A 143,206-nucleotide genomic window follows, 5' to 3' on the forward strand; every position below is an offset into this window, starting at 1 on the left:
CCTGAAAGGATGCAGTACTTAGAAGAAAGAAGGGTGGTCACTGTCATATCTGTGCTGACTTTCTAACTGGACACTCCTCTGAGCTAAGCACAAGGGGCTAGAAGGCCCTCCCCTTACCCAAAATGAAAGGGGCCCATCGCTTGGAGGGCAGCACACAGCTTTGGAATGCAATCCTAGCTCTCCTCTAGGTTATGACAATGTTGGACAAGTCACTCTTTAAACTCCAGTCTCCCACCACCCAAGCCCAGCAACATGCATGTTGACTCCTCACAGGGCTGTTGGAGAGTTAGTAGTCTTAAGCATAGGTGCCTGGTACAGTGCCAGGTACACAGCTGGAACTCAGTAAATGTACTGTGACCTCAGGCTGTAAAAATCAAGGATCCTGGCAGTGGGGGAGAGCTCACTGGAGGCGAATCTGGGAAGGCTCCATGGAAGAGGTGAGATGACAGGGCTGTATAATGACAGGGAGGATTTGAGGGGACTGGGAAGCTGTTCCAGGCAGGAGAACAGCAGGAATACAGTTTCAGCCATGAGAATTCCTAAACTGACTGCTGGACCCTCCCTGAGGGCAATAATGGCCCCACTGGGGTGAAGAAGGGCACTGGAGTAGTGAATTAGAACAGCAGCATGCCTGCTCTGGCCTCCAATATGCTGGGGAGCAGCCTGGAGGGTGGATCTGAAATGGACTTCATATTTCCCAGTGCCTCCAAGTGTCTCTGGCCTGCTTGGCCTACACATGGCCCCACCCCACCTCTTCCCCGGCCTCCAGGCATGACGACCCCAGGTGTCCCAGATTATTACACTCCTCTTCTCTGTGGCTTTGTTTGTTCGCAGTGCTCAGCTCTGGGTCAGCTCTCTACCCACCCCTCCCCTGACATACACACACATACGTGCACAGAGGAACAGCTCCTGGCCCCAGCACCTCCCACATTCTGGCGGAGAGGTTGTGACTGTGAGCGCTGTCGTGTGGTGGCCAGGCCGAAGCAGGCCTTTCCAGCCCTGTCTAAACTAGATGTGGTGTAGAGAGCACAGGCCTGGGGGTCAGGAGATCTGACCACTGCACATGACAGAATTGGTTTAGGAATGCACTGGGCTGCAAGTAACAGACAGCCCAAACTGTCACGGCTTCAACAAATGGGTGCTTACGTTTCTTGCATAAGGCCATTATTGCCCTCTGTGAGGGTCCAGCAGGCAGCTTAGGAATCTCATGTCTTATATGGTGTTCCGGCCGTTGTCCTGCCCAGAACATCTTCCCGGTGCCCCTGAATCCTCCCTATCGTTATACAGTCTGGAGGAGAGCAGTCTCAGGGTGGGGCGGGTATTCAAAGATTTTTTTCTTTCTGGTGCTCACACTAGCTGTGGAGCAAGGACAGTGGGGTCGCTTTCTGGCTCTGTTGCTAACTAGCTGTGCAGCTGCAGACAAGTCACTTCACCTCTCGGAGGCTCTGTTCCTTTTCTGCCCCCCCAGCAACAAGGGTAGGACTGGATTGTCCTCGACTTCGGACGTCTCAGGATGAGTTTCCTTCCTGCCATGTGAGTCAGCCCTACCTATGCACACGCACAGCTTGGTAGATTTACTTACGTCTTTTCAGCTTAAGGAGACAAAGATAGAGCCTATTTTAATATGAAGACAGAGAATAAGGAACATGAAAAAGGACAGAAGGTGGCATTCCAAGAGTGACTTCCGGATCCAGATCTTCCCCTTGCATTCCTTCCAGACCACGGGTCCAGACATAACACTGCTCGTTTTCTTTTCTCCTCCTCCACTTCCTTTTTTGTTTTGTTTTTTTTTTTTTTTTGCATGTAACATGCATACTTTGCCTCCAATTTTCCCATTTCCAGGTCTCTGGAGTACTGTGATGTCATTTGACATAAGTGAAATGAAAAGCTCAAAGTGAGGAGGGCATGTGATGTGATGAGCACTGGGCGTTACACACAACTAATAAATCATCGAACATTACATCAAAAACTGATGATGCAATATATGCTGGCTAATTGAATTTAAATTTTTAAAAATGGAAAAAATAAATATATGTATAAAAAAGAAAAGTTCAAAGTGTTTAATTCCAGCCTTTATGAAAACCAGAAACCGCTTGAGTTAAATAGTGTCAGCTTCATTTCCCATCTTTTGGCATTCGCTGATTCATTATTTAATGTGTGGCTTGGTGAGAAAAGCATTTAATTGGTAACCTCATCCCCCAGCTACTATTTGGTCAATGCGGAGTGTTCTGAATTGTCTAAACCCTGTCTCTCAGCTCCTACCCAAGGCTGAAACCCTTTTGTGTGTCCCACAGGTGTTTTCATAGCTGATCTAGTTGATATACCTGTCATCAGGATGCAGAACTGAGTGCCACATGGTGTCCGAGCCCGGCCTGGCTCCTGCCGACTCCACCAGCCTAACCTCTCGCCTCTCATTCTCTCGACATTTACCCAACTCCACTATGTTGTTCCTCATCTCTGTGCCCCTGTACAGGCTGCCCTTCTGCTTGGAATGCCTTTCCACTCATCCTCCCCTGGCTAACTCTACTCACACTTTCAGACTCAGCAGAAATAAACATCTCTTTCCCAGGAAGCTTCCCTGACCCAACCCCCCAAAATGGGCTAAATGTCCTACTGGGGCTCCCACAGTCTTGTGCTCACCCACATTTCAGATGAAGTGTACGAAGCACACATTTAAATAATGAGAATTTAATCATGTCTGCTTGGCCAAAGACGGGGACAGAGGATAACATTTTATTTATTTATTTTTTTGAAGATTTATTTATTTGAGAGAGAGAGAAGGGAGCGCACAAGTGGGGTGGAAGGGCAGAGGGAGAGGGAGAAGCAGACTCCCCACTGAGCAGGGAGCCCAACTTGGGGCCCAATCCCCAGGTCTCTGGGATCATGACCTGATCCAAAGGCAGATGCTTAACAGACTAAGCCACCCAGGTGCCCCAAGAGAATAACATTTTAAACAAGATTGCCCTTGGCTCAGTGAACACTAGCCTGAGAGGGTGAGATGGGAGCCCCAAATGCATCTTCGTCCTCATGTGTTTTTCTGGTGGGAGCATCTGCCCTCTCTGCGTATGATGCTGGTGTTTAAAGACATGTATGTCTCACAGAGCAGGAAATGTCCCAGACATAGCAAGACGTTTCACATGCTGGGGGACGAAAAGAGAAAGAAAAGAAAGAAAAACAAGGCATACCCACTGCAAGAACTTATCTGTTAGGGAAATTTTAGGACGTGGGTTTAAATCCCAGCTCTGCAGCTAACTAACGTGGGTACTCTAGTCAAGTCCGATGCTTAAATGAGGTAAAAAATGTAATGTATCCAGGGGCGCTGGGTAGCGCAGTCGTTAAGCGTCTGCCTTCTGCTCAGGGCGTGATCCCTGATTCCAGGATCGAGTCCCACATCGAGCTTCTCCGCTGGGAGCCTGCTTCTTCCTCTCCCACTCCCCTGCTGTGTTCCCTCTCTCGCTGGCTGTCTCTCTGTCAAAATAAATAAAATCTTTTTTTAAAAAATGTAATGTATCCACAAGGTAAACTCTCAATAACAGTTCGTGTTACTTCAGAATCTCCTTCCTCAGAACCCCGAACCAACGGATTCCATCCACTGCGGGTCAGGGTCTGCGCAGGACCACCGCGCACATGCAGAGGCGAGGGAGCATTCCAGTAACATTTCCGATGTTCCCGGCTGCAAGCGTTGCTGAGCTCGGCCCCAGGGACCCAGGGGTGCTTCCAGCCCTTCAGCAGCCACATGCGGGCATTTAGGAATTGGCCCCTGGGGGCTTCCAGGGCTTCGCCTCGCTCCCTCTCCACCTTCCGGATGGCATTTAGCTGAGTCCGGGTCCATCTCCCTCCTGACCGCGAGCTCCTCGAGGGTCCCGAGCTCAGCCCCCGGCTACGCAGAGCTGGTGGCAGGAAGGGTGACTGAATGCTCCACTCCCGAGTCACCGTTAATCATGCAGGAGCCCGGCTCCTCCCCGCAGCCCCAGCCCTGTAATTGCTGCCGCGGCTCGACTCCGTGCCCTGCGGTCCCGCGGAAGCGACCTCTAGCTCGGCACACAGTAGGCGCGCCACCAACACTGTAAAAGCCACCCTAGCAGAAGAACTCAGGCCACCGCCCAGGGCCCTGTGCCGACTCTTTCGAAGGCGCCTGCAGCGCCCGCCGCCCACCGCGCCCCGCCACCCCTTCCGCGCACAGAGCGCCGCCTCCTCCCCTCCCGACAGGACCAAGTCGCCCCTAGCAACAGCAGCCGGTCAGGCTTCATCGGGCCACGCTGATTGGCCGAGCTCCGGGAGGCGGCGGAGCCGTCACTTCCGGCATCCGGAGGCAGCAGAGGAAGCCGAGGGGCGGCCATCTTGGGTCCGTGAGGCTCCGAGGTACCGGGAGCGACGGCGGCCAGCGGGTGGAGGCTGAGGCGGCAAGCGAAGCAGAGAGAGCAGAACAGCCGGACGAAAGCGCCGCTTCCGCAGCCCCCTCCATGGTTGGCGCCCGCAGCGCGCGGCGGCCTGTCTTGCACTCCACCTTGTCCACATCGTCCTCGTCCTCCTCTTCAGGGGCAGCCGGCGGCGCTGTGTGGAGGCCCCGGCGCTGAAATCCGCGGTGCGACGGACGAGGGCGGACGAGGAGGCGAAGGGGTCCGGGCCCGCGGGCCGCCCTGAAGCGNCCGGCCCCCGCCACCGCCACCCGCGGGGCTCCTCGGCGCGGCCGCCGGGGCCGGGGGAGCATGAGCCCCGGGACCCGCCGAGGGACGGCCCGGGCCCGGCCCGGGATCTAGACGGCTGTGGGGGAGGGGAGCCGCCCTCCGCGGCGCCGCTCCGGAACCGCAGGGCACTCGAGGACGCGGTCGCCGGCCCCCCAAGGCCGTGCTGTTTTGTTTCACCCTCGCATTGTGCAGAAGTGAAGTGAAGTAAAATGTCCACTAGGACTCCGCTGCCAACGGTGAATGAAAGAGACACTGAAAACGTAAGTGACCGGGATGTTCTCGGGATCTGCCCGGGCCGGGTGTCCCCCGCTGCCTGCCGGAGCACGACAGCAGCCCTTGCTGTCAGGGGTCGCCAGCCCGCAGCGCGCTGGAAATCGTGGGCAGGCGGTAGGCACCGCGGGGCAGCCGGGCCGGACCGTTTCCTGGAGGCGGCAGCCCTGCTGCTGCTGGCGTGCGGTCCCGGGCTGTGCATTAGTGTTTATGCCGGAGTCTTGTTTGCTAGTAAAGCTTGTAAGTTTCGTCCTGACCTGCTGGTGTCCTGAGACCCCGGGGTGCCGCACTGTGGGTTGCCCGAGTGTGTGTCGGTTCTCTGCGCTGTGTAGTGCTTATTTTAAGCAAACCCTCTTTTTAGATTGGGCACGCAGCTCTGAGAGGCTGTCAGGTTGAAAACGGGTTCGTGGTGCTGATGAAAAGTGATTGGGTTAAATGGACTGCCCTTTATGCCCGGTTTTTAAAAATTGTCTGAAACTAAGTTTAGTGACAGTCACTACAGCTGAGTGGCCATTGAGGAATCTCCCTTGGATGGAACTCCAAAGCTATTCAGAAGAAAAGTTTTTGGAGAGAGTAGACTGCATTAAGGAGTAGCATCCTTTCCATACAAATCTGTATTGCAGGGTCGGTTAAGCATTTTTTGATAGGAAGATGTGTAGTAAAGCTGCCCTGCTACTCACTCTGTGGCTTGGGAACACCCGCTCGGGGCTTAGCTTTCCTTCTCCCTAAAAACAGGTTGGCTTACAGCCTTAGGTCCCTTCTAGCACTTACATCCTGTGATTCTATAAAAGGAACCTTTGATTTTGTTCATGTAGACCTTTTACAAAGTCCAGGAACAGCATTTTTAGGGAATGACAACTTGTAGTGGAAATTCCTTTGGACAAATGTTGACTCTTAAGTGCTTTCTGAACTCTTCACTAGCGCCGGGTTCAGAACTCTTACAGTCTAGCTGGGAGTTATCTTCTGTAAAACATCTAGCAAATAGCTTGTGAAGAAACTTCACTGGCCTTTCATTAAAAGTGTTATGAGGTAATTCCTGGCAAGAAAATGCCATCACTTAGGAAAAGCTTTCTTGCTCTGCCTGTTTCCATGCTTTCAACAACGTCCTGAGACTTTGTGGCCTCGTGGTATCAAATGCCTTCATTTTGATCTTCAAAATGCCATTTATTTGCTGGATAACCATCAGGGGATTTAATCTGTTTATGTGAACTTTGGTCTAAAGCATTCCTGCAGTGTATTAATGTATAGTATTTAGCGCTCTTTAACCTGGTAAGTGAGTAGTGCAGTGGCATATGTTCCTTCACCTGAGATGGATTAGAAAGTTCCGTAAAGAGTGAATACTAGAAAATCATAGAGTGGGTGAGTCAGGAAATTCATTTTCTTATAGACCCTTGGAAGAACCTATTTCTGACTCGACCATTTTCTTATTCCTTAACTGCGCTGTAGAGTGGAGTAAGCAAAAAAGCGAGTTGATTAGCTTTGATCATTGACTCTCACCCAGAGAAGCAAAATCTTACATTGACCCAAGAGCAGAAGCTCCATCTTTCTAAATGAACTGAAGCCCAAAACAGTCAGATTTGTGATAATGAACTATTTACACTCAGTGAGTCTTTTTGCTTTGATCTCTGGTGAATTTGTTGAATTATGTTCTAATCTTTTTGTGTGTTGTTAGAAACTACTAACTTTATTCTTTAAAAATAGCATAGGAGGGGTGCCTGGGTGGCTCAGTCGGTTAAGTGCCTGCCTTCTGCCCAGGTCATGATCCCAGGGTCCTGGGATTGAGCCCCACATCAGGCTTCCTTCTCGGTGGGGAGCCTGCTTCTCCCTCTCCCTCAGCCCCTCCACCCCACTGTGTTCTCCCTCGCTCACTCTGCTCTCTATCTCAAATAAATTAAAAAAAAAAAAAAGAACAATGTAAATTTGAATTGTTAGAATCAGGTTTGTAGCACATCTTTACATTACATTACATTAATTCACCATGCCCTGTTCCATCTTTAAATTTATATTAGAATGTTCTGGGAGTAGTTGTGTGTCTTTGACAATGTGGTACACTTGTGTCAGTATTATACATCTGGCATATGCCATGTTATTTACCTGCCATTACCGAACTGCTAAGTATTAGACTTCCTGCCAGTTGGTGAGGATACAAGAATGAATGGGAGCTCTCAGTATCTGGAGCAGCTCTTTTGTTAAAATCAGGTTTATTGAGATAGAACATTTACTCTTTTTAAGGGTAAGGCTTAATGAGTTGTAACAAATGTATAGATACCTAACCATCATCACAGTCAAGATATAGAACATTTTCATTGCCCAGAAAGGTGCTTACCTTGTGGCCTTTTGCAGTTAGTCCCTTCTCTATTCCCCCAGCCCATGGCAACCGCTCATCTATCATCTGTCTCTATAGTTTTATCTCTTCTAGAATGTTATATAAATGGAATCTGTATTCATGTTTGTGTATCAGTAATTCATTTCATTTTATTGCTGAGTGGTAGTTCATTGTTTGGATATACAATTTTTTTTTAAAGTTTTAATTCCAGTTAGCATACAGTGTTATGTTAGTTTCAGGTGTACAATGTAGTGATTCAGCACTTCCGTATATTATCCAGTTAATGTAGGAAAATTTTTAATCCATCCACCATTGATGGACGTTTTGGCTATTATGACTAGAAGCTTTGTCTTTCCATTTTGTAAAAAGACTTTACATTTTGCTTTTCCTGGGAGATCGATTGATTGATTAGGCTCCATGCTCAGCATGGAGCCCAGTGTGGGACTTGAACTCATGAGCCTGCAAACCAGAGTCAGATGCTTAACAAACTGGGCCACCCAGACACCCCTCCTGGGAATCTTATTTACATTTTAAATAATTGGGTATAACTGTGATAGGAATGTTGCTTATAGATCAAGAATAATAAGAGGCAGGCAATTTGCAACAAGAATATTGTCTTCATCCTAGTACACTACTCTGTTTTCTTTTGTTTCATTTACATATGTGAATATACACCTTTAGCTGATGGGTATATAAAAGATAATACTGTTTGGGGCGCCTGGGTGAGTGTCCGACTCTTGATTTCAGCTCAGGGTCATGAGATGGAGCCCTGTGTTGGGCTCTGCACTCAGCGGGGAGTCTGCTTGAGATTCTTTCCCCTCTTCCCTCTCCCCTTCCACCCCACCTCCTCACTCTCCCTCTCTCAAATAAATAAATAAATAAAATTGTTTTAAATAAAAGATAGCACTGTTATCAAATCATTTTAAAACTCAAAAGGACTAATCAAATAATCTGACCTGATGGCGATGTTGAGGTTAAGAAGTGACAGGAAATGCTTATGACAAAACTGTTTAGTAGCAGCACCTGTACTAGGCTCCAGAGCTCCAGGTCAGTCCTCTCTGCTTTTTTGTGTACCAAACTGTTCCTCAAAAGCTTATGTACTGGGGCGCCTGGCTGACTCAGTTGGTCAGGTGTCTGCCTTCAGCTCAGGTCATGATCCCAGTGTCCTGGGATCAAGTCCCAGTCCCACGTTGGGCTCCCTGCTCAGTGGGGAGTCTGCTTCTCCCTCTGCCCCTCCCCCTTGCTCATGCTCTCTTTCAAATAAATAAATAATCTAAAAAAAAAAAAGCTTATGTACTAATTACTCAACTAGAGAGATGTGGTTGTACCAAAACACAGAGTATAATTAAAATAAAACTTAAATATTTTGTTATGGAAAATTTCAGACAAAGAAGCAGGGAGTGTTTAGCAAGTTTTTATCAATGGTTTTCAACCAGGAACTATTTTGCCCCCCAGTGGACATTTGATGATGTCTAGAGACATTTTTGATTGTCACAACTGAAGAGAGTTTACCGATTAGGAATGCTGCTAAACATTTTACAATACATAGGACAGCACCCCTTCCTCCCCCAACAACAACAAAAAAATCTGGCCAAAAATGTCAGTAGTGCCAGGGTTGAGAAACCCTGGTATATAGTTAGCCCTCCATGTATTCAGCAGCTTAGTGGCCAGTCTTATTTCATTTGGTTTCTCCCAAGAAACAGATTGAGTACATCATATAATTTCATCTCTAAAGCATTTAAAAGAGATAAAGCTTCATTTTTATAAACATGGTAATCATAATCCCTTTATCATAATTTCTTCGTATCAAATATCCAGTCAGCCTTCAAATTTCTTCAGTTGTCTACTTTATTTTTTAAATTTTTGGCAAAAATTTTATTTGAGAGAGAGAGTGCACAAGCAGGGAGAGAGGCAGAGGGAGAGGGAGAAGCAGGCTCCTGCTGAATAGGGAGATGGACAAGAGGCTAGTATCCCAGGACGCTGGGATCATGACCTGGGCTGAAGGCAGACGCTTAATGGACTGAGCTGACCCAGGTGCCCCAGTTATATAGTTTTTTAACACTTCATTTAAACTGGAAGCTCTTGGGTCCACATATTACAGTTAACTAATATGTGAAATTAGATGCATCTTGAAAGCAACAAAAAAGTTTTTTAGTTTGTGTTTTGCAGTTGACTTGTATAGAGCCATGGTCAAATCCTGTGTGGACACTGGTAAAATTACAAATGTAGTTTTCACTTAAGTTTTAAAGCATATCAGACTTTGTAAACCTGGATTATTTGCCAAAGTACCAGAGGCCCCAGGGCTTTGCCAATTATTTAACAGCACCTGGTGTGTGTGCAGCATGTACTTATTATTAATGTGAACAAGCCTCCAGAATTTCTTATCTCTGTGGTGTTCTTGTTTAGTCAGCTGTAGGTTATATGAGACTATGATTAACCTGTTCAAGTTTGAGTATGAGTCTACTTTGTGTATGATGCTGTGCTAGGTGCCGTAGAGGATATACCTAGGAACCATATTGCACTTGCCCTTTAGGACTTCTCAGTCCCTGCAGAACGAAGCACCCTGAGGTGGAGAAACTAGTCTAATAAACTCTCAAACTGGAGCAAGCAACCGGTATCACTGAGGGCTTCTTAAAGTTCTGATTGTTGGGCCCTACCCCTGACCTTGATTCTACAGTTAGCATTTCTTTCTTTCTTTCTTTCTTTCTTTCTTTCTTTCTTTCTTTCTTTCTTTCTTTCTTTCTTCTTTCTTTCTTTCTTTCTTTCTTTCTTTCTTTCTTTCTTTCTTCTTTCTTTTCTTTCTTTCTTTCGTTCTTTCGTTCGTTCTTTCTTTCTTTCTTTCTTTCTTTCTGTCTTTCTTTTTCTTTCTTTCTTTCTTTCTTTCTTTCTTTCTTTCTTCTTTCTTTTCTTTCTTTCTTTCGTTCTTTCGTTCGTTCTTTCTTTCTTTCTTTCTTTCTTTCTGTCTTTCTTTCCCCATTGCGGGGCTTGATCCCAGAATGCTGGGATCATGACCTGAGCCGAAGACAGATGCTTAACGACTGAGTCACCCAGGCACCCCTACAGTTAGCCTTTCTAACAGGTTCCTAGGTGATGTTAATGTGGCAGGTCCAGAAACCACATTTTAATCACTGCATTTGTTTTCAGTGAAAGCTTGCCAACTAAACTATATTTCTTTAGATTGTATTGTGACTATAGAAGAGAGATTTCTGATAGATTAAAGCTTTCAAGTTCCATGCGTTTTTAAAGTTGGTTCTTTGTAAAAAGGTGTGGTTATGGAGTATAAAAATAGTTACTATTTGTTGGTCACTTACTGTATATCAGGCAACAGTACTTTATATAGTATTTCATTTAAAATATATAGTATGATTTCATTCAGTATGCCTTTTAACTTCCAAATACAACTATCTATTGAGTAAAACCTTTTTTAAAAAGTTGCTCTCTGTGAATAAAAATTTTTTTATGTCAAAGTGTTTTGAGAAAAGATCTTATAGACTTCAATTTGAGGGTTATTTTTGTTTCTTCTGTATGTAAATTAGGTGAAAGTGGAGATTTGCAATGAGTAGAACATAGGTCACTTTGGTTATTATGTAGTACATGATTATTTACATTGTAATTACTTCTAAGAATAGATTTATACACAGTTTAGTGTCAATTAATGTTACCTGTTATCTTTAATTTCAAGGAGGGTTGTTCTGGATTCTAAGTAACATACAGCCAAATTTTATCCTTGGAATTTCCTTTCATCCTGGAAATCAGGGAATACAGCCCTTTCTGATCACCACTGGGAGGACCAAAGCAGAAAATGCTTGTCTCAGTGTGTGTGTGTGTGTGGGGGGCAGTGGCTATGTGAAGGGGGCTGGGAGAAGGGGGGGGGAAGAAAACTCTCCTCACTTCATTTTATTTCATTTTTGTATATTTTAAGTATATTTTAAAAGATCTTATTATTTATTTGAGATAGAGAGTGTGTGCAAGTATGGGGAGGAGCAGAGGGAGAGGAACAAGCAGACTCTGTGCTGATTGTGGAGCCCAATGCAGAGCTCGATCCCACAACCCTGAGATCATGACCTGAGCCCAAACCAAGAGTCGGACACTCAACTGACTGAGCCACCCAGGCACCCTGATACTTTTTTTTTCCCTTTCTTTTTTTAAGTACACTCTACCCCCAACATGGGGCTTGAACTCACAACCCTGGGATCAAGAGTTGCATGCTCTACCGGCTGAGCCAGCCAGGCACCCCATCTCCCCTCCACTTTAAACTTTAAAGTTAAACCTGAAGGAGAGAACAAATCTCTTCCCTGGGAATATCCCAGCTTTAATGTTGTTTTATACAAGAATTTAAAGAATGTGCTTGGAGTTGGTCTGCAAGTAGTAATAAGGAGTTTGTGCTGACCCATATGCACCTGCATGTACAGTAATTGGGAGGGCGGAAGTTGGCACTGGAAGCAAGGATTATTTTTTTGGAAGTCTAACTTTTTCTTCAAGGTAGAGTTTTTCAGGACTGCATTTTAGCCACCTGAGCTATTCAGCCATGGATGTCTTACGTAATCCTATGTGGACTAGATGAGGCATTGTGTAAGTGGGTTACATGGAATCTTGGTGTTCGGAGTTGAAACTTGAACAGAGCAGGAGGTGTTTTGTTTGTATTTGTTGCTAATAGATGGTTGCATTTAGGTCAATGTTCAATATTGGGGAGTTTGTATTATGGACATTTTACATGAAAATGTGTATTGGTAGAATTAGTATAAAATTTGAATAAGCCGAGCCCAAAGGTTTTTATTCTAGAATTTTAGGTAACCCCATTCTTTATGCAGTAAGTACCTTTATGACTTCATTGACTACAATAGCAGATTCTAGCCTGAGAATCATGGAGAGGAGTCCACCTAGAACCATTCCCTAACTCAGCCTTCTGCTCTGAGAATTGCCATTCTTTATCCAGAAGAATAATTTAAACCAGGGCAATCAGCTTTTGTTGTTGAAGGCATTTGAGGTGTTTTTGATGGCTGTTCATATACTATCTCCGTCTTTTCTTGTCTTCCCTCCCTTGCTAGCCCTTGCCTATTCCTAGGCTCTCCTTGGTACCCATAGGCATGTATTAGCTCTGTTAGTGGAATGGACTAAATGAGCTTCTTTTCTTCTCTCAAAAGAAGGTTGCCATCTAGACGTTAAAGATTTTTAATGGTAAAGAACCTTCCACATACCATGGTAATGTATTCCAGGTTTGTTTGTTTGTTTCATTTCTATTAACGTAGTTCAGATTCTTTTTTTTTTTTTAATCTTTTAAGACTTTATTTATTTGAGAGAGAATAAGAGCACCAGCATGGGGGTTGGGAGCAGATGGACAAGCAGACTCCCCGCTGAGCAGGGAGCCCGAAGCAGGGCTTGATCCCAGGACCCTGAGATCATGACCTGAGCTGAAGGCAGACGTTTAACTAACTGAGCCGCTGAGGCACACCAGTTCTTACTATTTATTTCCTGTTTATTGCATAATGGTTCTTATTATTGCTGTGGAACAACTGTGGAACTCCACAACTTAGTGGTATGAAACAACAGTCATTTTATTATGCTCACAGGTTGTGTGTAAGGAATTCAGACAGGGATGGCTTATCTCTGTTTTTCTATGTGGGACTTCAGTTTGGAGGATCTCAAAAGGCTAGGGGGATTTGAACAGCTGGGCTGGGAGATCCACATCCTAGATTGCTTCTTTACTCAAGTATCTGGCACCTTGGCAGAAGGCTGGGCTCAGCTGGGACTCTTGGCAAGAGTGTCTACAAGGGCTTCTCCAACACGGAGGCCTCCATGTGATCAGACTTCTGAGGTTGTTCAGCGTTTCAGAAAAGACAGAAGCTGCCCGTCTTTTATGACCTAGCCTCAGAAGGCACACAGTATCACTTTTGTCATTTTCTCTTGGCTAAATGTGTCACAGCCACCCAGATTCAGCAGAAGGAACATGGACCTTACCTTGTAATGGGAAGTGTGTCAGAAACATCTGTTTCATGTTTTCAGATCACTGTAATAGTAACTCTTTGGGTTTATAATCTGATCTAGCATTTTATGGCGTTACCTTGGACAAGTTATTTATTTATTTATATTTTTAAAGATTTTATTTATTTATTTGACAGAGATAGAGACAGCCAGCGAGAGAGGGAACACGAGCAGGGGGAGTGGGAGAGGAAGAAGCAGGCTCATAGCGGAAGAGCCTGATGTGGGGCTCGATCCCAGAACGCCGGGATCAACGCCCTGAGCCGAAGGCAGACGCTTAACCGCTGTGCCACCCAGGCGCCCCTTGGACAAGTTATTTAACTTCTTTGTGCCCCAGTTACCTCATCTATAAAATGTGATTGGTAATAGTGATGACCTCACAGGGCCGTTACAAGGATAAGGCCTTCTGTGCTCTGGGCTCCCTTTCCTCTTTGTCCTCATCTCCTACCTCTCCGCACCTGCTACACCCATAGACCCCAGGAGTCTTCTTGCTGTTCTGGGAACGCACCAGGAACGCTCCAACCTGAGGGCCTTGGCATTGCCCTTCTCTTTGAACACCGTTCTTCCAGATATCCTCATGGCTGACTTTCTCACCTCTTTATACGTATCACCTCAGTGGTTTAATCACCAACGGCTTTCCCAGTCTCCCCAACCCTGATCTTGTTTTTCTTTTCTCCATTGCAGTTGTTATTTCCTACATACCATATTATTTATGTATTTCTTATGTAGACTGTGTTTTGTCAGTTTCCTTTAGAATATGGAAAGCCCCACAGGGACAGGAATTTTTTGTTTGTTTAGGATTGTAACAAATACCTAGAACATGCTTGCCATTTATTACAGGTAATCAACAAAATATTGGTTGAATTAGTGATTAAATGAGACAATACGGGTAAAGCGTTTGAAATAGTACCTGATAACGTCATAAGTAACAGATAAATGTTAGCCATCTTTAATGTTGATGGTCTTTTTACTGGTCTTCTCATCTCTGTCTCTGTGTTCTCAGCCTCTCCCCTCTGTAGTTATTCCACTGAGAGCATCTCCTCTTTCCCCTTTTAAAACCTTAGACAGCTTGCTTTTTTTTTTTTTTTTTTTTAAGATTTTATTTATTTATTTGACAGAGAGAGACAGTAAGAAAGGGAACACAAGCAGGGGGAGTGTGAGAGGGAGAAGCAGGCTTCCCACCGAGCAGGGAACCCAGTGCTGGGCTAGATCCCAGGACCCTGAGATCACGACCTGAGCCGAAGGCAGATGCTTAACGACTGAGCCACCCAGGTGCCCCTAAGACTGCTTTCTTAAAGAGAACTCGATGAATAGCATCTGGGCTTGGAAGTGGAGAGAAAGATGGGAGTGTAAGATTGGTTGAAGGAGTGATTATGTAGACATGTCCGAGGTAGAGTGGACAAGATGTGGAGCAAAAAAAAAAAGGAACAACAACAACAAAGCGTACGAGACGTTGGGATTTGGAATTACATACTTGGAATTGAAACTAGCCTTCGAATATAAGTAAGTTAATCATGACCAAGTTAATTCACTTATCTGTACCTCAAAAATATTTTATTTCACTTTTTTATATGGAGATGTAATTGACATTTAAAACATCAGTTTAGGGGCGCCTGGGTGGCTCAGTCGTTAAGCGTCTGCCTTCGGCTCAGGGTGTGATCCTGGCATTCTGGGATCGAGCCCCACATCAGGCTCTTTCACTGGGAGCCTGCTTCTTCCTCTCCCACTCCCCCTGCCTGTGTTCCCTCTCTCGCTGGCTCTCTCCTCTCTCTGTCAAATAAATAAATAAATCTCTTTAAAAAAAATAAAATAAAACATCAGCTTATTAGTTTCAGGTATACACCATAGTGATTCAATATTTGTATTGTGAAATGACCACCACAGTGAATATAGTTAATTAATGGTTAACATATATCACCACGTATAGTTACAACTTTTTTCTTGTGATGAGAATTTTAAAATCTGTTCTCTTAGCAACTTCCAAATATACAATACAGTATTATTATCTAAAGTCACCATGTTGTATATTTTACTTTCTTTTTTTTTTTTTTTTTTTTACCGCAACCAAATAACACCATCTACTCGGGGTTGTTGTGATTGAAGAAAGTAACACCGATAACATGCTTGGCCCAGTCCACACCACATCATGGGCATTCTATAGATGTTAATTCCCTCTTGAAATAGTTTTTGTAGTATTATTCTAAAAAACTGGATAATCTGAAGTCTTTGGTTTAGCATTCAAAGTTCTTGATACACCTTTCTAGTTTTGTTATTTCTCACTGCTCAACTGTGTAACCTTAATACCCAGCCAGACAATTCTGCTTGGTTGTTTGTTTACCCAGAGATCTCACACCAGCTGGTTGCCAGGTCCTGCGTTTTGAGACTGCAGAGGGACCTCACAGTCTAGTACTTTAGTGTAGGAATTAACTAAGCTAAGGGTTGGGGAGAGAAAGGGGAGCAAGGCAGAAAGGACAGCCTAGTCAGGAGCATAAAGATAAATTGCCAGCCATCATGATGTCAAGGAACTAAAGCCTTTTTTTTTTCTTCCCCTTCAGTGTCAGTGCCACGTGAAATGAGAGAGTTGTATGAGATGAAAGTGGTTAGACATGCAGGTTAGGGGGGATAGTTCCCCATCCCCCAAGTTTTCTTAGCTTTTCCTTGTGCTAGTGCCTAGCTTGAAATAACTTTCATCTTCCATTAGAACTCTACTATTTATCTTTCAAAGACTATTTCTTCACCTCTAGGATACCTTTTTTCTTGCATCTTGCTCAAATGTGATCACATCCTCTGAGTGCCAAATGCTGCATTATCCTGCATAGTAGCTATCAGCCAAATGTGGCTAGCCTGGATTAGGATGTTCTGTACATACAAAATATATACCAAATTTCAAAGACAGTATGAAAAAAAAAAGAACATACAGTCTTAATCTTTTTATATTATGTGTTGAAATATTTGGGAATATGGTTAAATTAAAAAATATTTAAATTATTTTAACCAGTTACTGTGTTCTTCTAATGTTTCTACTAGAAAATTAAATTAAATGTGTAGCTCACATTCTGTGTATCCGATGGCACTTAGAATACCTACTCTCCGATTCTCTCAGTGGGGCTGGAATTGCCCCTTTTTTTAGTTACTGTGCCCCATGTTAGCTCTTCAGCTAGGTTAAGAGTGCCTGAAAGATTTGGCAGCGTACTTTATTTCATCGCTTTGTAGTGCCAGGCACTTAGTAGTTGCTTAGCCTGTAGCTAACTGGTCAAAAGCTACTGAGTGAAAGTTTTCTTTAGCCACAGTTTATTTGTGCCTTATAATCCTCCTGAGGATTAGACGAGTAAATTATTTTTCAGTCTATTTCATTATTATGATAGTTTACCTGTTTTACCAATAATAATATTTTATTAAAAGTGAAACCAATTTCACTGAATTTATGGATATGAACAGTAATAGTTCTCCATTTCTGTTGTTCATATTCTTAGACACTTTTTTGGTAAACTCAGCTACAAAAAGTCACATTATATTTGGTCAGTGTGAACTCCTCTCTTGTTTTATTTATTCTTCTTAATTCCTATATGTGATTTCCCATATGCTTCCAAGAGTGACTGTTCTTTAATACATTGTAATATGTGTATATCTATGTGCTCCCACAAAGTGTACATTTGGCATTTCATGTAAATATTGCGTATGTCTCATCTATGCGTCTAATCTTTTCTGACCACTGCTTAGCACTCTATAGTATGCATCTGTCCACCATACTTGACCTATCTGCTCTCCAGGGTTAGACATTCCACCTCCTGCGGCTACAAAAATGCGACAAAGAGTGTCTTCATGCGTGTCTGTTACCTGTTACGGAGCTGTGTAAGAATTTTTGGGGGATACGTACCTAGGAGTGGACTTTCTCTGTCCCAGAAAATACAGATAGGGACAGGAGTTGCCCTTCTGGTTGACTACATCAGTCCACACTCCTGCCAGTAGTGCAGAGTGTCCCTGGTTCCTGCCATCATTTAGCATTATCCAGTTTTAATTTTTTGCAAGCCTATTAAGTGTAATGTGATATCTCATTGATAACTTGTATTTCTCTATATTTTTATTAGCTCTGTATATTCTTTGGCTTTTGGAGTGTTCTGTAATTGCTCTTTTTCCTCTGTCCATTTTTCTCTTGGGTTGTTGTCTTTTTCTTGTTGATTCTTAGGTATTCCTTGGTTTTTCTAGATGTTATTCCAATGTAGGTTTTATTTTATTATTTTTTTAAAGATTTTACTTATTTATTTATTTATTTAAGAGAGAGGCAGAGTGAGCATGAGCAGGGGGAGGGGCAGAGGTAGAGGGAGAAGCAGAACCCCCACTGAGCAGAGAAGCCTGACATGGGGGCCTGATCCCAGGACCCTGAGATCCTGACCTGAGCCAAAGGCAGACCCTTACCCACTAAGCCACCCAGGTACCCCTTCTGTCATCTTTCTATAATGCCCTTCATTGAACAAATCCATAATTTTGGTGTAACCAACATAAACTTTTGCCTTGTGTTTGTGCTTTTGTTTAAGTACCGCACGCTAACCGATTGCGCCACTGGAGCTCCGTGTTTGTGCTTTTGATCTGAAGTTTTACTTAAATACCCGGATCAAAGGATATTCTCTTATTTCATTTGTTAACCTTTTATGGTTTTACCTTTCATGTGTAGATTTTGAATCCCTCTAGAAGACTGCCTTTGCATATGGTCTCAGTAGGGATCTAGTTTTATTTTTCCTCATAGGCTTATGTGTGAACCGGTTTCCCACTGCTGTCTACTCAGCAGTCTCTCCTTTCCGCACTGGTTTATAGGGCCCCTTTGATTGTGTTTTATATTCCCACATACTTGTATCTTTTAGCTTTGTACTCTGGTGCATAGGGCTGTTTGTCTGTTGTGCCCATACCCCACAGGTTTTCTGTTCTTTTTAATGACTGTGGCTTCATAGTCTATCTTAATCTGTGTATCTATTTATATATCTTCTCTATTCAACTTTTTATTTTGAAATAATTTTTTTTAAGATTTTATTTATTTATTTGACAGAGAGAGAGAGACAGCCAGCGAGAGAGGGAACACAAGCAGGGGGAGTGGGAGAGGAAGAAGCAGGCTCCCAGCAGAGGAGCCTGATGTGGGGCTTGATCCCAGAACGCCGGGATCACGCCCTGAGCCGAAGGCAGATGCTTAATGACTGAGCCAGCCAGGCGCCCCTATTTTGAAATAATTTTACACTTAAATAAAAATTGCCAGGGTAGTATAGAGTTCATGTATGCCTTTCACCCAGCTTCCCCTAATGTTAACACTACGTAACCATGGTTTAGTTACAAAAGCCAGAAAATTGATATTGGTCTGATACTGTTAATGATGGTGATTATAGAACTTACTTGAATTTTCACCAGTTTTTCTTCAGGGTTCTTTTTCTTTTCTAGGATCCAGTCAAAGATCCCACATTGCATGTAGTTATTGCGTCTCCTTAGTCTTCACTGTTTGTAAGGGTTCCTCTGTCTTTGTCTTTTATGCTCTTGACAGTTTTTGTTGTTTTTTTTTTTTTTAAGAGAGAGAAAGCGCGTACACGCATGCCAGTCGGGGAAGGGGCAGAGGGAGAGGGAGAGACTCCCAAGCAAACTCCCCACTGAGTGCAGATCCTGCTGTGGGGCTCAGTCTCAGGACTCTGAGATCACAACCTGAGCTGAAATTACCAGTTGGTCGTTTAACCAACTGAAGCCACCCAGGCAGCCCTGCACTTGACAGTTTTGATGAGTACTGGTCAGTTATTTTGTAGAGTGTCTCTCAATTTAAGTTTGTCTGATGTTTTCTCAAAATTAGATTAAGTTATATATTTTTGTCAGGAATACCCAGAAAAGATGTGCAATGCTATTAGAGGGTACATGATAGAAACATGTTTTGTTATGCTTATGTTAATTAACCTTGATCACTTTTTGTTTCTGAGCTTTTTTTTTTTTAAACTCTTTTGTCAAGACTGACCTGGCAATTATTCGTCCATGTAAACTTCAGAGTAAGATTAAAATTACACAAAAACTTAAAGTTCATTCAGAAACTACTAACTGGAAATTTTAATTGAGATTGCATTGCACCTGTAGATTAATTTGGGTAGAATTTGTAGTATCTATCCAAGGGCATGGAATTTCCATTTATTTGGGTGTCTTTATGTCTTTTATTAAAAATTTAAAGCTTTCTCCAGAGAGCTTGTATATATTCTCGATTAAGGTAGTTTCTACCTGCTTTATACTTTTTATTGTTATTATGAATGGTAATTTTTTTTGTTAAATGTTGTGGCAGGTTACTACAGATGTAGAGAAATGTTGTTACAGGTTGATCTTGTACCTTACCAAACTCTCATGAGTTCAGTGGTATTTCTGAATCTCTTGGTTTGTAGGTAGATCATGTCATCCACAGGCAGTGACAGTTTTATCTCCTTCCTTCTTTTTTTTTTTTTAAAGATTTTATTTATTTATTTACTCGACAGAGATAGAGACAGCCAGTGAGAGAGGGAACACAAGCAGGAGGAGTGGGAGAGGAAGAAGCAGGCTCATAGTGGAGGAGCCTGATGTGGGGCTCGAACACGTAACGCCGGGATCACGCCCTGAGTCGAAGGCAGATGCTTAACTGCTGTGCCATCCAGGCGCCCCTATCTCCTTCCTTCTGATTCTCACATCTTACAATTTTTTTTCTTTCCTTAAAAGTATTGACCATGACTTTTAGTATTATGTTAAATAATAGTAGTGATAATAGGGAGCTTTCTCTTGTTTCTGATTTTAAAGAAAGTTTCTCCACTTAGTGTAATATTTGCTGAAGGGTTTTGATCCATGATTTTTTTTTTTAAGATTTTATTTATTTGAAAGAGAGAGAGATTGAGAGAAGGAGTGGGAAAAGGGGCAGAGGGAGAAGCAGGCCTCTGAACAGGCTCCCTGCGGAGTCTTGAGACTTGATCCCAGGACCCTTGAATCATGACCTGAGCCAAAGGCAGACACTTAACTGACTGAGCCACCCAGGCGCCCTGGTCCATGATTTTTATCAAATTAAGGAAGTTCCTTTCTGTTCCTTGTTTGCTAAAAGTTTTTTTAAATTACAAACTGTTTAATCTTATCAAATATTTTTTCTGTTGTGAATGAAATAATCACCCCACTGCTTTGAAAAGTGAAATTTGATTTTATGAGTATCTCTAAAGTACTTGGGGGGGGGGACAGCCTTTTATTGTCACAGTTTAGCTTTGTAGACTTTTTTACATTTGAAAAACCTGCCTTGTGTTAGGGAGGTGGCTTGTTTTTTTAAGGATTAGAAAGGATGTGTGGGCACAAGACTTGTGTTTTACAAAAGGGACCAAGCTCTGTTCAGGAAGAGTTGAAACATCGTGTAAAGTTGGTTTTAAACTTTTTTTTTTTTTTAAAGATTTTATTTATTTGACAGAGACACAGCAGCGAGAGAGGGAACACAAGCAGGGGGAGTGGGAGAGGAAGAAGCAGGCTCCCAGCGGAGGAGCCTGATGTGGGGCTCGATCCCAGAACGCCGGGATCACGCCCTGAGCCGAAGGCAGATGCTTAACGACTGAGCCACCCAGGTGCCCCATGAGCCACCCAGGCACCCCGGTTTTAAACTTTTAAACCTGTTTTTCCCCCCAGTTTTATTGAGAAGTAATTGACATACATCACTGTGTAAGTTTAAGGCGTACAGCAGGATGGTTTGATTTATGTACATTGTGAAATGACTATCACAGTATATTCGGCTAACATCCATCTTCTCATATAAATACAAGAAAAAGAAAAGAAAGAAGAAATTAATGAAGGGGAAAACTTTCTCCTTGTGATGAGAATTCTTAGGATTTGTACTTTTAATGACTTTCCTATATATCATACAACAGTGTTAGCAGTAGTAACCATGTTGTACATTACATTTCTTATTTACTGTATAACTGGAAGTTTGTACCTTTTGACCATCTTCCTTCAATTCTCCCTTCCCCTACCCATTACTTCTCGTAACCATAAGTATGATCTCTTTTTCTGTGAGTTTGGAATTTGTTTTCTTGTTTTGTTTTGCTTTTGGATTTCACATGTGAGACTGTAGAGCATTTGTCTTTGTCTTATTTCACTTAGCATAATGCCTTCGAGATCTATCCATGTTGTTGCAAATGGTAGTATTCCCTTGTTTTTTATGGCTGAATAATATTGCACTGCATATATATACCACAACTACTTTATCCATTTGTCCAGTGATGGGCACTTAATTTGTTTCCATATCTTGGCAGTTGTACATAAAGCTTCTATGAACATGGGGATGCAGATATCTTTTTGAGGAAGTGTTTTTGTTGCCTTTAGATATAGTCCCAGAAGTAGAACTGCTGCATTGTGTGGTGGTTCTCTTTTTAATTGTTTGAGAATTGTCCATACTGTGTTCCATAGTGGCTGTACCAATTTACATCCCACCAGTGCACAAGGGTTTCCTTTTCTTCTATATCCATGCCAGCATTTGTCTTTTTTTTTTAAAGATGTATTTATTTATTTATTTGAGGGCGGAGGGGCAGAGGGAGAGGGAGTCTTAAGCAGACTCTGTGCCTGATGTGGGGCTCAGTCTCACACTGAGATCACGACCTGAGCCAAAACCCAAGAGTCAGAAGTTTAACCGACTGCACCACCCAGGCGCCCCAGCATTTGTCTTTTTGATGATAGCCATTCTGACAGGCATGAACTGATGTCTTGTTGTGATTCTAATTTGCATTTCCCTATGACTAGTGATGTTGAGTATCTTTTCATGTACCTGTTAGCCTTTCGTATATCTTCTTTAGAGAAATCTCCAAGTCTTTTGCCCATTTTTTAATTGGGTTGTTTATTGCTGTTGAGTCGTATGAGCTCTCCATATGTTTTGTTATTAACCCCTTATCAGATATATAGTTTGCAAATATTTTCTGATTCCATAGGCTATCTTTTCACTTTATTGGTGGTTTCTTTTGCTATGCAGAAGCTTTTTAGTTTGATGTAGTCTCACTTGCTTTTTTTTTTTATTTTGTTGCTTGTGCCTTAGGTGTCATATCCAAAAAATCATTACTGAGACCCATGTCCAGGAGCTTTATTCCTATGTTTTCTTCTAGGAGTTTCATGGTTTCAGGTCTTACATTTAAGTTTATTTATTTATTTATTTATTTTTTTTAATTTCTTTATTCGACAGAGATAGAGACAGCCAGCGAGAGAGGGAACACAAGCAGGGGGAGTGGGAGAGGAAGAAGCAGGCTCATAGCAGAGGAGCCTGATGTGGGGCTCGATCCCATAACGCCGGGATCACGCCCTGAGCCAAAGGCAGACGCTTAACTGCTGTGCCACCCAGGTGCCCCTTACATTTAAGTTTTTAATCCATTTCAAGTTAATTTTTGTGAGTAGTATAAGATATATGGGTCCAGTTTCTTTCTTTTACGTATCAGTACCCAGTTAATCCCAGCATCATTTATTGAAGAGGCTGTCTTTTCTCCATTGAGTGTTCTTGGTTCCCTTGTCAAATATTAGTTGACTGGATATGCTTGGATTTACTTCTGGGCTCTCAGTTATGTTCTTTTGGTCTATTTGCTTTTGTGCCATTATCATACTGTTGATTATCATAATGTATCTGTATAGTATAGCTTGAAATCAGGAGTTGTGATACCTCCTGCTCTTTTCTTTCTCAACATGTCTTTGGCTCTTTGAGGTCTTTTGTGGTGGTTCCATATAAGTTTTAGCAGTGTTTTTTTCTACTTCTGTAAAATGTCATTGGAATCTTGATGTAGATTGCATTGAATCTATAGATGGCTATTAGTAGCATTGACATTTTAACAGTATTACTTCTTCCAACCCATGAACACAGGATATTTGTGTTGTCTTCAGTTTCTTTTCAGTATAAAGTCCTTTCACCTTCTTACTTTATTCCTAAGTATTTTATCTTTTTGATGTTATTTGAAGTGGGATCGATTTCTTTCTTTTCAGAAATCTCATTGTTAGTGGGGACACCTGGGTGGCTCAGTTGGTTAAGTGGCCGACTCTTGATTTTGGCTTAGTTCGTGATTTCAGGGTCATTAGATTGAGCCCCACGTTGGGCTCCATACTCAGCACAGAGTCTGCTTGAGATTCTCTCTCTCCCTCTGCCCCTCCCCTGCTGTGATTTCTAAATAAATAAATAAATAAATTTTAAAAATCTCATTGTTAGGAATGCCTGGGTGGCTCAGTTGGTTAAGTGTCTGCCTTTGGCTGGGGTTATGATTCCAGGGTCCTGGAATTGAGTCCCAAGTTGGGCTCCTTGCTTAGCAGGAAGCCAGCTTCTCCCCCTCCTTATGCTCTCTCTCTCTCTCTGAGAAATAAATAAATAAAAATATTTGAAAATAAAAATAAAAATCTCATTGTTAGTATATAGAAACACTACTGGTTTTTTAATTTAATTTTGTGTCTTGCAACTTCATTGAATTCATTGAATAGATCTAACAGCTTTTTGGTTGAGTCTTTAGGGTTTTCTATATATAAAATCATGTTTGTTTGTTTGTTTGTTTGTTTCCTTCAAGATTTTATTTTTGAAGGAATCTCTCCATCCAACATGGGGCTTGAATTTATATTTACTCCTGAGATTAAGAGCCATGTGCTCTACCGACTTAGCCAGCCAGGCACCCCTGTAAAATCATGTCTTTTGCAAATAGAATTTTACTTCTTTTCCAGATCTGATACTTTTTATTTTTTTTCTTGCCTGATTGTTCCCACTAGGACTTCTGTACTATATTGAATAGGAGTGGTGAGAGTGGGCACTCTTGTCTTGTTCCTCATCTTAAAGGAAAAGCTTTTATCCTTTCACCATCGATTATGATGTTAGTTGTGGGCCTCACATGTATGGCTTTTTTATGTCAAGATATGTTCTTTCAGTGCCTAATTTGTTAAGAGTTGTCACCATGAATGGATGTTGACTTTAAGTCAAGGATTTTGTTGGATGCTTTTTATGTGTGTATCAAGATGATTGTGTGATTATTTTCTTTTATTATTAGTGTGATGTATCACATTGATTGATATGCTGAACTGTCCTCACATCGCAGGGATAAATTCCTCTTTATCATGGTAAATGATCCTTTGATTTTGCTGCTGAATTCAGTGTGCTAGTATTGAGAATGGAGAATTTTTGCATTGTTATTCATCAGGGATATTGGCCTGTTGTTTTCTTTCCTAGTAGTGTCCTTTTCTGTTTAAACCTTATTTAAGTCAGTTTCTTAAGTTTCAGGTTGGTGCTTTGCCGGATAGATACAAGGACAAACCTGGAACCATATTTATTATGGTAAAAAAAATTAAAAATAAAAAAATTTTGGTGTGTGTCTAAGGTATATTCTCATTTGTATCTTTTGGTTATGTGATTTATTTTCAATGGCTCTTATGTATTGCCATATTTTTTTAAGAAAAACTAATATGTATGACATAAAATGGAATGCACTCTCCATTCATTTTTCTTGCTGCTGCTTACATTAGTGTTGATATAGCCCTGTAACGGTTAGTAGTACTTTGGCTGAAAGTAACAAACCCTAACATAATGGCTTAGCCAAATAGAGGTTTGCTTTTCTCACAAAAGAAATCTAGTTAGCTTCTAGCTTTGATTCAGTAGTACAATAATATTGGAGCTCGTGCTTTGTTTTGTTTTGTTTTTTAAGATTTTATTTATTTATTTGACAGAGAGCAGGAGAGCACAGGCAGGGGCAGTGGCAGAGGGAGAGGGAGAAGCAGGCTCCCCGCTGAGCAGGGAGCCCACTGTGGGGCTCGATCCCAGGACCCTGAGATCATGACCCGAGCCGAAGGCAGTTGCCCAACCAACTGAGCCACTCAGGCGCCCCTGGAACTGGTGGTTTTTAAAAATACTTTTGTCTTTTCTTTCATGTTTGAGACCTTATGGCTACAGGATAACTTCTACGTCTTCAGTTATGGTTGTACTGAAGGCACAAGAAAGGAGGAAGGGACTGTACTAGTGTATCTGTTCCCCTTTATGAGAAACAAAAGGTTTTCCCAGAATCCCCCCCCCGCCCCCAGTGGCTTTCATTAATGAGAACTGGCCAGAACCAAGCCATATGCTACATCTGGCTGCAGCAAAATTTGAGAAAATAAGTATTTAGCTGGCCTTGTTGCCTCACCAGACAGACATCCAGGTTCGCTTGGTAATGAAGAAGGGAGAATTCATTTATTTTATTTTATTTATTTTTTTTTTAAAGATTTTATTATTTATTCGACAGAGATAGAGACAGCCAGCGAGAGAGGGAACACAAGCAGGGGGAGTGGGAGAGGAAGAAGCAGGCTCATAGCAGAGGAGCCTGACGTGGGGCTTGATCCCATAACGCCGGGATCACGCCCTGAGCCGAAGGCAGACGCTCAACCGCTGTGCCACCCAGGCGCCCCAGAAGGGAGAATTCAGTGTTGAGTAGTAGCTATAGCGTTTGCTCCATTCTCTAGTATATTAACCTGGAAAATTAAATGTTTTGCATTAGAGTTTTTAATTTGAAAATGGACGCTTTATGAATTTGTTAATAATTTCCTGTCCTTGGCTTGCTTCTGATTATTTTTAGTAGCAGTGTACATACTCTAATTTTCATGGTGGCTGAAGTGGTATAAGCTCAAATCCATGAGAGAGAAGTTTCAGGACTCCTTTAATCTTTAAGAATTAAATTTAACAGCTTTGAATACCTGTTACATGCCTAGTGCTGCCACACAATGTTGTAATGTGAATAATGAAGAAGTCTATAACATTTTCTTTTTTTTTTTTGGTCCTCGGGTTGTTTACTGGCTGGCTCCATAGTACAGAGGGGGGGAAAGCCTATGCATGAAGTAATTGGCTAACAGTCCAAGAATTCAGAATTATTTGTCAAAATGGTTAGTATCCACATTGAGTGCCATAAGATTAGAAACTTTTTTTTCTTTAGGGCCACTGATAGAAGCATGGGAAGAATAAAATGAAGGCCAAGTAGAAGCACTACTAACTGTTACAGGGCCATATCAGACTAATGTAAGAAGCAGTAAGAAAAATGAATGGGGAATGCATTCCATTTTATGTTGTCCATATTAGTTCTTAAAAAATGTGTCCATGGGGCGCCTGGGTAGCGCAGTCGTTAAGCGTCTGCCTTCGGCTCAGGGTGTGATCCCGGCGTTTCGGGATCGAATCCCACATCGGGCTCCTCCGCTGGGAGCCTGCTTCGTTCTCTCCCACTCCCCTGCTGTGTACCCTCTCTCGCTGGCTGTCTCTCTGTCACATAAATAAAATAAAATCTTTAAAAAAAAAAAAAAGTGTCCATGTATAAGAGCCGTCAAATTCAATTATTATATAACAAGAAGACACAAGTGAGAATATACCTTAGACACACATACACCCCCAATTTTTTAACATAGTAAATATGATTCCAGGTTTGCCTTTGTATCTACCTGGTAAAGCACCAACCTGAAATTTGAAAAGCCTACTTAAGAAATCAGTTTTAACTGGAAAAGGATACTACTAGAAAACTATAGGCCAATATTCGTATGAATAAATTGCTTCTGTTTTGAGGGAATTTTTTTTTTTAAGATTTTATTTTTAAAGGGTGCCTNCACATACACCCCCAATTTTTTAACATAGTAAATATGATTCCAGGTTTGCCTTTGTATCTACCTGGTAAAGCACCAACCTGAAATTTGAAAAGCCTACTTAAGAAATCAGTTTTAACTGGAAAAGGATACTACTAGAAAACTATAGGCCAATATTCGTATGAATAAATTGCTTCTGTTTTGAGGGAATTTTTTTTTTAAGATTTTATTTTTAAAGGGTGCCTGGGTGGCTCAGTTGGTTAAGTGCCTTCAGCTTAGGTCATGATCCCAGAGTCCAGGATGGAGCTCCACATCAGGCTTCCTGATCAGCAGAGAGTAATGCTTCTCCCTCTGCCCCTCCCCAGCTCTTGTTCTCTTGCTCTCTCTCTCTCAAATAAATAAATAAGATCTTTTTTTAAAAAAGATTTTGGGGTGCCTGGATTACTCAGTTGGTTAAGCATCTGCTTTTGGCTCAGGTCATGACCTCAGGGTCCTGGGATCAAGCCCAGCGTCTCTGCTCGGCAGAGAGCCCGCTTCTCTCTCTCTGCCTCTGCTGCTCCCGCTGCTTGTGCTGTCTCTCAAATGAATACATAAAATCTTTAAAAAAAAAAAAAAGAAAAAAAAAGATTTTATTTTAAAGTAATCTCTACACCCAACATGGCGCTTGAACTCACAACCCCAAGATCAGGAGTCTCATGCTGTACCAACTAAACTAGCCAGGCACCTTATGTTAAGGAAACATCAAACTAATATACTAAGTTTAACTCTATTGTAATTTAACAAACATCATTTATTTCAGTCTGTTGTATGAGTTTATAGTCTAATGGTGGAAATAGTTTCTTTTTGCTTAGTGTTATGGTTGTTTATTTGCATGAGTTTGTATTAGTTTAGGTTGAGTTATACTGTGATAACATACACAACCAAAATCCTAGCGGTTTAATACAGTAAAAACCTTTGTTTACACAGTTTGCCTGAGGGCTTATTGGCTCGGTTAAGATTGATCTCCCTGTCCAGGCCAGTTTGGTCCTGTGGCCTTCTGTCTGGGCAGTGCTCAGGATTCAGGAGAGGAGAAAATGGTAGGAGTCAAGGACTGGAAGTTAAATGCTTCCGCATGGGAATAATATGTCACTTTCACTTGTATGCCATTGGCTAAACTTAGGCAAATGGCCGTGCCAACTCAAGTGAGGGAAGAGTGTGTGAGTTCTCTTTGAAATCAGTGGACTCCTCTACAAGCTTAGAAGCAAAAGAGCCAATATGGTTGTAATAGTGTTCTCTACAACAAAGTAGCATAACATAGATAGATACAAAGTACCTGCAGAACCCAAAGGAAAAGAAAAAAAAATCTGATGAGATGCAGGAAGAATCAAGGAAGGCTTCATAAAGATGGTGACAAATGATCCAAACATAAGGGAATGAGTAGGGTTTTCGTAGGTTTGAAGAGAAGAAAGGGCACTCAAACTAAGGGACCAGGACCATGCTAGAGAATAGTGGATGATATAGCCTGAAAGGAGGAATGGATTAGATCAGAAGGCCTGGAATTCATTTCCCATTCATTCAGCAATGATGTACTGCACAGCTACTCAGTGCCAATCACTGCTCCCAGGTTCTGGGAATATCTGATAATGAACAAAACAGACAAAAATCTTTGTCCTGCTGAAGGTTACATCTAGTGGCTTCTTAGGAGTTTCCCTTATTGTAAGTAGGTTGGGGAATAAGAGTAAGCAAAGGTATAAGCTTTGGATGCCTTTGCATCTCAAGATTTTTTTAATACTCCTATTTTGCATGCAATAGAAGACAGTTGATTTGCACATAAGTTAATATTTTGTCAGTTTAACTGTGCCTCACTCTAGAAAACTTTAATGCATGAAAAGCTGAATTTATAAAACATGTAAATTAGAAAATATGTTTACATTACAGAGCTTTTTTAACCTAAATTTTGGATAGGAGTATAATTTTTTTTTAAAGATTTTATTTATTTATTCACGAGAGACAGAGAGGCAGAGGCAGAGGGAGAAGCAGGCTCCCCGCGGAGCAGGGAACCCAATGCAGGACTTGATCCCAGGACCCTGGGATCCAGGCCCCCCTATAGTATGATTTTAACGACTGTATTTTCACTGTGTAAATAGTAAAACCACTTGACACATAGCTCATGGGGACAGGGCCTGGCACATACATATACATATATAAAATCTGGGTTGCCTGGGTGGCTCAGTCGGCTGCCTGAGCGGCTGCCTTTGATTCAGGTCATGATTCCTGGTACTGAGCCCCGAGTCGGGCTCCCTGCTCGGTGGGGAGTCTCCTTCTCCCTCTCCCTCTGCCCCTCCCCCTATTTGTGTGTGCTGTCTTTCTCTGAAATAAATAAATAGTTCTTAAAAATTAAAAAAACTCTACCATGTCATCACTCAGTAAATACTTGAATGAATGAATAGAAGAAAAGTTCTATTTGGAAGATAGAAAAGAGAAATTTCCTGTAATCTAAGCATCTGAACACTGCAGCGATAGTATTGTGTTATCATGTTATAGTCATTCTAATATTTATTAAGTCCCTGTTGTGTGCCAACTCTACTGTTCTAAGCTCTAAGGAATAATAAATTACTGTACCTGTCTTCTTGAAACTTAAATCTAATTTGGAAATAAACGTGTAACAAACATGATCACCGAAATTCTTTTTTTTTTTTTTTAAAGATTTATTTATTAATTTGAGCGAGAGAAAATGCATGCGTGGGTTCGCAGGCTGGAGAGGTTGGGAACAGAGGGAGAGAATCTTCAAGCAGACTCGCTGCTGAGCATGGAGCCTGATGTGGGGCTAGATCCCACAACCCATGAGGTTATGACCTGAGCTGAAACCAAGAGTTGGATGCTTAACGGACTGACCCACCCAGGCACCCCACCAAAATTCTTTTAAAACCATACTCCATCTGATGTACAAAATTTGCCTTACAGCAGCACATATTTTGTTTATAACAAGTGTGCCTGTTCTGTGTGAAGCCCTCCTCTCATAACTTAGTTGCTTTTTTTTCGTTTTTTTCTTTGATAAACAGATCCTCATTTACAAATAGCTATTTCTCCAAAGTTCTTTTTTTTTTAAGATTTTATTTATTTATTTGACAGAGAGAGACAGCCAGCAAGAGAGGGAACACAAGCAGGGGGAGTGGGAGAGGAAGAAGCAGGCTCCCAGTGGAGCAGGGAGCCTGATGCGGGGCTCGATCCCAGCACCCTGGGATCAGGCCCTGAGCCGAAGGCAGATGCTTAACGACTGAGCCACCCAGGCGCCCCTCTCCAAAGTTCTTATTTGGAAATTAGAATCCTTTTTGATATAGGAACAGTATTACAAATTGCTTACATTTGTAGCTGGTTCATAAAAGCCTAATTTACTTAAAATATACATTTACAATAAAAACATAAAAATTGTCATGCAGTATTACGTGATAATTAAATAAAACAGAAGTAAACCTATCTTAAAACCTGAAACATGAGGGAGAAATATTTAATTAGAGAATATGAAAAAGTAGATGGAGTTTAACAGGGAAATTCTGAAAAAAGATATCGTTGAAGACTTCAGAAGCTAATCGCACAAATTCTTAAGCTTTCACTTTAGAACACTTGTTTTTCCTTTTTGCTTGATGTATGTATTACAGCGTAGTTTCTTACATTTATGAGCTAGATTCAGGCTTGTTTTGATCTATAGGTAATAACACAGCAAGAGAAAGAAGGGACATTTTCCTGGATAAAAAGAAAAGAGAAAAGAATGAATGAGATTTCAAGTGTATGTATGAGTGCTGGGAGAGAGAGCAGTGCCCGGAACAGCAGGCAGTAGGTCATAGCATCCTTTGAGCGTGTGTGGGGCGAAAGGAAGCATGAGGCAGCTGGATGCTTACGCATACAGAATTGTACACATTGGGTGTTTGTAATTCTAGTACCTTTCTGTTTAATATGGTTGGAGGTATATATGATTTGTTTTACTTTTATGGAGCATACTGAGTACTTTATTCATCAACTAACATTTATCAAGGACCACATAGTCTGGTTGGGTTTTTTTTTTAAGTTTTTATTTTAATTCCATTTAACATACAATGTGATATTAGTTTAAGGTGTATGATACAGTGATTCAACAATTCCATATATGACCCGGTGCTCATTGAGACAGGCATGCTCCTTAATCCCTATCACCTATTTCCTCCATTCCCTCACCCCCCCCCCCCCNNCCCCCTTCCCCCCCCCCCCCCCCCCCGTAATCATCAGTTCTCTGTAGTTAAGGGTCTGTTTCTTGGTTTGTCTCACTTTCTCTCTTTTATCCCCCCTTTACTCATCTGTTTTGTTTCTTAAATTCCACATATGAGTGAAATCATATGATATTTGTCTTGCTCTGTCTGACTTTGCTTTGCATTTATACAGTCTAAATCCATCCATGTTGTTGCAAATGGCAAGATTTCATTCTTTTTTATGGCTGAATAATATTCCATTGTGTGTATATCTCCATTTATTTATTTATTTATTTAGGAGAGAGGGAATACACGGGGTGGGGAGCAGAGGGAGAGGGAGAAGCAGACTCCCTGCTGAGCAGGGAGCCCGACATGGGTCTCAGTCCCAGGGCCCTGAGATCATGACCTGAGCCAAAGGCAGATACTTAACCGACTGAGCCACCCAGGCGCCCCTGTATCTCCTTTATCCTTTCGTTAATCAATGGACATTTGGGCTGTTTCCACATTTTGGTTATTGTAAATAATGCTGCTATAAAATAGGGATGCATGTAACCCTTTGAATTAGTGTTCTTGTATTTTGAGTATAAATACCCAGTAGTGTGATTGCTGGATCTTAGGGTAGTTCTATTTTTAACTTTTTGAGGAAACTCCATACTGTTTTCCAGAGTGGCTGCACCAGTTTGCATTCCCATTAATAGTCAAAAGTTCATGAGGGTTCCCCTTTATGTCCTCGCCAACGCCTGTTGTTTCCTGTGTTGTTGATTTTAGCCTTCTGACAGGTATGAGGTGATACATCACATTGTAGTTTTAATTTGCATTTCACTGATGAGAAGTGATAATGAGCTTCTTTTCATGTGTCTGTTGGCCATCTGTATGTCTTTGGAGAAATGTTTGTTGTCTTCACATTTTAAACATTGGATTACTTGGGTTTGGGGTGTTGAGTTTGATAAATTCTTTATATTTTGGATACTAACCCTTTATCAGATATATCATTTGCAGATATCTTTTCCCATTCCATAGGCTGCCTTTTAGTTCTGTTGACTGTTATCTTTGCTGTGTGGAAGTTTTTATTTTAAGGTAGTCCCAGTTGTTTATTTTTGCTTTTGTTTCCCGTGCCTCAGGGGACCTAACCAGAAAAAAGTTGCTACAGCCTCTGTGAGAGAAGTTACTGCCGTGCTCTCTAATCTAGCTGCTTCTTGAAACACATTATTTTGAATTACTGTTAGCAGTGTGGTGTAGAAAATTAGGAATCCAGATTCTCTTTGGATCTCTCACTAAATAGTGATGTGGCCGTGAATAAATCACAAAAGTATCCTCCTCTGGTGAAGGATCATATGTGCAGGTGCGCTTAATAGCTTATGGACAAGTTACATTCTTTATGACTATAAAAGGCAGTCTTGTTACTCCTATTTGATGTTGCAGCCACATACAGAAAACATCTCATTTCCTTCTGAACACCCACTTCAACCCTTGATATTTTTCTTCTTAGCATTCGCTTGTTTTCCTCATAAATTTAGATGATGTGGGCAAATTCCTTTAAAGTGCTAGATGCATTAAGATAAAAATTAAAGCAGTAATGTTTTGTTTCTTCAACTAGGGGCTCTTAAAATTTGGCAAGTACCATGTGTCCTGTCATTTCCTTATTTTTGTGTATGTTATATTGTAGCACACGTCACATGGAGATGGGCGGCAAGAAGTTACCTCTCGCACTGGGCGCTCTGGAGCTCGGTGTAGAAACTCTATAGCTTCCTGTGCTGATGAACAACCTCACATCGGAAACTACAGACTGTTGAAAACAATCGGCAAGGGGAATTTTGCAAAAGTGAAATTGGCAAGACACATCCTTACAGGCAGAGAGGTAAATATTAAGCCTAATTTTCTGTTATGACACTTGCTCTGTTTAGTTCCATGTGAGAGAAGGAGGAAGATACTGTATATATTTGAGTTAATTTCTAAGCTCACTAAATATTGTTTTTAAGAGCAGGAAACTTACATACTAATTGTCTGGGAGTTCTTTTGCTCTCCCATTTCTTTAAATGAAGTAAGTATTACATTGAGTATTTGAATGAGCTTTGCCTTAAAATACGGGTAGTGTTTTGTTCTTTTTCCATGTAAACCTCTGCCACCAGAGTAAAAATTGTCCTGAACTTCATGTATAAGCTCATTGTACTTGCAAATCAATAGTAGTGTCTCTTTTTATAGATTTTATCCTCAAGAAGTTTCTTCATTTCCCCAGATAAACTTTTCTCATAGCTTATGTTTGGTTCTTGTGTGGGAAGGCATATGCTTTCCTGACTTTTGTGGTGATTGGTTTTCTGTTCAACCACATTCTGTATTTATCAAAAATACATCAGTTAAAACTACTAAATGGACTCGCTCATGTTCTACATGTATAATACAGAACCTGTTTTGCTTCTTTGACTTCTTTTATTTAGATCTTTATGCCTGCTCTTCCCTCTGCCTGAAATACAATTCACCCCTTTGTGTAGGGATCACTTCTGGGGAGGAGTTGTTGACAGACTCCCTTTTCCCAGGCATGGGACTCAGGTTAAAAATCCTGCTACTTACATGGACGGCACTGGAGCAGATAATGCTAAGTGAAATAAGTCAAGCAGAGAAAGACAATTATCATATGATTTCTCATCTATGGAACATAAGAACTAGGATGATCGGTAGGGGAAGAAAGGGATAAAGAAAGGGGGGTAATCAGAAGGGGGAATGAAACATGAGAGACTATGGACTATGAGAAACAAACTGAGGACTTCAGAGGGGAGGGGGGTGGGGGAATGGGATAGACTGGTGATGGGTGGTAAGGAGGGCACGTATTGCATGGTACACTGGGTGTTATACGCCACTAATGGAGCATCGAACTTTACATCGGAATCCGGGGATGTACTGTATGGTGACTAACATAATATAATAAAAAATCATTTAAAAAAAAAAATCCTGCTACTTGCCCTCAGATAGCTTGCTTATATTGGAACTGCCTATTTACCTGTCTTTCCCCTCCGGACTTCAGGGTAGATGTCCATACTTAACTCAGTGTTTGGTACGTAGTAGGTGCTTAATAAATATATGTTGAGTGATTGTAGTTGTACTTTTTTTTTTTTTATTTTTTTTTTATTTTAAAAGGNAATATAATAAAAAATCATTTAAAAAAAAAAATCCTGCTACTTGCCCTCAGATAGCTTGCTTATATTGGAACTGCCTATTTACCTGTCTTTCCCCTCCGGACTTCAGGGTAGATGTCCATACTTAACTCAGTGTTTGGTACGTAGTAGGTGCTTAATAAATATATGTTGAGTGATTGTAGTTGTACTTTTGAAGGAAGCTTTTTATTTTTTATTTATTTTTTTAAAAGATTGATTGATTGATTTATCAGAGCACAAGAAGTGGGAGCGGCAGGCAGAACAGGCAGAGGGAGAAGTAGACTCCCTGCTGAGCAGGGAGCCTGATGCGGGACTCCATCCCAAGAACCTGAGCTAAAGGCAGATATTTAACCGACTGAGCCACGCAGGCATCCCAGAAGGAAGCTTTTTAAAGAAATGTTTTCCCTGCACCAGACCCTCCTGATAGGTGTGCCAAGAAAACAGTGTTACAGATGTGTCGTGGTATTGATGCTTGCAGCCCACCATGCCTGGGGCTGCTGGAGCAGGACCGTAGGCCACCCATTCTGTCAGTAAGCAGCCTCTGTTTGCTGCAATGTGCCTTACAGATATTCTCATTTTTTGTGTGCTGGGAGCTGAAAAAAGTTGGGAGGCACAGATCTACACTAACTGGAGTTACAGACTTTGTAAGTTTGCCTCTTCATGTTTCATATCAACCTTAGTGACAAATCCCTGGTTAGTACTCGTTGCTGAAACCTGGGTTGCTTTTAGAGTCAGGAAAAGCATGAGTGGGTGGATCTTTCCTCACTGTCCTTGATCAAAGCTTTCTGAAACAAGGCAAAACCTCTTGAGTTTAGTCCCCACCAATTCTAGGTGTTTACTCAGTCAGTTTCCTTACATGGGCATCTCGTAGGTTGAAAGAGGAATGGGACAGACAGACCCTCTACCCTTCTGCTTAGCTGTAGTTTGGCTACCGTGTTTATATCTAGTTGGTTCTCTCTCCAGAAAGAACCTACCAGAAAGAACCTGAATCTGACTAGCAGAGTGGCTTAATTTAAAATTTTTCTGTTGTTGTTTTTTTTTTTTAACTTTGAATCAAACCGTTTTACTCTTGCTTTGTTTTGTTTTTTCCTTATTGTAGGTATTAACCAGAATCATGGAAAATGTAAACATTATGTTTCTATATAATAGAAATTCATTATGTAGGAAGTACAAGTTCCTTGAAATTTATCTCCTCAAAGAGGATCACTTTCAGCAGTTTGGTGTAGATTCCCACAGTTTTTTAATATAGACATTAACTTTTTGTTTATTTTAACAAAAATGGACTCAGACATAACAGTAGTTTTCTTAGCAACGTACTTGACCATGTCTGAATCTTAGTGCTCATAGATCTGACACATTCTGTTTCCAGTGTGTGCTGGTGCCATGGTTTATCCACTGTCAGTGGGCATTGAATGGTTTCTGATTTTTTGCTATTGTAAACATCTGCAGTGAACATTCCTTAACATATCTCTCTACTCTTGTTAAGAGTAGGATAAATTCCTAGAAGTGGGTGTCCTGGGTCAAAAAGGATGAATATTTGACATTGTAATAGGTACTGCTAAATTGCTTTTGAGAAAATGTCAGAGTACTTTATTATTCTACCAAACTAAATGAGAGTATCCATTTTTCTACACCCTTACTAATACTACACGTAGGTGATTTTCATCTGATGGATAAAAAATTGTATTTTTTTAAAGCTTGCTTTTGATAACTAGATTGATTATATTTTCATGTATTTTTGTCATTCATATTTGATTTTTAAAATAAGTTTCCCGTTTGTATCCTTTATCCATTTTTCTTTTCTCTTTTAAAAATCTTAATGATTGGGGCGCCTGAGTGACTCAGTCAGTTAAGCATCCGACTCTTGGTTTCAGCTCAGGTCATGATCTCATGGTTGTGGGATTGAGCTCCTCCTCAGGCTCTGTGCTCAGCAGGGAGTCTGCTTCAGATTCTTTCTCCCTCTCCCTCTCTCTCTCTCTCTGTCTCTCTCTCAAACAAGTAAATAAAAATCTTTAAAAAAAAAATAAATCACAGTGATTTAAACCCATTATGTATTTCTTGCATCAATCTGATCTGTCTGGGTTTCATGACTTGGTGAGAAAGGTTTACTTTGTCCCAAGATCTAAAACACGGTTCTGTATCTTCTTCAAACACTCCTATGGTTCCTGTTTGAATGTTTCATTCATTCGGTATATATTTTGGGGAATTAGTATGAGGTGTAGGGATCAAACTCTTTTTTTCCCCCCATGTGGATTACCACTTGTTCTGGGATCATCTGTCCTTTTCCCCAATTGAAGATACCTGCTTTATCACATACCAAATTCCCATATATGTCTTTTTGTTTCTCTGATCTGCTTGTTTAATCTTGTACCCATACGGTGGTAATTTTATTACTACAGCTTTGAATTATACATTTGTATGTTTTAGAGTAGGTTAAATGCTCTGCAGATTATTCTTATTTTTTGAAAACTTCATACCTCTTCTTATCATTTACTGTGTTAGATTTATTTTAGAATCAAGATACCATGTCCCAAAAATAGTCTTACTGGAAATTCAATAAGATTAATTTTGATTGAATTAACTGAATTTATAAACTGATCTAGGGGAAATTTGCTATTTTAATGATACCAAGTCCTTCTATATAGGAACATGAAATGTGTCTCAATTTTGTTTTCAGGGTTTGTAATTTTCTTCATCTAGGTTTTGCATCAACCTTTTTTTAAGTGGGTTACAAATAAATTCTACAGAGTACGTGAAAGGTTTTGCATAATTCTTAAGTTCATTCCAAGGTATTTTAAAATTTTTTTGCTGCTGTGAATGGCATTTTTTCCTTAGCTGTTATGAATAATATGGGAGGCTGTAACATTTGTATAACATCTTGTATCTGAGCACCCTTTGAACTCACTCTCATTTTGGACATCAAAATTAAGCAAGTTTGTGTTATTTTTAAAATTACCCATCTTTTTTTTTTTTTTTAAGATTTATTTATTTATTTATTTGACAGAGATAGAGATAGCCAGTGAGAGAGGGAACACAAGCAGGGGGAGTGGGAGAGGAAGAAGCAGGCTCCTAGCGGAGGAGCCTGATGTGGGGCTCGATCCCACAACGCCGGGATCACGCCCCGAGCCGAAGGCAGACGCGCAACCACTCNGCACGGGGAGTGGGAGAGGAAGAAGCAGGCTCCTAGCGGAGGAGCCTGATGTGGGGCTCGATCCCACAACGCCGGGATCACGCCCCGAGCCGAAGGCAGACGCGCAACCACTCTGCCACCCAGGCGCCCCATACACACGATTTTTTCCTTTGACTTGCAGTTCTCTGAATTATAACACATTTATAGATTTACGTTACCGCCGCCGTAATCAAGATACAGATGAGTAGCTACAGAGAGCTGTCAGGCCAAGCCGTTTTTTAAAAGATGGGCAAAATACCAACATGTTTATCTGTTAATGGGAATAATCTGACAGAAAGGGGGAACGTGGTGCTGTGGGAGAGACATTGAGAGAGTGAGAGGGGATGGCGGCACAAGTGTTGGCCTTAATAATGTGGACAGTTCTTACGTAGAAACAGGAGGAAGGTAGAGGACACTGGCATCTCGGGGCTCTTTGTGGTGGTGTGGGAGCTCGTGGAGGTTTTCTTCTCGTTGCCGCTATTTTTTCAGTAAAATGGAAAGCAAGATCATCAGCTGAGAGTGTGATTATCGAGGAGATAGGAGATATTAGAGATGTGAGAAGTTACAGTAATTACTGGGCAAGCAGAAGAGTTAACGGACTGGAAGAATGTAGTAGATTTGCCAGGTGGCCTTAACGCTTCCCTGAGGTTAGTGATCATGGATTTAAAGTGGGAATAGGCAGCATGGCTGGAAATTACTCTCCAGCAACATTCAGGCACCCAGACACAGGGATGGCATTTATAAGATAGTTGGGATTTTTGTCACACTAAGTGTAGAGCAAGGGCATTGATTTGGAATACCTAAGGAGTGATTACAATGAAGGACTACAGATTTGAATAGGAAATAACTTGAGAGAGAAGACAAATCATAAGAAGGTGGTGGGACCAGTGGATTATGGATCCTGGTGAGTTCAGACAGTTATTGGTGTTCTAGATTGAGTGGGCAGGAAAGGTAGAGGAGGTGATAGAGAGTGGGAAGCTCAAAATTAAGGTCAGAAAGAGTTTTCCGGTATTGGTAGTTCTAGAGATTGGAGTATAACAATGTAAGTGGCTTAAGTGTGTGCCTTTTTTTTTCCTCTCTAGAAGCTTTTTAGACTCTTCGTATTTATCCTTGGTATTCAGAAATTTCACAGTGATGTACGAGGGAGTTGGTCTGCATCCATTCTTTTTCTTTTTTTTTTTTTTAATTTATTTATTTGACAGAAACAGCCAGCGAGAGAGGGAACACAAGCAGAAAGAGTGGGAGAGGAAGAAGCAGGCTTCCCACTGAGCAAGGAGCCCAATGCGGGGCTCGATCCCAGGACCCTGGGATCACGCACTGAGCCAAAGGCAGATGTTTAATAACTGAGCCACCCAGGCGCCCCTGCGTCCATTCTTCTTGATTGCTGATTGGACCCTTTCAACCTGGAGATTATTATCTTTCAGTTTTAGAGAATTGTCTCATTTTATTATTTAAAAATCTTCATTCTGTAATTCTTACTAATCAGAGACTGAAACTCTTAGAAACGAACCTTGACACTTTTGGAAAAAATCTGTTCTCCATCTGTGTTTCTCTTTTGTTTTCTGGGTGATATCTTTAATTTCATCTTTCTGTTAAATTTGTGTGTATGTGTGTCCTGATGTATGTCCTCCCCCTTCCTCCCACTTCTTCCTTCCTTCCTTCCTTCCTTCCTTCCTTCCTTCCTTCCTTCCTTCCTTTCTTTCTTTTTTTTTAAGATTTTATTTATTCATTTGTCAGAAAGAGAGAGCAGAAGCAGTGGAAGTGGCAGGCAGAGGGAGAAGCAGGCTCCCCATTGAGCAAGGAGCCCAATGCAAGACTCAATCCTAGGACCCTGCGACCATGACCTGACTTGAAGACAGACGCCCAACCGACTGAGCCACCCAGGCGCCCCTCTCCCAGCTTTTTCTTGTCCTCTAATTATTTGTCTGTATAGTATCCAGTCCTGGAATCATGAAGCTATTTCTTATGTTAACTCCCTGTGAAGGTAGTAAAGGGTTTCCTCTTTTTTTCTTTTTTTTTTAATAGATTATGCTCCCTGCACCATTTCTCTTTTCTCTGGGGTTCTTCCTTGGTAACTGTCTGTCATACAGAGCCTCTCTTTGGAATCTGGTAATCTCTGGTCATCTGTTTGTATTATGTGGAGCCCTCAGAAGCTGATCAAAAGCTGGGTTTGCAAACGTAGGTTATGTTCGACCACACAGCTTCCTGTTGGGAGTTGTCTGGTGCTTTTATTGCAGGACCCCAGATATCTGTGTCTTTAGATCTCTTTCTGAGGCCATTCCATTTCTGTAGATAAGAATCCTCTGTTCTGGGGCTCCTGGGTGGCACAACGGTTGGGCGTCTGCCTTCGGCTCAGGGCGTGATCCCGGCATTATGGGATCGAGCCCCACATCAGGCTCCTCTGCCATGAGCCTGCTTCTTCCTCTCCCACTCCCTCTGCTTGTGTTCCCTCTCTCGCTGGCTGTCTCTATCTCTGTCGAATAAATAAATAAAATCTTAAAAAAAAAAAAAAAAGAATCCTCTGTTCTGCCTGGGAGGAGCTGGCGGTCCAACCCCTCACTGGTAGTCTGACACTTAATATCTCCTTTTTCTTCTCCAGGCCTCGTTCCTGTCCTCTGCTGGGCTCATTGACCTTGATTCTCACCATCTCCACAGAAAACTTTTTTAGCCTCTGCAGAGCCAGTGGTTATTGGCTGGGTTGGGAGCAGCACACATTCTGTATACAGTCTTATGACCTTGTACTTAGCCAGTAGCTCCACTGTTACCTCTGGTGCCTCCCAACCTCCCAAGTTTGGAGCCCTTCCCAAGTTGTGCTGGGCAAATCATGTTGTTCCTGGTGATGATTTTCTCTGTATTGAACTATTTTTCCCACTGTTGTCTTCTCAGCTTGTCAACTGTGTTGTTGTGCCTGTATGCCTTTACTGTCTGTCCTCCACATTTAACTGGAAGTGTGCTCTTGACCTGCTCACATCTGTGTCCTGTCTCCTGCGCTGAAGGAGGCACCAGAGAACAGGAAGGAAAGGATTGGATCTGGCACCTCATTGACCATTCGTTGTCGATTTTAAGAATGATAAACCGTAGTTCTTAATTCTGGGATGTGCTCAAGGTCTTGGGACTTCAGATAAATGGTTTCGTATTTTAGTCACAACTTTTGTGTGTGAAGATTGTCTTCACAGAGAGTTTGGAGGCTAGAGAGGAAAAAAATCCCACACCTAAAATATGCTGAATACCATTTTTATCTTTGTATATTCTCCATGTGTATATTTTTTCACCATATTTTTGGTCATAATTTTGTATTCTGATTTTTCTCCCTCAGAATTTCATGCCAAGCAGTTCTCCATGCCATTGAATGGTCATTGTACCAGGTTTACTGGTTGTGCACGGTTGCATTGATTAGAATGACAGTTCCCAAATTCTTTGTGTCTCAGAACACCTTTAAACTTTTAAAATTGAGGATTCCTGGAATTCCTGGGTGGCTCAGTCGGTTAAGCTTCTGCCTTCAGCTCAGATCATAATCCCAGAGTCTGGGGATCGAGTCCCTCATCGGGCTCCTTGCTCAGCAGGGAGCCTGCTTGTCCCTCTGCCTCTTGCTCCCCCTGCTTGTGTGTGTGTGTGCTCACTCTCTCTCTCTTTCTATGACAAATAAGTAAAATCTTTTTTTAAAAAATTGAGGACTCCCAAAAAGCCTTTGTTTACATGGGTTGTATAGATTGATATTTGCCATACTAGAAGTTAACACTAAAAAATTTAAAACATATATTAATTCATTTAAAGTAATAAAAGACCTATTACATTTAATATAAATAACATATTTTTATGAGGAAAAAACCCCCTATTGTTTAAAACAAATTATTGGAAAGAGTGACATTGTTTTAATTGTTTGCAAATTTCTTTAGTGTCTGTCTTAATAGAAGGTAGCTGGGTTTTCATATATCCTCCATATATCCTCCACATATCCATATATTTCACATATCCTCCATATATCCATGTATTTCATATATCCTCCATATATCCATATATTTCCTATATCCTTCATATATCCATATATTCTTCTGCATTTAAGTTTTGTCAGTATACTGTTTTGGTTGAAGTTTATGAAGGAAATCTGACCTCACACAGATAATATAACTGGAAAAGAGAGGAGTGTCTTAATTCCCTTTTCAGATAATTGCAAATATTGTTCTTTGATACTCTACTAAAACTCAGCAGGTAGTAATTTGGTGGCAGACGGCAATGATTAATGGAATGTTTATTCAAAACGACTATAGTGACTGCCAAAAAGTGTTGATACCCAGAACAACTTGCTTTATTTGGAAATTAATAGTAGTAGATTTGGAAGTGAGCGAGCAGAAGGGTGAAAGCCTTCTATTCCGCTAACAGATATAATTGAAAAGTATAAAGATGTTTATCTTGCTTTTAGTACAGCCTGGAGGTGGAGTATTTACATTTAGTGTGCAGAAAAAGAGAAAACCTCACCTGGACCCAGTTTCTACAAATTAAAAATCACACAACTGTTACACTTTTTTTATTGTGGTAAAATATACATAACATGCAATTTACTATTTTAAGTGTACAGTTCAGTGGCATTAAGTACATTTGCATCGTTGTGCAACCATCACCATCACCCATCTCTAAAACAGATATGTTTGATCTCACCTGCAAATTCCATATTTTCAGATTCACGTACTCACTATTTGTTTGTAATTCCAGAATCAGTACTTGCGGTGCTTTTGTGGTATTTGTGGACATGCACAAAGCATCAGAAAGTTTGAATTGCCCAATGTATGTATCCCCAGCTGAGATCCAACAAGGTGATGATGCTCTACCTTGTTTCAGCATTCATACCACGAACAAGTGCTCTTTTTGTGGTCTCTTTACTCCATGGTTTTTGCATTTTTGTGCTTTTTGTTGTCAGTTTTGCTATTTAAAATGTCACCCAATTGTAGGGCTGAAGTACTAGCCAGTATTTCTAAGTGCAAGGCTGTGATGTGCCTGATAGAGAAAACACGTTTGTTAGATAAGCTTCATTCAGACATGAGTTAGGTTTTGCTGCCGGCTGACAGTTCAATGTTAATGAATCAGTGATATGTAGTATATAAGGTGTCCTTAAAAAGAAACACACATAAAACAAGGTTATGTATTGATCAGTTGATGAAAATTTTTATGATCGGGGCCCATAGGAACCTAATCCTGTGTTTCCTCTAGGAGCAGTATTCGTAGTGGCTTTATAGAACATAATTACCATACCCAACAACAACTATCTCTGTTTTTCAAAGACAAGTCTCAGTTATCTGGTGTTTTCCCCTAACAGATAGATGGAGAAGGGTATCAAAAAAATCATAGGCTTTCCTTGTATATCTATGATTCTTGATTCACCGTTAATGTTTTCAAGAGGGGAGCGCTAAGAAGCAAATTGAGGGCTCTCTACATGGGACAGGGTATGTGGAGGCTGCTGGTCAGGTGTCCCTCTTAGCTTCCTGGTGGCCAGTAGGAAAGTTGCCACATACACAGCACAAAGTTATTTTCTCAGTGAGGTTTCTCTGGATTGTACCCTTCTTTGGGCACACACTAGGCTTATATGTGCCCTGCTATGTGGTCCTCAGATTTTTATCTTCCAGAAGTTGTTTAAAGTCATTTGTCTTCTGATGGCGCCTCTCCCATTCTCTTTGTCATTCTGTCTTTATTCTTTAATTGGACCAGCAGGTGGGAGAACAGGGAAATGCATTGGATCAACATGCCACCTTTAACTAAATGTCCTCATTGTGGTTATGAGAAACCTTTTCACTTGGTTATTTGTATTCAAGTTCTGTTACACAGTTTAAAAAGAGTCAAGACTTGTTGAAAAACCATGTCCCTTGATTCCCCCACCCCTCATTTCGTAATCTTCCAAGATGGCCACTTTCAGTCTTTTAAACTGGTTCTTTGTTTTGTTTTGTTTTGTTTTTAGTTTTTAGTTTTTATTTTAATTCCAGTTAACATACAGTGTATATTAGTTTCAGGTGTACAATTTAAACTGATTCTTTAGGTTTTACGTATATCTTAAACATGCTTTTATTCTTTAAAAACTTTTTTTTTTTAAAGATTTTATTTATTTATTCGACAGAGATAGAGACAGCCAGCGAAAGAGGGAACACAAGCAGGGGGAGTGGGAGAGGAAGAAGCAGGCTCATAGCAGAAGAGCCTGATATGGGACTCGATCCCATAACGCCGGGATCACGCCCTGAGCCGAAGGCAGACGCTTAACCGCTGTGCCACCCAGGCGCCCCTTTAAAAACTTTTTTTGTTGAAGAGTATGTTGATACACAGCATGCTCTTATTCTTAAATAACTTTTCAGTTTTAGGCATTATCTGCTGTCTTTTCATGGTGGTTATTTAGAGTCACGATTGATTTTTTAAAAAATAAACTCCTTATTGAAATATAACATCCAGAAAAAGTGCCCAAATCATGAGTGTACACCTTGATTAATTAACACAAAGTAAACACATTTGCATAACCACGACCCAGGGCAAAACTATACTATGACTTGAACCCAAGGAGCTTCCCTTCTGTCTTCTTCTGATCACTTCCCCGTCTTTCCTTCCCAAGGTATCCACTGTCTTGACTTCTTTAACTTCAGAGATCATTTTTTGTTTTCCTTAATGTGCTAATGCAGTCATCCAGTATATATTATTTTGTGTCTGCCTCTTTTGCTGCACTTTATGCTTGTGACATTCTTCCACGTTTTGTGTCTTCCATGCGTTGGGTGTTATGTTTTAATTTGAAGTTTTATTTTGTAGCCACGTATTGTAATTGTTCAGCTTGGTCTTTATTGCTGTGGACTGAATTGTATCTCTCAAAATCATATATTAAATCCCTAACCCCCAGTGTATTTGGAGATAGGGCTTTTGTGGAAATAGTTTAAATTAGATCATAAAGGTAGGGTCCTGATCCAGTAGGATTAGTGTCCTTACAAGAAGGGACAGCAGAGAGCTGCTCCCTCTTCACCATGTAAGGCCAAGTTGAGAAGGGGGCCATCTATGAGCCAAGAGGAAAAGCCTCACCAGGAACTGACCGTGCTGGTCAGATCCTGATCGTGGACTTCCAGCCTCCCAATCTGTGAGAAAATAAATTTCTGTTGTTTAAGCCACTCAGTCTGTGGTATTTTTGTTAGCGCAGCCTGAGCTGACTAATAATCCATCCTTCCGGGCTACTGCATCCTCTTAAAGAACTTGGGGTCTTTTTTTGACTGCTCTTTTATTGTTTGTGGGTGCTTTAATGTATGTTGGGAGCAGGGTATTGGGACCTTTTAACCAGGTGAAAATTGACAGGAAGTGGAAGATAAGCGTATTTATTTCTCTGGTGGGTGTTTGCTACAGGTTTGTTGGGCCCTCGTGTATGAGCTCTCTTTATCCCTATTTTGTAATTTTCCACTTTGTTTCTGGCATCAGGGTGAATAAATGGAATTTCCCAGAACTTTACACAACAAGTGGCAGGGACACTCCTCTTTGCTTGCCAGTGAACTCCCTTGGCTTTTGCTATGCACGCCACCCCCCCCCCAAAAAAAAGAAAAAACAAAACTCCAAGAACCTCCACAACCTTGGGAACATGTGTGTGGTCTTCTCTTCAGTCCCCATCTTTCTCCGGCACCTGGTGATGCCCCCAAGGTGCTTCCTCTTTTATTGACCTCAAGGTCTGAGCTCCCCCCAGGCACCAGCTCTGGGCCAAGATTATTTTGGTAGTTGAGTAACCCCAGCAGGGAGCTGGAGGAAGAGGGGATTAGGGGCTTCCCCCTCAGGCTTCATGGCTACCCAGACTTGCATCATTGTAAATAACTGGTTTACTCAGAGGACACTTACTTTTAATAAAATGGCTCTCTTCTACAGTTTGATTTAGCTGAATGAAACATATTTTTGAGCTCCTGTTTTTGTTTTAAATACTATTTGAATAGCAGTATTTGAAAAAGAAAATGCTTAAGAGTAGAATCTTTAGGGGGCGCCTGGGTGGCACAGCGGTTAGGCGTCTGCCTTTGGCTCAGGGCGTGATCCCGGCGTTACGGGATCGAGCCCCAAATCAGGCTCCTCTGCTGTGAGCCTGCTTCTTCCTCTCCCACTCCCCCTGCTTGTGTTCCCTCTCTTGCTGGCTGTCTCTATCTCTGTCGAATAAATAAATAAAATCTTTAAAAAAAAAAAAAGAGTAGAATCTTTACTATAGACTAGAAGGCAGATCCTGAACAGAGCCAGAAGAAGCTAGTGATCAGGAGTCTGGTAATGAGAATAGAAACCAGGTCTCAGAGGATCAGAGACAAGAAGAACCAGAAAGGCAGCATATTTGATAGATCCTGGCCATCAGAAGGAGGAAGAAAACAGAATGGTGGCCAGGAAAGAATAGTGTATCTAAGGGGTTTCTTTGGAAATTGGGGGGTCCACGCATACCACATAAAATTGCTTACGAAAGTAAAGTTTGAAGAAAATTAATCCATTAAACTTTGAGATAATGTAATTTTTTAAAAAGATTTTATTAGCGAGAGCAAGCAAGAGAGAGAGCACGAGCATGGGGAAGGGCAGCAGGAGAAAGAGAGACTCCCCGCCAACCAGCGAGCCCCACGAGCCCCACGTGATGCAGGGCTTGATCCCAGGACCCTGAGGTCGTGACCTGGGCCAAAGGCAGACACTTAACCAACTGAACCACCCAGCGCCCCTGAAATACTGTAATTTTAAAGATTACATTAATATCTGTTAAAACACCAGAAATGCTATTTCTTCACTCTTCTGTCTCCATCTCGAACACGTGTGTGGTTAGGTTACTGAGTATGAGTGTTCAGGGCCTCACATCACCTCAGGAAGCATTTATCAAATGCTTCTTAATGTGACTGGTAGTATGTTGGGACTATAACAAGACATCGGTCCCCAGCTAAGATGTGAACAAGGTGATTGTATATTCCAGCCACCGACATGTCCTTTCGCTTTTTTTTTTTTTTTTACTATAGTTTCCACCAAGACTTGTGTTTTCCAAATATGAAATCAGAATTCTGTCTTTGCTCTTTTCAAGTACACACATGCTAACTGTCCAGCCCTCCTCCAATTCTATTTTTCTTCCCCAGTTGGGGTGGGCTTGAGTGGTAGGTCCTTACACTCCAGGGTCAGGTTCACTGGGCACCACGTTGGCAGCATTTGTCTGTCTTTAGCTCCTCTGGGCCAGTGGGTTCATAAGAAGTAATAGATAATGTAGGCAGGTGGAGGCTTTAGACCAAGTGAATCAGGGGTCATTGTGTTTAAGTGTTAATATGAATAAGTGCGGCAGTTCTTGAAGTAGGTATGGGGACCCCTGGAGGTCTCAGAATCTATTAGAGGGTCTGCAAAGTCAGTACTGTTTTTGTAATCTATTAAGACAGTACTTCTTCCATTCTCTTTCATGAACCTCAAGTAAAATTTTCCAGAGGCTATATGACATGTGATACCACAACAGTTTGAATACAGGATATATGAGAATATCATAAAAAATGTTATTTATAATAATATGTAATGGGCTTTTTTTTGTTGTTTCTTTCTTGTGATAAAATACACATAATGTAAAATTACCCTCTTAACTATTTTTGAGTGTATGCTTCAGTAGTATTGAATACATTTGTAATGTGCAACCTTCACCATCATTCATCTCCAGACCTATTTTCATCTTGTAAAACTGAAACTCTCTACCCATAAACACTAACTCCCCATTCTTTCCTTCCCCCGTTCTACTTTCTGTCTCTATGAATGTGAACTCTCTAGGGACTTCATGAAGTGGAATAATCATACATTATTTGTCCTTTTGTGCCTGGCTTATGTCATTTAGCATAGTGTCCTCAAGGTTCATCAATGCTGTAGCATATGTCAGAATTTCCTCCCTTTTTAAGACTGGAAAGTATTCTACTGTATGGAGATACCACATTAGGCTTATCCTTTCATCGCTCAGTGGCCACTAGGATTATTTCCACATCTTAGCTATTGTGAATGGTGCTGCTATGAATGTGGGTGTACAAATATCTATTTAAGTCCCTGCTTTTGGTTCTTCTGGGTACATACCCAGAAATGAAATTGCTTGATCATATGGTAATTCTATTTTTAATTTTTTTGAAGAAATCTATACTGTTTTCCACAGCAGCTGTACCATTTTACATTCCTACCAGCAGTACACAAGGGTTGCAGTTTCCCTACATCCTTACTACTTGTTGTTTTCTGGGAGGTTGCTTTGTTTTTTTTATAGTAACCATCTTGATGGGTATGAAGTGGTATGTTGGAGTTTTGGTTTGCATTTCCCTAATGATCAGTGATATTGGGCATCTTTTTTATGTGCTTAATGGCCGTTTGTACAGTTAACCCTTGAACTACATGGTTTGAATTGGGCAGGTTTACTTATACGTAGATTTTTTTTCAATAAATGCATACAGTACTATAATGTATTTTCTCTTATCATTTTTGTAAAACATTTTCTTTTCTCTAGCTTATGTTATTGTGAGAACACACACAACATACAAAATATGTGTTAATCAACTGTATATATTATCAGTAAGCCTTCCCCTTTAACTATTAGTAGTTAAAGTTTTGGGGGAGTCAAAAGTTATTCACGGATTTTCGACTCTGGTGGGGGAGAGTTGCTCCTAGCCCCATATTGTTGAGGGGTCCACTGTATATCTTCTTTGGGGAAATGTCTCTTCAAGTCCTTTGCCCATTTTTCAGTTGGGTTTTTTTGTCATTGAGTTGTAGGAATTCTCTCTGTATTCTGGATATTAATTTAACCTTCTCAGATCTATGATTCGCAAATATTTTTCCCATTCTCTGGGTTGCCTTTTTACTCTGTTAATATTGTCTTTTGAAGCACAAAATTTAAAAATTTTTACGAAGTCTAATTTGGCTATTTTTTTGTTGTTGTCTGTGCCTTTTGTGTCCTATCTAAGAAACCACTGCCTAGTCCAGGGTTGTGAAGCTTTTGCTATATGTTTTCTTCTAAGCGTTTGATGGTTTTAAATCTTACATTTAGGTGTTTGATCCATTTTGCAGTAATTTTTGTAGGTGATGTTAGGTAAGAGTCCAGCTTCATTCTTTTGCATGTGGATATCCAGTTATCCCAGCACCATTTGTTGAATATTATATTGCAATGAATCTTACTATGTTCAATACTTATTTTTACAGTTTCTCAGTTTTCATTTGTAATAAGGTAAATATTAATAGATAGAACCCACATTTGGGATCATCAGTTATCTTTAAGAGTGTAAAGGGGACCAAAAAGTTTGAGCACTACTGACACAGAGAATCCCCAAGCTCTTTCCCCGACTTTGACTCCCTTTCTTCAGTGGTTCTTCTTCTTGGATCTGGTCCTGGAGGATGCACAATAAGAATACAGCCACATCAGTGTGGGGTGAGATCACTTGTCCTGTACCTCAGTTGCAAAGCTGAGTTAATTATGTTCTCCAGTTCATGGCAAAGCCTCCTTCTTCCCTTATGTTCCCTTTCATCCCGTTGTTACCCTCTACCCCCATTCTGGATGTCCCTGGTTCCTAGAAGTCACTTTTATTCTAGAAATGACAACATTCCAGATAAGGACGCTGCTGCAGGTCCACTTAGTAAATATTAGTGAAACTGATTTTTTAAAGATAAGCTCGTGTGACTAGAAGCTATAGTCCTTTCTTTCTGCATCTTAGTGGTTTGTTTTAAGACTGCTTGGGGTTTACTCACCCCTTTTTGAACAGAAGTGACCAGGTAATCCATTTGTTGCCTCTGTACATGTTTCACTTGGTTAGCCTACAGATTGCTCTGGAACTTGTCCCTTTTCCTTCTTTTTTTTTTTTTTTTTAAAGATTTTATTTATTTATTTGACAGAGATAGAGACAGTCAGTGAGAGAGGGGGACACAAGCAGGGGGAGTGGGAGAGGAAGAAGCAGGCTCCCAGCAGGGAGCCTGACGTGGGGCTCGATCCCGTAACGCCGGGATCACGCCCTGAGCCGAAGGCAGACGCTTAACCGCTGTGCCACCCAGGCGCCCCAGTCCCTTTTCCTTCTTGAACTACCTAAAGATCTTTTCAATTTTTTTTTAATAAAATGTTTTTAAAGTTTTCAGATTGAACCTCCAACCTATTAGTTCATGTATTTGCTTAATTATCAAGCTCCTGCTGTGTGCAAGACACTCTGAGCAAGGCATTCTGGGCTATATAAATCTGTAAAAACTATCTCCTTGCCTTGGATCCCAGAGTCAGATAAAATCAAAATACTGGATTGTTTCTCAGCCTTTTGGCTAAGATCAAGTGTAGTATCTGTTCTTATCAGTTTAATATCTGATTCGTCCTCTGTCTGAGGACAATACATTAAATGGATTTTGGGACTAGGAAAGGGAATAGGAGCTTGCTGTGTCCACTCGCTGTATTGACCTGGCATTGCAGTACTCCAGGCATGGTGCAGCTACCAGCACCCCTGCCCTTGTTTTAAAATTAAAAAAAAAAAATAATAATTAACATGAAAATTTTTTAAGTGTTGCTAAATAGGGAATAGATTTGCTTCATTGTCCTATGTTTTTAGAAGTGTTTTTGTTATATAACCAATCTCTTTCTGTCTCTGCCTTTTGGGAGATTCTTCTTCCCATGTCTATAAGTAACTTAAATATAAAATGTTATAAGAATACCCATATTTGCATGAAGCCTCTCTTTTCAATTACAAAATATTTATAAAATATTATTGTAACTAGTTGAGTTTTAGTTTTTTTAGGTAAATGCCCTCATGTCTGGGCATTTACAAAACTATTACCAGTTAGTCTATAATTACCAAATTCGTAAAATCTATAAATATTTATTAATTTATTTTTTTCTAGGTTGCAATAAAAATAATTGACAAAACTCAGTTGAATCCAACAAGTCTACAAAAGGTAAGATTGGTTCAGTATCCAGTATTTTTTAAAATGATTTTCAGTGCTAATTACCGTCTAATTGGTCCCACCAGTACCTCAACTGCTATTTGTATATATATATTATGTGTAGTACAATGAGCTTCCTGTTCCTCAACGAATGCAACTTAGGTATAGTATTATATGAAAAGTTGTTGGATTTTTTTCCTTCAGATGAAGATAATGATTTTTAAATGTTCTTAATAGCACAAATTGAAGGCTGTACATTTTAATTGAATATTCTAACTGTTGACTGGAACAGAGTTTTTTAAAAAAGACAGAATATAGTTTTGTGTAATTACTCTTATGGCAGAGTTACACACCCATCTCATTGCTAATACTGAGGTCTTAAAAGTCAGCACTTTGGCTTTATTAAACTCTGTCACTATGACTAATTAAGGAGTGATGATTAATTTGTATGAAAGGAAAATATAAAATTACAAATATAAAAACATGTTTGTAATGCACTGTTGCAATTTGTATCATCAAATGGAGATCAGAAGTCCTCAACCGTGTGGCATGTTAGAATCACCTGGAGCTCTTTGCAGTGTCTTTATGACTGGTCCACTGGCCCACCCACTGGCCTGGAGAGATTCAGATTAGGGCCTTGACATAGGTATTTCCCTGGTGCATTTGCAAATGATTAATGATCTTCATAATAAAATCCTTCTAGTTCTTTTTAGTCTTGCAAAGCTTTTTACATTATTTGATTTCTAGATTTGGCCTATAGTAATTGGGGTTTTAGAGACCTTGAACTAGGAACAGGAAGTCTGAATTTAAAATCCTGGCTCCGCCCCATAGTCAAATGTCTAACTTGACCTCGGACCAGTTACTTAACTTTTTCTTTTTCTTTCTTTTTCCTTTTCCTTTTCTTTCCTTTTTTTTTTTTTTTCCTCCCCAGTTACTTAACTTTCTTGACCTCGGGTTTCTGGTCTTTAATGTAGAGGTAATTTCATCTTCTCAGGATGGATGTATTAATAAAATAATGCACTTAAAAGAGCTTTGTACACTTCAAAGCACTTCACATGTAAGATATTGTAAGCGTATTGCCCTATATAAATTCCTAATGTTTTTCTAATTGTTATTTTCCATTTATGTCATCATAATTTTGAAGTCCTCTCCGTGTGTGTGTGTGTGTGTGTGTGTGAAAGAGAGAGAGAGAGAGAGAGAGGTGGGGAGGAAGGAACTTTATCTTGCACTAAAAATGGTATTTAACAAGTGGTTCTACAGGCCAGAGTGAGTCTTAATGCCACTCAAGGGGCCCCTGGAATGGATCCAAAAATTCCAGTCCTTTCTTCTGAAGATAAAACTATATCCATTACTTTAAACTTTTATTTCTTCATACATCTAAGGACTTGGTATTAGTAAGTAAGGGTTTACTAAAATTTGGTATTCAAAACTAGAATTGGCATATAAAGAAGTTTAGTGAGGATTCTAATGATTCAGTATCCTTATGTTCAGTACCCAGTATCCTAATGATGTTACAAATCTTCCACTATTCAAGCACCCTTGCAGATAACTGGAATTCTGGCAGTTTTCTAGGAAGAATTTTATCATGGTTTTGTCTTTAGTTGGTTGTAATTTTTCCCTCCTTCCTTGCTTTTTTTTTTTTCATCATTTTGGGTAAGAGAGTTTTATTGCTGCTATTCTTTTATTATTATTACAAATTACTGTTTGTCACATCATTATCAGTTTAGTACATGGTAGGTTGTCTGGTTAGCCTGATAGTGTGATTATGCGTATTTATATCAGCATTAATTTGGGCACATAATGATCTAATAGGTAAGACTTTAAGAAGCCAGATCTGTCCAAGACAAATAACTTGATAAGTGTAGTATTTTAAGCTTATAGGGCATTTTATTTTTTATTTTTCTGTTGAAGTATAATTTATATACAGTGTTATATTGGTTTCATTATATAATAAAGATTCAGTTCTATACATTACTCAGTGCTCATCACAACAAGTGTACTCTTAATCCCCTTTGTCTTGTTCGTCCATCCCCACCCACCTCCTCTCTGGCAACCACCAGTTTGTTCTCTGTATTTAAGAGTCTGTTATTTTGGGACACCTGGGTGGCTCAGTTGGTTGAGTGTTCAACTCTTGGTTTTGGCTCAGGTCATGATCTCAGATTGTGGGACTGAGCCCCCTGTCAGGCTCTGCACTCAGTGCAGAGTCTGTTTGTCCCCCTCTCTCCCCTCTGCCTCTCCCCTTGCTCTCTCTCTAAAAATGAATAAATAAAATCTTTTTTTTTTTAAATAAAGTGTTGTCTCTTTATTCTTTGTTCATTTGCTTCTTAAATTCTATGAATGAAATCGTGGTATTTGTCTTTCTCTGACTTACTTCACTTAGTATTATACTTTCCAGATCCATCCAAGTTGTTGCAAATGACAAGATCTTGTTCTTTTTTATGGCTGAGTAATATTCCTCTGTGTGTGTGTACACATGTGTTCTTTACTCATTTATCTGTGAATGGACACTTGGGTTACTTCCACATCTTGGCTGTTGTAAATAATGTTCCAAGAAATATATGGGTGCATATATCTTTTTAAATTAGTGTTTTCATTTTCTTTGGGTAACTATCCAGTGGTAGAATTACTGGATCTTATGATAATTCTATTTTTAATTTTTTGAAGAGCCTCCATGCTGTTTTCCATAGTGGCTGCACCAGCTTTCATTCCTACCAGCAGTGCATTAGGGTTCCTTTTTCTCCATATCCTCGCCAACTTCTGTTATTTGTTGTCCTTTGATTCCAGCCATTCTGACAGGCCTGAGTGATATCACATTGTGGTTTTGATTTGCTGCTGATGAGTGATGCTGAGCATCTTTTCATGTGTCTGCGGCCATCTGTACGTCTTCCTGGGGAAAATGTCTATTCAGATCCTCTGCCCATTTTTATTGGATTATTTTTATTTTTTGGTGTTGGATTTTATAAGTTCTTTATATATTTTGGATAGTGACTTCTTATTGAATATATCCTTTGCATATATCTTTTCTCGGTGGGTTGCTTTGTTGTTTTGTCGATGGCTTCCTTTGCTATGTAAAGTCTTTTTATTTTGGTGTAGTCTCAATAGTTTAATTTTGCTTTTGTTTCTTTTGCCTGAGGAGACAAATCTAGAAGAATGTTTCTATGGTTGATGTCAAGGATATTACTTCCTATGTTTTCTTCTAGGAGTTTTATAGTTTCAGGTCTTACATTTAGGCCTTTAATCACTTTTGAGTTTATTTTTGTGTGTTGTGTAAGAATGTGGTCCAGTTTCATTTCTCTCTCTCTCTCTCTCTCTCTTTCTTTCTTTCTTTCTTTCTTTTTTTTTTTTTTTGGTGGAACCTCCATACTGTTCTAGTTTCATCTTTTACATGTAGCATCTAGTTTTCCCAGCACCATTTGTTGAAATACACGGCATTGTTTTAAATCATTTGTATTAGTTCATATTCTTTTCTTATAAATCAGAAGCATTCTCTGTATATTTCTGTACAATTGTTTTTCACTGAATTCTTTTTCCATGGAAAAATTGCCACAGGGTGGAGTTTACATGGCGTCTTTTCCCTTGGAATAGTACATCCTACAGTCTTTTTTCTTCCCCAGCACCGTGCACAGTTGTATCACATCTGCATCGGGAACAGCTCTCTTTATATTGTGATTTCAAGCCTTGAAGCTTATACATTTCTCAGTGCTTATCGTGATGAGCACCGAGTAAAGTACAGAATTGTTGAATCATTATATCGTATACCTGAAACTAATATAGCGCCTGAGAAGCTAACATTCACTTTAAGGAACATTCTGCCATCAACAAAATGGAATCTTTTTTGTGCTGCCACTATCAAAAAGTGGACTGGCTCATTGAAGGAGTGTTTTAACACAGGTGTTAAAATAGTGTCCGTTTTAACATGTTCCAATTATTCAGGCTTGCACATTGAATTCTGCACATTTGCAAACTGATCTTACTTTCACAGACAAGTTTCTTCATATTTCCTTTTTATTTTTCCAGTCATTGCATTAATAAATGTTAGATTCTAGTAAGAGATACTTTTCTGCATTGTTTTTGTACTTCTCAGCTTTGAACTACTATTCCTGAGATGTTTTCTGTTTATGAATGTTTTAGATCAGCCTTTTGGTTTTTTTTTTTTAAGGTCAGCCTTTTTAATGTTTTGTACCTATAATGGTTTTGAAAGCAGCAGGTATAAGAAATATGTTAGTCTTCTTTTTGGTTTTAGAAAGTCATTTTTAACTTTGGTTTAGTTATATGCAAGGAATTTTGCTGGGTCTTGTTTTGGTCCTGTCATTAAGAAGCAAGTTATGGCTCATTTTTAAAAATATGTTTACCTATTCAAAAATGCTGGTTTCTATTAAGACATTCCAGTATATTCAGTGTAACCCATTTAAAGTTATTACTGTTCTTTTTCAGTCTTGGAGTAGAATGTTAACATAAAGAGAGAGTACAGAGTGATGGTTAGGAACACTGTAAAGCCAGGCTGCATGAATTCAGATGCAGGCTTAATCCAGCCTAGCTGTGTGACAAGTCATGTAACCTTTCCACAGTCTTAGTTTCCCCACTTACAAATTGGGGATAATAATAGTAGGTCATAGGGCTGTAGTAAGAATTAAATGAGTTAACATTTTTTTAATTTTCTTTTTTAAAGTTTTTATTTAAGTTCCAGTTAGGTTTTTGTTTGTTTGTTTGTTTTGTTTTTTCCTGGAAAGGTAGCTTTTTATTTTTAATTTTTTAATTTTTATTTTGTTATTTTAGTCACCATACAGTACATCCCCAGTTTTTGATGCAATGTTCATGATTCATTATTTGCATGTAACACCCAGTGCACCATGCAATATGTGTCCTCCTTACCCATCACCGGCCTATCCCAATCCCCCACCCCCCTCCCCTCTAAAGCCCTCAGTTTTTTTCCCAGAGTCCACAGTCTCTCATGGTTCATTCCCCCTTCTGTTTACCCCCCCCTTCATTCTTCCCTTAAGTTCCAGTTAGTTTTAACATACAGCGTAATACTAGTTTTAGGTATACAGTAGAGTGATTTCAACACTAACATACAGCACCCAGTGCTCATCACAATTAGTGCACTCTTTCATCCACAAAACCTACCTAATCCATCCATTCTTCCACCTCCTTTCTGGTAACCATTGTTTGTTCTCTATAGTTAAGAGTCTGTTTCTTGGTTTGCCTCCCTCTCTCTCTTTTTTCTTGTTTGTTTCTTAAATTCCACACGAGTGAAATCATATGGTATTTGCATCTCTCTGACTGACTTATTTTGCTTAACATTATACTCTCTAGGTCCATCCATGTTGTTGCAGTTGGAAAGATTTCATTCTTTTTTGTGTCTGAGTAATATTCCATATTGCGTGCGTGTGTGTGTGTGTGTGTGAGAGAGAGAGAGAGAGAGAGAGAGACACCACATCTTTTTTATCCATTTGTCAATTGATGGACACCTGGGCTGTTTGTAAAATTTGTCTATTGTAAATAATGCTGATATAAACATAGGGGTGTATGTGTACCTTTGAATTAGTATTTTTGTATTCTTTAGGTGAATACCCAGTAGGGCAATTGCTGGATCATAGGGTAGTTCTATTTTTAACTTTCTGAGGAACTTCCATACTATTTTCCACAGTGGTTACACCAGTTTTCATTCCCGCCAGCGGTGCAAGAAGGTTCCCCTTTTTCCACATCCTCGCCAACACCTGTTGTTTCTTGTGTTATTGATTTTAGCCCTTCTGACAGGTGTGAGTTGATATCACATTGTTGTTTTAATTCGCATTTCCCTGATGGTAAGTCATGATGAGTTTCTTTCAGGTATCTGTTGGCCATCTATATGTCTTCTTTGGGGAAATGTCTGTTCATGTCTTCTGCCCATCTTTTAATTGGATTATTTGTTTTTTGGGTGTTGAGTTGTATCAGTTCTTTGTATATTTTGGGTACTAACCCTTTATCGGCTATGTCATTTACAGCTATCTTCTCCCATCCTGTTGGCTGTCTTTTAGTTCTGTTGATTGTTTCCTTTGCTGTGCAGAAGCTTTTTATTTTGGTGTAGTCCCAGTAGTTTAGTTTTTATTTTGTTTCCCTTGACTCAGAAGAGGTATCTAGAAAGAAGTTACTGTGTAAATAAGTTAATATTTAAAAGCCCTTAGAAGAACAGAAAATAGTACCTGACACAGGATAAGGACTGAATGAATGTTTGCTGTTATTGTGTTTCCTGCTAAATATTAGGTTTTTGTTTGCTTGGTTTTGAGGGGTAAAGGGTGTTTTTTGTTTGTTTAAAATTTTCCTCTTACAGGAAATAAGTAAAGCTTAAGAATTGAGTGGTAGGGGGGCGCCTGGGTGGCACAGCAGTTAAGCTTCTGCCTTCGGCTCAGGGCGTGATCCCGGCGTTACGGGATCGAGCCCCACATCAGGCTCCTCTGCTATGAGCCTGCTTCTTCCTCTCCCACTCCCCCCTGCTTGTGTTCCCTCTCTCACTGGCTGTCTCTATCTCTGTCGAATAAATAAATAAAATCTTAAAAAAAAAAAAAGAATTGAGTGGTAGGTTCTGGCTCAGTCTCTTTTGTGGAACTTAATACAGTGTACTATTTCTGGTAATGGCAAATATTTGAGCATTTAATGCTGAACATTTTTCTGAGCGTATTATCTATATGAACTCATTGTATTAGTTTGCTCAAGCTGCTACAACAAAATACCATAGGTTGGGTGGCATATAAACAATAAACCTTTATTTCACATAGTTCTAGAGGCTGGGAAGCCCAGTTTCAGGGTGCCAGCCTGGTTGGGTTCTGTTGAGAATGCTTTCTCTGGCTTGCAGGGGGCTGTTGTCTCACTGTGTTTTCATGGCAGAGAGAGAAAGAGAAAGCACCTTCTCTGCTGTCTCCACTTGGAAGGGCACTAATCCCATCGTGAGGACCTACCCTAAGACCCCATCTAAACCTACTTGACTCCTAAATGCCCCATCTCCAAATACCGACACATGGTGGGTTAGAGCTTCAACATACGAATCTTGGGGGAACACAGTTCAGTCCGTAGCATTCATTCACTCTTTATAACTTCGTGAGCTAAGTTCTGTTATTCAGGGAAGAAAGGCCAGGGCAATTTAAAAATACATCATTTATAAGTGATGGGTACTTGGGCAGTCCTTCCATGGCAGGTGTAGTCAGCTTTGAGTCAAGCATTAGTGAACTCTGAATGAAAATATGTTTGCCATAGTTCAGATAATAGAGCACTTTGGTAGGCAGTGTCCTAGGATCACGACTGAATGTTCGTTACATGGGGATTCATTGTCATTAGATACTGGAGCCTGTGCCTCCCATGTTCTTACACACAGAAGTGTTGAACTTTTTCACGTTAGCTAGTGTGACGGATCTGTTTTCATCTTCATGCTCTGTTAATTTTCCGATGAGGAGACTGACTCAGAAGCAGATCTAGTTCAGCTGTCCAGCTAGTAAGTGATGGGGTGAACATGTAGGTCCTGCTCCGACTCGAGTACAGCTCTTCCCACTCCATTGTGAGAACTTGGACTGGGACTAACCGAGATTTTCCTTTGCAGTCCCTATAACGAAGTTAGTACTTTAAAATTGGGAGGAATAGTTCAAGTACTGAAGAGAAGTAGGCCTTGTACTCCATCCACCTCTCCCTCCAAACATTGCATAAGCCATGTTTTTATGCAGGTTTGTTTATTTATTCACTCATTCATTCAACAAACACTTACTAGTAAATATCTACTGTATGTCAGATACTGTTCTAAGCAGTGTGGAGACAACATTGAACCAAGTTAAGTTACTACTTTAATGGAATTGAGATCTTAGTAGGAAAGCAATAGCAAACAAATATATTATGTCATGTCATGTCACTGCTATGAAGAAAATAAAGCAAGGTGTCTTAATTATATTTTCTTATTTTCTGTTTTCTTGATGTTCTAGCACCTGGGACTATGCTGACCTGGGAGAGACTGCCCCTCCCAGGACAGCTAATTCCTAGAAATAGCAGACTACTCCCCTGTGACTGTACTGTTTATATGCCAACGAATTTATCCAGAGCTCATACTCAGAACCACCTCCTTTATCTGGCTCTTAAACTCCAGGAGGCAATATGTCTCTGCCCTAATCATCCCAGAGCCAGGTGCCAAACAACTAGAGACTGTATTTATACCCCAGAGCCTACTGAAATGGTTCAGACAAGCCAATCCTCAGCCTGTTACCCTCTTTGACCTTGCCTTTGCTGCGGAAACCAAGATAAAGACTTTCCCATTGCTCCTTCTGCCTCCTGACTGACCCTGGTACTTCCGCATGTGGCCCTGGATGGCACTATGCGCCCCCTTTTCTTATGAACTGTTAGTAACAATTATCTTTTCAGTGCCAGTCCTGATGACTTGGCTCACCATACCTAAGTAATAGTAAAACCTACATTTTAAGACATAGGCTGAAGAGATAATATTTGAAGGAATATGTAGATTTCAAATGAAAAATAGGTGTGGCCTCTTACTGATTCATTTAAGAAACATCCATGTCCTCCTGAACCAAGTGCTGTGATGTCTATAATGAGTCAGTTAAGTGCAGTAGACTCTGGGTCAATCCATGTGGTTTGCAGTAAAATTTTACGTAGGCCTTGAAGGATCTAAATGTTTTTTACCAGCGTGCCTGAGTGGCTTAGTTGATTAAGCCTCTGACTCTTTATCTCAACTCAGGTCTTTTTTTTTTTTTTAAAGATTTTATTTATTTATTTGACAGAGAGAGACAGCAAGAGAGGGAACACGCAAGGGGAGTGTGAGAGGGAGAAGCAGGCTTCCTGCCAAGCAGGAAGCCGGATGCAGGGCTCGATCCCAGGACCCTGGGATCATGACCTGAGCCGAAGGCAGATGCTTAACAGCTGAGTCACCCAGGCGCCCCTCAGCTCAGGTCCTTGATCTCAGGGTTGTGAGTTCAAGCCCCATGTTGAGCTCCACAGTGGGCATGGAGCCAACTTAAAATAATAGTAGTAGTAGTAATAATTACTATTAATTATAATAATAATAATTATTATTATAAATATTTTTTACCGAGTAAAAAAGATGGAAAAACTTTTGTAGTCTCATTATGGTTGGCAGGGGGACCGCACAGCCTAAGGGGCGGCGCTGCAACAGGCTGGGGAGAGCTGGGCAAGTGCAGAGTAGTGCATGCAGGTCCTGTGGGAGCCCTTGGTACCCAGTGCTTTTAAGGAACAGTCATCTATGTGCAATAAAACTTTTCAGTGATTCCCTGACCTTCCCCTGGGTTGTTCTAAGATTTTGTTATGTTAGAAATATTCAGTCTTCTTGGTGACAGAAACTTAATTGTCACCATACTCTGCCACCATCAATTTAAACAATAATTTTTTTAAAACTGGAGCCACTTGGGGCGCCTGGGTGGCACCGTCGTTGAGCGTCTGCCTTCGGCTCAGGGCGTGATACCAGCGATCTGGGATCGAGCCCCATGTCAGGCTTCTCCGCTGGGAGCCTGCTTCTTCCTCTCCCACTCCCTCTGCTTTGTTCTCTCTCTCACTGGCTGTCTCTGTCAAATAAATAAATGAAATCTTAAAAAAAAAAAAAACTGGAGCCACTTAATTAAAAGCAAGAAATTTATAATATGTAATGAAATAATTGTTTAGAATATGTATTTATGACAGCTAGTTAGTTAGCCAGTTTTAAACACACCTAGGGACAGAGGCACACTTCTTCCTTATGTCATCTTGTTCCACTGTTGGATGGCTCTAGTTAATAGATTTTTTCCCTTTAGTTTGCACTAGCATCTGTCTTCTAAACGTCTACAACATGTTCTCTATTCTGCCATATGGAGCTAGAGAGGTTAAATCTACCGCTGCAAACATAGCCAGTCAGCTATTTTGAGTCTTGGTTCCTTCTCCAGAGTCAATACTCAGCCTCTTGGGCCAGCCACAGGAATTGCCCGCGACACAGGCCTGATTTATTCAATACCTGCAACTGATTTTTTTTTCTTACCTGAATTCGATTCCTGCTAAAGATCATGTAGTTGGTTTTCTGCCACAATTCCAGTCTTTTGAGGTATTTTTGAATAGTGAGTCTTCTGCATTATGTGTCACTTCTAGTTTGGTGCTACATGAACTGGATAAGGATGTCTTCATCCAATTAAAATATCTGACAAGGCCCTTCAGTGGAGGCTCCCATCCTTTAGTTGATTCTGCTGACCCAGTAGCAAAGCATTTTTTGAGTATAGAGTCAAGCACTATTTTTCAATCCAGACTTTTAGTAAGAGAGAAAGGAAAATCCTGTGTTTTAAAAAATTTAGTCAAAATTAATTAAGAAAAAAAAGAATGGACATTAAGTTCATGTATATGCAAAATATACAGTAGGTTGCTGAAGGATTATTAAAATAGCATTGTTGACTATAGATTCCTTTTATAAGGGTTTTCCGGGGGAAATCTTACACCCACTCAGCCTGTTTTCTTTTTAAAGCTGGTGTTTATTTTGCTAATGCTCAGAGCTCTGTAACAGTAGTGGCCTTTCTGGCATTTGTTTGGAACTGTATAATTTGAAGGCAGAGAGAGAACCAGTTCATGCTTTTCATGTGGTCTACAGTGTACTTTTACTGCTACTACCACTGGGTTATTTGGGTCACTTTTGCTTCAGACTCCTTAAACCAGTCATTTTCAACCCTTGCTATGTAGTACTATCATCTGTGGAGTTAAAACAACTACCACCACCGGGGCGCCTGGGTGGCACAGCGGTTGGGCGTCTGCCTTCGGCTCGGGGTGTGATCCCGGCGTTGGGGGATCGAGCCCCACGTCGGGCTCCTCCGCTATGGGCCTGCTTCTTCCTCTCCCGGCCCCCCTGCTTGTGTTCCCTCTCTCGCTGGCTGTCTCTGTCTCTGTCAAATAAATAAATAAAATCTTAAAAAAAAAAAAAACAAAAACAACTACCACCACCATGTTTCCTACACAACACACCCAACCTCCCCAATTCTGGCTTGATAGGCCTGGGGTGAAGAGGAAGGTCTCTAAGTACACAGTTCAAGTGAGAGTAGCTTCTAAACTCCCTTGGTTCCCCTGTAAGTTCTTAATTTCTCTTATCTCCCACAAGGTCACCCGTTTTAAAAATGACCCCTCCCTCAGTGGTCTAAGTCTTAGACACTGCTGTCACTGCCACTGCCAGTAGTTCCTCCTCCTCTCCATCTCTTTTCCTGGGAATGCCTCCATAACCAATTTTTCGACTTCTTTCCTTCCCCTTTCCCATCAGGTAGGCACATTCATTTTGGGAACCTTTTTCATTGAACAACTCTGTTCATCTTTTCTTTATACCTCTTCTTTCCAGCTTGACTTTTGTAACAAGCTAGCGGTTCAGGCCGCTAACAACAGTAGTTACAAGGGTCCTGTTATTTACAATACAGTGTCTGCATCCAGATCAGTGTAATGAATCTGGTAAACTCAAATAAGCAGGGTAGGGTAAATGAAATCTAAAACCCTTCTTGATTGTACGTATTCAAAATATTGAGGGGGCGCCTGGGTGGCACAGCGGTTAAGCGTCTGCCTTCGGCTCAGGGCGTGATCCCGGCGTTATGGGATAGCCCCACGTCAGGCTCCTCTGCTATGAGCCTGCTTCTTCCTCTCCCACTCCCCCTGCTTGTGTTCCCTCTCTCGCTGGCTGTCTCTATCTCTGTCAAATAAATAAATAAAATCTTTAAAAAAAACAAAAACAAAAACAAAAACAAAACAAAATATTGAGACTAGAAATGTATTNTTTCTTCCTCTCCCACTCCCCCTGCTTGTGTTCCCTCTCCGCTGGCTGTCTCTATCTCTGTCAAATAAATAAATAAAATCTTTAAAAAAAAAACAAAAACAAAAACAAAACAAAATATTGAGACTAGAAATGTATGTATATTTCTTTGTTTTTAAATTTCAAAAGCTTTAATAGAAATGCAAGAAAACAGAGCTTCAGTGTTGCCACTGCTTTATGGGGAACTTTTCAATTTACCTCCAGACTTTCGTTTGCTTCAGCAGGAAATAATGCAGCTTGATATTTAAAGTAGATTGTGAATTGAGAATATATATTTTTATAAATTGTGGAAATACACCAATTATAATTATACCAGTATATATTCTAATTGTACCCATGATTCATTATGCTATTTTAGAAAAGTCCCTAAAGAACCAAATATTTTAAACAGGTTGAACTTAGCTCATGGCATGGACCCATTTGTAGAAAATCGAAAATTGGGCACAAATTAGGCCTTTGGGAGAGAATCATACCAATAACAGTAGCATCCAGAATCACAATCCCATACTGAGTGTTATGTTGTGTGCCAGGTACTATTCCAATCTTTCCATATATCAGGCTCCTTTAATTGTGTGGGTACCGGAGTCCCAGGTAGGTCACATCACCTAGACTCAGTCATTGAGTGCTAGAGCCAGGCTGGGGCCAGGTATTTGTACTCCCCAGAGCTCAAGTTCTTTTTTTTTTTTTTTTTTTAAAGATTTTATTTATTTGTCAGAGAGGGAGAGAGAGAGAGCTGTAGGAAGAGGGAGAAGCAGGCTTCCCCCTGAGCAAGGAGCCCGATGCGGGACTTGATCCCAGGACACTGGGATCATGACCTAAGCCAAAGGCCGACACTTAACAGACTGAGCCACCCAGGCGTCCCAAAGCTCAAATTCTTAATGACTGTGCACAGCACCTACATCATGCACTGCCTGTTTTTCACATCAGCCCTGTGACATAGCTTTTTTTTTTTTAATCTACATTTTACAGATGAGCAGACTGAAGTTTTCTAACATTTTGCAGCTTGTTCAGTCATCCAGTGAGGAAATGACTACACTAGCGTTAGAACCCTAACTTCAGAGTCTTGTTCCACCATGTCCCCTTGGAAGGAATCAGGCCCAGCCCCTTCCTTACCAGGATAGCAAAGGAGCATACTGAAGTTCAGCTTGCATGTGGTGGATACCCAGTAAAATCTGTTCTTTATTAAGTGCCAGATTTATTTTTTTTTTTAAGATTTTATTTATTTATTTATTTGACAGAAAGAGAGAGACAGCCAGCGAGAGAGGGAACACAAGCAGGGGGAGTGGGAGAGGAAGAAGCAGGCTCCCAGCAGAGGAGCCTGATGTGGGGCTCGGTCCCAGAACGCCGGGATCATGCCCTGGGCTGAAGGCAGATGCTTAACTACTGAGCCACCCAGGCGCCCCTAAGTGCCAAATTTATTTTAACACTAAATTAATATCTTCTCATATTACCCTGATTCCAGAAATTTTGACCACCAGTACCTGGGGTTTTTGGGAGTGGGAAAATCTCTTTGTCTTGGAACTATTTAATCATAAAAATCCACATCGCTACTGCTTTTATTTTAAATTTTTAAAAACTGCTTAATTTTGTTAAATAGCTAAATCTAAGCAATTATTTAAAATTCAGTTTTAATTTTTTTTTTAAGATTTTATTTATTTATTCGACAGAGATAGAGACAGCCAGTGAGAGAGGGAACACAAGCAGGAGGAGTGGAAGAGGAAGAAGCAGGCTTATAGCGGAGGAGCCTGATGTGGGGCTCGATCCCATAACGCCAGGATCACACCCTGAGCTGAAGGCAGATGCTTAACCACTGTGCCACCTGACGCCCCCTCAGTTTTAATTTTTATTAACTGCTTTACATACAAAAAAAGTTAGATGTTTACAGTGCAAATATTATAGGAAATGAACACCCATTTACTTCAAGAAATGGATCATCAGCAATACCTATAAATCACTCACACTGTGGCCCTCTCCAACTTGATTCCGTTTCTTCCTTTCCCACCTACCAGGTAACCACTAACAAGAATTTTGTATTGTTTTCTTGATTGTCTTTATAATTTTATTACATATGGATTCTCTCATCAAAATAGTGTAAAGATTTTATTTTTTTATCTTTTCCAAAAATACTGTAAAGGCTTTAAATACTACATAAATGTAGTCATATTATATGTATCCTTCTCCTATTTGCTTTCTTTTGCCCAAATTCTGTTCCATGTTGACGTATTTAGCTATTTCACTTTCTCTACTATGCTCATTTTCATGATTATATAGTGTTCTATTACATGAGTATACCATGATTTACATATGCATTCTGTGGTTCAGAGACCTTCAGATTGCTTATTGCTATTTGTATTACAAACATTGTTGCTGTGAGTTGTCCTGTATGTTTCCTGGTCCACTTGTGTAAGAGTTTCTTAATGATATATATCCAGTAGTAGAATTATTGGTTCACAGGATCTGTTTATTGGAGCCAGCCAAATTGTTTCCAAAGCAGTTGTGTAATTTATATTCCCATCAGTAGCATTTGGAGAAAGTTCAAGTAATGTCACATCCTCATCAAAATTTGAATTTGTCTGATTTTTTAATTCTTGCCAATCTGGTGGATATAAAAATAAAATTCCCTTGTGATTTTTATTTACATTTCCCTGATTACTGAGGAAGTATTACATCTTTTCATATTTTCACTGGTTTTTGTTTCTTCTGTGAAGTGCCTCTTTGAGTCTTTTGTTCAGTTTTAAGAAATTCTTCTATACCTAGGGCCATAAAGATATTCGTCTCTATTGTCTTAAAATTTTTATAATCTCTAATCTCATGATCTGACCCTAGATCATGACCTGAGCCAAAATCAAGAGTTGGCTGCTCAACTGACGAGCCACCCAGGCGCCCCTACGTTTTATTTTTAATAGTAGAATGGCACATGATAAATAGAACCCCAAAATACATGCCAGGTAAAATCTGAGCTAAATTAACAAACACGGTGACAGAGGAGACTTGACCTCTCTCAGGCCATGCATGACACATTAAGTAGGAAAAAAGATACAGATCTTAATATACTAAGCCTATATTACAACTTTGTGCCATTTTTTTTAACACACCCCTTTCTAAGGATATGTTATAACTATGTGCCAGGATTTAATGTAATAACTATTGAAATTTATGATGGCTACAAGGTAAATGATTTCTTCAGGGGTGAGTAATACGTATATAACTATAAGCAGTGGTTCTGTTAATTGATTAATAAGCCTGACTAACAGATCTTTCCAGGCTACATTTTCTTTTTTTTCTTCTTCTTTTTAAAAATTTTTTATTTTAAGTAGTCTCCAACCCAACATGGGGCTTGATCTCATGACCGGGAGATCAAGAGTTGTTCACTCTACCACCTGAGCCAGCCAGGCACCCCCTCCAGGCTACATTCTCTGAATGAAGAGCAGTAAAAATAGAAACAAAAAGTGCAAACATGTAAAACTTAAAACACAGAATTCATGGGCCAAATATTAGCAATATATCTAGAAATTAACACTAACAGACTACATATCAGAACCTATAGAATACTGCTTTTGGTGCTTAAGAAAATTTGTAGCCTTAAACACACTATTAAACAAGAAAGAACGACAATGAATATATTAAATATTAAACTAGGTTAGAAAAGAGAACAGAATAAATCTTGGGAAGTAGTAATAATGTAAGAAACTAATAAAGGCAGGAATTAATGAATTTGAAAAATAGTAGAAAAAATAAATCTAAAGCTTTGGTTTTTGTTGTTATTTTTAAAGGGGGAGGAGAGGGAAACAATAAAAAAGATAAACCACTTTCCCAGGGGAGAGGAAGAGAAAATCTGAAGTATGGAATGAGGGGCATGGAAAAGACCAGAGAGAGAAGAATTAAAATTATTACAAGGGAAACTTTTGTGCAAATAAATTAGAACCTAAGAAATGGGTAGGGTTCTAGAAAACATAAGTTACCAAAATTAACTCTAGGGAAGAATCTGTATGCACCAGTAACTATAGAAGAAATGAAAAAGGTGATAAAAGGCAGGATGCCTGCCTCAAATTGCCAAACCCAGAATTTCATGTTTGACTTCTTTCAAACCTTCAATGAATAGGTAGTACCACTTCTCTCCAGCTGTTTCAGAATTTGAGAAAGAAGAGGAAGTTCTTAATTCATTTCTCAAATCAGAAACAGTCCTATCAAAATGCATTGGAAATGGGAAAGAAAACTACAGTTCAGTCTCACATCTATTCAAAAACCAGGAATTAAAAATATTAGCTACGAGACTTAGAATTAAACATTAGCAATTTATCTTTGCTCCCTCCCCCCATTCACTAAATAGTGGTAAAGGAATTAAAAAGGAAGTGTCAGGCACACCTGGGTTGCTCAGTTGGTTGAGCATCCAACTCTTGGTTTCAGCTTAGGTCATGATCTCAGGGTTGTGAGATCAAGCCCTGCATTGGGCTCTGGATGGGTGTGGAGCCTGCTTAAGATTCTCTCTCTGCGGGGCGCCTGGGTGGCACAGCGGTTAAGCATCTGCCTTCAGCTCAGGGCGTGATCCCAGCGTTCTGGGATCGAGCCCCACATCAGGCTCCTCCACTATGAGCCTGCTTCTTCCTCTCCCACTCCCCCTGCTTGTGTTCCCTCTCTCGCTGGCTGTCTTTATCTCTCTGTCAAATAAATAAATAAAATCTTAAAAAAAAAAAAAAGATTCTCTCTGCCTCTGCCCCTCCCCACCTCTCTGAATGAATGAATGAATGAATGAATGAATGAATGAATGAGTCAGAATAGGAGAGAAGACTAGAGGACAAAGAATTGAGCCTAGTTTTGTCAAATGGAGTGTGTGTGTGTGTGTGTGTGTGTGTGTGTGAGAGAGTGATGTTTAATAGATACCGCAAACCAGAATGAGCTGAAACCAGGCCCCTAAGAGCAGGAGTTAAGGACAGAGGTAGGTAGGCTAGTAGCAAAAAAAATCATGCTGAGTCATGCCACAGGATTCAGAAAGCTTAGAAGTAAGTTCTCCTAGCTCCTTTTGTGGGTGGGATTACAAGTAGAACTAGAAACAGAAGGACTGGCTGAAAATTTATACAAGGGCCCCATGCCACCTCCCAGTTAGACAGCTGCCCCTTCTTTGCCCCAGTAGAAATGGGGGCAGTTCATTTTCTGAAGAGGCTGAGTCAAAGAGCGTCTAGACTTGGGGACCCCATACCGCAAACAGGGACCCACTGATGGTGAGACACTCTTTTTCCACTGCCTTTCTTTGCTCACCTCCCAGAACTTTGTTAGCTCCTTCTATATTGCCTGAAAAGGAAATAGGAGATTTCTTCTCTGGGAAAACTGACTTAAAAGAAAATACAGACAGAAACAGTTGGGTGTCTTCCACTGAAGCTCCTTAATTTCTGCCCAGTCATCTTGTGGTCCACCCTCACATACATTAACACTCAGTCCAGAGGGTATTTTTTGGTTTTTTGGTTTTGTTTTGTTTTTTTTTTAAGATTTTATTTATTTATTCAACAGAGGGCACATAAGCAGGGAGAATGGGAGAGGGAGAAGCAGGCTTCCTGCTGAGCAGGGAGGCCAGTGCTGGGCTCGATCCTAGGACCCTGGGATCCTGACTTGAGCCGAAAGCAGATGCTTAACAACTGAGCCACCCAGGCACCCCTCAGTCTAGAGTTCTGGTGCCTCTCTTAAATGTGGAAATATGGAAGGACAGCCAGGAATCTCCAGATATTTTTTTTTTTTAAAGATTTTATTTATTTGACAGAGATAGAGACAGCCAGCGAGAGAGGGAACACAAGCAGGGAGTGGGAGAGGAAGAAGCAGGCTCATAAGTGGAGGAGCCTGATGTGGGACTCGATCCCATAATGCCGGGATCACGCCCTGAGCCGAAGGCAGACGCTTTAACCGCTGTGCCACCCAGGAGCCCCATGGAATCTCCAGATATTTAAGAATAACCAGACACTAAAACAAACAAGAATAAAAAAGAAAAACTGGAAGAGGAAACTAGACTACTTTAAAAAAAAAAAAAAGGAAGGAAGGAAAAGGAAAATTACAATTTTTGTTTCCAAAGATTTAAAAAAGAGATAGTAGTACAACAACAATCATTATATTCATGAAAGAAGAATATGCTGCCTTGAAGGACCATTGAGGAGAGGGTAATTTATGGTATTGGGAAGAAAGTCAGTAAAAGGGTTGGAAAATAAAGTCAGGGAAAATCTCTCAGAAAATAATATACAAATTCAAAGACTTGAGAATTAAGGAAGATAAGATATAAAATTGAAATATCTATCTAGGAGGTATAGTTTGTGATAAAGCAGAATGGTAAAAAGAACTGAGGGTAGGAGGGGAAATTATCAAGAATAACAAAAGGTAGTTTCCCAGAACTGTGGAACCTAAATTTCCACATCGAGAGGCTTGGTGCCCAGTGCAAACATGATAAAAGACCCACGGTATATCTGGACTGAATGCTAATGTATCTGGGGTACAGAGATACAGAGATACTAAATCTCTGGTACATTAAAATTTAAATACATCAAGGTTAAGGAGAATGAAGAGGAAAAATTAGGTCACAAACAGAATTGTAACAAAATGGCGCATCACAATATTATGTATTGCTTTAAGCTCGAAGATAATGGATCAAGGCCTTTAAAATTCTGAACCAACTGGATATTTACAGGCAAAAGATTGAAATTGGACCCCTATCTTACACGACCCACAAAAATTAACTCAAAGTGTGGATTAAGGTCTTAAACGGAAGACTTAAAAAGTAAAGCTCCTGGAAGAAAACATAGGGGAAAAGGTCTTTGATGTTGACCTTGGCAATGATTTTTTGGGTATGACACCAAAAGTACAAGCAACAAAAGCAAAAATCAACTAGTGGAAGTTCAGAAAACTTAATGCACAACAAAAGAAACAGTCAACAAAATGAAAAGGCAACCCACAAAATGGGAGAAAAATATTTACAAACCACATATCTGATAAAGGATTAATACCAAAATAGATAAGGAGCTCCTATAATTCAGTAGCAAAAACAAACAAAAAATAATCTTAATTAAAATGGGTAAAGACCTAAATAGACATTTTTCCAAAGGAGACATACAAATAGCCAGTACATCCATGAAAAGGGGTTCAGTATCACTCATCATCAGGAAAATGCAAATAAAAACCACAATGAGATACTTATCACTTTATACCTGTTAGGAAGGTTGTTATCAAAACGTAATCAGTGCTGAGGAGAATGAGAAATGGCAGCCCTTGTGCGAATGGTGGAAATGCTTATGGAAAACAGTGTGGAGGGTCCTTAAACAATTAACAGTAGAGCCGCCATGTGATCTAGCAATTTCATATCTGGGTATATATTTGTAGGAAGTGAAATCATCTCAAAGATATATCTGACCTCCCTTGTTCACCACAGGATTATTCACAATAGCTAAGACATTGACACACGTTAAGTGTCCACAAATGATGGATAAAGAAGATGTGAGATTACATACTCACATGCAGGAATATATATTATTCTACATAATATTCCATAAAAAAAGGGAATCCTGCTATTTGGGACAACATACTTTGAGGGCAAACTGAACAAATCAGATGGAAAAAAGACAAATACTGTATGATCTCATTTATAAATGTAAATCTTAAAAACCAACCTCCTAGAAGCAGAGTAGACAGTGGTTGCCAGGGGTTATAGGTGGAGGAAATGGGGAGATGTGGATCCAAAGGGTACAGACTTCCCAGTTATAAGATGAGTAGATGCCAGGGATCTCATGTACAGCATGGTGACTGTGGTTAACAATACTGTATTGTATACTTAAAAGTTACTATGAAAGTAGATCTTACATGTTCTCACCACCACCGTAACAACAAAATGGTAATTATGTGAGGTGAACAATGTGTTAACCAACCTCATTGTGGTAAAGATTTCACAAAATGTATATGTGTTTTTACATTGTGCACCTTAAACTTACACAGTTTTACATGTCCATTATATGTCATTAAAGCTGGGGGGTGAATTTTTCCTAGAGAAAAGAATCTAATCTAGAATTATTTTACCCAGCCAAACTATCAATTACATGTGAAGATAGAATCAAATATTTTGGGGCACGCAGGGTTTCACCGTTAACCATGTCCTTACCCTTCCTCAAGAGATATTGGTGGGATATATTTCACCACCACAAGAGAGAATACCAAGAAAAAGAGTGTAGGGTTCAGAACAGGAAGTCCAACAGAGTGGGCCTTGAGAACAGAACAAAGGCTTCCAGAATATGAGTATCTACAAGGGAAAAAAATTACTTAACTCTTTGAAAGTATTTGAAAGGAGATTTACACTTATCGCAGAGTTTAAGGATGAATTAGTAAAGTGAGGGATACACAGAAAACTTAAGGGCATAGGATTACTGAGGCAGTATTGGCTCCAAGGAAACCAAAATCAATCAGTAAAAAGGATAGAAATGCATTCTTGTGGCTGTAAATAATATTTATACATGGGAATGTTATCTGGTACAGCCACTCTGGAAAACAGTATGGAGTTTCCTCAAAAAGTTAAAAACAGAGCTACCCAGCAATTGTACTATTGGGTATTTACCCAGAGGATACAAGCATAGTGACCTGAAGGGGCACCTGCACCCCAGTGTTTATTGCCTCAATGTCCACAATAGCCAAACAATGGAAAGAGCCCAGATGTCCATCAACAGATGAATGGATAAAAACAATGTGGAATGGAATATTACTCAGCCATCAAAAAAGGAAATCTTAACATTTGCAATGATGTGGATGGAATTAGAGGGAATTATGCTAAGCAAAATAAGTCAGAGAAAGACAATTATATCATTTCACTCATATTTGGAATTTAAGAAACAAAACTGAGGATCATAGGGGAAGGGAGGAAAAAATAAAACAAGACAAAATCAGGGAGGCAAACCGTAAGAGACTGTCAACTGTAGAGAGCAAACTGAGGGTTGCTGGAAGGGAAGGGGGTACAGGGATGAGGTAACTGGGTGATGAGCATTAAGGAGGGTACATGATGTAATGAGCACTGGGTGTTATATGCAACTGATGAATCACTGAGCTCTACCTGTGAAACTAATAATGCACTATGTGTTAATTAATTGAATTTAAATAAAATAATACTTATACAATGTAAACTGTATAATTTAGCCAAATGCTATGAGAACTGATTAGGAGGAAGGTGGGAAAGGACGTGGGGTGGGAAGAGCCAAGTCTTCACTGCCCGCGTTAAATCCATAGATAATGGAGTGGGGGAAGGAACTAAACAAACCAATGAGCAGCAGCACAAGCATGCTATTTAGAAGTCCTTTTTTTTTTTAAAAGATTTTATTTATTTATTTGAGAGAGTGTGTGTGTGTGTGTGTATGTGTGTGTGTGAGAGAGAGAAAGAAAGATCACAAGCAGGGGGGAGGGGTAGAGGGAGAAGCAGACTCCCCGCTAGGCAGGGAGCCTGATGCAGGACTCGATCCCAGGACCCTGGGATCATGACCTGAGCCGAAGGCAGATGCTTCACCGACTGAGCCACCCAAGCACCTACATACTATTTAGAAGTAAGGCAGCAAATAACAGAGTTGAAAGTGCTTGCCAGAGTAGGTACCTACAAAAAAACATCTAAAATGGAAAATCAAGGAAGCATTATATTCTGGTTTTTAGAAATAAGTAGGTAGGGAGCGCCTGGCTGACTCAGTTGGTAGAGCATGCAGCTCTTGATCTTGGGGTGGTAAGTTTGAGCCCCACATTGGGTATAGAGATTACTTAAATAAACTTTTAAAAAAGTCTTCAGAAATAAGTAGGTAAACAGTGGATGAAATAGCTAAAAAGTTGAAAGGATTACCTGCAAGAACTTCACAAAGAAGAGGGACAAACAGAAGAGGAGGGCAGTGGTGAGGTTGCATAAGTAACCAATAATGCCTGCCTTGGCAGACACAGGTCTTACTTCCTTACTCTATAAAAGGTCATGCAAATTGGTGAAAATATATAACCTAATAGAAAATAATCAAAAGATATACTTAAGTAATTATAATTAATAGGACAGATGGTCAGTATTCAAGTAAAAATGTTCAACATCCTAAAGATAGCATTTTTTCGCCAGTCAGATTTGCAAAAGACTGATAATGCATAATGTTGGCAAGAGTGTAGAGAAACAGGAAATCTCATATTGTTGCCAGTAGTGTAATACGTTTTAATCAAGTAATATAGCACTAACAAAGTTTTGAGCACATGCATGGTGCCTGGCTGTCTTGGTCAATAGAGCATGCGACTCTTGATCTTTGGGTTGTGAGTTGGGTTTAGAAATTACTTTAAAAAATGAAATCTTAAAAAAAGAAAAAAGAAAGCAGGTATGCCCTTTGGCCCCCATCCTGTTTCTAAGACTCTGCCTTGCCAGTATATTTGCATGAGTGTACAAGGAGTATAATACATGTATATACAGTAGTCCCTTCTTCTCCAAGGGAATCATGTTCCAAGACTCTCTACAGATACCTGAACCTGTGGATAGTACCAAACTTTATATATACTATGTTTTTCCTGTACATACACACCTATGATAAAGTGTAATTTATAAATTAGGCACAGTAAAAGAGTAACAATAATAACTAATAATAAAATATTGCACCTGGATGGCTCAGTCAGTTAAAGCATTTGACTTTTGGATTTGGCTCAGGTCCTGATCTCATGGCTCATGAGATGAAGCCCCACGTCAGGCTCCCTGCTCAGCGGGAGTCTGCTTGGACATTCCCTCCCTCCCCCCTTCCCCCACGCATACTCTCTCTCTCTCAAATAAATAAATAAATATATTTTTTTAAACCTAATAACAAAATAGAACAATTGTAGGGGTGCCTGGGTGACTCAGTCAGTTAAGCGTCCCAACTTTTGGTTTCAGCTGAGGTCATGATCTCAGGGTTGTGGTATCAAGCCCTTCATGGGGCTCTGTGCTGGGCATGGAGTCTGCTTGAGATTCTCTCTCCCTCACCCTCTGCCCCTTTTGGCTATATATAGCCCCCCCCCCAAATAAAACAATTATAACCATCTACTGTAGTAAAATTATATGAATATGGTCTCTCAGCATCTTATTGTGCTGTACTTACCCTTCGTTTTGTGACGATGTGAGATGATAAAATGCCTTCGTGATGGGGTGAAGTGAGGTGAATGAGGTAGGCTTTGTGACGTCGCATTAGGCTGCTACTGACCTTCCAACCAGCCATCGGGAGGATCATCTGCTAGATTGAGGTTGATCACAGAGAACTCAAAGTACACAGAAGGTTGGAGGACAGGGGACTACTGTACAAGGATGTTCACTGTGATTTTAGCAAAAATGTGTCAGTAACCTACATGACATCCATAAAATTCTAGTTAAATACATTGTAATATACCCATACCTGTCATATCCCCACGTCTGTAGACCTCTCTTCCTGAGTGGGAGAGGTCACTGCTTTTGGCTAGTGTTAGGCAAATGGTCTTTAGTAATGCTGTTAATAATTATCTTATCTCCCTCTCATTTGTTAACTTTGCTATTCTCTTCTTTATTTTAAGCTATTTAATGTCAGGGTGGTTCTGAGAGTGACTCCGATCTTTTTACCTACCTTAAATTTTGCCTTACAGCATTGGCTCTCATACTTAACTTTACTCCAGAGGTACTCCCTGAAGACTTCCATGCCTTTCACCCACTGGCAGCCTCCACCCACATGGTGAAAAGGGATAGGAAATGCTCTTCTTCTTAAGAGTCATCAAAATACAGCATTTCCAGCTACCTTGTCTTTTCAAGAATTCCCCTTTTAGCCTAAAAAAAACCCCTTTGTTCATTCTCAGCTCTTCTTAAAAATCAGATTAATTGAGGGAAGGGAGGTAGATAATACAGTTACGTGTCTTAAAGTTCAAAGGACAGAAAAAGTATTGAAGGAGAGGGCTTCATTCAGCTTTTGACTACCAGCCACCCCGGTCCTGCCCCTGGGACAACCAGTGGCATCAGTTTCTGTTTGTCCTTCCAGAGATATTCTGTATATAGAAAAGCAAAGACCTAAAGTTTTCCTTTTTTGCACCAATGAGTTTTCTTCACAGTTCCTTCTCCATTAACTCTGTTGGCTTTTGCCAGCCTCTCTCCCTTAGTTTCATCTGAGAGGGTCTTTGATTTGTTCTTCTGTTCAGAGCTGCAGTAGCCATGTAGTAAGACAAAAGGACAGAGGTTTCTGCACAGTGAAGAGGAAAAGCAGGTCCATCATCCTACTCTCTTCCCTTCCTGAAGCACCCGTGAGATGCTCCAGGACCTGGGATGCTGTTGGTGAATAGACTCTGGTCCCCACTTACAGGTCTGTCCTAGGCATTAGACTCCAGTGTCTGGATTTCATTCTGTCTCTCTGGCTGCCTCCTTTTCTGAGTCTCCATTGTGGACTCCAGTTCTTTTGTCTCTGAAATGTTTACTTTTTGGTGTTCCTGTCTTTTCATCCTGCACAGTTAGGCAGTGTTATTTCCTTCCAAGGATGCCACCTCTATGCTAGTAATTCTACAGAACGTATCTCTAGCCCGGATTTTTTCCCTGAGCTGCAGACCCAAATACGATGGACTTTCAGTGGCCTCAAGCGCCCTCACCCTGCATGTCCAGAAGAACTCCGTCTGCCCTGCTGTGCCTTGCTGTGGCCGGTCACGGCTTCTCTGTCTCAGAGTGGCACCCGGACCCGCACAGGGCTGTCAGCGCCCACTCGGCCTCCCTCTCCTTTACCCCCTCATTGTTTCCTGACTGTGTCTCCTTCTCTTTATCCAAGACTGCTGGTAATTACCCACAAATCTTAGATTTACAGTATGGCTTATTTTCTATTCAAGAAGAGGTTGGTCATTATGTTTGCTTCGTATTTCTTTTTTTTTTTTTTTTTTAAAGATTTTATTTATTTATTCGACAGAGATAGAGACAGCCAGCTAGAGAGGGAACACAAGCAGGGGGAGTGGGAGAGGAAGAAGCAGGCTCATAGCGGAGGAGCCTGATGTGGGGCTCGATCCCATAACGCTGGGATCACGCCCTGAGCAGAAGGCAGACGCTTAACCGCTGCACCACCCAGGCGCCCCTGCTTCGTATTTCTAACACGTACGTTGTCATTCAGCCTGTCACTCTGCTGCCATGAAAAGCACAAGGCTTTCAATGTCACAGCCTGTGCCTTCTGTCTTGTACCTATTACATATCTGGAGAGGGGAGTCTAAATACTTTCACCATCATGCTTTAGATCCCAGTTTTATGTGACCCCCCCCCATCCTCCATGCTCTATTTTTATGTGTTCACTTTACTTTTTCATTGCTTGGTAAATTGTCTTTTTCCAGAGATAATTCCTTGGCATCCCAAGTCCTGGTTGTTGGGACATCTTTTTATTCTATGGTACTGTACATTTAGTGTCCTTGGTATTCTGATCACCAGGATCCTGAATCTTTGCCTTCAAACATGTTTGCTCTCCTCCGTGCCTTCTCTTCAGTAAGTTACTTCTATCCAAATTTAACTATCTTCAGCTATCAGGTTCATAGTTAATACGAATATATGAAGTCTCTCACGTGGGATTTTTGTTTTTTTGAGTGTTGGGGTTTTTTTTCCTCCATCTCCCCCGAAATCTCTGGCATTTTTATCACTTATATGCAGATTGTCAACTTTTAAAAAATTGTGCCAGTGCCCATCTGTTCCTCTGGAATTTTCTGTACCAGCAGCTTATAATCTATCAGTGATTTTACTTGTAAAATTTGAAGGCCGCTGCATGGCATCATGAGATAAGTATGGACCTTGGAGTCAGAAAACTCAAGAGTCCTAGCTCCAGCACCTACTAGCTGGGAGTCCTCGGACATGTTTCTCAACTTGCTCAGTTCTCCTTCCTATGCATTGGAAGTGATCACAGTCACCGGACAGAGTTGTGAACATTAAGTTACGTCATAGGTGGAAGCGTCTAGCTTTGTGCTGCAGACACAGTGGACACTTCATAGCTGTTGGCTTCTTGCTTCCTCTCCACCTCCTTGATTAACTCGCTATAGATTTATTGACTCATTTCTGCCTGAAACACAGTTCTGATAGAGGTAAATATGTAAAGTTATTTGGTAATATCCTGACATTATCCTACAAGAAAATCTGTGGCTATTCTTTCTGCCTCCAGAATTAAGCTTGTATAACCCATCCCTCTGTCTGGTGCCATTTACCTTTCCTCTGTGTTTTCACAACACATGCCTTGGTGTGACCTCTGCTGTAACTCATGGGTTGTCTGTAGGATATTAGTTATCAACTGCTCTCTAACAAATTACTCCAAAATTGAGCAACTGAAACAAAGCCATTTGTTACCTCACAGCTCCTGCGAGTCATGTGTTTGGGAGTGTCTTAACCAGGTAGTTCTGGCACAGGTGCTCTCAAGAAGTTTTGGGTACGAGCCACAGGTGCAGGCATCTGAAGACTTGATTAGGCTGGTGGGTCTGCTTCCAGAAGGGCCTTCTCACCTGGCTCTTTTGAGGGGCTGCAGTTTCTCACCAGCTGTGGGCATGAGGCCTCAGTACCTTGCCGTCTGGGGCTCTGTTCATCGAGATGTTTAATGTCCCCACGACACACAAGCGAGTGATCTGTGAGAGCATGGAGGGAGCCACAGTACCTAGTCATTCTCTGCAAGTCCCCCACCATCACCTCTGCCTTACTCTTTTCGTTAGAAGTCACTAAGTGCACCCCGCACTCAAAAGAGAGGGATATGGGGGCGCCTGGGTGGCACAGCGGTTAAGCGTCTGCCTTCGGCACAGGGCGTGATCCCGGCGTTGTGGGTTCGAGCCCCACATCAGGCTCCTCTGCTATGAGCCTGCTTCTTCCTCTCCCACTTCCCCTGCTTGTGTTCCCTCTTTCGCTGGCTGTCTCTATCTCTGTCAAATAAATAAATAAAATCTTTAAAAAAAAAAAAGAGAGAGAGGGATATGAAGTTTTACCCTTTGCAGGGAGGATTATCAAAGAATTTGTGGACATATTTTAAAACCACCATACCTAGGGCGCATGCCGAAAGTAAGATTCTTAATCCCACCTGAGATCTAGCAAGAGGAAGGGCCCAGGGACCTGGAGTTTGCATAGACACTGTTATGATTCTGATGCAGGTGACCTGAAATCCACACTCGGAAATGCACTGTTCTGTTATATAGATCACTTGGTCTTGCTTAAATAGTCTTCACTGGCCACACCATATCTTTGCTCGCATATACAAAGCACACATAGCTCATTATTTTTTTTTAAGATTTATTTATTTATTTGACACACACACACACACACACACACACACACACACACACACACACACGAGAGGGAACACCAGCAGGGGGAGTGGGAGAGGGAGAAGTAGGCTTCCTGCTAATCAGGGAGCCTGATGCGGGGCTCTATCCCAGGACCCTGGAATCACGACCTGAGCCGAAGGCAGACACTTAAAGACTGAGCCACCCAGGCACCCCCACATATCTCATTTTTTACTGTGGACGTCTTTTTGAGTCCAGCATGAGCCTGGTTACCTCCATGGTGCCTGCTTCCCCAGACTAAAGTGAGCTCTGCCTTTCTTGAATTCCTATAATATTGCATTTTTTCCTGCTGTGTGGCTCTGATTACTTTTGTTTCAATGCTGCATTGCTATTAGGGGTTTAAAAATGAATGCCTTCATTTGACCTGCTCTCCCACCAGCAGAACTGTGACAACTCTGCACCAGGCATTCTGCTATTCAGGATTTAAAAACAGTGTGGTCATTAGAATGCTAAGGAGGCTGGCTCAAACCACACTTCTTGGTAGTTAGTACTTTCATAAAGGCATTTATCAAACAAACAAGTTCCTGTTGTGTGCCAGGATTGATTTCAAGTATACAGTAGTGAAAGGAGACCAGTGTGCCTCCCCCTACCCCACCTGGGTGACAAGGCAACAATAAACAGGTACACAGAAATGTTCCTTTATATTTGAAAGACATTCTAGAGAAGAAGCAAACAGATCACTATGATGTAAAACAAAGGAGATCTTAGATAAGGTTTTCAGAGAATCTGCTTGAGACTTTAAGGACAGAAAGGAGAAAAGACTGTAAGAAAGGAAAGAACTTTGAATGTTCTGATACCTGAGAGCAGTCAGGGTGGCTGGAGCTCACGTTGCAGGGGGTAGTAGAGGCTGCCGTGGCTATGGTCTGAGTTTCATACTAAATGGAGGGTCCTAACTTGTGTTGGTATCGTATCCAACTTGGAGCTCTCCTGCTTTAGCAGTTGTGGAAATAGCTGGGAGATTCAGATTATAAGCTACAAATTCAACTATAATGCATTGGAAAACAGGGTTTCTATGTTGCATTGACAGAGGGAAACTAAGAACTCAAGCCTGAGTGGTGGTCAGGGTAGCCGTCTTCTCATCTTGGAACATAAAACGTGAGAATGACCACAACAGCAACAGGAGATATTTGTGTTGGAGATAAAAGTGCTCCAGCCTTTAGAGATGATCCAGTATTCAGGAAAGGAATCTTACTCATCCGAATCCATGTTTTTAAGCTCTGAGATCAGTTTAGAGTTCAATACGTCCATGTCCATCTCCGTGCTCTTAGTTGTTAGGTGCTGATTCAGTTCCAGATTAGATGTGGTAGACGGGACAAGTGCAGTAAGACCCCTGTGATTTCTCCCTGGATTCCTTTCCACATAGCCAACTGCTCCTCTTCCCAAGTTCTTCCCAGCCCGTGCTTCCCATGGGTTATAGATACTGAGTGTTGGGAGACCTTGGTTCTGGCCCAATTTCCCACGGAAAGAGAGCAGGACCTTGGGAGATCTTTTCCTCTCCTTTCCTGGTTTCCACTTGTTTGCAAGAGGGTTGGATAAGATGGCCTCTAAAATTGTTATTTTCTGAGATCTTCTGATAATAGCCTTGGCCTTAATACCATGACTCTCTTCTGAATTCATAGCACATGTTTATACAACAACAGTTTAATATCTCTCCTTATTCTGTGTGATGGCTGGGCAGCTCTACTAGTCTTACCAGGATGGTTTTTCTCATGGCATCCTCTGGGTTCACTTGTGTGGCAGCATTCAGCTGACAAGTTGATGGGGCTGTACTCAGGTGGGACAGTGAGTCTTTCCCTACATATACTCTTTCATCCTCAAAGAGGCTAGACTGGCCTCTTCATATCATGGCAACATCATTCCAAGACAGCAAGCACTGGATACACAAGCAGAAGTGTGAACTTGTGAGGCAGGACTCATTAGACCAATTAATTTAACAGTCTGCCACAACCGCCGTGGTAAATTATCTGTCTTCTCCAATAAAGATTTCCGAAAGTGGTTTTCTTCAAAATCTTCTCTTAGAATTAGTTGGAATTATCCATCCTAGTACTCTCATGATGTGGTTCATTAGGACTGTAGACGTTTGGATTTGCAGTATCTACCCAGGGGTAGATATTGAATCAGATTGAGTTTAATCACAGACTATTCTTGCCTAACTCTGATCTTATATGTTCAAGGTGGCAAAATATAATTCAGATTGTGGTTAAAATCGAAGCATTTATAGCTCCCTTGGACTTTCATGCTAGTGTTAGATGTAGACTGTTGAACATTATCAGTGGGTCAGTTATTGAAGAGAAGATTTAAATTTGTATTGCAACAGTGGAATAGAATGTTTAATAACCTGTGTTGGGGGATTATGTGTTTGTTTTTTAGCTCTTCAGAGAAGTAAGAATAATGAAGATTTTAAATCATCCAAACATAGGTATTTTCTGCTTTCTTAAATACTTTTGGGTCTAAATGCATTCCATTTGGGGTCTAAACCTATATTCCAGGAGTTTATCGATAAGAGATTCCTTCCCTCCTCCCAGCCCAGGTACACTTTTCATAAAATATATGTTTATACAAACTGTTGATCATTTGTATTAACTTTTTTAAATTACTAAAGACAGGTTAAAAGCTTAGGTATTAAACTCTTGAATTTAAAGGTTTAATGCAGTAGAAACTCTAATCAGATCATAACTTTCCAATTTTTAATGCATATTAGAACATAATTTTATTTCACATATGGAAAAGGGAATTATAATAAGTCAGAGTTAAGATTTTCAAAGGTTTAACAGGTTTTGCCATGGCAGTGTTCTTAAGAAATTACTTGTCCCTTGAATCGTATTTTAAAAGATACAGGAGGATACCTGCTAACTAATGGAATTTTTTTTAGGAATTGTTTTGTATACCCCAGATTTGTTTCATGTGCACTCTGTGTATAGCTTAGTGCTAGGTCTGATGAGGTGGGTTTAAAGGAAGGGTATAGGGCACCTGGCTGGCTCAGTTGGTAGAGTATGTGACTTGATCTCAGAGTCATGAGTTTAAGCCCCATGTTAGGCACTGAGCCTACTTAAAAATAAGTAAGTAAGGATGAGGAAGGGTCATTCATGGTCCTGTTGTCATCTTAATTATAGGAACAAGGTGAAAGTATGCGAATTACTTAGTATTTCATACGTACATCTCAATGAAAATGTTTGAGCCCGCATATAACATAATAGAGCTCTTTTTGAATAATATAACTTTTTTTACACAGCGATAGCTCCTACAGTCTAAAAATACTATTTCAAGAATGAAATAGCTGTTAAGACAGCCACTTTTACCAGTTTAATATCAAAATCAGTTCTAGGAAGTGGGAGGGATGAAGTTTGATGTTACGGATATCCTATCAAGAATTCTTAAAAGTGTAAGAATAGAAGATAAAATGGAGCCACAGGAGGAAAAAGCTTATATATACCCTATTTCATCACATCTAAACCACATCATTTAAAAGACATTATTGGTTTTACCTGCTGCTAAGGAAAAAAATTCCACTAAGCCGTCACTTTATTCTTAGTGATAATTAGTTAAAATGTGGAAAAATTTAATCTTAGAATCAGTGAAATACGATGTTTGGAGAAAAATAACAAGGAATATAATAATGGGAAGAAAACCTTTCTTCACTTTTCATTTCAGCCCTTTGGGGTTAGCTAGCTAATTCTTGGTTTCAGATTCCATCTTTTCACCAAATAAGTGATCACTGCAGCCTAGAACTAGCTAACTTAAGCATAGTTATTTTGGCAAGTAATGAATCATGGAACATTGCATCAAGAACTGGGGATGTACTGTATGGTGACTAATATAACAAAATAAATATTATTAAAAAAATAAATAAACATAGTTATTTTGTTCTTTAGTTAGTTAAGTTGTGCCCTGATTAGAGTTCTATTTACTCCCAAATAACATATCTTTGATAATAGATACGAATTTCTAAAAGTTTAAATTTGCATTGGATTCAGGTAGCTTTTCCGGAAGAGCCAATATTTACATTGGAATTTTAGGAAGGTTTTAATTGTATGTTGATGGTTTACCAGTATATATGCCTAAATTTCTTTATTTTTCCTGACAACCTGAACATACCATTTTAGAAATGATATGATAGTTTTATTCATCAGTTCAACAAACATATATTACATACTATGTTAGCCACTTTATTTGGTCTGATACTCTATATTAAAGTGTCAGAAAACAGCCTGCAATATAAGAGACTAGCACCCCATCCCCCGTTTTTTGGTAAATTTAACTTTAGAGTATGTATTACCAAAATGAAGTAGATATGGAAGTTAGTGATTCAGTAGCTTTAGAAGTGTACTGCGGTTTCATTTTAAAATATGTATATTTTTGATTGGTTTGATATGGTTTTGTGAATTAAAAGTAATAGAAATATTATTTCGAGCTGTAAAAGGGACTGCTATGTAGCAAAGTCACACTGACCCATTGCAAATCATTCTTTAAAACGTTTTTTTAAATTAATTATAGCATAATCCCTTCTACAACTTTCCATCTCTGGCTTCAGAATAGTAACAAAAGAACCTTGTTCTCTGAGAACAAGTGAACAGAAATTTCCCAAGCAGCAGAAGTCTCAAGTGAAATTGTTCTATTTATTCTTCAAGCCACAATGACAAGTGAACGCACTTAAACTTGGAGAAGTAGAGTAGCTCTGAGCAGTTCCTGCAGGTCGAATGTGAAGTAAGAACCCTTTTCCTGAGGGGAAAGCACAATGTGCTGGGAGGGCAGCTAGCCAGTGTAGGCACCATACAGGACGAGGACAGAGGAGATGCGAGGAGGTACACAGGCTGGACTGCTGAGTGCATGTCAAAGTTACATTATTTGAGCACCCAGAAATATCTTTATTTTTATGGAATTCCATGCTTTTATAAAATGTGTTGTTGTAATAATATGATGAAATTCTCAAAAAACATTCTGTTAAGACGGCCAGTTACGAAAATTGTTAACAGGGAAAAAGTTACTTTTCGTACTTACAGTTTATATGTGCAGTGTATACGCATACAGACGTTTGTTTCTTTTTCTCCTGTATCCTTTCCCCTCCCCCAGTGAAGTTGTTCGAAGTCATTGAAACTGACAAAACGCTCTACCTTATCATGGAGTATGCAAGTGGAGGTAAGAAAGTTCTGTGGTTTTTCTTTCTTTGTTCCCCTTTAGAAGAATACACAACCACACTGCCCACATGGTTAATTGTTAAGGTTTCATTTAACATCCAGAGTCGTCGTACAGTAGCATGACAATCAGAAAAGCTGTCTTGGCTCTTCTGTGGATTGCTACTAAGTACTTCACTATTAGCATTATTAATAATATCCAAAACCTGGATTTTTTTTATTGTGGTAAGATGTGCATCACATAAAATTTAGCACCTTGACCATTCTAAGTGTACAGTTCTGTGGCATTAAGTACATTCCCATTGTTGTATAGCCATGACCACCATCCTTCCCCAGAACTTTTTCATTTTCCCAAACTGAAACTCTGTCCGCTTAAACACTAACTTCCCTCTCCTCCTCCCCAGCCCTTGGCACCCACCACTCTCCTTCCTGTCTCTGCGGGTGTAACTACTCTAGGTAGTCACGAGTGGAATCGCACAGCACATGTCCTTTTTTGCCTCTTTAACTCAGTATAATGTTCTCAAGGTTCATCCATGTCAGAGTTTTCCTTCCTCATTAAGGCTGAATAATATACCATTATGTATATATGCACACTACATTTTGTTTAAGAACTTGGATTTTTAAATATATCAGTGCATTTAGTATGTTTGGAATAAATGTGTGCTGCCTATTGGATGGTTTTTTTTTTATCAGATTTTAATGTCATTGATGTTCATCTTTCCCAAGGCCAGAAATGGTGGTTGCAATGCATATATTTAGATTTTCCTTAAAGATTAAGGACTTGTCATTTTTTGCCTACAAGATTGTATACATGTAGTCATTTTTCTGAAATGTATGTATATAATTGTTCTCTTTTACAGAGATATTTCTTTTGGGGCTGAGGTTGGGTTAGGCTTGTAGTTTTTGGACCACATTTGAGTCTTCTTGTCCTTGGAAAGCAGAAGCTTTCTGATTGGTCTGTGTGTGCTCCCTCCCTCTATACCTCTAGATGGTGCCTGGCACATAGCAGATGCTTAACAAATAAGAACCGAAGTGCGCTTCTGAAGTCACAGACTACTAGGGACATACGGGCTTTAACTAGGGACATAAGTATGGCTTCGACTGTTGATTACAGGAGTTTTATTTTATCGTTAGCACTTCTTTGATCAGACAGAAAATTCAATCACAGCCTCATTGGAATGAATTAACCATTAAATAAAAGATTGTAAACCTGCCGTGGGCAGGAATGAGTTACAATAGGAAAACCTTTGGCGCCACTTTTTCATACTCCTAATTCATTATTAGTTGTGTGATTTAGAGTTTAAATGTGTGGTTTGAGAATTTAGTTGGGATTTTTCACAATTGAGGAGGAGGAGGAAGAGCTGAAACTGAATTGCAGCACCAAAAATCTATATGGAGTTCTAATCCTTCCTCCTCATGATATACAGTTACATTCATAACCTTTTCAGTTGTGTAGCTTCTACAGTGCACAAGTGCTTTCTCTCACCAGATCTCCTTTGACCCTCAAAATGACTCCTGATGTGGCCAGGCAGTGAAGGATGGGCTTTTACCTTGAGGAAAGAGAGGCTGGAAAGTCACTGTGGTCACCCTACCAGGCCCACAGCCCTAGCCTTCTGACAGTAGATAGGCTGTCCTGATTGGTCAGTTGGTCATGGCTTTCCTTTTCCATCTATTTTAGGTGTTAGGGTCATAGAGGTTGCTCTTATATAGGGGCAAAACTAATCTGAGAAGCATCCACTTTTAGTAGAAAGAGCGTGGGCTTTCGAAAACACAGACACGGGGTCAGTCCAGCCAGGGCCTCTCATTGACAGTGTGACCTGATAAGTCAACATGTCGCTGAGTTTCTTAGTGGACGTGCTAACACAGCCCTCCTCTGAGGGCTCAGTACACTGCTCAGCATTGTAACAACGCTCCTCAGGAGTGGTGGTGCTTTTTTGGCTTGGGCTGTTTTAACCAGCTCAGCAAAGCACTACCAATCTCCAGGACATCTGTTTTTTTGTGGTTACGTTTGTCATTTGGAACAACCAGAATTTCGTTAAATTGACTACCTACTCCTCCTTAGCCTGGTATTTTTCGATTTGGTACAATCATAGAATTTTATACTTGGAAGGAATCTTAGAAGTCTTCCAAGGCAACTGCCTAATTTTTACAGATGAAACTAAAACTCTGGAAGGTTATTCTATGCCAGCAATTCCGTCACTCATTCAGTGGTAGGACCCCAGATAGGACCAAGGGCTTTCGGAATGGACCTGTCCAGTGTCCTCTCAACCACATGGTCCCTGACCTGGGTGGGGAGAGCCAGTTTGCTATCTTTTTCCTAATAAATAGCCTTTCGAGGTTTTCAGTTTAGCTACTTAATCTGAGTGCTAAAACACATTTTTAATAAGGAAAATAAAGAGACCTGGGTTGAATTCCTGATTTATAACTTAGTGATTGTGAGTATGACTTTATGGTTCCAAAATCCCTTAAGAGGTTTATATTGCTTTTGAATTTATAAAAATATTTTAAAATTATATTGACAGACTGGACTTTTCTCCATGTTACTCTACAACAGCTAGGGGGTACAGCAACTAGTGGGTTTAATCCATTAGTTGTTTTTTTTTTTAAGTCAAAACCGTTTTTCACATGATACGCACACATCTTTAGTTGTTTTCACTTTTTAACCACTTGTTTTGACATTGTATACTAATCTACAAATAGAAAGGTCATTTGCTTAGAAAATGCTGACATTTTACTGGGCTGACATATAACTTCATAATTCATCATAGTTAAACGAGTGTGTAGTGTGAATTAACAATATGTAATGCATTTTAAAAGATCATTATGCAGTCAAGTGATAACTTGAAAATATTTATGCCCGTCTAGTATTTTAAAATGTTTCAGCTAGGCTAGAAGCTTAAAAATTAGAGATATTAATATATAATTCATTGTAACTTTTTCCTCAAAAGTATTTGTTATGTTCTGAAACTAAGCATTTTTTAAGTATCAGAATTTTTTAGTCGAATGCTGTCACTAAGCTGATGGAAGTAGTGTTTATTTTTGTGAAGTAGATATAATTCTTTCCCAAACACATTTTATGTCTAATTTGCTCAATTAGTACCCTTTTCTGTTGATTTCAGAGGTATCGTTTCTCTATACCCAGTTGATAAGCAATTGTCAATACTAATGTATTTCCTGAAGTGTCACCTCTTCCCTGAAGAATTAATACTGTGTAAACTACCAAGTGGATGTCCACCGCTCGTTCTGTTGGCTTGACCTTCCCACAGAGTCCCAAAGCCCCGACTTCTCACCACCACTGCCACTTCCTGCTCACGGCCCAGCCTCCCTCATTCTTACTCTGATTATTGTGCTACTCTCTCTTGTCTTTCTGTCCCTTCCTCAACCCTGACCTCCTCCCCCTCTGGCAGCCCGAGTGACCCTTGTAAGAGGTCAGTCATTTCATAGCCTTCTCTGCTTCTCCCTACTCAGAGCAAAGCCTGCGGTACTCTTCATGGCCTCACCCTTCCTTCCTATCTCCCATGCCCATCCGCTCATTCCCTTTTCCTTGTTCACACTTCTTTGGCTACATAGCCTCCTTGCTCTTTGCTCTGCCTAAACTCTTTCTCCATGATAACAACACTGTCCACTCCCTCATAGTAGTCCCCAAAGCACTTGCACATGCAGACACACTTCCTGTTTCTTCCCTTGCGTCTACTCCACAGTCCTCCTTGGCTGACATACTATTCACTTGTTTGTTGATTGCCTGTCTCTCCCTACTAGAATATAAACTCTCCGTGAGGAAAAGGACTTCACTTGGTTCACTGCTGTATTTCCCCAGAGCCTAGAACAGTGCCTGGCAATTAGTAGGCACTCAATAAATATTTGTTGAATGAATTAATATATTCAGGAACTGCTTTTTTTGTAATCCTACAGTGAAGATGTCATCTTCTTTTAACACATATCACTTTACCATTTTAACTTTCAGTTTTTATTAAGCACATTGAAAACATAACCCTTTAAAGTTATATAAACATAGGAACTTTTAATTTTCAGGCTCTTGTCTAGCTTAAAGATTTTATTAAAGAACTTTTGCTTATAGTTAAATTTAAGGCTAGCTTAGTTCAGAATCCACATGTTTCTGTTATCTTCATGCCTGTATTTAAAAATAAAAATTAGAACATGCCTAAAAGTGAAACATCATCAATTTATGGGAAAATTAATGCTCAGAAGTAGGACTTCTGCTTACTTTTATTTCTCTCAATTATAGGTGAAGTATTTGACTATTTGGTCGCACATGGAAGAATGAAGGAAAAAGAAGCAAGAGCTAAATTTAGACAGGTATGAATTAGTGCACCTTTATTAATTTAATAAAGTTATCTTGCTTATTAAACCCTGAAACAAACATTGTTTGCCTCTCTAAATGGTTGTAAGGCCCATTGGATGGAGCTGGGAGGGGGTGCCATTCAGTTCAACAAAAATTTATTAAGTATCTTTCATGCCTAAGGCAATGTGCAAGAGGCAACCATGCGTTCCATTTCTAGCTTTATCAAGATTTTCACCTCACCCTTAACCTTAGTTTTTGACAGTTTAGCCTCAAAAATCTAGAGTCTTTCAAAACACCTATGATTGCATTAATTGAAACCATTTCCCAGTTTTTAGCAAGAAGAGTGTCACAATCTCAAAATTTGTTATTAGTTTTGTCTTACATAAGCCAGATGTAGGCTTAAATTTAACTTAAATACTAATGGTGCTTTGAATTAAAAACTATTAAATAACAAATTTTGAGACTAATATTTGGCTATTGTTTAACTTCATATATCTTCAACTTTTCTACCTACAGAAATTGGAGGTTATACTTAATGATTAATTTTGAAGTACTTTCCAGTTCTGATATTATTTTATTCTGTAGTCTGTGGAGGGAAGCTCAGGCTTCTCTTTATGACAAAACAAAGTCTCTTTGGCCTTTTCCATAACTATACTCTTAATTTTTACAAATTGACCACTTAAAAGCCAGGAGGTTTTGTTTTTGCCTCATAAAGCTTAAATTCCATCCCACTAAGATGAATCTGTCTGACTCGCAAACATTTATGTGGGTATGTTTTGTTGACTGTTGAGGAGCAGACAAACGAGTGCGTGCTGCCAGCAACAGCAGGTTTGAGCCTGACCCTCTCCAAGGAAGCAAATAGCGCTTCACTCTGTGACCGCTCCTCACTTCTGTCTCCACCCATCCCCCTGGTGGGGTCTGACTTGTCGGAGGGACTCAGACATTTACTAACCTACATGTCGAGGCAATAGCTCAGGTTTTTATTCTAAATTTCCTCCAGAGTGGTGCCTGGGTGGCTCAGTCAGTTAAGCATCTTCCTTCAGCTCAGGTCGTGATCCCAGGGTCCTGGGACTGAGTCCCACATTGGGCTCCCTGCTCAGCAGGAAGTCTGCTTCTTCTCCCTCTGCCCCTCCACCCCATTCCTGATCTCTCTCTCTCTCTCTCTCAAATAAATAAAAAAATAAATTTCCTGCAGAAACTCTGAGGTCTTTATTTGAGGAACCCATTAGTTGGTCAAGGAAAGATAATTTATGTGCTTTGACAACTAATTCCTTGATTTACACTGCTTACAATTTAATGTAATCCTTTTTTCTTGCCATAATATTTCCTTAAGATCCCTCATTTAAACCTGGAAGGATCAGTTAGGATATTAGCTTAGCTCTGTTGCTAATTGCCATGCTTTCCAAAAGTTTATAAGCCATTCTTACTTTGACTAAATAAGAAGCTTTCCTCTTTGTGGCAAAGAGGAAGGTATGCCATACACAAGGTACATTCCGCATAAAAATGTTATCTGTCAGAAACAGGCCCTTCTAAGAACCACATCCATCAGCAGATGGTGTCTTCTTCCCACCTCCTTGGCCATTCTCATTCTAACGATCGAGCGTTTGTGTGGTTTTAAGCTTTTGAATGAACTCTGTTCTTTTCAAAGAGAGACTAGATTCCTGGCTCCATCATCTTTCCTCACCTCTTTCTTGGTGGGTTAGTAATGTTGCTGTCTCTGCTTTTTCCTGTCTAACTGGAGGTAAATTAGGTTTGTGTTTATATTTCAATCTGGAAAACATCCAGATTCTCAGTATTTTTTAAGAAATAACTGCTTCTATCTTAAAAGAATGCAAAAAAAAAAAAACCACAATGATTTAAAGTTGAGTATTTTCACGTTATTGTGGCTTTAAAAGGTTAACTTTGAGTTGTTTGGAAGTAAAAGGAGAACTTCTTTGATCTCTTTGAGAAAGGGTAGGAAATTGTCAAATCTTACTCAAAAGCAGAATTTTAAAATAACTTGTAGGAGAATCTCAGTATGGGGCGGGAGGGCGTGAAAAGAGGGAAAGTCGGATCAGGCACAAGTAAGGTCAGCAGTACCCAGGTTCTAGGCAGAGCACCTGTTTGTTTTGGGAAAACAAAGCTATTTCACTTTCCCAGCTTTCATGCAGAGTAGGACAGCGTAAATGATCATCCAAGGTAACAGGCGTTCTAAACCATCTTTTGGCGTTGGAATTTTTATATTTTTTGTTGATTGTAAGTGGATCTGATCTTGTGAATATTCGTTTTATAACGTATATAGCTGCCTACTGAAGCCGTGATTTGGCATCACCCCACCCTAACCCCAGTCCAGCTTCTCCTTGCTCCTTGTTCTGAACCAGAATGCCAACCGATAAAGCAGCCTGGGGTGCCCAGCTGGCTCGGTCAGTAGAGCGTGGAACTCTTAATTTCAGGGTCTTGAGTTCAAGCCCCACACTGGGCGTGGAGCCTACTTAAAAACAAAAACAGCATTCTCTTGAGTGTTTATGTCCAGTGTAGGTGGGTGTGTGGGGCTTACAATTAAAAGCTGATGATAACTGGAGAAACAAGCAGTATTTTCATTAGAACCCCAGTTTTGCATATATGTGGTCATATGTAGTTACACTGCATAACACCAACAAAAAGATTAGAAGCAGATAGGCTAAAACAGTAAGAGATGTTATCAGGCATGTGCTTATAATAAACCTTTTTTGTATTCCCTAAAATTCCTATAATAGGCATATAAAACTTTTATTAATTAGAAAAGGAGGCTTCTGGGGTGCCTGGGTGGCTCAGTCAGTTAAGCGTCTGCCTTCACTTCAGCTCAGGTCATGATCCCAGGATCCTGGGATCAAGCCCCGCATCAGGCTCCCTGCTCAGGGGGGAGCCTGCTTCTCCCTCTCCCTCTGCTGTTCCCACCTGCTCTTGTGTGCTGTCTCTCTCAAATAAATAATAACATAAAATCTTAGAAAGAAAGAGAGAGAGGAAGGGAGGGAGGGAAAGAAAAGAAAGGGAAGGAGGCTTCTTAAAAAATTACAAGTGTGAAATTTCAGCAAAATAGTTGTTTAATCAACAGTACTACTCACAGGAGTGATCCAAAGTTGACTAAATAAAAGCATACCATTTGCTGAGAGTAGAAGGGACCCTTATTGATCAAGCACACAATAGCTTACCTAGTTTGTAGTTCACATATATTACATTTACTCTTCCATTTTAAGGAAGAGGAAACTGATCCTCAGGTGAAGTAAATTTTGCTGTCTTTGAACCCACATCAGCTAAAAGGAAGAGTGTTACAAGGAGCAGTCCTGACGGGGAAGAGAATTAATTAACAGAGGAGACCCAACCTGGATGAACACCTGGCTGTGGATAGCCTATAAGTGCCAGTGTGGTTTCAAGTTAATTACGTGGGTGTGAAAAGCTTGCACCAGAGCCATCCAGTCCTGGGTCTGGGGGCAGCTAGGGTGATTTGTTGGGCCCTGGCATCGCATTCACAGATACCCAGAATGTCAAGGGGTAGGCCCAAGAAGAGACTTTCCAGTGAAAACTAGAGAAAGCAGGAAGAACGTCCTCACCTATCTCTTCTCGGCCTCACCCCTGAATTTCTACAAATTGGAAAGTTCAAAGCACAAGAAAATTATTTTTAGAGATCCACACAGACAGGTGCTCACTGAGTATTTTGCATGTGTGAACATTAATGAAGTTTTCATCTTGATGATGATAAACCTTGTGTCTCTCCCATGCAGATCGTATCTGCAGTCCAGTACTGCCACCAAAAGCGGATTGTTCACAGAGACCTCAAGGTGAGTTGCAGGGCCCTTAGTCTGTGAGTGTATGCTCCACCTGTATGTGTTCAATTCTGGTGGTCACAGATTAGACCGTGGTATTAAATAAGAAAAAGAAAATCCTATAATAATTGATCCTTGTAATCAGGTTTTGGTATTAGTGAAATATGAAGTTTATTAAAAATATCTTACATTTCAGGGGCACCTGGGTGGCTCAGTCAGTTCGGTGTCTGCCTTCAGCTCAGGTCATGACCCCGGGGTCCTGGGATGGAGCCCTGCGTTGGGCTCCCTGCTCAGCAGGGAGTCTGCTTCTCAGAGACTCTCCCTCTGCCATTCTCCCTGCTCATTCTCTCTCTTTTAAAAAAAAATAAAAATAAAATCTAAAATCTCAGTTAAGGTAGCTCATAGTAAGTCTCTATAGAAATATCATCACACTACCAAACAGGTGGGGGCTCCAAAAATGTATGCTGTCACCTGGACAGTGCCCTCGGTGCCACCTGGCCACCTCTTCTGTGTCTCTGGTCACCATTCTCTCCTGTTAACAGTGGTGCTGCCTGGAGACCTACTGCACATTCCTTCGCCTCTGCCCTCACTCTTGGTATAGGATAAGGTTTTCTATTTCCTAGAGAACATAGAAATGCCAGGCAGAAACTCCTTCAGTATCCCAGCAAGCTTGCGAAGTAAGCTGCACCCATGCCCACCCTTCACCTCTCAGAACATTCCTCTTGTTACAGTCAGTAGGGTGGCTCTGCTGACCCTGCGTCTGGGTTCTAGGCCCTCTCTACCTACTGGCTTTTCTCACCAGTGGTATTTACAAAAACATGCTGAAGTCTGGACTATCTATAACCAAAAAACTTCTCTACCCCAAGTCCCCTTCCAGATACACTAGTTTTCTCTCTCCACCTTCACAGCCTTATCTCCCTAAACATTGTCTACATTTGTTGGTATTCACTTCCTCCCCCTGTGCATGTCATTATCATCAGTTGCTTGTCCCTCTCCACACCCACCTGTGCTGCTTACATGTCCACTCTAGTACCACTGACCTTACTTGTGCCTGATCCAACTTTCCCTCTTTCACCCCCACCCCCCGTACTGAGATTACTGGGGTCCAGCAGCATACAGGTGGCCACCGCAGCTGCGATGTATGCTGATGACCCCCAGATCCATGCCTGCAGCCAGAGCTGTCTTCTGGGACCCGGTGCCCAGCTGACAGATGGGCACCAACTAAGCCCCGCTCCTGTCCCTCAGGTTCAGCAGGTTCACTTCCTTCCTGAACTGGAATGTTCATTTCTCATTCTAACATCTCATGTCCCTCTGTGCCTCAGTCTCCTTTGCTCTACCATGCACTCAGTCCCCAGGTCCTTTTGCTACTATTTCCTAAACTTTTCTTGATTGTGCTCTTTTCTGTCCCCGGGACCACTGTCCTCATCCAGACGCCAGCATCTCGTACAGCTTCTTGTTGGTCTTCCTCACTCCAGTCTTGCCTCTCCCTCCTTTGTCTGTTTTACATGCTGCAAGCAGAATGGTCTTTTAAAAATACAAATAAGATTGTCATTTTCCTGCTTGAGTGACTCTTTAACAGCTTCCCATTGCCCTTAGGTTGAAAACTTGAACTTCCTTCCAGTCACTCAACTGGCCCTTTGTGATTCGGCCATGGCCATGTCCCCTACACCTCTTTTCCACACACTGTCTTTCAATTTCTTGAGTATAAAACATGCTCTGTCTTTCCTTCTGGGTTTTCAGACTGTTTATTCTGCCTACCACTTCACACCCACTACTATTACCTAAGCCTCCAGGCAGCAGCTTTGATTTCACCTCCTCGAGGAAACCTTCCTGCACCTCTAAGTGCTGGGCCCATGGCTCCCCACACATCCTCAGTTACAGCACTTAGGTCAGAGTGCAGCTGCTTGGTTTTCTGCCTTTCCCCTTCTAACTCATGAGCTCCTTGAAGGCCAGACCCTGTCTGTCTTGTTCATCATTATATGTTCAGACACAAATATAATGCTGGATGTCATTGACACGTGGTAGGTATTTGCTAAAATAAATGAAAATTAGTGTGATCTGTATCTTGATTGAGGCCTGGGACTCTCCCCTCCCTGGTAATAGCCACTGCCCAGCTCTTCAGCAGTCTTTATAGATGTGGCTGTCCACTTAAAGCAAGTGTTCATTTTTTTAAAAGCCACTTATTATTATTAATTGAGAAACTATTTAAATGATTTTTTTGATCATGGGGCATTTGTTGTTTAAAATATTGCCAGAGTTAATCTATACCTTGTATCTGTTACTGGTTCTTAATGTTAAAAAAATTAGAAAATTTGGGGCACCTAACTGGCTCAGTAGAGCATCTGACTCTTGATCCCAAGGTCGTGAGTTCCAGCCCCACATTGGGTATAGTGATTACTTAAAAATAAAATTAGAAATTCTGATTTATCTCCTGTTTTTTTTTTGTTTTTCCTCTAGAAAGAATGTTTTCTCATTTTTTTCATTAGGATATATTAACTTTATATCATTACTAAAAGCTTTTATGAAATGTCTAATTCTATCACAGTTCTAATTCTATTTTGGTTAAATTTCATTTTTGTCTTGATGTTTTCCCTCTAGGCCGAAAATCTATTGTTAGATGCTGATATGAACATTAAAATAGCTGACTTTGGTTTTAGCAATGAATTTACTGTTGGCAGTAAACTGGATACGTTTTGTGGCAGTCCTCCATATGCAGCCCCAGAGCTCTTCCAGGGCAAGAAATATGACGGGCCAGAAGTGGACGTGTGGAGCCTTGGCGTAATTCTCTACACTCTAGTCAGCGGGTCACTCCCCTTTGATGGACAGAACCTAAAGGTATAAGAACCAGTTGTTATCCACATTCTTCAGAATGCTAAACATTTTGTTAAATGATGAGGGTTAATATTTTAATGATCTGTCAGTATGATGGGGTCTCAGTGGGTTCTTTTTTAACCTAAAAATTGACTCACTAGTTTTCTTTCCTCCCTATCCCCCCCCCCCAAGGAACTGAGAGAAAGAGTATTAAGAGGGAAATACAGAATCCCTTTCTACATGTCCACAGACTGTGAAAACCTTCTCAAACGTTTCCTGGTGCTAAATCCAATAAAACGAGGCACTCTAGAGGTAATTGCATAAGTGCAAAATAAGTAACGACTTTGGAGAGTCTTTACAGTATTTCTAGAGCTTTGCTTGGTTTGTATAACATATTGAACACTGTCCTGGGGCTTTTTAAGCAGGAATTAAGACAGGAAAGACCTTTTTTTAAAAGTTATCCTTTGAGATGTAATCCTTGAAATGTTGAAAATAAATTTTTCTAAATATTGTGGTTATCAGCATGTTTTATTTTATGCTGCTAATGAACAGTTCACCTTTCAGCAAATCATGAAGGACAGATGGATCAATGCAGGGCATGAAGAAGATGAACTTAAACCATTTGTTGAACCAGAACTAGACATCTCAGACCAGAAAAGAATAGGTAACTATTCTGTGCCTGCATGCTTGTGTGTGTGCAAGTAATGTATTTCTGTTTTGACTCCTGTGGGTATGCCTAAAATGGGAATAATAGGAAGTTAAACGTAAGTTACATGAGTCAGCTCATCTGTTTTGTCATATTTAGGAACTTACCTGTAGTTTCCTAGACTATCACTTAGTAACTCAGAAATAAGCCAATCGCCCATTTATGTTAGAGAATCTGCGATGTTTTGAGTCAAATAAAGGAAATTATTTTATCCTGTAACACAGTGGTTTTGTATCCCAAAAAACCACATAAACTATATTATATCCTTCTTTTAGATATTATGGTGGGAATGGGATATTCACAAGAAGAAATTCAAGAATCTCTTAGTAAAATGAAATATGATGAGATCACAGCTACATATTTGCTTTTGGGGAGAAAATCTTCAGAGGTAAGAGTAATCAGAAAGAGCTAACATGACTTTTAGGCAAATGATGAGTTTAGTAAGCTCTTTTCTTAGTTTTTATTTTGCTAATATGTGTAATATTTAATATTTCGTTTTTAAATTTACCTGCAAATGACAGCTCTAACTGCTATGACCATTATGAACTGCTGTTTTAACTCTGAGGTAGTAACTTTAACGGTGGGTTTTGTCACAAACTTGAATGTCTTAAGTTAACCTATAGTCATTAATAGTTTAGAAACGATGGAAAGTATGAGATGAAGTAAACAGAGAGCATTTTAAATTATTCAAAAAAGCCTAGAAAGATCGTAAATACCTGTCCTTTCATTAGCTTTTTCATCAGTCAGAAAAATATTTTTGCCCAAATTGAAGGTTGTCATTTTTGTACATTGTGATTCTTTGTCTGTAAATGAGCTGTTTGTGAGAGGTCTGTGTGTTATGAGAAGTTTAGTTTCCTAACATACCATTTGGGTCCGTGTTGTGGTTTGCTCTGTTCTTCTTATTTCCTCTTAGCTGGATGCTAGTGACTCCAGTTCTAGCAGCAATCTTTCACTTGCTAAGGTTAGGCCAAGCAGTGACCTCAACAACAGTACTGGCCAGTCTCCTCACCACAAGGTGCAAAGAAGTGTTTCTTCCAGCCAGAAGCAGAGGCGGTACAGCGACCATGGTAAGTTTGACACCATTCCAGTGTGTCCTCCTGCAGTCTCCCCTTATACAAGAGATTTCCGAACATTGGGAAGCATCCTTTGGCTTAAGGCCTACTGGGATGGGAAATTGACTTGATTTCCTTTCAGGGCATTTCTTTCCTACCAGTCCTGCCAGTGATGGCACGATCATCTCAAGGCTCTGATCTCCTTGGTACACTCAATCCTTTGGCACTCCTGCTTCAGTCTCTGGTTTTCTGTTTGCTCTCTTCCCCATCTCTGCATCAGATTTACTTTCCTGAGCATTGTCCAGCACTTTCTGCAGTGATGAAAATGTTCTAGGTCTGTGCTGTCCCACAGAGTAGTCACTGGCCACATGTGGCTCTTGAGCACTTGAACTGGGGAAATGGTTTTCAGTTTGACTTAAGCTAAATGTATGTAGCTACATGTGGTCAGCTGTGGAGAATGTATAGAACTCCAGTTTGCCTCAGTTGGTTTAAATTTTTGACCTGGGTCATTCTCAGCCACACATTCTAGCTGTTGATGTATCTAAACACCGTCACTCTTAAAATATTCACCATAGAAGTGAATCTTTTATGAAAAAGATATGGTTACTAAACTTAACAGTTATTCTGCCTTCCAGGCAGCCCCGTGTGTGGGGATCCAGAGACTAGCGTGCATGTGTGTGTGTGTGTGCGTGTGTGTGTCTATTCGCCTGTAATCTATGAATGTTAATGTTGCAGGAATTCCTTTAATTCCAGCGTTCTACAATTCAGGAACCTAGACTATTTATTTGGCTGGTCCTGACTTTTAAAAATATCCCATTTATCTCTTGTTCAGTTCATTTCCCTTCTCTGGACATCATCCACTTCCATGTTTTCACCTTGAGATTTGGCACTTATACCAGCACAGAACATTCCAGGTGTGGACAGCTTTGTGTACCAGGAGTGATGACACTTTGCTCAGTGTCCATCTCTCTTCCTGTTGATGCCACCTCTCTGTGTGGTTTGGGCGGGTGCAGCACGCCATTCCGACACTGTCAATAAGCTGTCAACATGGCTGCTGTTGGTAGGGTGTAATGAGAGCTAAGAACCTGTTTTGATGCTAGGATTTGTGCACATGGCATTTCTAAACCCAGTGTTGATCTAGGTCTCTGTCTTTTTGTTCATGTTCAGGTTAGTTGTTAAGGAGGGGTTTTCAGTGCCTCTGGACAACAGGGCATTTAGCAAAATGCCTACAGATTGCTCTATATAATAATTAACCACCCATTAATTATTCCTAATTCGGGGGGGGTGGAGAACTGACTTGTTTTTGGGGTTTTTTGGGGTTTTTTCGTTTTCTCATATCTCTAGTGACTATCTTAATAAGTTCATTCTTCCCTAAGTGCATATATTCCATTTGGATTGGTAATGCCTTTTTTCTCCAGCTCAGAAAATTTTAGAGCTGAAAAGAGCTTTAGACATGGTGTCATACACTCACGTAACCCCCATTTTATCAATAAGGATAAAGGCCAAGAGAACTCACCAAGTCTCCTGAGGTTACATAGAAGTGGGAACACCTGTGACAGAAACCCCCTGGACCTCTGGCCCTGGGTCCTGTGGCTCTGTCCACTAACCCACTGATCGATTACCTCATGGAGTAGTCTTTTTATAATAATAATGATCCTTCCTTCTTGGAGCCCCTAATATTAAAAAGTGCATAAAAGAGGGGCACCTGGCTGGCTCAGTTGGTAGAGCATGCAACCCTTAATCTCAGGGTTGTGAATTCAAGCCCCAAGTTGGAAGTGGAGCCTACTTTAAAATAAATAAATAGATGAATGAATGAATGAATGAATGAATGAATAAATAGTTCATAAAAGAATATTTCCAGATTCGGTTATGCCTCTGGCTGTATTCTTTTAAGTGCTAAAAATGGGATAAATTCTACATACAGTATCTAGTAAAACACAGCCCATTGATACCAGGTCACAGGCCTGCAGCTAACCCAGCTTTTAGCTTGTCCTCTCATCTCTCCCGTTTCCTACTTCTGGATGCCAACAGTTTATATATGCCTGCTTCTATAAAATTACAACTTAAGTTTTTTCTGTGGTTCTTAATTTGGGTCACCTGTGTGAACCTTCTCCCCTGTATGTGTGTACATATTTTTCTAGGAAGGGCGATCTTCATTAGATTTTCAAAGGGTTCTTTGTCTTGTAAAAAAAAAAAAAAAAGAAAGAAAAAAAAAGGGGAGAATCAAGAATCACTGGTTTATTAGTAAATGATATTGGGGCATATGGTAGTTATCAGAAAAAAATAAATTTACATCCATTTCTCACATCTTATACAAGGGTAGATTCCATTTGGAATGAAGATGTAAATATAAAAAATACGGAAATATTAAAAGAAAAAACGAGATAATTTGCTTTTTCTTTATAACTTGGACTAGTGAGGGTCGTTTTGATTGTAACCCCAACACTAACAGCCATGAAAGAAAAGACAAATTCACCAAGTTTGACTATGTGAAAACCACATTTCTGTATGAGAAAGCCACATCATGGAACATTGCTTAGCAATAAAAAGAAACAAAGTATTGATGGGTGCATCCGTTTGTATAGATCTCAAGGGAACTATGCTGAGTGGGGGGGGGATCTCAAAAGGTGTCATGAGGGGCGCCTGGGTGGCATAGCGGTTAAGCGTCTGCCTTCGGCTCAGGGCGTGATCCCGGCATTATGGGATCGAGCCCCATCAGGCTCCTCTGCCATGAGCCTGCTGCTTCCTCTCCCACTCCCCCTGCTTGTGTTCCCTCTCTCGCTGGCTGTCTCTATCTCTGTCAAATAAATAAATAAAAATCTTAAAAAAAAAAAAAAAGGTGTCATGAAATTGATTCTGTTCCTGTAACATTCTCGAAAAGAGAGAATTCCAGAGATGAAGACCAGACCAGTGGTTGCCAGTATTTAGGGAACTAGAGGTTGGGGTGGAGAGGGTGGCTATGCTGGAAAAGAGCAGTCCTTGAGGTGGAACTCCTCTGGCTTGACTGGTACTGGGCCTTGGTGGTTACTGTGCGTGGAGCTCACCTCGCCCCGGACACAAGTGGCGCTGGTGAGACGGTGCAGTCTGAGCCAGGTTTCAAAGCAGATCAGCAGTAACCCTAAAAGTTCAGGATGTCCTTAGCTGTCTCATGCTGTTGAGAAGAAAGATAAGTGTTAAGGGTAATATCACCCATGCTTGGTTAATTCTTTGTTTTTTATGTTAAAATTCCCAAACTCAGAGCTTAGTTGTTTCCCCGCCATAAATAAAAGCAAACCTTTGTATACTTGTAATTCAGTTCCAAATAGATTTTCCATTTAGATTTTTGTCCAAGAAGTAGCCTTTTTGTACCCTACCCCAAGCCCTGTTTAATAGATCTAAAATATAGGGGCGCCTGGATGGCGCAGTCGTTAAGCGTCTGCCTTTGGCTCAGGGCGTGATCCCAGCGTTATGGGATGGAGCCCCACATCAGGCTCCTCCGCTATGAGCCTGCTTCTTCCTCTCCCACTCCCCCCTGCTTGTGTTCCCTCTCTCGCTGGCTGTCTCTATCTCTGTCGAATAAATAAATAAAATCTTTAAAAAAAAAATAGATCTAAAATATAACGTCTCTTCTGTAGAATAAATGATGACCGTTTGATTCCATTCCTGAAGATTACCACTGGATGACATACATCGAATATACTAGTTATCTTGTTCATTTCCAAAATTCTTTGAACTCCAAATCTCCTGTGCTACCATCAGAGTCTCCAGATGCTTTTTTGTAGGGTATCAGTTAGTTGTCCATCCAGGATGTCCCTAGGTGTGCTCCTCCTGGGGTAGCGGTGTGGCTGGGAACCACTGCCCTTTTTCACCTTGTTACTTGCATGAGGAACTGGCATTCCTCTGCTTGTATCCCCTTTCCCTGTCTACTCAAATTCCTATTTATCTAGAAGATTATGAGTGCTTTAAAAAAGATCCAGGATAAAACTTCGAAAGTAATGACCCATAAATCTGTACTGTTCTGTTCCGAAAGGTGAAGGCATATTTTATACAAATAAAGGATAAAGTTCACCCAGATATGCCAGGTGAAGCAGTTCATTCTGCATGATTTGTGTGCATCAAGTTAGTTGGATTATTTATCTGTACAGTAATACTTGAAGATGTTTTCAGTGGACAGCAATCCCTGAAGATGTTTCTGAAGCACAACTACACAATCTTATAAATTTAAAGAACAAACGAACAAAACCAAAACTTTAAGAAAAGTAGAAAGGGACAAGTAAGTGAAATTTCAAAATTGAACTCATTGCATAGGGAAGACCTTATACATGAATGGGAAATATCCTACAGGATTTTACTGTCTTGTAGTTTCTTAGATGATAGCAGTCCTAGGTCATCTTATAAAATATGTTTATTTTCACAGAATAAAATGTAAAACTACATTCTGACTTTTCAAAAGTAAACTCTTTATTTTAGCTGGACCAGCTATTCCTTCAGTTGTGGCATATCCGAAAAGGAGTCAGACCAGCACTGCAGATAGTGACCTCAAAGAAGATGGAATTCCTTCCCGGAAATCAAGCGGAAGTGCTGTTGGAGGAAAGGGAATTGCTCCAGCCAGTCCCATGCTTGGGAATGCAAGTAATCCCAATAAGGCCGATATTCCTGAACGCAAGAAAAGCTCTACTGTCCCTAGTGTAAGTACTGGTAAGCTATAGAGCATTCCTAGGATTATAAGGTTATGGTGGTCTGGGCGTTTTGTTCTTCTGTTCTCATCCACCTGCAGTGCTGTCCCCACGAGGCCACCATGCCCAGTCTTAACCTGTAGAGATCGCCTTCAATACCTGTGTTGAAGGTGTTTCTTGCTGAGCCCCGTCCCACTAGGTGAGTGTTCAGATCTGTTTTGTCAAGGGCTGTTTCTGATTATTCCACAAACACCTGCTGAGCTTTGTATCATATCAGGTGCTGAGAAGTAGAAATACCTCATAGCCTAGTAAGAAGTAAATAAAACCGAATGATGACAGTGCAGACAGAAGCCTAACGGAGTCTGTGCAGGACACTGGGAGGTCTGATGGCCTAAGGCCCAGGGATGTTGTGTGCATCTTCAGAGGGCTCTCACGATAGAGAACACTTGACTGAGTCCTTACTGTGTGCCCGGCACTGTGCCAAGTGCTTTTCCGTGTATTAGCTAAATTTTAAAGTGAGAAAATGAAGAAAAGTTAGGTAATTTCCTAAAATTATACTGGTGATCTGTATCCATCTCTTAATCCCTGTTCTTAATAAGCCCCCCCCCTTAAGTAGGTAGTATTTATTAAATTAAGTCTATTCAGTTTCAGGAACTTTTCTGTGGATTAAAACGTGTTCTGTCTGAGTCATATAGTAATTATTATTCTTTGCACTTTTGAACTAATTTTAGAATTTGCAGAGAATATACAGTCTTAGGAATATTCTGTAACCACGCTCTTTTCCTAGAAAATTAAGTGACACAGCCCTCCCTCTACTTCAAAAAACCCAAAGTGAGGGGACCCATGGAGAAGCTCGGCTGCTCCTTTCAGGAGGCTTTTATTGGTGCTGTTCTGGGGATAGGAGCTCATAGAGAAGCCCAAGGGGGTTTCTCTGCTCCATCCTCTGACCTTGTGTTTTATCAGAGTAAAACAGTGTGAAAAGTAAGTCAGTAAATCAGTGTGAAAAGTTTTTTTATTTTGCCTTCCTAATGCTATAAAGTTGGGTTGTCACGTCACAGCCCTACAATTTATGTTCAGCCTCCAGCTTTTGTTGACAGTTGTGAGAGGAAGGTAAGACCGTGTCCTCTCCCTTCGTGACTTTCTGTCCCTGTTGATCTACTCAGCTGCGCCCCTTCCTTCTGAAGGCGTACCGCAAGCATTATCAGTCATCCATATCTGATTATTTATAAAAGAAAAAAGTAACATTATTAAAATTTTCTCCCATTTAGACTATAATTTCCCTGTACATGGTCTACTCATGCCGTATTAAAGGTGGCTGCTTTTCTCTTTGCTTAAAAATTGTTCTTATCTGATAAAATTCCTTAGTTGTTAATTCCCTCCTTGTCAATTTTGAAAGCATTCCTTTCCTTGCTTAATTTTAAAAGCTTTAGCTTTTTAAAAATTGGTGTGAAATTCACGTGACATAAATAACTATTTGGAAGCAGACTGTTCAGTGGCATCTGGTACATTCACGGTGTTGTGCAACCGCCACCTCTCTCAAGTTCTAAAACTGCATTACCCCAGAAAAACATCCTATACCCTTTAAATAATCACTTCCCTGTCCCCCATATCCTGGCAACTACTAATCTGCTTTCTCTCCCAATGGATTTGCCTACTATGGGTACTGCATATATATGACCTCATCCGATACACAACCTTTTGTGACTGGCTTCTTTCCCTTGACGTGATAATCTCAAGGTTCATCCAAGTTGAGCATGTGTCAGCACTTTGTGCCTTTTCAGTAGTCAGTTTGTTGCTCTGTTCATCCCTTGATGGACGTTTAGATTGTTTCTACCTTTTGGTTATTATTAATAACATTGCTATAAACAGTTATGTGTAAGTTTCTATGCAGACTTGTGTTTTCCTTTCTATTGGATACATACCTAGGAATGAAATTGCTGGCTCCTATGGTAATTAAATAATTAACTTTTTTTGAGGCACTGCCAAACTCCATACTTTCCAACACTGCACCATTTCCCATTCCTTCCGTATATGAGAATCCCTGTTTCTCCACATCCTTGCCAGCACTTGTTATTTTCTGTTTTTTATTATAGCTGTCCTAGTGGGCATAAAGTGGTACCTTGTTGTGCCTTCGATTTGCATTTCTTTAATGACCATTGGTGTTGAGCATCTTTTCCTGTGCTCATTGGCCTTCTTTGGAGATATGCCTGTTCAAGTCTTTTGCCCATTTTTAAATTGGACTGTGTCATTTTGTGGTTGAGTTGTAAGAGTTCTTTATATATTCTGGATGTTAAAACTTTACCAAATACATGATGTGAAAATATTTTCTCCTATTCTGTGGGTTCTCTTTTTACATTCTTGGTAATATCCTTTGATGCACAAAAGCTTCTAATTTTGATAAAGTCCAGTTTATCAATTTTTTTCCTTTTGTTATTCGTGCTTTGGTGTCATATCTCTGAATCTGTGTAATGCAAGGTTGTGCAGACTTACCTCTGTCTTCACTAATAGTTTTATAGTTTTAATACTTATGTTTAGATCTTTATTTTTCATTTTTACTATTTTCATACTTATTATTATTTAATTTGTATATTTACCTTATATTTCTAGTCCTTGCTTTTTAATTTTTGTTTCAAAAGCATTAGCTTTTAAAAACAGTGGATCTCTATCTTCCTACTCTCTTTTAAGTAATCTGTGAGTTATTAATTATGGATTATTACAGCCAGCTTTTTAGAGTCGCTCTACCATAGCCAGGTTTCATTCTTTCTGCCAGGAGACCAGGCAGAGGCTGTTGCCTCCACCCCCTTTTGTGATCTTTTAGCCAGTACTACTGCTAGCTTACTGTCAGTTTCTTCAAAGATTAAATTATTCATGTGTATTTAGATGAGCTTTTTTTTCCTCATTATACTCTCCTTATTACTAAATGGTAAAAAAAGACCAAAAAATGCCCCCCCTTTTTTTAATAGAGTAATACGGCATCTGGTGGAATGACACGGCGAAATACTTATGTTTGCAGTGAAAGAACTACAGCTGATAGACATTCAGTAATTCAGAATGGGAAAGAAAACAGGTATGAAGTTTTACCTGTTTGCAAGAAAATTTGTTTTTCCCAAAAGAAATGGAAGCATGTTGTTTACTTCTCAGTTTTTATAATCCATATTCAGATAATAATGGTAAGTATTCTTTCACGGTAAGTTAAATACAATGCAAATTTTTAGCAAGATACTAGAATTTCAAATTCCTCTCATTGTCCAGAGCTTAACCTCCTGGCAGGCTGTGTGTGTGATGGTTGAAAGGTTGCATCAAATCAGGAAGCTTTCCCACAGGAGACACATCTTAAGCTGTCTTGTAATTGTAGAATAGCAAATAGGGAAGTGGACATTATTTTGTGTACATTAACAAGTTGAACACAGGGTCAAGTGGGCAGGGATAAGGACTGGGGCACGGGGAGCCCAGCCTCTGGAGGACAGTGTGAGGCACGGTGAGTGAGCCTTCAGTAACAGGCCAGCAGTTTACCAAAGGGGCCGAGTGGATAAGTTGAGTGGGAAAAGTGAGATTAAGTAAGGCCAAAAACCATGGTTTAGGGGGAGAGAAAAAACAGAAGAAAGAGTTTGGGATTGGTGGAGTAGTTAAATATATTCTGTATGGAACAAATTTCTCAGGCAAGCAGGGATTTTCCTCCTTTCTTTTGGTAAGACTAGCACATAAATTAAATTCAGAGGGGTGAGGTAGAGCCACAATGAGTAAGTACAGTTCTGGAGTAGAAATGCATTAAGTAAATTCCTACCGTCTTTCATTGTCTCCTGACCGCCTACCTGAACAGTGTCTGGTCTCGTCACAGTCGCATGTCTGGCATCAAAATGGTTTCTGTTCCCTTTAAATCTCATTAGTCTGATGTTTGATCACTAACTTCTATGACAGCCTAAACAAAGATTCTTCTTTCCCTCTTTCATCCTCAAAACCAGACTGTTTATCATTTCCCTCTTCCATAGACTACTTAACTTGGAATTGACAGAAAGCTAAAAGCTTGTTGTGTGCGATTATGTTGATTATTCAGTGCATTTTAAAAAATATTTACATTCCAGTATTCTCTTTTCTGATTCCTATGTGTGTACTTGTTTTAACATTGTCTTTTTCCGGGGCGCCTGAGTGGCTCAGTCGTTAAGCGACTCTCTCTTTAAATAAAATCTTAAAAAAAAATTGTCTTTTTCCTTATGATTAAAAACTATTAATAACTTGACTATGATATGGCAGCTGTGCTAGATAGCTTACAAATAATAATTGATTTTTGGTAAAGTTGGTAAAGTTTCTTTTATTACATTCTCAAATTATCAAATTTCTTCTAGTTCAAAGTTATTTAATAGAGTAATTATATCAGTAGGGGACAGTTAGAAGTTTCTTTTTTTTTTTCTTTAAAGATTTTATTTATTTATTTTGACAGAGAGAGACAGCCAGCAAGAGAGGGAACAAAGCAGGGGGAGTGGGAGAGGAAGAAGCAGGCTCCTAGCAGAGGAGCCTGATGCGGGGCTCGATCCCAGAACACCAGGATTATGCCCTGAGCCGAAGGCAGACGCTCAGCGACTGAGCCACCCAGGCGCCCCAGTTAGAAGTTTCTAATGTAATGTTGTTTCATGTATTTTGGAAATTCTTCTAGGTTGTTCAGCTATTCTGCCAGATTCTTTTTGACCCTTAGGAAATACAGTATTGTATTGTTTCATGTATTTTGGAAATTCTTCTAGGTTGTTCAGCTATTCTGCCAGATTCTTTTTGACCCTTAGGAAATACAGTTCTCTGAGGTACAGAGTCAGACTTTTTTAAGGGCTGTTAAGACCAGGATCTACTCTATGCTCCCCAGCTTGTGTTTGTGTGTGCGCACATGCTCTTCTGACTGTCCCTTCCTGCAGTATTCAGTTCACTCTTTGGAAATAGTTTGAAGAATTCTCTGATTTCTTCGGAGTCATTACGTGCCTGTGTCCTCCCTGCAGACAGATTCCCTTTTGGGGCTGACTCCTCCTTATCCCATCCTCGGCCTGATTGCTTCCATTAGCTTCAGTCATTTAAATGCTTTGCTTTTGAAAATGTTGTTTTATCTTTAGCCAAATAGAGTCTCAGTGTCTAACCTCTCAAGAGGGCCCAAAATTTGTATAATATGTGGATTTTCTGTTTCTCTCTTACAAATTCATTGAAAAACCGTGGGAAATTATTGGAGGCCTGAATGCCAAACTAGTCATATTTTTTTACTTTCAGTTAGGGCAGTAAATGTGACAACTTTCTCACCCCTAAAGTAGGTGCTGAGTCGTAAATTAGATGCACTCACCTTCTCTGTGCACTGATGCTTCTTAGGCAGATGTTTACTTTCTCCTCTCCCCATGTAGATCTCTGACTCCTGGACTAAAACGGTGGTGAGCTACAGGGGCCTGGATCCCTGTTAACTTCGGAAAGAAGGACGTTCATTTTCATTTTTAACAATGAATATGTGGGACTTTTTCTTATATGTGTGTACGTTTATACAGAATTCTGACGTGAGCATGAGCATGGCTAGCAAAGGCTGAGCAAGTGTAAACCGTAGGCCGTACATGCCCTTAACAAGCTCTTCTCCAGCCGTATTCCAAATCCTGCCGTGAGCATGGGGTGACGCTTTAAATTCTCCCCATCAGCAATGTCATTGTTTCATCTTTAAATTAATTTTACGGATTGATTCTTACCAGTGCAGTCTTCCTTTTTTATCAGCCTTACTTTATGAAAATAAAGAACTCGTTGTTTAAAGGACAGAAGTTACAGGATTTGGCAGACTGTTGCTTTGGCTTGAGCACGTGTGAACTGTTTTCTAAGTCAGACCGTTGTTGTGACACAGGCCATGCCGAAACCCAGCTTACTTTCTGCTACAACTCCTGATGTAATTATCTGCCTTCTTCTTAATTTTTTTTTTTTTAAAGATTTTATTTATTTATTTATTTATTTGACAGAGATAGAGACAGCCAGCGAGAGAGGGAACACAAAGGGGGAGTGGGAGAGGAAGAAGCAGGCTCATAGCAGCAGAGCCTGATATGGGGCTCGAACCCATAACGCCGGGATCACGCCCTGAGCCGAAGGCAGACGCTTAACCGCTGTGCCACCCAGGCGCCCCTCTGCCTTCTTCTGATGGCAGACTCTGACCGTTGCCCATTTCCAACAATGACAAATGATCGGTGTGAACTAGGCGTGAGAAAGTGTAACCACATCTTCAGTTGTATGGTTCTGTCGCAGTCGTGTAGGTTCCTAAAATGAGTCTTAAACCTTAGCACAGAGGCTGACACATAGTGCCCAACACATACTAGCTTATGAAAGTGTCGATGATAAACCGTTCAGATGGGAATGTCAAGAATTTCCTTAGTTTACACTGCTCAATTATTTTGCTAACCTACACACGTAATGTGGACTCTGTGTCCTGCTTTTAGATAGCTATAGGACACTGTTGAAAAATGAATTCAGTCGAAGGCCTCCAGAGAAGTAGTGTGATACGGTTCTGATAAAGCACAACAGAATCTTTTCAAAGAAGCTTTAGGTATTTGATATTCTGGGTAAGATTTTAAAATTGTAATGTGTCTCTAATATTTTATCCATTTATCCATTTGTCCTGCATCAAGGCAAGGGATTGAGCAGAGAAAGTTCACACATACATCTTTTAAGTTATATTTTTAATTCTGCCTTTGCCCAATCACTGAGTATGGTTTGAATGAGCAACCAAAACATTCCATATCAGAATGTTCTGATATGGCATAAATGTCCTATCAAACAAATTCAAAATACCTATCCTTCAGTAACTGTAAGTAGATTAGAGTTTCCAAAAAAGATAATCAGACAGAAATACAAAGCAATTAGATTAATAGGAACCTCATACAAGTTGAATTGTAAGAAACAGTTTGCTATTCCTGTAGGTTAAGGTTTGAAAATGATTTTCTCTTGGACCCAGAAATACTGAAAATGTAATGCAGCTACTATTTTGCTGATGTAGATGATTATGGGCTAATCTATTAAATATAAACATCATTTTTAGCACTTCTCTGGTGGTAAAATTTTGTCCAGTTTTCACAGCGACCAACTTTATGACCTTTTAGAATATACAGCCCAGTGTGATATTGGGGTTGTCTGTTGTAAATAGAATTTTTGTGACTTTGTACAAAGCTGAAATTCAACAGACATTTAGTGAGTTTACGGTTTCCTAAATCAAGGCTCTAAGCCTAGTGTAGAAATAAAAAAAAACACACACACAAAAAAAACACCTTGTTTTGTGAAACTCATGATGTGACAGGGATTATTTAATTGCCTTTAGGATTAGTGTGTTAAAAATTTACAATGAAAACATCAGTTTACACTTCCCTTTTTAGAAAGGTTTATAGCTTTAAGGAGGGTCACTTTTTTTGCTGCAAAGTGTCTGTCCGGTCTTGCCATGCTTATGTGCCTTGTAGATCTTGCCTACACCGTCCAGCCGTTGAATAGTATGCCTCGGGAAAAATGGATCAGGCATCTTCTTGCTCTGTAAGCTGACTAAAAGCCCTTTCCTTCTTTTAAGAGTCTTTGGGATCATTCATATTCTCCAGGGAAGAAGCCAGACAACCCCTCTCTTCCTTTCTTCCCTTGCTTTAATGCACCCATTGATCCTAGCTCCTAATTTGAGAAGAGAATGTCAGTAGCTAGGCAGAGGCATCAAGTGGGTTGACCCTTGACCTGCCCTGAACAGATAGTAGAGCACAAAAGACATCATATTTATCTGTAACTTGTTAAAAAATGAAGTTGTATGTATATATATGTGTATGTCTGTATTTATGAGAAACAAGCAAGCATTGCTCAGATAGTTGAATTACTCCTTATCCTGCTGTTTTCCCCCCACTTCTCACTACTGCACTTGGCCAGTCTTTAAAAAGAGTTGAATCAGGGGCACCTGGGTGGCGCAGTTGTTAAGCGTCTGCCTTCGGCTCAGGGCATGATCCCAGCGTTCTGGGATCGAGCCCCACATCAGGCTCCTCCGCTAGGAGCCTGCTTCTTCCTCTCCTACTCCCCCTGCTTGTGTTCCCTCTCTCGCTGGCTGTCTCTATCTCTCTGTCAAATAAATAAATAAAATCTATTTTTAAAAAAAAAGAGTTGAATCAGTTAGGACTCTGTGTTGCAGGTGACAGGAACCCAGTCCAAACAAACTTAAATGAAAAAGGGCATCTTTGGGGCACCTGGGTGGCTCAGTCAGTTGAGTGCCAACCGACTCTTGATTTCAGATCAGGTTGTGATCTTGGGGTTATGAGATTGAGCCCCACATCAGGCTCCACTCTCAGTGGGGAATCTGCTAGGATTCTCTCTCTCCTTCTCCCTCTGCCCCCTGCACATGCACTTGCGCACGCACTCTCAAATAAATAAATAAATCTTTTTTTTTTTTTTTTAAGTGTATCTTTGAGTTCCTGTAACTAAAAAAGTACAGGGAAAGAGTCAGGGTCCATCTCCTAATTCCACTGCCTCTGTAGTGGTTCCCTGGTTGGGCTCAGCAGCATTAGACTTGGCATCTTCCCACACTCAGCTCTCCTCAGACAGAAGCCCTGAGGCTGTCTCTGAGTCCATGCTGGTGTGTTTCTGGCCATGTGCCCGTCTCTAAGTCTGTCACTGGCCAAAGTGGCAGGGAAAGTCTGGGGTAGAGTCAGTGACATCCAGAGCCTAGGAACTTGTTTCCCTCATAGCAGAATTCAAGTGTTGTTGCCCCAGGAAAAAGAGTGGGTGCCGAATGGCAAAAACACAAAACTGAATCTATTTTTATCTTCATAAGGCGTTTGTTTCCAATTTTTCTGTTACTATTAGAGCCATTCTTCCAAGTCAGAGGACAGATTTCTCAAACAAAAATGCGGAACAAACAGATCTTCTTGAGTAATTATAGACACATCTTCCCCACCCCCCACCGCCAATCAGGACTGTCAGAATTCCAGTGACTCGTTAACTTACCTTTTCAGTTAGGGGAGCATTTATTGATCACCGTGCTTTCAGTGCACTCAAGCAGGGAAGGGTCACTGTGACTCAGTATGGTGTGTAGTAGCAGGTGAATGTAGTACATTGGGGATGATAAGCTGCTGATGGGAGAGGGCATCAGGGAAAACTTCATGGAGAGGGTGACCTCTGGGTTAAATTTTGATGAAAATAGAAGATGCCTGCTTCTTCAGGCACAGAGAATAGTTCCTGTGAAAGTTACTTGACCTGATACATGACCAAGGGATTGCACATCATAGGAGCTCCCAAAAGTTAAGTTCCCAGAGGTAACATCAGAAGGTTAGAGCCTGGAGATACAGCCAGCGCTGGGCTGTGGGTGCCTGAGCGTGCGACTGGGATGCCAGGGTGAGGGATTTGAACTTGGTCCTGAAGACGCAGTGTGTTTTTGAAAGGCTGTAAGCCGATGAGTGACCAGTGACGACAGGTGCTAAGGTATGGGCCTGCGTGGGAGAGGAGGGAAGACCTCTGTGGGGAGACCCTGGGTAGAGGTGGGGTGGGTGTGCAGACTGACGTGCAGGATCAGATTTCTGAATCCCTGGCACCTTCAAGGAGAGAAACTGCTTCTTTGGAACTCCAAGGACAGGATGACTGAGCTGGAATTAAGGAGCAGTGTGTCCATGGTGCTCCTGTCACTCTCTGTGTCAGGTGAAGCTGCAAGAGTCCAGCCACGTCTGTCACTCTTTTTCTTTGTCTACGACCAGTTGAATTACTCTTATTAGTTTTCCTACCTTGAAAAAAGGGGCTCTGTGGACCCCTTAGGAATTTTGACTTCTTTATAAAGAAGTGAATGTCCTTTGCGTGGGAAGATTCTCATCTATCTTTAAACAGCATAGGACACTTGGATAAAGAGCACCTAGTTAGTATACCTGTCATTTTACTAGTCCATTTAAACTATGTCTGCGTGCTTGGGGAACAGATTGAAAGCACGGTGTGCCCATGTTACAGATTCACTCGACCACTTCAGTTTGAACAGAGACATCTCTCTCAGGAAAGGCTTTATTTTGTTCACAGCTTAGAAGACATTGCCCGGTCACATAGATATTCAAACAAGTAAGATGTCATTTTTCTTCTTTAAAGCTAATCTTTTACTGTTTGGGAAAAAAAGCAGCTACAGGTTAGTAATTGCTGCGGAATCCCTAAAACAAGGTTTAGAGATTTTTGTTCTAAGGCAAAAATGAGATGGTTTGGGGAGGAAGGTGTGTGCTTTAAATAGCAGGTCGCTCTTTTTGTCACTGCACCATCATATTGTTGTTTCTGCCTCTGCCTGAACCCAAACCCCCTCCCAGCCTGACAGAACTATTCACTTACGCAGCTAGCCCTGCCTCAGTTTGTGCCACATCTTCCACCTGTCGGCTGAGACATCAGAAGTCGATGTCCATGTCAGCCTCTGGGCACCCCTCGATGATGGTACCGCCAGTAGACAGTGAAGGAGATAACGGCAAGGCTGTGTAAGACACTGCACACTCCTCGTGAGACTCATGTGTGCCCGCCGCTGCTCCGTGCTGTGCTGTGGATTTTATAGCCCACGGGTCGTTACTCTTGTGCACAAAGTACCCTTCCTGTGTGTGGTTTTAGTTAAGCGCATCCTTTGTCATGGTGTCCTTGGTTATCTGTGTGTCTTCATGCCTTTGCCTACTACAGAGGGTGTAAGAAGTCCCCCTCCTATCCATGGTGCTCTTAGCATGTGGAATCCGATAGTAAACATAACATTTGTGTTCATGTGCTTCTAAAACTTTTTAGTTGCCTATTCTTCAATTTCACCCGCATAGCCTATATTTCTTTTATATTGGCAGGGTTCTCTGCATGTAAGCAACTTTGAGAAGGAAGCAAAGGGAAAAAGCTTGAGTTAGCCATTCCTTTGTCCTAGAATTTCCCTGCATTAATCTTGTCCTTGAAAATATGTACATCCTATTCCCTTAAACCTCATGAGGCTGTGTTTCATTATATACTGTTTATTTGATATCCTCCTAATTAGCGTGCCTTTTGGTCCTGAGCCCTATAAAATACCCCCTTGGGTCTAGAGATTTATTGTAACTGATTTTCTCCACCATATGTAAGAGGTATATTGGGATTGTAGATTTTTGTGTGCCTTGTTTGCCACAAAGCTGGGCTTTTGTGAACAAAGATGTGAGACTGTTCTGTTCTGATCTTCTAGCACTATTCCTGATCCGAGGACTCCAGTTGCTTCAACACACAGTGTCAGCAGTGCAGCCACCCCAGACCGACTCCGCTTCCCGCGGGGCACGGCCAGTCGCAGCACTTTCCACGGCCAGCCCCGGGAGCGGCGGACCGCCACGTATAACGGCCCACCCGCCTCACCCAGCCTGTCCCACGAAGCCACACCGTTGTCACAGACTCGAAGCCGAGGCTCCACTAATCTTTTTAGTAAATTAACTTCAAAACTCACAAGGAGGTAAGTGCCAGGTGGTGCTGGTTGTTTGGAACAAATACAAGAGCAAAAAGAGCAATGTCTTCTCTGTCATGTGAAGCAACTGCCCAGATACTTTTCACTTTGTCTTTTTTTTTTCTTTTTCTTTTTTTTTTTTTCCCTTTCTTCTTTTTGTGAGAGAGAGAGATCACGAGCAACAGGCAGGAACAGAGGGAGAAGCAGACTCCCCGCTGAGCAGGGAGCCCGATGCGGGACTCGATCCCAGAACCCTGGGATCATGACCTGAGCCAAAGGCAGATGCTCACCCTACTGAGCCACCCAGGCGTTCTTCTCTTTGTCTTTAGATCATGTTTTTCTGGTTTATATATAGAACTTTATACTTTAAAACCTTTTTAGAATAGGAATTACAGAGCTCAGAATCTTCAGAGAACCAGAAATCCTCTAGCACTTGGGAGGCTGTTGTTTTCTTTAATTGCTGTTCTTTTGATCACACTTCTGTCCACATGCATGTTTACTGCAATTTAGCAAAACCCCACCTCCAGTGTAGGCTGGCACTCCAGAAGCTGTTGCCGCAAAAGACAGCATGCAGTGTGACCAACCCTGGACTTGGAGGAGAGAGACATTTTTTCTCTCATCTCCTGTCATTGTCATTGAAGAACACTAAGTTTCTTAGGACCTAAATCTTAAAACTGTTCTCTGTTGGTCTGAGTAAGTTATAGTAAGAACAAGGTAACTTGCTTAAATGGTATAGTTTGGCAGATAAAATTCCTGATTTCTTCTCAGCAAGAAGCTAGTATCTGGTTGTGTAAAAATTCTTTCTCCCTTGAGGTACTTCGAACTTTATTTCCATAACCTAATCTGGAGCCTGCAAAGGCTTAGAATAATTGACTGCTATAAGATGAGGAAGAAAAGGTGCCCCCGTGCTCCGTAAGCACGCAGGCAGAGGCACCGTTAGCTAGGACCACACTCAGGACACCTGAGCACCCCTGTATGCTCAGGACTCCCAGAAGAGTTTCTTAAAAATTGACCCTCATGGGTCACCTGGATGGCTCAGTCTGTTAAGCGTCTACCTTCAGCTCAGGTCACAATCCCAGGGTCCTTGGATGGAGTCCGGCATCAGGTCTGCTCCCTTCTCTGCTTCTGCCCCTTCCCCAGCTTGGGCTTTCACTCACTCTCTGTCTCTCAAACAAATAATTAAAATCTTAAAAAAAATTAAAAAAAAAATCGAGCCTCACTATGGATTATTATGTCCAGGGCATCCTGCAGCTTTGCCATGTTGCAGACCCTCTTGTTCATCGTCTGTATTTTACTCAGAACAGCAGAGTCTGAAATGGCTGGCACATCCGTACTCTGTTTCTCCACACTTCCTGTGGCTCACTAGCCGGCTGCTGTGTTTCCTGCTATCTTTGGTATTTAACCTCTAAGCCAAATACCAGTTTTCAGTCTCCTTAATTCCTCCAGTAATGTTATGTTCGTTTAGATCAATCACCTGAACTTAGCCAAGTCACATTCAGCTGTCTTTCTCCAGGTAATTTCTTGTGGTCAGGACACTGACTACCAGATTAGGGAGGACTTCTGCTATCTGTTATCATTGGCTGGAGGTCAGAGGGCGGCCAGAAGTTACAATCCAGCCTCTTACTCCACCCCTTTGCTGGACCCTCTGTTCTAAACTGGGCAGAAGAGTCTAAAGGACTTTGCGAGATTTGGGGTACCCACTCGGGATCAGTAAGAGAAGTAGGGAGCTCAATCCAAGAAGAGTCTGGTGACCCCCAGAATAATTCCTTCCTTCCTTTTAGGGTCATCCTACGGCCTGTCCCAGGCCTCCCTGTCCCCTAGTTCCTTCCTTGTGGACTAAACTGAAATGGAATCTGCCTCTGAAACTTGGGTGGTAGGGGACGGAGCCAGGTATCGTCCAGCTGGCTGTTAGCTCCCTGCCCTTGCTTAATACCGCCTGGTGTTATACCGGGGGAGAGCCCTGAGTGCAGCGGGGATGCACACTGGTCAGGTCTGCCAAAGCTGTAGCTGCAGGACAGGCACCTGTCTGTCTTTACGCCTTGGTCTCTAATGGGCTCTTTAAATAAAACCTTACATATCAAGAATATCCTTGAATTTATTTGTTGTCTTTGTGCTCTTTTTTTGGTTATCTTAATGCTATCATTGTTACAGGTAACATCAGCTACCATTTATTGAGTGTTTACCATGTGCTAAGATGAATAGATGTCTGTAGATTTATAGAGATATACTTGTTTTACGTTTATAAAGATGCACGTGTATACACACACGTTCTCGCACATTCATCTAATGTCTAGTCTGACTGTGTAATAGAGGCTATCCCAATTTTGTAGGACAACCTGAGAGATGAGGTTCAGAGAGATTAAGGCACACGTTCAAGATTCTGGAGCCAGAAGTTGCCGAGTCAGGTCTGTGCCTCCAGAAGAGGCCCTTCAATCCACTGCGTGTGCTGCCCTGCAGAGCTGTCAGGGACAGTGTGGGCTGCAGTCCTTGCCCTTCATTTCCCAATGTAGTTTATTTCATGTCTTTGAATTAAAATTGGTGACTGAGTTTTCTTGGTTTAATTTTTTTAAAAAAATCGTGGGGGTCATCTTATTTTACATTTCCAGGCAATTTCCACCCCTAAAAATTTGCAGAGATATAGTCTTCTATTTGTTGAAGTTTGCAAACTGAGGTCTAGCCTCCCCTGGTTACTGTACTTTAGAGGTACGTTGATAAACTGTTAGATCAGCGTAGGCTACTTATCCCACCCTGACAATAATTGTGAGAATCGGAGTCCTGGTCCCTGAAAGAGGCTCAGGTGTTCTTATGTAGGTGGTGCATAGGAGACCTGCTAAGGTTGGGTGGGAAGAAAGCTAGCACCGGAAGGCCTGCACTCCGCTCTTGGCTGTGACTCTACGCTGGATCCATGTGGCTTCGCAGAGCTGTGTGCTCTGAGGCCGTCTGTAGTCAGGAGGAGGGAGGCTGTCCCCTCCTGGGGCCACGTCTGGCCTGCCTAGGGTGCTCAGAGTCGCTTCTATCCCGTAGACACTATGTACATGCCTCTGTGTGCCTCAGATTGGTCCACGGGGCCCCGGGCGCAGCCTCAGTCCTGCTGCTCCTCCTCCTTATACCTCAGGGATTCGTGTGGCAGGAAAAGTGAAGAAAAGCAGTCCTATGGTACTTGACTTTTCTCAGGTAGAAAATTGGGAAAAGAAGATACATTTGAAAGGTCTTTTAATCAGTTTTCAACTAAAATAATCTTTTGCATAATCCTGCCTTATGTTTATGTAGTGCTTAATTATTTACAAAATATTGTCATGTGCATGGTCTTCTCTACTGCGTATAACCCTGCTGTGTACCACTTCTGATCTGATTATGAAGTGGTTAGCTGTTCTCTACAGTAGTTAGATATTTTTTGATTGGTTGTATCTGAAGCAATCCCAAATTATCCATGTTAGAAGAACAAGTCCAAGGCATTCATTACTTCATCCGCTCACACTGAATTCTGTGTTCAGTCATAGAACTGGGAAGTTTCAGAAATAGTTTGGCAAGCCCAGCCTGCACTTGCCCAGGAATGCTGCCCACAAGATCGTATGAGCCCAACTCATAGTTTGGAATTTCCTGTCAGATTCCGTTCAGAACAACCTGAGCATCTCCTTCATTTTAACAAGCAAAGTCCCTTCTAAATACAGCTCTTCCAGTTTATTCATAAAACGTAAATTGAAACCTCCATTGTTATCATTTAATATCCGTTCATTTTACCATCTAAAATTCTGAAAAGTCTGCTTCATTTTAAACCCCACTTAGTTTTTTCTTAAAAAGTGATTTAGGTCTTACACTGTAGTAGACATTCTGTGAATGCTTAAATCACCTTCCTGAGACAAGTAAGGGTTCTCTTAATGGTTGAACACTTTAAAATGACATTTTCAATGTTCTGTAAGAAGGTGAGGTTTTTGTTCGTAAGACATTCTGAAGAGGATCAAGAGGTGTTACTCTCTTACTCTAGCGTACTGCAGATGACTTCCGTCACTTAAAGAACAACACAGAATGTTGGATTTTATCACCTTAAAGTATATCCATCTGAGAAACCTTTAAATAAATTTAATTACAACTTATGTCAATATTTACCGTTGACTTTTTCTTACAAGTAAGATTTTTAATATTTCTAGAAAATTAAAAGATCACATACTCAATTACCTGTAATTTTACTTTTTCAACAATGTCGCTGTTTCGTTGTTCATTGGATAGAAGAGGAGCCCTGTTTTATTTGTCGTTTTTCTTTCTCTCTATAATTGACTAGATTTTCTATTTAATTTGTGCAAGTCATTTTTGTTAATTTTTTTTTTGGCTTAATTTCTTTTAGAAACATGTCATTCAGGTTTATCAAAAGGTAGGATTTATATATACACATTATTTTTTTCAATCCTTACCCCAAAATGGCTCCTGCAATTAACATCAGGTTTGGCTTTCTAGCCTTGTTTTTGTTTTGTTTTGTTTTCTTAAAAACTAAACTTTCTGCTGAGAACTAAATACTTATTTCTTTGTAAGGAAACCTTGGAAAGAAATAGATTAACTCTGTCAGGCATTTGTAAAGGGACTGTGGCACCCATGTAACAATAGGCCTGTGCATGCTCTGTGCATTTTCTTTCTTTGGTAGAATTATTTAGCATCCAAATAATTCTGTCTTCATACTAATAACACTTAGCATGCTTCTGTTTGAAGAATGAGATGTTCAGTAATATTAATATACAGTTACTGATTGGCCTCAAGCCCGCAGAAGGTAAGTGGTGACTGTTGCCATCTTTTATTTCGTGAAGATTGAATTAGCAAAAGGCTTTAAAATGACCGGGAAATTAGCTAATGTTTTTACATGGGAAACAAGCACAAAATTCAAACTTACAGCTTCATTTGGTTTGAGGTTTTCAGAAATAAAGATGTGGGCAGCTTATAGCAGAAATGCTTTAATATTTTCAGAGAGTTGAAGAGTAAGTAGTAGTCTATCTAAAAGCTGCTTTCCACCCACCACTGAAGGAAGTAGGTCTCGTTACTTTTACTGAAAAATATTATATATTCCTACCAGATGATTACTATTTGATAATGATGAGTCAGGAGAACAAAAACATTGCTCACTGTCTTGGAATGCACACAGAATGAGGCAGAAAATCTGCCATTTGGGGCCACCTGTGTCCAGAAGGCCAGGCTGTGGAGGTCTGTGTGTTGATGAGGTCAGTGGGTCACTGAAAGGCTGTATGACGTGAGCTCTTTGTTAAAACTGTAGGAGGAGCGCTTTCCTCCTATGGGAAATTCCACTCCATGACTGTTTTTTAATCTTCCCAGTTGCCAAATTTTTCCTTGCACGGGAGATTTTGTAGTTGGAGGTAGGATTTAACTGATAGAATTAATTTCCTTTTAGTTAAAACCCATTACATATTGGGGGAGGGGTTAAAAAGTCAGAATATCTCCAGTTTCAGAGCCGGGCAGGAATACCTGCTGTGTGTATGAAGCAGGTGTGCGGGCCAGCCTCCTACCCTGCCTGCAAGCATGCATGGAGAAAAATGGCCATGGGCTGAGTCACCCCCGTGACAGGACAAGTTTAACAAGCACAGCTGGTGACCAAGAGTGCTTTGGATTTGCTCATTTTATAACATCTGTGTTTGTATATGGGTGGTCGTGTACTGGTCTGTAAGATTTCTTTTCTCTTTCCCACTTCTCTGTGCTTCTGCATTCTGTTCGTTGAGGCTTCCAACTGAATATGAGAGGAACGGGAGATATGAGGGCTCAAGGTGAGGGAAATGATTTTTACTTAAAATATTTTATAGGTATTTATCTCCTGTGTGTGGCAGAAACAATGCTCTTTTCTGAATATCCTGCATCATATCCCTGCTCCCAGTGTAGGATTGCTTGTTGAGGTCAGCGTTCTGTGGTTCGTGAAGCAGGAGTGTGTCGCTGCTGCCGCCTCCCAGTAGCCACTTGAGGGCGCCAGAGCGCCATGGCCACCGGCTGGTGGAAGCCTGGATCCCAGCCTGACTTGGGCTTTCCACTGGTGTTTGGGTGTTAAAATACGCGGCCCTCCTGCCTGGGCGCTGACAGCCTGAGATGAGCTCTGGGAGTCAGTAGGAGCACTATTGACGTGTCCATACTCCTACTTGATTCTGGTCTCAAAGAATGAAAGCAGAATATTGAGTAGAATTTTCATATTTAAAATTAGATGGTTCTCTAAGAATGATCACGTAGTCAAGCAATTTGCTTTTACATTTTGTAGATCATTTTATATTTCATTACACAGATTTGGCAGTTGGGGGAGTTCACCAGATGGGCCTCCATAGTTGTAAATCCTGTCCACTTACGCCCTTTCGATACCAATTACCAGCATGCTGTTTCAGGTCCCCGTTAACCCATTTGCTCTCCTGCTGGTCTTTCTAAAGCACAGCTCTGATCATGTGACTTTTCTGAATGAAAAGTTGCAGTGGCCCCATTGCCTAACCTGCCCTGGGTGGCCTCAACAGGCCCAGCCTCCCCGGACTCTACCCGTACACCAATTGAGGCGTCACTCCCACCCCAGGCCTGCCCATGCCGGCCTTGAGCAGGCTCCAGCTGTCCTGAGTTTGCCTACCACAAGTACTCAGTGCCTGTTGGGGTGGTGCTGTACCCCCAGTTCCAGCCCATCTGTACACTTGATTATACCCTCAACACATTCTGTGCTTTCCATACATCCTTGCCTTTGCTTATGATATTCCCTCTGCTCAGCACACGCACTCTCCTCCCCCTCCCCAGTTGTATTGGAATCTCATGGTTCTTGGTAGCTCTTTTCAGATGCCACCCCCTGCTGGAAGCCGTTTCCTCCTTTCCCTGCACTCCTCCCTTTAGAGGGCCCCACCTGTCTTTCCTGCCATCCTCTAGTGGACTGTTCATACCTTTCCTGAACTGCTGCTGTTGCCTTAAGTTGCGGTCTTCCCTCCCCCACCCCCAAATTAGCTTGAGAACTTTTGCTCGTTTTTGTAATCTATTTAGTGCCTTACACAGCATTTTATACATAGGAAGCTTCTGATCAATTTGAGTGGATGGGAACTAAATTGAATATTCTACCAGTAGGTTGCCAGCTATCTGCATAGTAAAGCTATGGCCCACCCTCAGCTCTGATGAGTTTGCCATAGGATGAAGTGTTGTTGGTTTTTTGTTTGTTTGTTTGTTTTTTTAAGATTGTATTTATTTATTCGACAGAGATAGAGACAGCCAGCGAGAGAGGGAACACAAGCAGGGGGAGTGGGAGAGGAAGAAGCAGGCTCATAGCGGAGGAGCCTGATGTGGGGCTCGATCCCATAACGCCGGGATCACGCCCTGAGCCGAAGGCAGATGCTTAACCGCTGTGCCGCCCAGGCACCCCGGATGAAGTGTTTTTAACATGCATATACTGGGTGTTTTTAATACACCAGAGTGTCAGGCATTCACCGTCCTAACTGAAGCATTCCGATGTACACACGAGAGTGTAAATAACAGTTTGTGGCAACGATGATTAAATGCCATGAACAGCAAGATATGGTAGATTCCTAGTCGTGGACTTGCCCAGACAACTGTGCCCAGGGCCCCACTGTGACATCACCTTGTGGACGTTGGGACCACCCCTTACACTCTGTGGATCAATACAGCTTGCAGTCAAACTGGTTGTTGAAGTGCTTAGCAACAAATAAGCCTTAACATTTCATTTTTCTGCTTCAGTAGTCAAATAATGTCATCTAAGAATTATTTTTAAACGTTAAATTAGCAGTTTAACAAAATGGCAGGAAAAAGATCAAGGTGGGTAGAGGGATTGGAGAGAAGGGCCCACGCCCCACCCAGCTGTAGACACAGCATCGGGGCCACCTGCAGGGAGGGTGATTTTGAACCATGTGGAGACACTGGTTATCCTGAGTAACTGCTGTGGTAAAGCTTATGAGGAACCGATCTCACAGGAGAAGTGGTGGTACAGGGGCAGCCGTGCTGGTCAGAGCCAGAAGCTGGCCTGCTGACCCCACCTCCCTGAGCTGGGCCTTTGGTTGGGCCCCACGGTCTCCTTGCCACCTGCAGTCAGCCTGGAGGGGAAAGCTGGGCTCTTCCTGGAGAAGTGCTCAGCTCTCTACTTCACCTGATCTCCAAGGATACTGTTCAACCAATTATTTTCTTAATGTCATTGAGTATAGATGGCTGGTGAATATTTTTCAGCCAGGTAGACCTTTGCCTGTGTGGGTTATGGTTTGGAAGAGGGTGGGGGGGTGAGTAATGGAGGAATGCTTCTCAGTAAAGGAACAGTTCAGCACATGGGAGCCTGTGTAAGAGAAGTGTGGAGGCGAGTTACCCTGTTAGAGTGAAGAGGTCGATTATGAACTAGCTGGACTAGAAAAGGTAGATTTTTCTGTGCAATTAAAAATAAACCTGCCACTGTGCATTTCAGTCGCAACGTATCTGCTGAGCAAAAGGATGAAAACAAAGAAGCCAAACCTCGCTCCCTGCGCTTTACCTGGAGCATGAAAACCACGAGTTCCATGGATCCCAATGACATGATGCGGGAAATCCGCAAAGTGCTGGACGCCAATAACTGCGACTACGAGCAGAGAGAGCGCTTCTTACTCTTCTGTGTCCACGGAGATGGGCACGCAGAGAACCTCGTGCAGTGGGAGATGGAGGTGTGCAAGCTGCCAAGACTGTCTCTGAACGGGGTCCGGTTTAAGCGGATATCAGGGACATCCATAGCTTTCAAAAATATTGCTTCCAAAATTGCCAATGAGCTAAAGCTGTAACCCAGTAATTATGGTGTAAATTAAGTAGCGATTTAAAGTGTTTTCCTGAACACTGATGGAAATGTATAGAATAATATTTAGGTAATAACGTCTGCATCTTCTAAATCATGATATTAAAATATAAGGACGAGAGCACGCCTGGGAGCGGAAGCTGGCCTTTTTTCTACGAATGCACTACATTAAAGATGTGTGACACGCGTACCCTCTGTCTTATTTCCATTGCCCTGAAAGCCAGCGTGTGACATCATCGCCACGGGCCTCCTGTCTGTGTGGTGTGAGCGTGGACTGTGCGTGTGCAGTAGTGCGTCCGGAAGCATCTCCGTACACCGGCAGCCAGAGTTGTTACGAGTACCTCTGTGGGAGATCATTTGGTGCTAAAACATTAAAATTGCCAAGGAGGAAAATATTGAATTACTACTAAGAATTAACCTTACGATTAGTTGATAATTAATACAGGTTTACAGTTCATGCCTGTGGTTTTGTGTTTGTTGTTTTGTGTTTTTCTAGTGCAAAAGGTTTAAATTTATAGTTGTGAACATTGCTTGTGTTTTTCTAAGTAGATTCACAAGATAATTAAAAATTCACTTTTTCTCAGTAAAACCTTGCATTGTCTCCTAATACTGTATTTAAGACTCAGATCAAGGCAGTGACTAAAAGTATGTTTTTGCCTCCGCCACCAAGCTGAACAAAAGCAAATGGAAAGTGTATGAAGGCCTGGGGCCAGTTTGTCCTTAGCTTGGAGCCCAGCATTTTGTGATTACTAGCATCTTTTTTCTCCAAAGGCAATAAAGGGAGAAGTCGGCCCTCCTGGCGACCTGAGGAGGAAGGAAATCAGGAGCCTCCAGGAGCCCGTGTGGAGAGACGCCAGGTCTTGACGGTTCTGGGTTTATTCTCCATGAAGTATGTAATTTTCCTCTCTTGTTTTTCTGTGGTGTTTTTTTGTTTTTGTTTTTTGGTTTTTTTGTTTTGTTTTTTTTTTTTTTAATTCAGAACACGAATCAATTCTCCAGCTTTTTTCCACCACCTACCTGGTTATATAGAGGGAGTAATGAATTCATCACTTAGGGTGACACTTCAATCTCATGGGGAAATTGCCACATTGATTGGTGTACTATTTTGGATTCTGGGTTTGTTGTTGATGGTCAGAGTATGAAGGTCTGGACAGACAGTCACTCAGATACTCACCACCACAGGCAGAACACTGCTTTTAGGTGTCTGGGACACATCAGTGAACAAAACACAGATCCCTCCAAAAGGAGCTTATGTTCTAATAGGAGGGCAGTCAGTAAACAATAAGTAAGTCGTAGGAACGGAGTGGTCAATGCCAAGGAAAAAAATGCAGAGCGGGTTCAGGCATTCCGAGGGACCTGAGCTTTGGTCGGTGCCTTGTTAAATCGGGGGATGAGGGCGGTGGCTTGTCCTCTCGGGGAGCAAAGAGAACCCAGGAAAGCTGTTCAGAGGCTGTCGGCAGTGATCAGGCAAGAGGTGCTGCTGGCCCAGTGAGACCATGACAGTTCTGGATATGTCCTGAAATATGAGTCAGCTGCATTTGCTCTTGGGTTGGCTGTGGATGAGCGAGCAAAAGGCCAAGGCTGTACAAGTTTTGGCCTGAACAGCAGAAAGGACGGGTTTGCTGTCCATTGAAATGGGGCAGCTTGCTGGAGAGGGAGCAGGGAGCAGGAGAGTGGTTCTGAATGCACTGTGTTGGGGGTGCCTTCAAATACCATGTGGAGACCCAGGAGGGACCCCGGGAGCCCTCAGCTCTTCAACTCCTTAGCTGGAGGGTGGATCCTATGTGGATATGGGACACAAGCTCCCAGAAAAAGGGGTGCGGCCTGGGAGGAGCAGTGAGGTGGGAGGGGCCCCGCCTGCAGGGGTTGCGGTAGACCTGACTTGGGGCTTTCAAACCTTCCTTATATTAAACAAAACAGGTCCCAGCTCCTTCCCTTTTTCACCTGAGGCATTTTAGTTCCTTCTCTAGACCCAGTTCCTTTGCACACGCGCTTCTCTCATAACTCAGTGTGCACGACGGGTTCCTCCAAGCTGCTACCCTGTGGAAGTTTGCAGAGGGGAAGCGGAGCTCTGCCATGCAGGATGTGGTTGCAGTGGGGCTCCTTCTGACCTTCACGCTTCAGACACGTTCTAATAGTGTGCCGTATTTTTGTTCTCAAGGACACACTGAATACTGGAAGTTAGGCTGCTCTGAGAGAAGTTCATTCCTCACGTGCTGTGATGAGACGACCACTCTGTGCGCAGACTCAGATGCTCGTGTTGTCAGTTGTTGGTTTGTCAGAAGCGTGTGGGCGCTTTAATGCACTACTGATCCAGTGAGAGCTGGGTACTCATTCACAGAAGTCATCTGGATCCGTCTCATTTAAAAGTCTGTATCACGGATTGACGTCAGTTTGGTTTCATTGGCCACATAGGTAGTGTTACCTTTACTGCAGCTAAAATGTGAAATCAAATCGATTACAATGGGACCCATGCCCTTCCTTTAGAATAGAACATTTTTATAATACGATGTTTTTATTCTGCATACAGTGAATTTTGAAAAGGAATATTCTAGAGTACTTGAAAATCACTTCAGACGCAATGACAAGGCCACATTTTCCCCCTCATCCACTCCTCTGGAGTCCCTCAGAGGTGAGGTAAGGTATGTGGCGGGGGAGGTGCTACTGTTTCTATTTACCTGACAAGAGTGTTCTCCTACTCCTGAAAGTAGAGTTAGTATTCCAGGTGTGCTGACTCGCATCCAGATCAGGCATATCAGAGGAATCAAGACAGCATTTTTTAACGACGTGCCTGGCTATTGGGCCATCCTTTCATTTCTGAGAGTGAAGACCCAGGCGGAAAGCTGGGAGGGAATATGACTGCATGTGAGAAGCACAACCGTGATCGTTTTCACAATGTGTGTTTCTCCAGAACCCTAGAGAAGGATGATACTTAAAAAAAAGATCTTGCTGTGTGTGCTTTATGAACATGTTACTGTTGCTGTGGAAACCATCTCTGGAATACCGTTTCCTGGCAGCTCCTGCTCTCTGAGTGGTGCATGGTGACCTCAGTGTCCACAGAGCAGAGGACATGGGTGCAGGGAGGTGTGTCTACCTGCTCAAAACTTGGCTTTTTGCAGAGTGTTTTTGTTATGTTTGGGGTTTGGGTTTGTTTTTGCTGATTTGCCATGAGACCCTTTAAAGAGCTCAGCAGCCCACTTTACATTGGGGGAATGGTTGCTCTTGAAGGGAGCGATGGTGAGTAAAGGATGTGCCTTGCAGTTGTCCTGGCAGTGCTCGGGGGAGTCTAGGTGTGACTGTCCCCAAGAGTAGAACCTAGGCGTCCTCTCCAGTCAACAAAGAGGACAGAGTTTCACAGCTTTGTAAATGGGTCTTCAGTCTACCACTTTGAGAGACCATAACCCAGGCGGGGGGTGATGCTTCCTTAGAGGCCCTGCTCGCCATTGGTGTGATGGCACCCCGGGGGGGGGGGGGGCAACTGGGTGTGATCAGTGTCAAACCAGCATTGTATGCCTCAGAGGTCAGAGCTCAAGCAGGGCATCTGGGTCTGGCTCCTCCCTCCGGGGAAGGGAGGTCACATGGTAAGGAGAAGCCATCAGAGGGACTAGATGGAGAGGTTTGGATACGTGAAGAATGGGAAGGGGGTGGGGGGTCTGAGACTCTCAAGGAGAACGCCAGCTTACTAGGATAGCAGAGTGGACAATGCAAGGAAGCCTGTGTGAACTCACAGTAACAAAGTACTCTTCCAGGAGGTGAGCTTCTGGCTGTGGCAGGGGTGCTGAGGTCTGCCCACGGATTACTACAACGGGGTCTAGGTGGATGGGAAGGCTGGGGTAGGATGGGTTTTGCCAGAGCAGGACCTCTTAGGATTCACTTCACTCAGACGTCAGAGCCCAGTTTAAACCTGAATTAGGCAGCGTGACTTAGCACTTGAGGCGTAGGCCCTTGATCAAGGCAGCCTGGTTTCCAGGCTCTGGGTTCATGACCTCAGGTTGCCTCTATAAAGTGTGGTAGTAATAATATCTGACTCTGGGTTATTGGCAAAGTCCACCAGGTGGCAGGTGCAGAGTGAGGTGCCTAGGAGATGCTAGTGAACGTGCAGCTCTCACAGGTACAGGCTCTTTTAAACAAGAATTCAAGCTAACACTGTAGCCCTTCCTCCCCACACAGCTTAGCCAGGACACTGAAGTCCTTGAACACTGTGCTCCCTGCCCTCCCAGCAGAGACTTGTTAAGAAAATTCCCCCAGGGGCACCTGGGTGGCTCATTGGTTAAGTGTCTGCCTTCGGCTCAGGTCATGATCTCAGGGTCCTGGGATTGAGCCCCACATTGGGCTCCCTGCTCAGCGGGGAGTCTGCTTCTGCCTCTGACCCACCCCCCCCTGCTTGTAATATCTCTCTCTCTTTCTCTCTCTCTGTCAAATAAATAATCTTTAAAAATAATAATAAATAAAAATTTAAAAAGAAATACTTACAAAAAATAAAATTTCCCCAACTTCTAAAATATAGAGTTCTGGTCTCTGAGCCTGGTGTTAGGAAACCAACCTGTACTGTTATGTTCCTGGCCCCAAGTTTTGGCTTATGTCCCCAGGGGACAGGGAAGAGTGTGAGTCTGGTGGAAGGAAGAACATAGGCAGGGGAGGCAGATGGGGCCCTCCACCCCCGCCCCACCCCACCCTACCCTCCCTTCAGACTGTTGGTCACCTCTCCTCCAATTGGTCTACCGTTGCCATCACTTTTAAAGATTTATTTTAGAGAGCAGGAGAGAGAGAATCTCCAGCAGAGTCTGTGCTGAGCTCAGAGCCTGACCCTGGGCTTGATCTCAAGACGCTGAGATCATGACCTGAGCCAAAATGAAGAGTTGGACGCTCAACCAGCTGAGCTGCCCATGTGCCCCTGCCGTCACATGTAAAATCCCACTGCGACTCTTGATCTCAGGGTCCTGAGTTCAAGCCCCATGTTGCGTGTGGACCCTACAATAATAATAATAATAATAATAATAATAATAATAATAATAGATCGAATCGAAACAGCGGCCCTCCCGGCCTGTTGCCCAGCTCTGCCCTCCCACTGTCTGCTGCTTTGTGTCGTGCTAAGAGTCAGCGGCCATGATCAAATGTATTTTGTGTCTGTATCTACCCTTCCTGCCCTTATTAGAATGCAAGCTCCACGGGGTAGGGTGGTTTGTTTTTTCCTATATCCCAGGTACCTAGAATAGTGCCAGGCACTTAGTACAAGATAAGTATTCACTTAAAATAATGATGACGGTGATGATGATGAAGGAGGAAGAGGAAGAATAAATAGTAATAGTAGTCCTAGTAGTATGGGCAAGAAGTTCCTGGGAAGCACAAGGCAGTTTCAGTGGCTTCAGTCAGAACTCTTACTGAGGTTCCCCAAAGCCCAAGGCCCAAGGATGGGCAGGTGCAGCCATAGGAAGCTGTATTTTGATTTGTGGCCCATCCTCCTTGGTCTCCAGCAGCCGTCTGCGCTGAGCCCTTTCTGTTTTAGAGACAGGCTCAGAGATGGACTGGGAATGTGCTTTTCTCTTCACTGAGCTGTCCGAATAGCTGATGCCCATAGTGTATCATTCAGTCAAGTCAGGAGCAAGACCGTGCCGGTCCTCAGGCCGGTGCTCTGGGCGTCGAGGATTAGGTCCTGAATCATAGGACATTTGCCATCTGATGTGAAACTGGGGGTTAAAGCTCTTGGCTTAGAGCCTTAACCCGTGTCCCACACCGCAGAGTCGCGCAGTGTGGTGCTTAGGTTTCAGTGCATTAAGACAACAGCCACGTGAGGCTTGGCAGCAGTGTGTGAGCTGGAGGTCAGAGTCTTTGGGGTATTAACAGTAGCCCTCAGCTCCTGGCGCTTGGTCGCAGGCACAAAGCCAGAGGTGAGACCTGCTGAGCAGGAGTCCTGGCTCGCAGAGCTTGCGTGCCTCCTGCCTGAGAAAGGGATGCTGCTCCTTGGGGGTCACCTTGGGGCGAGACTAGAGCGCAGCTTGCTGAGATGACCCAGGTCTCTCCAGGAAGTCTGGGGAGACTGGGGCTACAGGAGGCACTCTGGCTGCTGTTGGCTTTGGTTTGATGGCTTTGTTGATTTATCTTGCTGTTTCTGTGGTTGGCTGAGTGGTTACAAATTCTGAGGTTCTCATGTCTTTTTCCAGCTCCCTAGATATTCATTGCAGTGGTTTGTGGCCATGGTGAGATATCTCCTCACCAAGTGGGTTGACAAATAGGTGCCTTCCTGGGGGGCGTCACTGAGAGCAGGGACAGCTGATCATCCTGCAGCCTTTCCCCCAGCCCGTGCCTTCTGCAGTTTCCTGCTCTCTACCTCCCACCCACTGAACCCACCTCTACGTGTTATTTTAAGCCAGAACTGTAGAACACATCCCTCAAGCAGTTGCTCATCAGGAGCTTGTCTAGCTTCTGCCGGGCACCCTCAGTGCCAGGGTGTGCACACGCATGCACGCACACCTCGGGGGCTGGCGGGGGGTCCTGTCTGGTCCTGGATTTTCCTGATGCCCAGGCAGCTTCTGGCCCAGCCCTGGTGGCCTCCTACTCCTGGGAGCTTTCACTAGTCAGGGCTCAAATATTTGAAGATAAAAAGTGTTTCCTTCCCGAGTGTTGCTTCCCCAAGTTAAACTGCCCCAGTTCTTTTCAGGTATTTCAGGACAAGACATGAAGATTTTTCGTGGTGGTTTGTTCATATGTTGGTTCATTGACATGCATTTTTGGGGGGTTAGAGTGGGACAGGTACCCTGGAGGGCCCTGTGCTGAGCTCTGGGAATCCAAAAAGAACTTAGGTAAAACCTAAGTCCATTAAAAGCTTGCTCTCACAGGGAGAGGCGCACAGACACGGTTTGGAAATCCAGTCTGAGTGGAGAGGGGGTAGAGGTTACAGGGGCAACCTGAAGCACCCCTGATCTGCTCAGTGGAAGGGGAAGCGGTGGTATGTGCGAAGGCAGGCGTGGAAGGCTCATCCTACTTCAGACGCAGGGCATGTGTGGGGGCAGTGACAGGACCAGTGCCCTGCTGGACAGGCTCTGTCTTGTCACCATCCCAATAAAATATGTCTCAGACAATGCACCTCTGTTCTCTTAAGAGGACTTCGGTCTGGTACTTTCTTAGGAAGTGACGTGGCAGGCTTTGGGTAGAGTTCTGTCACCAGACAAAAATAGACCCTGCTGCGCTAGGAAGCCAGGTCCCAGGGACCAGAGAGGAAGCATCCCGGCCAGTGTGGAGCACCTGGCATGCCAGCTCCTTCCGGAGTGAGGTCTGCGCTGACTTGCCTTTCCCTCACTCAAAAGGGAGCTGCCAGTAGGCGTGGGTAGGTGTGAATACATTCTCAAATCAGACATGTTTTGCACGGAAATAAGCTGGGAAGTAGGAGCATATGCAGTTATGTTCATTAATATGGCACCCCAAATCCTTTGGTAGATGGTGCCGCTGAGAGCCATTTCCCATTGTGACACCAGGAGCTGCTCTGTGCACCCCGGGGCGCTGCTCAGGCTGGTCCCTTCTCTGCTTGTATCTTCTGGCCATCTGCTCATTCTGCAGCACCCAGCTCATTCGTCACCTCCTTGCCTCCAATCTTTGCAGTTTCCACCCTCTCGGCCCCAGTGCTCTGGGTCCGCTTGGTCCTCTCCCCACCTTCTCTGAACTCTGGAGAATCCTGTTGGGCTTACCTTGTGGCTCATCAAATGGCAGCCCGGCCTGTCTGTAGTGGTAGGGCTCTGCTACCTAGAAAGGTGCTGCCACGTGTCTTTTTGCCCCAACATCACTAAATGCACAGGGCACATGTTGTTGGGTTGCATTTCGTAGTATCACGTCATTAATAAGTTGGACCAAAACACTGGACCTGGGCCAGAAAGGCCAAGTCCTGTTCTCCTGTGTTCTTCAGGCTAGGAGGATAGAGGAAAGCAATAAGCACCTTGGCCCTCCTTTCTGGTCTCAGGGAAGAGTGAGGAGGAGAAGGCAGGACCCCTGGCCTCCTTCTGCCCAGAGCAGTTCCTCTCTAAGATAAGCACTGTTGCTGTGATTTTCGCGGCTGCTGTGCAGGTGGGGCCCGACCAACACACAGTCTGCGGTTTCAAGTGTGGTTATATATGGGCCACCTTTAATATTTCTTCTTGAAAGTCTAACGCGTTTGAAGTGCTTCTGAATGTGTTGGGCAGTTGGTGGGTCAAAAGTATTGACAAACTAGACTTTTCACGTTAGTGAAAATTTAATGGACGTTGTCTTTTGTTCCTAAGTTGTATCTTTCTGGAGTAACCCCGGGGAATGTGATAACACAGGCCACCTTTACCAGTAATGGGAGCAGCCCACTTGGGATGGGGTGGGATGGATGGGGGAAGATCCAAAGCCTGACCCCATAGTCAGTGTTCTGAGAGAGAAGATTCATAGTGAAGCGGAGTATGACGGCGGAGTGACTGAAGGATAAAGCCCAAGGACAATGACGTGTGAGGACTGAGGTCTTCCCAAAAGGAGAGGTAGGGCAGGCGGGGAGGTCTTCCCTGAAATTTGGGCATAGGTAGACCTTGGGCTTCTGGTAGGCTGGACCAGATGTGGAAAGCAGGAAACAGGCATGCAGAAGGGAGCTCCAGGTCAGACCAAAAGTGGCAAATGAAAGCAGGCCTGGAGGTATTGGTGCCGCTGCTGTGTGTCTCTGGTCTCACGTGTTGCCATTCTGAGTGCACATTGGCATGGGCGGCCAGGCAGTGTTTCTGGAGCTACTGGATTTAGTTCTAACTAAATTCTTGGACAGATTCGCCTCGAAGCCCTGCCAGACCAGCAAGCCTTCCAGTCGGTTCCGTGAACGGCAGAGCAGCACCCAGGCCCCATCGCCGCAGCAGGAGCGGTGCTGGCCATCACACGTGTGCGCGCCAGGTGTGTGCACTGCACACCTGCAGGTGTTCCATTTGCTGCCCTTAGCTGGCCCGTGCCTCCGAACCCAAGATGACTGTTGGAGCGTTTTTTTCTCCACGGTGACAGCTGCCTCTGGGTCATCTCGGAAATGTGCTTCTCTAGCGCTGCAGCTGCATGCCAGGCTCAAAACCAGGGTTTTGTAATGGAAGCAGAAGGGAGAATGGCTGCTAGGAGACAGGCAGCTGTCTCCACACAGATTCATCAGACGTGGGAGGAGCTAGGAGTACTTCTTAGCTTTTCTGGGTCTTAAAGTTAATTATTTAAGTTGAGCCTTAAATTTTGACAAGCCCCCCAACTCTGAGAAGGGTGTGAAAGTCCTACTTCTAAAACCAAGAATGTCATCTTTGCTTCTAAGACTTCAGTAAGGCAGAATGAGTTCTACAAAGACAGGGTTGGGGAGAAAGGAGGAAGGAGTCCAGACACTGTGCGCGGATCCCTACAGAAAGTCTGTAGCCAGACTCGGGAACCAAGATTTGTGTTGTCCACACGTAAAATTTGTAGCTCTCCAAACTGACATGCTGCCCCCTGCTCCATGGAAACCTCACAGCCAGAAAGATGACTCTTGTCAGTCAGACCGGGCTCCCCTTTGTTACCTGTGGAAAAGGGAATTGGCTCCGCATCTGCGTGAATGCAGGTGCAGCCTCCAGGGTGCTGCAGGAGGCTTTGGGGTGGGCACCAGGCAGCTCCAGATAGAAGTGCAGGATGAGGCACCTTCCAGGCAGCTGCCGCCGGTGCCGCCAGCGCTCAGAGCAGCAGGAGTGCACGCCGGAGGTCGAGAATGTTCTGAGCAAAGAGCAGCAAAAAGAGCCCAGGACTTGGAACGGGTGGTCTCAAACCGTGACCTGGAGCCAGTCCTCCCTCGCCTCTGAGTCTGTTTGCACCTCCAGGGGCGGCGGTCGGTTTGTGCGGAGCACATGAAAGGCGGTGGCAGTGATGTCCTGCCTTAGCGGTCTCCCACAAACTGTGACACATGAGAGCATCTTTTTAAACACCACTTAAAAAAAAAAAAATGTGTTTCAACTTATGTAAGTAATACATGTTCGCTGTAGAAAATCTGGAAAACGAAGTATAAAGAAGGAAATCACCTGTTATCCCACCACCCACAGTGAACTACTGTTCAGGATTTTTCCATACATGATCCAGGATCCAGAGTACAAGCTGTTTTATAACCTGCTTTTACACTTCAACTTTTTTAAGCGTGCCTCCGTCTCGCTGAGGTCTTCACACTGTTGTGATGCCCGCGTGGTGCCTCATTGAGGGAGGTGGCCAGATTTTTAACCAGCCCTTTATTGCTGGCAGTCTTGACCAGTTCTCCCCATTCTGAGTAATCATACCTCTTAATTATTTTTGCAGGACAGTGGTTCTCAAAGAGGCAGTTGGAGCATGGGGGGGCACATGGCTGGCTGAGTCGGTAGAGCATGTGACTCTTGGTCTTGCAGTTGTGAGTTTAAAAAAAGTAATTCCTATTCAAAGAGGCAAAAGGAGATTTTGGCCCTCGGGGGACATTTGGCCATGTGTGCAGATATTTTCCATTGTCACAGGGTGGGGTGGGTAACAGTGCTGGCATCTAGAGGTTGGAGGCTGGGATGCAGTGCCCAGCGAAGCCCCCCTCCTCTGGGCAAGACTCACCTGCCTGGTGTGAGTGGGTGCAGTTGAGAAGCCTTGCGATGGGGGCATGTCCTAGCGGGGCCCTGGCCGGGGTGCAGGGATAGATGCTCTTAGTGCTGCTGACTGGTGGAATCCGTCCAAGACAGGGAACAAATAAAAGTGTGTTCCCTCCATATTGTGGTGTGATAGGGTGTTTCTTAGACTTCCCATGTTTGACTGTGATGTCAAGGAAAATTAAACTCACCCTGTTAAAGGGTCTCAGGAATCCAGAGGAAAGGGGGAGGTTGTAGGAACTCTGGTCAGAGGGTCCATGGACTGGTAAACAGAGGGTACCCCCCGTGAAGGGAGAGTACTGTAAGTCCCACCTTGTCCCAGAAAGAACTGACCAGCTGGAAAAGTGCATTCAGTAGAGCTAGATAAATGAGAATAAAAGCAAAGAGAAAATTACAGGTAGAAAAACAAGTGGCCCATAAAAGCAGGTGTAGTTCTAGGCCTATGGCAAGCACGCCTGTTTGCCCAGCTTCCTGAGAGGGCCCAGGTATTGGATATGGCAGCACAGGCAAGGAGGGTGGGGTTGGGGCCTTTTGGGCTCCGGAGGAGGTCAGGTTGTACTGCCTGAAGGAAGTCCTGACCCAGGCCCTGCCCACCTGGGCCTTCCTGGGTATCCGGCTGAGAGGCCCGCATAGGGTGATTGGAGGTTTCGGCTCATTATTTTATGTAACCACTGGTAGTTAAGGACGTGCGCCTTATTCTCACAGTCCAGACAGCGCAGAACACTCTCTAAGGAAGTGAAGGGCCCGACAGGCCCTCAGGTGCCTGTACCCACCTCAGGGTGGAGTGGAAACAGTCACTCATCCCTGAGCCTGTTGCCCCCGGCTCAGCCCAAGTGCTGCTGATGTAGCCTGTGCAGGCAGGAGGGCCTTCGCCCGCGAGGAGTGTGGGCATAAGGCCTTTCCAGAGGGACGTACTTCCTGTGCTCCTCACAGCCCTTTCTCCCAAATCACCCGACTCTACGGTCTGCAGTGTACTCTCTGTCCCAGCCCAGTCCCCACTGACCAGAGGAAGACACTGAAGCTAAGAAAAGGTGAGCCCTACCTGATGTGTACCCCAGGCCGGTCACCCAAGGAGGGGGCCAAGTGCCAGCCCCAGGCCTAGAGAATGGGTTCAGCGACCCTATCCCTGCCACCCTTGTGCACCAGGGGCCCTGCCCCCTACTGTGCCCCTCCCCCTGGCAAAGGCTCCTGAAAGCGCTCCCCAGCCTGGACATCACCTGGGTGGGCCCCTCAGATCCAGCCTGGCCTCTGAGGTAGATGACAAGACGTACCTCCTGTGGCTTCTATTCCACTGCTGTCCACCCAACCTGCTGGTCCTGGGCCCCAGGATGAGTAAGACTGCCCCCAGTCCAGGATGCAGTGTGCACAAAGGCCATCCCTGGCTTCTCTTCCCAGTTGCAGGGTAATGTTGGGGGTGGTTAGGGCCTCCTGGCCCAAAATGCACGTGGAGCTGAGGTGCCCCAGACCGGGGTGGGGGAGTGGGAGGACCGAGGTGGCCCTGGCCAGCAGGTGGCAGCAGAGTCTGTTCACAGAATTCCGGAGCTGGAGGACAAGCCCTGCCACTGGCTGGCTCACATGGTCCACCTCCACTCCCCAAGCCCTGGCCCAGCGCCCCCCAGTGAGAGATCAGTCAGGGACAGTGGCAGCTGTGGAGTGGGTGGGAAACAGAGACCAAGGAGCCCCCACCCTGAACATCCCCTACCCCCACTCCTGCCCAGGGCCGCTATGGTGGGGACCCACCATGGGAGGCCAACTGGCTGGGGCACCTGAGGGGTCCTGGAGAGGAGGCTGCATGGAGGAGGGGGCTCCAGAAGGGCCCCAGAGCTTTCTGAGAGGAACTGAAGGGCTAGGCCTGGAGGGCCAGGGAGAGAATTACTGTTCGGCCTGCCCAAGGCTAGGAGGAAGGGAAGCTGAGTGGGGGAGAGATTTAGGAGATTGTGTAGGTGCTGGAGGGGGCAGGAGGGTGGCAGAGACCCTGATCACAGGAGAAACTGGATGGGGGGCAGGAGGCAGGATGGGGAGGCATTTTCTTTCTGGGCTGCTGCCCACCCTCCAACCCCCTTCCCCAACCCGGCATCCACCCCCCCCCCACACTGCAGGATGGGGCTGAGTGAGGTGCCAGGCTCCACCCCCCAGGCCCAAATGACCCTAGATGCTCAGGGTGGAGCTCTGCCCCCCGGAGAGGAGTTCATGGAATAGGACTGGATGGGCACAGCAGGGTGACTGCCTCCTGACTACTTTCCCTTCTTATAGAAAGTGGAGCAGAAAGGGTAGACCTAGGATTGAGGCCCCCATAGCCTGGCTTCTGGGCACCAGAGCTGCCACGGAAAGGGGACACACTACTCGGAGACTTATGGCAGGCCAAAACCCTAATTTATTTCAGCATCAGCAACATCTTAGCCATCACAAAAATAAACTCTACCAAAGGCGACAGAAGTCTCTACAGCGAGGCTAAGGGCTCAGCCGCCAAGTGGCGAACATCAGGGGTGCATGGCGGGCACTGCCCGGGCAATAAGTTAGGAAGCAGCAGGGCCGGTGATGGTGGCAGGTGCAGGCTGAGGCCTCACTTCTGGGCAGGCACAAGGTCATCAATGGCCTGGCCTTGCTCCAGCCGCTGCTCCATCTCGATGAGCAGCTTCACACCGTCCACCACCATCTGTACCAGCTCCACCTCCGAGAAGCCCAGGCGGTCTGCGTTGGAGACATCGAAGACACCGCCCACAGCAGCGGTGTCCACACCACCTGGGGAGACAACCCAGGTCAGCAGGACTGGGGTGGGGAGCTGCCCCAGAGGAGACTGCCTACAGCCCCTGCCCCCACTCACCTGTGCCTCGTTTCTGAAGCCGCAGACGCTTGAGCACCTCCGGGAACTTCTCATGCTTACCCAGGTGGGGCAGCTTGATGTGCACACCTGCCCGCAGGCCTGTGCCCAGGTTGGATGGGCAGGTGAGGATGTAGCCCAGGTGAGGGTTCCACATGAATTCGTAATTCTTAGACTTGAAGAGTGTTTCAATCTAGAGGAAGAGAAGGTGGGAGAGGTGAGGCCTGGCTGAGACCTGGGTCCCTCGCTGGGACCCTTGGACCCAGGGGGACTTATGGGGACACCCACATCCCTGCCTGAGCTCTGGAGCTTGGCCCTGCCCCCTCCCTGGCATCAAACCCCACTTGGGCCAACCCAGGTTGGGGTAGTCAGGCCTGACCTGGGTGAGGCCATTGCAGAAGCGAGTGAACACCTCCTTCATGTTGCCCCCTTTCTGCATGGAGATGACCCGCAGGTGGTCTTCCTCGTTGATCCACACCAGGAAGGTCTTATTGTCATTGTGCCTAGGGGAGGGGCACAGTCAAGCCTCCTTGGACTGTGGTCTCAGAACACCTCAGAAGAGAGCTCTAGGGGAGCCCCAGACCCCAGGAACTTCCCAAGTCCCTGAGGTGCTCAATCCAGTTGTACCCAGAAGCTTGAGCTGCTGCCAGTACCCCAACCCCTCCACACTCTGGGGGTAGGCAGGGAGGCCAGGACACCTCAAAGAGGGTACAAAAAGAGCCCTAAACTGCGTCCCATCCTGCCAGTCGTGTGCTGTGTGGCCAAGGTGTGGGGAGGGGGCGAGGGCCCCACCTAGGAGGTAAGGGGCAGGGGGAAGCGCTGTATTCGGGCGCTGAAGCCGCGCTACGCACACAGTGGAGGCAGGAGGCTGTAAACCTCCCCCCACCCCCAACCCCACTAGGAAGCGTCTGCGTCACCCAGCACCTGGCAAAGTCCCCGCGGAGAAGAGGATGAGAAAGGAGACAGAAAACAAGAAGCTCCAAGCTCCCAAGAGGAGGGTGGAGAAGAAAAGCCAACGCCACCCGTCGCCCACTTCTAAGATCCCAGGAGGCCTGGGCCTCCACCCGCTGGAGTCCCTTTCACGTACCTGCGCAGTCAAGGTCACCTGCGAGGCCCTGGCGGAACCAAACCTGTCCCAGGAGCGCGGCCCCTCCCTCTTCGTCCTCAGCGGCGGCGTGGGGGAGGGCCCAAGGGAGGGGGGAAGGGGGACCCGCGGGAGGGGAAGGGGGCACGCACCAGATGCCGCGGGCGTCCGGCCAGTCACGGGCCATGCCTGAGGCCAGCAGCAAGGGCGACACGGGCTTATCGAAGAGGAAGTGGTCGTCGATGAGCTGCTGCTGCTCCGCCTCGGTCATGCTCTTGAGCGCGTAGTAGCGGCCGGCTAGGTCGCCGTCCAGACTCGACAGAGCTGAAGAGGGGCACGCTCAGGAGGACACACATGAGCCCCTGACCCCACGCCCGCCCAGCGTTGTGGGAGCGCGGTACAGGCGGCGGTCCGAGAGAGCCACCCCGGCCATGCCGGGGCCCCAGGCTGTCGTAGGCACGGGGCTGGGCCGCCGTCCCTTCCCCCCCCTCCCCGGGAAACCGGACACGGCGCGCAGATAAGAGCGTGGCAGCGGCGGCTCGGGGCTGGGGGGACTGATAAACAAGCCGGTCGGGAACGGGAGGGGGGGGCAACCGGCCAGCCCGACCCCTACCTTCCACGGCGAGCTTCTCGATGGCGCGGCGCTCCCCGCGGCTGCAGTGCGGGGGGAGGCAGAAGCCACGGATGCTGCGACCCGTGCGCACCCGCGAGCTCAGCACGTAGTTGGGGTCCAGGTCGTCGCCGCCCTGGTTGTGGAGCAGGGGTGAGCGCCGGGAGACCCCTCCCCAGCCCGCCCCGCCACCCGGGGCCGCCCAGCACCTGCAGGCTGTCGGGGTTGAGGTCGGTCTTGTGCTCATCGCTGGGCTTGTAGCCGCCGTGCCGGTCCTCGATGATGGGGTCAAAGAGCTCCTTGAACACGTCATATGACTCCTCGTCGCCTGCCACGCAGCCCACGGTCATGATGTAGGGGTGCCCTGGGGGGACGCGGAATGGGGGCAGTGACGTCACTGCCAGGCCTAACCGAGCCCAGGACCCTGCAGCTCCGCCCGGGAAGGGGGGCGCCAGAACCCTGGCCTGAGCGGGATCCTGGGGGAGGCGCTGGACCCTAGCCCCAGAGGATGTCTTGCGGATCAGGAGCCCGCACCCTGACCCCGGGACCAGGGTGCGCGTACCCGGGTTGTCCACGCCGGTCTGGATGACGTCGTCCAGCGTGAAGCCGCTTGGCGTGCTCTTGGCGCGCAACTCCGCGTACAGCTCGGGGGTCAGCACCTTGGCCATGTGGTTGTTGTGGCCGCTGAGGTCGGGGAACTCGTCCTCGGCCGGGAAGCGCAGCTTCAACGTGTTGTGGCTGTTGGAGAAGGGCATGGCGGCGGCGGGCGGCAGGCTGCAGGGAGATTCGGGGGTCAGGGAGAACCCGGCGCACCGGGCCCCCCAGGGACCTGCAGGCCACCCAGGACCTCGCTGCCCCGGCTCCTGATCACCCTGGGACGCGGACAAGGTCAGCGGGGTCCGCAGCGCGCGCGGGGCGCTCCTGCACCGCCCAGGACCCCAGGCCCAGCCCGCGCGCGCTCCAGGCGTCGGACCCCGGCGTGCGGGACTCTGCGGCCCACAAGCCAGTTCGTGCGCAGCGCCCCCGCCCCAGCGCCCAGGCGGCCGCCCCCGGCCCTCGGGCCCACTCACCGGGTGGCCGGGCGGGGCAGGGGCACTCAGTCAGTCGGCAGCTCCGGGCGCGACGCAGGCGAACAGCGGCGGCTCCGCGCTCCCGCGGCTCTTAAGGGGCGCAACGCGGGCCGCCCATTGGCCGCTATTTATAGCCCATTCATTCCATTGGCCCGCGCTGCGGGGTGGTGCCGCCGCTTTGTCCGCCACCCGCACCCCCCGATAACCCCCCCAAGGCCGCCCACCCCTGTTGTCCCCTCGCCGGGACCCCGCGCAGCCCGCCTACCCCGCCCGGCGACTCCCCAGGACCCCGCAGCCGAAACCTCAGGCCCTTGGACGTCCTGGAAGTTCCCTCCCACGCTGCCTTCGGGCGGGAAACTGAGGCAGGAGAGCCGCTGGGCACTGGGAGACGCTCGTGCCCATCTCCAGCCGGGCTCTGGCCTTCCCTGGTCCCGCCAGTCGCAGCGGCGGTGGCGACGAGGGTCCAGGCGTGAACGTCCCGGGCTCCCGCAGCAAGTACTAACCTTTCCCCCATCCCACCCCCACCGGGTCCGAGCTGGCCAGGAGCCGCCGACCTTCCTCAAGGTGCCCGCAGGCATCTCCCGGGCGATCTTGGTGCAGAGCGAAGGCGCGCGGGAGGCACAGTCTGGCTGCTGTCCAGCGGGGCGGCACCCTCGGTGCCTTGACCTTGGACAAGTTCGCCGGCTCTGGGGGACCAGAGCCACAGACCCCCGCGCCCAGCCCTTCCTGGTGGATGAGAGAACAATGTGGCCCTGGGAGGCCGCTGGGGAGTGCGCAGTGTCAGTCTCCAGACCCCAGCCTTGGGCCCTTTCCACCGGGGACAGGTTCATCTCACCGCCCCACACCCAAAGGCAGTTCCCAGAGACTCTCAGCAAATATGGGAGGAAACACTAACAAATAATAAGCATGTGAGATTTAAAAACAAACAAAACCAAAAAAAAAAAAAATCCACCTCACTAAAAATCAGAATCATCCAAATTAAAACAAGGACTATACCTTCCTTCCACTGCCCCCAGTACACCCAGATGGCAAAAATGTGAAAGACTGACACCAGTCAGTGTTGGCTATGGGTTGGAATGTGGAGAGACAGGCATTCACACACTGCCTGCAACTGTGAACTGCTGCATCCTTTTTGGAAAGTAATTTGGCAGTATCTATTAAAATTAAAAATGCTTGTACTCCATGACCCAGCAATCCCACTTCTAGGAATCCAGCCTGTACAGAGGACAGTCTCATCTCTCTTTGCAGATAGAGATGTGCAGTGGGAAAAACACACACATGAACCTGGATAGAACTCAATGCCCATCACTTGGGGACTGGCTAGGGGTAGGAAGGCACGTCCCCAGCGTGGAGTACACAGCTATTTTAAAAAATGAGCTCGACTCCTAGTCACTGAGCCACCAGCAAAGACTCAGCAGCCTCCCTCTTTACCCCCTCACCTTTTGAAGATCCACCTACTTTCTCCCACGAGGCCCTACGCAGGCCGTTTCCACCAAGGAAAGTATGTCTGCTCTCCAGAACCTCTAGGGTTGTGAACGCTTTGCTAATACAAATAAGAGCACTGATCGGCTTCCTGCTGGCAGTGAAGATGGTATCCACATGAGAATTCAACGGAGAAACGGCAGAAGACCCTTACTACTTGCAAGTCACTGATTACAATCAAAACATACGACTGAAGGTGTTTAAGAGGAAACTTGCCTACAGTGGTGATGTAATGATCACCCAGAATACGGAGAAGTATTTCAGCTGCAGGGTGACAAGTGCAAGAACATACACCAGTTCCTCCTAGAGGCTGGACTTACTGAGGACGACTAGCTGAAGTTGCGTGCTGGTGGTGGTGGTGGTGGTGGTTAATCTTTTCTTAAGTAATCTCAGCTCATAATGTGGGGCTCAAACTCACAACCCCGAGATCAAGAGTCACATGCTCCACAGGCTGAGCCAGCCAGGCGCCCCAGTTTCATGGGTTTTAAGTGCTTTTGATTCACTGAAGCTTAAGTGAGAATTTCCTTGCAATGAGTAGAATTTCCCTTCTGTCCCTTGTCATAAGTTTAAAAACCTCATGGCTTATGTAATGTAACCATTTGGGGTCTGCTTTTAGCTTGGAGTAGTGTAATTCTTTCATGCAGCCAAATGAAGAGGAAGGGGCGGCGGGGGGGGGCTCAGTCGGTTAAGCCTCTGACTTGATTTCAGCTCACATCATGATCTCAGGGTCTTGAGATCAAGCCCCGAGATGAGACAGGCTCTCTGCACATAGCTTGGAGTCTGCTTGAGATTCTCTCTCCCTTTCCCTCTGTCCTTCCCCCACTCACACCATCTCTCTAAATAAATAAATAAAATCTTTATTTTTTTCAAGTTATTTATTTGAGAGAGAGAGAAAATGAGTGGTAGGGAGGAGCAGAGGGAGTGGGAGAGGGAGAAGCAGGCTCCCTGCGGAGCAGAGACCGATAGATGCAGGGCTCAATCCCAGGACCCCGGGATCATGACCTAAGCTGAATGCAGACACTTAATCAACTGAGCCACCCAGGCACCCCAATAAATAAAATCGTTTTAAAAAAGTGAAAAGAGAAGGGGAAAAAAAGTGAATTGGAGCTTGTGTGTCAACATCCACCATACATTGTTCTGTGAATAAAGCAAGAAAGGAGGGGAAGCCCTTAGCTCTGTGTATGTTCCACAGAATCCCTCCAGGACTGCACAGTGAGGTCTGCGGGCAGCAAGGTGAATCATGCTGCTGCTGGAAGGCTGGCCATGAGCAAACAGCCACGTAAACCAGAAGGAAATACTGTCAGGATCTGGGAGGAGATGGGTGCTGATGGGGTGGGGGCAGGACAGAGGCAGCGCGAGGAATTCCAGTGTCTTTGGTGCCTCTGGGAATGGGAACTGGAGCAAAGACCAAGGGAGGAGCAAGTCCCTTCACCTCTGACTGTGTGCACATCAAAGGGTGCGGAGTCCCCTAGGCAGCCCCTGTGCTTACCACACACTCCTGCCTCTTCTCTCGCTCATTCACCATAGCGTGCTTTGACCTGTTCCCGGTCGGCATTTTCTTAAGCACATAAAACAAACCAAGGCAAAAACACAAATGGCCCTGGGCTGCCCAAATAGCAGGTGTCCCTTAAGCCTGGAATTTCTGCACACTGTGCTCCCTGCAGCCCTTTCCTCTAATTTTAGAAATAATCTGCAGTTGCCCTTCACCTCTCACCCCCAAAAGCCTGATGGGCTCAAGTTTCTGTTTCTGGAAATCTGGAGGCCAACTTGGCTTTCAGACATGGGGCGGGGGGTGGGGCACTCAGGGCTTCCTCTGTCTTAAGCCTCAGCAGCTTCTCAGAAGAACCCTCCCCGGGGCGCCTGGGTGGCACAGCGGTTAAGCGTCTGCCTTCGGCTCAGGGCGTGATCCCGGCGTTCTGGGATTGAGCCCCACATCAGGCTCCTCCGCTGGGAGTCTGCTTCTCCCTCTCCCACTCCCCCCTGCTTGTGTTCCTTCTCTCGCTGGCTGTCTCTGTCTCTGTCAAATAAATAAAATCTTAAAAAAAAAAAAAAAGGCAAGAACAATATTATTAAAAAAAAAGAAGAAGAACCCTCCTCTCCACCCTCAGCCCACTAACAGCCTGACCCGCTAGGTGGAAGGAGGGAAGGTCCTGCTCCCCTCTCCTTCCTCAAGCAAGGCCCACACTGGAGAGGGGAGGTCCAGAGGTCTGGGCCTGCCTTGCTCAAGGTCAGGTCCCGGTGATACTCCTGCCGGACGCTCCAGCAATCCTCAGCATGCTGACATGGGTGTTGTATCCATGTTGCAGAGAAGCAAAGGAAGATCAGAAGGTGGGTGAGTGACAGAGGAGACAGGTTTCAGAGGTCCAGCAGACCCGCAATGGTCCAGGAGTATCTGGCCCTAGGCTAACTGAACCTGGAGCCCATCTTGGGGACCCCTGAGGCAGGCCAAGCCTAGGCTGGACTAGATTGACAGCATGGCTGGTCAACAGCTGTGATGGGAAAAGGGGGAGGAGATCTTCAAGGCCTTTAGACCCAAATGTCAGGGTGGGCCCCTACCAGGCAGGGACTGCTTGGGAGCCTGGGTGGTCCCAGAGCAGAGGAGCAAGGGGTGGGGAGGCCTGGATGGTGCCAGCCTCCTCCTCAGCTAGAATAACATTGCCCCAGTGACCTAGCACTTGCCCGTGGACCCTCCATTTTCCCCAGGGCCCAAAGGAGCCGGTTTGGCGGCGTCTGGACAAGAAGCTAGGTGACATCACCCAACCAGTTTATGGTCCAGGTTCCTCAGAAATCACACCTGGTTGCATATTAACCAGCTGGCCCTGGAGGGGGAGGGGAGCTTCAATGGAGTCCCCAGCTTTTCATCCATGGAACTTAGCCTGCCCTGCGGGGCTGCAGCTTTGGGCATGCAGAGGTAGGCCAGGTGCGAGGGCCAAGCTGGGGACCAGAGGTCATTCTCAGAGTCTGTCCTCAGAAGGCAGTCAGGGTATGGGGCGCCTGGTTCGCTCAGTGGGTAGAGCAAATGCAACTCTTGACATCGGGGTTGTGAGTTTGAGCCGCATGTTGTGTGTAGAGATTACTTAAAAATAAAATCTTAAAAAAAAAAAAAAAAGCAAGCAGTCAGGGGATGCCTGGGTGGCTCAGCCAGTTAAGCGGCTGCCTTTGGCTCAGGTCACAGGAGAGGGGTGGGAGCTGCCTCAGGCTCACAGAGCACCATGGGCCAGGAGGCTGAGCTAGTCAGAGAGGGGAGGACCTCGTCACCTGAACCCTGCCAGCTCAGCCTCCCCCCTCTTCAGCTTCTCCCTTTCCCCCAGGGTGACCCCCCCTTTTCTCCGGGGTCTTTTTCCTGCCTGTTCTCACCTTTATTCAAATCTACATTGGTTCTCTGAAGTCAGATTTACTCACTTTAAATCCCAGTCCCACTTTGGCCCCATTGGCTATGTGACCTTAGGCAACTACCTAACCTCTCCGAGTCCTGAGTTTTCCCATCTGTAAAGTGATCTGCCCTCCCTGCCCCCACTACATAGGATTGTGGAGAGTTTAATACCATGACACTTAGCTGGGCTTATATAGAACCAGTTCTTGTTAGGGAAGCCCCGGTATACAAACTCTGCCCAAGGCAAGGTGAACACCTGACCTGGGTAATCAGCTGGAGCTTGGGGGAAGCTGGTGCTTTCAGGACGCAGACTGAAGGCTGGCGCAGGCTCAGATGGAGCAGATGGGCAACTCTGGGTAGGCTGCCTGGAGGAGCGGGGCACTGGAGGAGCTGACCAGCCAGTCACAGACAGAGAGGCAAGTGGGAAGTCGGGACCACAGGAAACCACTGCCGAGTCACCAAGTGCTAATTTAGGCTCTTAGTAAGCGCCCAATCCCAGCTCCACATTGCAGCTGAGAGGCTGGGGAAGAGGAACCCCTGGAAGTGGAAAGTTGAAATCTCCCAGGGGAGCAATTAGGGGGTGATTCAGGCAGGTGCATCACCAAAGTGAAGCAGATCACCTGGAACAGAGGCTGACAAGCCAGTGATGGGGCTGGCTTATCTCAGCGTTGACAGCAAGAGGCAGCGAGGCCATGGTGAGGCAGCGAGGCCATGGTGAGCCACACAGGCAGCTGGTGGCCAGACTGCTGGCCCCAGACGAACATGAACCCACAGGGAATGGGAGGCCACCTAAGTCCCCTTACCTTTTTACCCCCCAGGGAGGTTCCCAGACCCAGGCCCAGCCAGGGCAGAGGCATGGTGGGGGCAGGGTGGGGGTGGTGGAGATGAGGCTAGGCACGGGTTTCCACCATGGACTCTGAGAGGCCCATGGCAAGGGCCACAGACACTCTGGCAGTCCTGGACCCGGAAGAGGGAGAGTTCAGGGTGCCCCAAGGGCTGGCTGGCTCTGCAGGGGCCTGGCCACTCCCATTTTGCCAGGCTGGAGCAATCTAGGCCTAGGGTGTGGCCGAGGGTCATTGCTAGCTGGCTCTGGTTCAGGGCCCAGACTCAGCCCCGGGGTAGCAGGGATGGGCTGGAGGGTCTCTATCCCCTTTCCGGTCCCTAGGGCTAACAGGACAAGCCCTGGTTGCTGGGAGCTGGGTGATGGAGGAACGCATTCCGTATCCCCTGTTGTCCTCCCCCCCGCCCCAACCCGTCCACAGAGGAACTGGCTCTGAATCAGCCCTGCTGAGACAGAACGGGGCTGCCGCTTCCCTTTTTTGGCCCTGGTCTTCCCGCTGCCCTTCCCCCAGTCCCCTGCTCAGGCTGCTCACCTGGCCCTCACCGAGCCCAGCGTGAGCCCAGTGCATGCACCTCACCACCACTAACCTCCCCCTGACCCGCCGGCTTCCCCGAAGTGGACGATGTGCAGCGCAGGGAAGGCGGGGCCTGGCCTAAGGCCACTTCTGCAGACCCTGCCGGCCAAAACTTTCCGGGACAACCCCCCGATCTGCAATTTCACTTTCTAGAATCCACCCTGGGGCCCAGTCTGAGGTGTTCCCAGAGTGGTTTGCGGTGACAACATGGTCAAGACAAAGCGTCCTCGGAGGGGCTTGGGCAGCTAGCAGAGAGCCGGCCTTTCCGGGAACTCGAGTAGAGTGCGTTACGGGCCCAGCCCTGGTCCCCGCCCACAGCAGCCAGGTCGAGGGGACGCTGAAACTTCTCGCTTGTCCTTTGCACGAACTTGTGTAAACAGGGAAGCCGTAGCTCGCCGAACGCGGCCCGGGAGGCTCGCTCCGCTGCCAGGAGGGGCGACCCGCGGGTCCCGGCATCCTGCGCGCGCGCGGGGCGGGGAGCCGTGACGCCATCTGGGGGCGCCGGGCCGGAGCCGGAAGTGCGGAGCCACGGTCGCGGCGCCACGTGCGGAGCGTCCGGGAGCAGGACCCCGCCGCGAGTGGCGGGTGAGACTCCGCGCGTCCCCCAAACCCCGCCGTCCTGCGCCGGCCGGGCCTGGCGCAACCCCCACCCCTTCTGGGGGGGCCTTACCTCTCCTGCGTCCACCTGGAAGCCCGTTTGGGGGGAGACTGGGGAGAGGGGGGTTCCGCGGAATAGAGCCCGGCATGGAGGTGATAGCTCAGATCACTGGCCGCTGCCCGGCCGGTGGCTGGCCCCTCATCTCGCACCTGGAGCATGGGAGCCAGTCCCCTGGTCTCCTGGTCCTTACTTGATGGGAAATCTTGGGCCCGTCCTCTGCCACGGCCCCGCTTCAGTGATTTGGGCTGGTGACTCCTGTC

General features: G+C 43.2%; 3 protein-coding genes and 1 non-coding gene across 11 annotated transcripts in view; 3 read left to right on the top strand and 1 right to left on the bottom strand.

Moving 5' to 3' along the window:
* The first annotated feature begins 4,655 nt into the window (after nt 1-4,655).
* Nucleotides 4,656-120,439, top strand: MARK3 (microtubule affinity regulating kinase 3). Of its 7 annotated transcripts, none has more exons than XM_034642939.1 (18): nt 4,656-4,948; nt 32,674-32,865; nt 50,142-50,195; nt 79,612-79,660; nt 82,312-82,377; nt 86,620-86,690; nt 90,417-90,473; nt 93,057-93,293; nt 93,462-93,581; nt 93,834-93,933; nt 94,251-94,363; nt 94,889-95,042; nt 99,477-99,694; nt 102,646-102,749; nt 110,838-111,095; nt 115,429-115,455; nt 116,804-116,848; nt 119,494-120,439. In XM_034642939.1, the coding sequence occupies exons 1-18, from the start codon at nt 4,898-4,900 to the stop codon at nt 119,837-119,839; spliced, it is 2,262 nt and encodes a 753-aa protein (XP_034498830.1). In that variant the 5' UTR covers nt 4,656-4,897; the 3' UTR covers nt 119,840-120,439. The 7 variants fall into 7 exon arrangements, with proteins under 7 accessions (XP_034498830.1, XP_034498833.1, XP_034498832.1 ...); XM_034642942.1 differs by having other exon boundaries at nt 94,937-95,042; XM_034642941.1 differs by lacking the exon at nt 116,804-116,848.
* LOC117796183 lies at nt 49,552-49,740 on the top strand. The gene has a single exon (XR_004620554.1). It is a non-coding gene; the product is annotated as a U2 spliceosomal RNA (small nuclear RNA).
* A 12,348-nt stretch (nt 120,440-132,787) lies between the features above and the next one.
* Nucleotides 132,788-136,167, bottom strand: CKB (creatine kinase B). The gene is made up of 8 exons (XM_034642741.1): nt 136,019-136,167; nt 135,511-135,722; nt 135,158-135,312; nt 134,952-135,084; nt 134,491-134,662; nt 133,634-133,757; nt 133,258-133,447; nt 132,788-133,175 (listed from the first exon to the last, which is right to left on the bottom strand). The coding sequence occupies exons 2-8, from the start codon at nt 135,701-135,703 to the stop codon at nt 132,997-132,999; spliced, it is 1,146 nt and encodes a 381-aa protein (XP_034498632.1). The 5' UTR covers nt 135,704-135,722; nt 136,019-136,167; the 3' UTR covers nt 132,788-132,996.
* A 6,513-nt stretch (nt 136,168-142,680) lies between these two features.
* The window catches only part of TRMT61A (tRNA methyltransferase 61A), a 7,032-nt gene continuing 6,506 nt past the window's right edge, over nt 142,681-143,206 (top strand). The window contains exon 1 of one of the 2 annotated variants that reach the window (XM_034642502.1): nt 142,681-142,873. The gene's annotated coding sequence lies outside the window, so the exon portion shown is untranslated. The remainder of the gene's footprint in view (nt 142,874-143,206) is intronic. The other variant, XM_019799273.2, reaches the window with a different exon arrangement.

This window comes from Ailuropoda melanoleuca, chromosome 14 (assembly GCF_002007445.2).
Source record: "Ailuropoda melanoleuca isolate Jingjing chromosome 14, ASM200744v2, whole genome shotgun sequence".
Taxonomy (NCBI): Eukaryota; Metazoa; Chordata; class Mammalia; order Carnivora; family Ursidae; genus Ailuropoda; species Ailuropoda melanoleuca.

Bases quoted from the DNA above. Each gene is read 5' to 3' on its own strand.
- CKB (XM_034642741.1), bottom strand. From the start codon at position 135,703: ATGCCCTTCTCCAACAGCCACAACACGTTGAAGCTGCGCTTCCCGGCC. The intron at 135,085-135,157 runs GTGCTGGGCGGC...CTCCACAACCAG, and splicing joins TCAACCCCGACAGCCTGCAG to GGCGGCGACGACCTGGACCC. The intron at 134,663-134,951 runs GTAGGGGTCGGG...GCCCCTCTTCAG, and splicing joins CGAGAAGCTCGCCGTGGAAG to CTCTGTCGAGTCTGGACGGC.
- MARK3 (XM_034642939.1), top strand. From the start codon at position 4,898: ATGTCCACTAGGACTCCGCTGCCAACGGTGAATGAAAGAGACACTGAA. The intron at 50,196-79,611 runs GTAAGATTGGTT...TTTGTTTTTTAG, and splicing joins ATCCAACAAGTCTACAAAAG to CTCTTCAGAGAAGTAAGAAT. The intron at 79,661-82,311 runs GTATTTTCTGCT...CCCCTCCCCCAG, and splicing joins TTTAAATCATCCAAACATAG to TGAAGTTGTTCGAAGTCATT.